Consider the following 137,918-nt stretch of genomic DNA (forward strand, 5'->3'; position numbering starts at 1 on the left):
TCGCTGGGATGATTTCCTCCCCTCAGCCCATCTGCTTTTAGGAGCCCCGAGTTTGCTCACACACGTGCTCCCTTTAGGACCTGACAAAAAGGGTCTGCGGGGGAAGAAGGGGAAGAGGAGCCTTTTTCGGTCGAAACTGCCACGGCGGGGCCGGGCTGAGCGCAGCCGGCTCCGAGGGCTCATTTCTGTCACCCCAATTCCCTGCGGGGGCGCTGGGGCCAGGACGTGCCTGTCCCCGGGACATCCCCCCCGTCCTTGTCCTGCCACCGTCCCCTCATGGCACAGCCCAGAGTCACCGCACGGCCAAACCCACGGGGGTGCCCGACAGCCACCGCTGCCACCCGGACCGTGCGGGGACACCCGGGGCTCTGCAGGGCCGTGGCCATGCCGTGGCAGTCCCACTCGTGAAGGGCTGTCCTTGTGTCCCTGTGTGCCCGGGCTGTCCCCCGGGGTGAGGCTCCTTGTCCCCGCTCCTGTCCAGAGCTCCTGGGTCCGGCTGTCCCCAGGATCTGTTCCATGGGTCTGTCCCCAGGGTCTGCTCTGTGTGTCTGTCCCCAGGATTTGCTCCGTGTGTCTGTCCCCAGGATTTGCTCCGTGGATCTGTCCCCAGGATTTGCTCTGTGGGTCTGTCCCCAGGATTTGCTCCGTGTGTCTGTCCCCAGGATTTGCTCTGTGGGTCTGTCCCCAGGAGATGGCACCCTTGGCCAGCCCAGCCCGGCTGTCCCCGCAGCCCGGAATCCTCCAACGCGGCCGCTCCAGCCCTGGCTGCACCAGGGGGAATCACAGTCTGTGGAATGGTTTGGGTTGAAAGGACCTTAAAGTTCATCCAGTTCCCCTGACAGGGGACAGGGACACCTTTCACCATCCTGGCCTTGGACACTTCCATGTGGGATGCAGCCCCCCAGGCTGGCTCCTGCCCCTCCCTGGCACCTCCGTTTGCAGCACCCCCAGAGCCAGGGGGTTCAGGGCCCCCCTCACAGCCCACACTGCTCCATTCCTCCCTTTGCCCCTCGTCCTGGCACCACCCCTGGGGCTGCAGCGGGGCATCATCCCAAGGATGCTCAGCCCCACCGGGGTCTGGGCACGGTGGCAGCCCCGGTGCCGGGGTCTGACCCTCGCAGAGGTTGTGCCGGGGCTGTGGGGGAGCCCTGGGTGAGCCAGGCTCCAGAGCTGCCCCTGTGCATCAGCAGGGTGGTGCTGCAACAGCCTCCTTGCCAAAACCCAGCACAGATCAGGAAAAGGGAAGCATTTTACCAAAACCCCAGGCTGTGCTCAGGGCTGGCTCCCCAAACTCAGCAGCCAGCTGGAGACCAAGGATGGCCAGATGGGAAAAGACCTGGGTTGGCTGAGGTCTGGCACAGAAATGAGGAAAAAGCCCCAAAAATGCGTAGGGAAGGAGCAGGAAAAGGAGGGTTCAGCGCCAGGGTTGTGAGCTGAGGTGTAAAGCGTGGGTGGTGGATAAGGGAGATGAGTCAAAGAACAATCTTTGCCCAGAAGAGCTGATCTGATTACGTGGAGTTTTGACCTGGTGGGAACAACTCCTTGTCCTCACTGCTGAATTCTCTCTGGAGAGGTGTTTTCCTGGCAGAACCCTCATGGGAAGGGGTTTGCAGCCTGCCCAGGAACTCTGCTGTTAATTTTTAACACTAAAACCCTGGGGAAATTCCAGAGGACTGGAGGGTGGCCAGTGGGAGTCAATTTAATATTTAAAAGGGATGAAAGGGCTGATCCTGGGAATTACAGGCCAGGTGAGGCTGATCACCGTCCCTGCACAAATTAAGGGCTGGGTAATTGAGGATACTGTCAGCCAAAAATTAGAAGCTAAAAATATAATTAAGGTCGTTAGCTTGGTTTCATGGATGGCAGCTCCTGTCAAGTGAGTCGGCTTTGGTTTTTGGCATGACTCTGGGCTGGCTGATAAAGCTAATTGTGCTGCTGCATTATAATGGCTTTCTCCAAAGTATTTAATTTAGGGCCATGTGACATTTTCATTTGTAGAACTTGCATTATATGGAGTCAGCAGAGCAGACATCCGACGGCTGCGCTGGCAGCTCCGGGGCGGTGGCCAAGGGGGCGAGTGACAGAGGAGGCTGAGAGCACTGGATTTTGCACAGGGTGGATTTTTTAGCAGGGATGCTGAGGTGAGAGGGGGTTGGCGGGGCAGGCAGCCTCACAGGGGGATCCCCTCTGCCCTGCCCAGCAGCCAAAAGGTGGGGAAAAACAGGTGGGAGCAAAAGATATGGGTTTTTCTGCTGAAGCACAGCAAGGTCTGATGGCAGCAGCAGCCACTGGTAACCCAACTGTGAGTGTAATTAATCCATTTTAGGAGTAAGATATGAACTCGCAGACATTTGGCGTCTCTGGACAAGAGGAAAGTTCTGCTCAGTGGGACAGGATTTATTGTGGCTTCTGGGACAAGCTCAAGCCTCTGCATGAATGTGCAGCTTGCTCTGGACCATCCTCATGGGCTTTTCCAGCTGCATCCTCCCCTCTGGACTGCATCAGCTGCAGCTGAGTGCTGTGGATTTCTTCCAGTGGATAATTTGGGTCCTTTTATTTTTCCCAGTGGGAAAAATGGGATTGAATGGGGCTTGGAGCAACCTGGTCTAGTGGAAGGTGTCTCTGCCCATGGCAGGGGGTGGAACAAGATGGTCTTTAAGGTCTCTTGCAACTTAAACCACTCTCTGATTCTGTGACAAGTGGGCACAGAGCAGCCAGGGGCCTTTCTCTCCATCCAGGAAGGTGTTTTTCACTCCATATGGATTTCCCCCCGGTGTGTCTCACCCCTTTAAGACACACGGTGGCACGAGGGGCATCCAAGCCTCCTTTGGTCAGCATTTTCCGTGCCAGGTGTTCCCAGGCAGGGCTGTGGAAGGCTCTGGATCCCTGCACAGCCAGGGGCTGAGTCCAGCATCCCATACTGGGACTCCACGTGGAGCAGGGCAGGAGGGGGGAGCCCTCTGAGGCGCTGCTCAGTCCAAGCCTGGACCCAGTGCGGATCCCAGGGCTCGCCAGCCCCGAGCCATGACTCCTGCCCTCTCCCCCGGGCATCCATCCGTCTGTCTGTCTGTCTGGCTCCGCGGTAATGACGGCGAGCTGGCGGCACAGAGGCATTCAGTGACTTGCCCAAGGTCCCGTGGGGAGCGATGGGCACCCGGGAGGAGCACCCGGCTGTGCTGCTCCTGCCCGGCCCTGCGGAAAAACGTGAAAGGTGCCGGGAAACGCAGCCCAGCCACACGGAGCGGTGACATCCTGGCGGGCAGAGGCAATGGATGGTGCCATGACAGGAGTAGGTGCTGCTCTCCTCTCTCCAGTGGGGTTTGGTGCTGCTCAGCCCTTTCCTGGAGGGTTTTGCCGGTGCCTCCAAGGCTGGGGCCGCATAGCCCGGGCTGGTGACTAACACCTCCTGGTCTGCAGCTTGTTTACCTGGCGCTGGGGCTTCTTTTTGCAGGGCTGACTCACCACAGCACCTTCCCCCTCTGCCACTGCAGCTCCCTGACAAAATCTTTCCATTTTCCCATTGTTTTAATTACCCTCATTTAAGAAAATCCTCCGGAAAAAAATGGCTGTGGGTTGAGGAGACACGGCAGCCCCAAGCGGGCATTCCCACAGCGGTGACGATGGGATGGGATGGGATGGGATGGGATGGGATGGGATGGGATGGGATGGGATGATGGGGTGGGACACCCACCCCATGGCACACGCTGGGGACCTCAGTGCCAGGGCTGTGCCGGGATCTGGGGCACGCAGGGGATGTCACGGGCGGTGAGCTTCCAGCAGCACCGAACGTGGCACACGGGCGGCCGGCTCCGCGCGGCTGAATGTGGCCTGACAGGTTTGTGGAGAAGCCTGTCCCGTTCAGCTGGATTTTTGGAGAGGCTGGAGCCAGCCCTGGCAGCAGCCGCTTCCCGCGAGGTGCTGCCGGCTCCGGCAGAGCCGTGCGCGGCGCCAGGTCACGGCCCCGGGCCCACGGGGCAGGCACAGCCTGCGGGGACTGCTCTGTGCCAGCACTGTGCCCTTCTCGGGGGGAACGGTGCCCCATGGAAATAGGGAATAGCCCCTTCCCTCCTGGAGGCTTCCTCCAGTCTGTGGGGTCCGTGCCCTGGGGAGGTGGAGAAGGGCCGGGGGCCAAGAGAACACATGGAGGTGTCCATGGAGCTGCAGAGGGGCTTTTTGGTGGAAAAAGAAATGCTGTAGGAACTGTGGGATGCCAGGTCCTCAGCAAGCAATGTTGGAATAATCCAACACTTGGGATGGAAGAAAGGGCAATCAGGCGAGGAGCAGGGCTGGTTGAGAAAATCATCCACCCTTCTCCAAGGAGCAGGATTTCCGCAGTCATGTGCCAGGTGAACCCTGGACCCACAGCGAGGGCGGCAGGGTCCATACAATCCAGAGGGGAAAATCCTCTCTTCCTGGGGTAGCGTCATGCTGCTTTTATATCATTAGGTTCAAGGAAAAGGTGGGAAAATCTGCTCAAATGGTGACGTGTGGGGGTCTGGTGGCCACCCCCAGCCTGGGATCACCATGTGGGCCCGGGTGAGGATGCACTGGGGTCACTGCTGCCATCCCAATCCATGGCACACGGTGTGTGCTGCGAGTGGCCCTGGCAGGAGGGAAACAGGTGATTAAAGCCGCCTTTGATGAAGCAAAAATTAATAAACGAGCAGGCAATTGTGCTGGGCTTTATTTACTGGGGATGACAGCGTGGAGCCGGCGTGGCGAGGCCGCCCAGGCCGGGCCCCACATCAAACGCCAGGACAGCGCCAGGCGCGAGGGGACCACGCCATCACCTCTTCTCCGACGGGTTTTTCCTGGCCCCAAAAATCCAGGAAGATCCATGCGGCTGTTCCTCATAGCAGGGGCCCATCCCACACCAGTGGGGAACACTGGGATGAGCAGGAGATGCTCTGTGCCAGGGCGAGGTTTGGCTGTGGTAGGATGTGCCAGTCTTGGGTGCATTTTGGAGGTGCCACTTGGCACCTTTGCCCTGTCCCCCTGCCCGGGGTCAGCGTTCCCACCTCTCTCCTGAGCCGGTGATGCTCCACAGGCACTGAGGTCCCTTCCTGGTGCTTCTGTGCAGAACCCAGGGGCAGAGCTGGGAGGCCAAACCTGCGGCCTCACACCGGGTCCTTATCAGCTGGTCAGGAATATTTACCTGCCGGTTTCCACCGGATAAAAATTCACTGGACAAACAGGAGCTCCCAGCTGGCCCCAGGGCGGTGGCACAGCAGGGACGTGGCTGAGGTGGGACATGCACCCATGTCCCTGCTTCATCCCTGCTCTGTCCCCAGGGCCGCAGGCACCGAGGTGCCACAGGAGCGTGAGGGACGTTGTCCCCACCTAAACTGAGCGTCCGAGGGCTGGTGACCCCCGTGTGCCCTCGTGTGCCAGGGCTGGGGACAGGGTCAGGGTCATGGACTGTCACCCTGTGTCACCGTGTGTCCCACGGCTGGGGGTGGGCAGTGTGGGGAGCTCACTGTGCTCTATGGGGGGCACCGACAACTGCTCCTACAAGGGCTGAGCTGAGCTGAGCTGAGCTGCGACAAGCTGAGCTGAGCAAAGCCCAGCTGAGCTGAGCTGAGCTGAGCTGGTCTGGGACAAACCGAGCTGAGCAAAGCCCAGCTGAGCTGAGCTGAGTTGAGCTGGTCTGGGACAAACCGAGCTGAGCAAAGCCCAGCTGAGCTGAGCTGAGCTGAGCTGGTCTGGGACAAACCGAGCTGAGCAAAGCCCAGCTGAGCTGAGCTGAGTTGAGCTGGTCTGGGACAAACCGAGCTGAGCAAAGCCCAGCTGAGCTGAGCTGAGTTGAGCTGGTCTGGGACAAACCGAGCTGAGCAAAGCCCAGCTGAGCTGAGCTGAGCTGAGCTGGTCTGGGACAAACCGAGCTGAGCAAAGCCCAGCTGAGCTGAGCTGAGTTGAGCTGGTCTGGGACAAACCAAGCTGAGCAAAGCCCAGCTGAGCTGAGCTGAGCCACACCAGGCTGAGCTGAGCCGAGCCGTGCTGAGAGCTGAGCTGGCACGAGCAGAGCCAAACAAGCTGTGCCAGGCTAAGCCGAGCCGAGCTTATCTGTGCCAGGCTGAGCCAAGTCAGGTTGAACTGACTCGGGCTGAGGGAAGCTGGGCTGGGCTGAGCCAAGACAGGGCAAGTTGTGCTGGGCTGAGCTGACCAGTCTGTTCAAGGCTGAGCCAAACCGAACTGGGCCCACCCGACCCGAACCAAGCTGGGCCGAGCCGAGCCGGGCCGAGCGGAGCCGAGCGGAGCCGAACGCAGCCGAGCCGAGCCGATGGGGGCCGATCCCGCCCCAGCTGTCAGCGCACCGCCCCTCCCCCGCGGCCGAAGCGGCCCCGCCGCGCCCGCCCCTTTCCCTGCTCCCCATTGGCCAGCGCGGCCACCCGTTAGGGGCGGAGGCGCGTTCCCATTGGCGGGCGGGCACGTCCGTCCGCGCCGCGGCCCCGCCCCCTTTTCCGCCTGGCTCCGCGGCGCTGGAAACTTTGCGGGCGGCGCAGTCGGGAGCGGCTCCCGCAGCGCCCGCACGCCCGGCCCCGCACCGCGCCGACCCCCGCGCCGCCCCTCACCGTCCCGCCCGGCCCCGCACGGCGCGGGCAGCGCCGCCCCTCCGCGCTCCGCCGCCCGGCCATGCGCGCCCGCTGAGCCGCAGCAGAGGCGGCCGCCCTGCGCTCCGCTCCCGCTTTTGATTTTTCCTGCTGTCTTCGTTGGGGTTCTGTGTTGGTTTTTGCGTTCGCGTGACGCCCCCCGCGGGCGCGGGGCGGCGGCGATGGGCGCGGCGGCGGGCGGGCGCTCCGCGGGGCGCTGAGCGGGCGCGCAGCGGGCGCGGGCCGCGCCATGGCCGCCAAGGACAATCCCTGCAGGAAGTTCCAGGCCAACATCTTCAACAAGAGCAAGTGCCAGAACTGCTTCAAGCCCCGCGAGTCCCACCTGCTCAACGACGAGGACCTCAACCAGGTGGGACCTTACCCCAAAACCCACTGTTTCCCCCCCAAAATCTACCCCGGCGTCCCGCCCCTAGGGTGCCCTGGGTCTCCGTGCGGTGTCCGCTGGCACCGTGGGTAGCCTGGGGTCCCACAGGTACCTTGGCAGCCCCCTGGGTAGGTTAGGGTCCCATGGGTGTCCCGATGGATAGTATAGAGTCCCACGGATAGAACGGGGTGCCACGCGTGCCTGCTGTCCCCGTGGTTAGCACAGGATCCCATGGGATCCCCAGAGGTCCCACAGGGTGCCTGCTGGACACTGATATTGTAGGGTCCTGTGGGTGCCTGTGGCTCCCGCAGGTACCGTGGGATCAGGTCAGGGATGCTGTGGGGTCCCATGGATAGCACAGGGACCTGCAGGTATCGTTGTATTCCATGGGGTGTTGTGGAACTCCAAGGGTGCTCCCTGGTCCCATAGGGTATCTAAAAACACCCATGGGGTGTTCACTGATCCTACAGATAGCCCAGGGACCCACAGGTATCCGTGAATTCTGTGGGGTGTTCTGGAGCCCCACTGGTGCACTCTGGTCCCATAAAGTGTCCAGGAGTCCCATGGGGTGCCTGCTGACCCCGTGGGTGGTGCGTGGTCCTATGGAGTGCCTGCTGACCCCATTGATAGCACAGGGACCCACATGTATTTGTGGATCCCATGGGGTGTCCAGGAGCCCCGTGGTTGCTCTCTGGTGCCATAGGGTATCCAGGTATTCCAGCAGGTGCCTGCTGGTCCCGTGTGTAGCGTGTGGTCCCTTGGGGTGCCTGCTGACCCCACAGACAGCACAGGGACTCACAGGTATTTGCAAAGTCCACGGGATGTCCAGGAGCGCTTTGGGTGCTCTTTGGTCCCACAGGGTGTCCAGGGATCCTATGGGATGCCTGCTGACCCCACAGATTCCAGGTGTCCCACGGAGCCCCCACAGTGCCCACTGGTCCCTGAGGCCATGGCTCACCCCAGTGCCACCTCCCCGGGGGCCTCAGCCCCTGAGGCCATTTAGGGTCCCGCACCAGCACTTGGGGTGATCCCGTCCCCTCCTGGGGTGCACGGCAGCAGGTGGGGGGATGTCCTGTTATCTCCATCAAGCGATCCAGAAAGTCCTGGGAAAAACTCGGTTGAAAACAGAACGTCCCCTCCTGGACGTGCCGGACATGATCCCCCTGCCCTACAACCCCCTGCTCTCCTGGGGACGTGCGAAGGGGACCCCAGCCCTTTTCCGGAGAGGGTTCAGCGCTGGGGGGCTGCCAGGGCTGGGCCTTCCTCCTCTTCCTCCTCTTCCTCCTCTTCCTCCTCTTCCTCCTCTTCCTCCTCTTCCTCCTCTTCCTCCTCTTCCTCCCAGGCCTCACGCAGGCCCGAGGCCGGCGCTCCCATGGCAGGGGGTGTTTGGGACATGGGGGACCTTTTTGGGATGCGGGGCCCCGTCCGTGGTGTTGGGGTGAGGGGAACAGGGCCGCCCTTCCTCCTCCCACACCTTTCTGGGCCAGGGCTGCCATCCCCGCTCCCGATCCTATTATGGCAATGAGATCAGACATATTGCTGCGCTCGCTGTGGAGGGGGGGGCGGCGGAGGGGGGGGGGGGGGGGGGGGGGTTGCATCGTGAAATCTGAGGGCTAATATGGAAAAAATGTAACTGGAAAAAAATGCCGTGGTGTGTGCGGGAAAGGGGCGGGCGGCGCGGAGCGTCGCGGCCGTGCCCAGACAAAGGAGCCATCCCGGAGGGGGCTCGGCAAGAGCCCCCCGCTCCCGGCCGGCCCCTTCCCGCTGCCCGGGGATTGCGCTGCCTCCTGGTGCAAAGCTTATTTACTTTTGTTGGGGGGCTCAAAGCACCGCACGCAGCCCGCCGTAGTGCCTGCCTGCCCTGCCACGGGGGCCACCCACCTCTCTGGGGACCCAGGGACGCGTTTCGGGCAGCCCCCTCGTTGGCTTTGTTCCCGTCGGGGTGATGGGTGGCCCTGGGGGGGCTGCCCTCGCGTCCGGTTCCCATGGGGTCGGGGTCAGCGCCGTGGCCGGATCCAGGCCCTGCGCGGGGGGCTCCGGTTGGGAAAACGGCGCGATCCTGCTCGGCTTCTCCCTTGCAGCTGGGGTGAAGTAATCCCGCTTCCCAGATAAGATGGTGGCTGTGGTAGCGTGTGATGCACGCACGCACCTCCCGCCCTGCCCGCAGCTCCCCGTGACCAGCAGCCCCCCGACCGCGGCCACCCCGGCGCTTCCCCGCCGCCCTGCCCGCCTCCCCTCCCAGTTTCTGCCCCGTTGGATGTGGGGGTGTGCTCGCTCCGAAGCACACCCAGGAATAACGGTTCATTTAACAGCTCTGAATGTTTCTGCCTTTTTCACTCAAACATTTTAGGGTTGGGTTGTGGGGGGTCCCGCTCTGCAACGTGGGGCGTCAGTGCCCAGCAGGTCCTGCTCGCCTCGTGGACAGGGACAGTGTTGGTGATTACCTAGAATCAGGCTAGAAGAGTCTTTTGGAGTCATCTGACCTTTGTACTTGGCTTGGAGGAAAGGTGAAGGTACTTCACACTTACGCACTCGTGTCCCTTTTGGATTTTTACTAGATAAAAATACCTGTGTGCGTGTCAGGAGCTGCCCCCGCTGCTTCCTGGGATGCTGCAGGGCGCTGGAGCCGCTCGGGGCAGAGACCAAGAGTGTTTGCAAAGAGTCACAAATATTTAGTGGTAGTAGTGGATTTCCGTCGTACTCGGGAACCGGCTTAGGAATGGGGCTGGGAGGGGGGAAATCCAGCCCCAAACATCAGGATTAATGAGCTGGAGCTCTCTAATAATAATCAGACTTAGCACTTCCAACTTCAAAGGGCTGTGCGGACGCTAAGTCCCTAATCCTGGGAGCGCTGCGTTCACGAGTTGTTTTTGTGCGTGGCTCTGCTGCCGGACGGGGCTCGGTGTGATTTGGGGCAGCTACATGTGGTCCCACCACCTGTCGGAGATGTGACTGTCCCCTCCCAGGGCTGCAGGTGGGAGGTGATGTGCCCTTGCCCCCCACAGTCTGTGTTTGACCTCCTGGGGTGCCCACACGGCATGGGAAAAACTGGGTCAGTCAGCGCAGCTGTTCTCCCTTTGGGAAAATCTGTTGCTGTGGGTAGTGGGCTGTCAGATCCCTTGATCCTGTGTGGTGGCAGGATCTGGCTGTTGGCAGACGTGGTGCTGTTGGTGGCTGTGCCACCCACCTGTTGCCAGCTTGTCTTATGCTGCTCCTTTCCCATCCAGGGAGAAATTCCCTTTTTGTGGGAATTTCCACTTTCCTGGCGAGACATGCCCATGCTGGCGCTGCACGGTCCCTCTGTAACCACCTGCAAACCTCATATGGAGCTCAACTTTCCAGAACCTGCCCGGGGAGGATGGATGGTTCCCGGGGTCCCCCTCCTGTCTCCAAGAGAAAGCCAGCCTGTCCAGTGGGACCCTTTTCCCAAGCAGCCACCCAAGACTCTCGTGGGGGTGTCCCCGTGGGGTCCCTGCTCTCCATGCTGGCTGTTCCAGGCCAATCCACGTCTGCACACACATGCCCTTGGTCCGTGAGATGAAGCTCCCAACAACATGGGACAGGCTGGGAATTAACCTAAAAATTTCGCCTGGCCTGAATTGGAAGAAGAGCAGAGTGTAAAACAGTTGCTTTTAATTTTCTTCATGCATTTGCTCTCTCGGGGTGCGGGGACTGGCACAGATAGAGGAATTTTAGGACGTCTTTCCAGCTACCAGTGTCTTTTTTTTCCCCCTTTTTTTCTTCTTATTAGACATCATGGCATAGATGCCCAGAGGACCACCCAGTTAGAAAATAAAGCTTGCAGACTTTTCCCACTGCCTCTTCCTGTGACACCCCTGCCCAGTGACAGGGAGTGGTTATTTCCATCTCTTCTCCATTGGACATTATCACTTTCCTACTGTTCTGGATGCTGAGCAGCTGGTGGCCAGCAGCCTTGAGGCTGCAGCGTGTCAGCGTTGGGTCACAGGCTTGGCTTTGCTATGGGACATTGCATCCATGGGGCTGGGATGCCCTGTGCTGCAGAGGTCTTGTCCTGACCCCTTACATTGTCCAAAGGGTGACAGGGTGAGGGATCATGTCCCAGCCACACTTCTCCCTCCAGCTCTGCTCCTTTTTGGGAGGAAAAGCCCCCATTTTCCTGGAAAGCAGCCCCCGCGCTTGCATTCCCTGCTCCCCGCTGCTTGTATCATGCTGCAAAAATCCGCCTCTACTTGACTGATTATTAGCACTGAACAGGGGGAGATTTCTCTGCAAATGTCAAATTTGCCTCTGTCGGTGGCTGTGGAGGGCAGGGACTTGGAGGGCACAGCCAAGGGGGCTTGGGGGGCAGGGTTATGGTGGCTCTGCCCTATGGGCAGCGTCCCATCCTTGGACAGCGACGTGCAGGCAGGGAGGGCAGTGGGCACTCGGAAGCTGTGTTGGATGCTGACGTTGATTTGGGGTGCACTTGAACCTCCACCTGGCCCAAGGGAAGGGACGTGGTGGCGCCTTTGGGTGCTGGAGAACCATCCCCTTTGCGCACTCACTTGCTGCTGGGTTTTTGCATGGCGCCGCACCTTATCTGCGCCGGCACCCGACAAAGTGATAAATCCCCTCTCCAGCACTGTGGAGAGATGTTGCGGCTTCTCCCAGGCGCTGAGGCAGGCCAGTGGTGGGAAGTGGTTAGATATGCCTGCTCGCTGCCAGGCACACCGGCTTCGGGGCTGCTCGAGAAGGAGCTGGAATTGCAAAGTCCTTTCTGTCCTGCTTTGTTTTGTTGCTGTTTGACCAATTCCCTCTGCATGCCGTAGTCGGCCTCGGCCAGCCCTTGCTCCGACTGCCCCAGGCGATGGCAGCGCTCGCTCGGACCCCAGCACAGCCCTGGGACCAGGGGTGTTTGCAGAAGGGGGCCGGCTGTTTGCACGAAGGGTGAATTCTTCCTGTTCCTCTGGTCGGTCGGTCACTCCCACTGCCCACACAGCAAACTGTTCGGGCAGCTCTGTCCTTTGGGTTTTGCTGATACCTGGGTCGGTGCTAGCGTTGTGCCAGGAGAGGCTGTGCCATGCACAGTGCCCACCAGCTGGCCCGTGGCAGTGGCACTTGGTGCTCCTTGTGCCCCAAGTCCAGTCTACCCAGTCTGGTTTGGCCTTGTGCTGCATGTGGAGATGTGTTGGTGGTGAAATCCTGTCCTGGGATTTGCAGCTCTGGCAGTGGCCGACTCACGTCCGCCTTGCGCAAATGTGTTTTGGCAGAAGAGCAGGATATGGATGGAGAGGGGAGTCTCCCCATCATCCTGGAGCTGCCCAGGTCTCGTCCTGGAAAAAGCACTGTTTGGGCTGAACCCAGGGGCAGTGAGCAGCCACTTGGATGAGGATCTGGGGGATGGGTGAATGTTTTTGCTTCAGGAATGGTTGTGGATGCTCAGAGGCAGCACTGCAGCCTCCGCACTGGGGTTTGTCGTCACCAGGTGACAGATAGCAGAGGGGAAATATTGTACAGGCAGGGAAACAGGGATGTAAGCAGCTTAACTACTGAGCCTGGGCTTCATCCCGGCCCTTGGGATTGCTGCTGGAGTGTGGATTTGCACAGCAGTGTTTGTGGAGCCTCCCGACAGCCGTGGTCCTGGGTCTCTGGTGGGTCTCCATCTGCCATCCCACTGGGAGCACACAGAATGTCAAGCGATGCTTGTCTCAGTTCCTAGAAGCCATGCTGTGGGCAGGAACACCTGCTTGGGTATTGCATCCCATTCCCTCCCTGAACACCGTGTCACCTTCCCCATTCCTGCCGAGTGACGGCTGCTCCGACTCATCCATCAGCGATGTTCTCTTGGCTCCAAGGTGTGCAAAACTGAGAGCAGAGCTGGAACGGCCCAGATTTCCTATTTTGAGGTTGCAACCACAGTATTTGTGGTGACTTTCTCCTTGAACTGTGCCAGAAACGGGTCCCTTCATCTGGGGAGCTCTGAGTGGATCAGGAGACAGCACACAGGCAACAATGACCTTACTGTCCCCCCTCTCTGGGTCTGGATGAGAACTGTCACCCTGCTGTGCTCCCCTGAGTGTGGGAAGCAGCAGATGCTGCTGTCAGAGGCTTCCTTGGTGAATATTAGGGCTGACCCATTAAGGTGATGGAACAAGTTCTACCTTGGATCCACCCACAGCCTTGATCAGGTTGGGTACATCATTCTTTTGTGGGGCTGCTGGAAGCCCTGGCATCGCTTCCCTGGTGCACAGGGCTCCCTGCTCCCAGTGCTGGAGGCAGAGCCTAAAGCTCAGATGCAACAGTCCATTTTTCTTCCCCTTCCCGCTCAGTTGCCAAGCCTGAACAAAACAAGCCCTGCCTCCACCCGAGACAGGCTGATTACGTCTGCCGGCAGCCTAAACAGATTATCCCTCCCGCCACGCGCTCGGAGCCAGGAGTCTCTCCCAGCGATGGATTCGGACTTCCCTCTGAACATGTGGGGGTGGGTGGGCACTGGCTGTGGGGGCATCCCAGCCCACCTGGGTGTCCAGCACCCCAGCAGGGATGTGGCTACTCTGCCGTGGGGTTGAGTCTGGACCCTAAGGGGGGATGTGGGTGTTGGTACAGCTGTCCTGTTCCACCTTGTGCAATGAGCTCCTGCAGCACTGTGAGGCCGGCACAGTGTGGCTCTGCTGAATCTTGCGTGTCTGGCTGGTTTGCATGCGGAGGGAAGAGCTAAAGGGCACCACCAAAACCACAGGAGGTGTGAAAGCCTATCCACCTAGTTGGTGTCACAGCCCACCTCCAGCCCTATGACTTGGCACTCCATGGGCTGCCACGCTCCTGTGACCCATCCTGCCCTCTGGAAGTGGGTGCCCTGTGGCCCTGGCGGTGTGCAGGGGTTCCTGTATCAGCCTGGGCTCTGGGAAGTGATGAGTGGCTCTGCACGTCCTTCAAGCCCAGTTCCCCGTCTGCTGGGAATTGTGTTCCCAGTGCTGGTGGAGCTGGTTGGGGTGGTTTGTCCATGCCTGGGCAGCATCAGCACAGCAGCCTGACAGCTTTGTGTAAACCCAGCTGGGGCTGCTTCCTTCTCTGCTTCCTCCCACCCGCCGTGCTGCCGGCGCTGGGCTGGCGGCAGCATCCTCCCCCTGGATGCACTGTAGGCCCGTGGGCTGAGGGGATGGAAGCAGTGGCTGGAACAGCAACCTGAGAGCAGGAGAGGCGCTGGTGTGCCCCACAGCCCAGCTCCAGTGTCGGATCAAAGGTGGGATGCGATACCTGGACACTCCCAGAGGTGTGACAGGAAGCGGAGCGGTGACGTGGGGGTTGTTTCTGCCTGAGTCAGCCTCCAGCAGTCCCAGGGATGGAACCAGGCACTGTGGGGCTGCAAACCGGCCGCACCTCTCACGTGATGGTGGGGTGAGCATCACCCCACCCCAGCTCCATCAGCAGCCGCTCTCCACTCTGCTTTCCCACAGCATTTTGTGGCTCACCCTCCGGCCAGGTACCTTCTGGATAAAAGCAAAGCCACCCACCCAGTGCCTGAGCACCCTGTGTGGCTGCTACCTGTGGAGAAACTACGTGGAGCTGCCCTTTGGATATCACCAGAACTGCCAGGAGGCAAGCGGGGCCCTGCGTGGTCAAAGGCATCCTGGGAACCCTGAGGTTGTTCTAACACCATCCCTAAATGTGAAGCTGGACAAATCTCCTTGGAAGAGGGAATTTTTGCTCTGAGGTCTTGCTCAGTGCTGGTTGTTGCATTTTCTTCTTCTTGAGGAGCTTTCCAGAGGAAGCCAAGCCAGTGGAAAGGACGTGTGATTCCAGCTCCATCCTGGTGCTCCAGCACCCCCCGTGACCTGCCTCCCACATCGGGTTTATTTTAAACCTTGCTTCAGCAGGGCCATTCCAATGCAGGTGTGATGAGCTTATTTCAGACACCTTGTGTGCTAATTCATATCCCTTTCATTTAGGCTTGTATCTCTCTGGGCATTTGCTTGGTTTTAGAAGGAGCTTGTTTTGGTTTGGCTTTAAAAAGCGCTGCTGTGTGTTCATTTGTTGATGGGTGGAACCAGGCTGCCCACGCTGCCTGGCTCTAATTCATACCTTTCAGCTATTTTGGTTTCAATATCTGGAATTGGATGCTTCTGCCAAAGTAAGTGTAGCCCACTGGTGGTTTTTTATGATGCTGGTACAGAAATGACCGTGCTCTGTGTTAAGGGTGTGTATTTCAGGTGCTCGGTGTTTATTTACAGACAGTTGGAGCTAAAATTGGAATGGCTGAAGGCAAAATGATGTCTGCTGGGGGGTGTGAGCCAGGCTAAGGTAGGGCAGGACTTCATGCCTGTAATACTGGGTTAAGGCTGCTTGCTGCTAGCCCTGGTGATAATGTCCCCTGTTGGTTTCACAGTTACTTTGTCCCTGGTATGTCACTGGGACCTGCCTGCTGCTTGTCACACAGGCTGGATGCTGTGGGGTGCTCGGAGTGGCTGCAGTGCTGTGGCTTGTGTCAGGGAGAGTTTTTGCTCATGGGACTTTGCTGGGTTGAGCACTTGGTCTTGGTCACGAGCTGTGCTGGGGCATGGAGGGGGAAACTGGGGGATGGAAAAACGAGGATGGAGGAGAGCTGAGAGCCCTGCCTGCAGCTCGGCTGTCCGGAGCATCACCAGGGTGCTGCCCTGGTGTGGTGGTGCCAAGTGCTGGGGATGTCATGTGCTTTTGTCACTGTCATCCTCTTGTTTCTGCATGGTGGAGGCCACTCCTAAGATCTTCCTAAGCCCCAGCTGCTCAGCACTCACCCCAAGTTTTCTCATGGGAATTTGGGGACCCCATTTCCTGTCACAGTGACCCATTGAAGGGTCTCGGATGGGTCATCATTAGTGATTTGCAATTCTGCTTTTCCCCTGTAAAACACGAGAGACATTTGGGATGTTTGGCTCTTCCCAGGCCACACTGGTGGCCGTGGCCACATCTCAGCATGGTGGGGAGCGTTGGGATCCCCCGCTCCGGAGTCCTCCCACCGCGTGGGCACGGATGCGTCACGGGCGGCTTTGGGTGGGGGCGCGGGGCGGGGTGTGCCGGGGGAGTGGCAGAGCCTGGCTCACCTGCGGGGCGCTGGCAGCGTGGGCGGCACGGAGTCGGGCACGGAGCTGGGCACGGAGCGGTGCCGAGCAGCTGGAGGTGGCATGGGGGCCACGGGCGAGCAGGGCAGCAGCATCCAGGTGAGCTGGGCAGGGGTGACGGGGGGCTCCGGGCTCTTTGCCAAACCTAGGGAGGGTTGTGGTGCTCACAGGTGCCTTTCTGTGCCCCCACTGTGGTCGTGGGAACAGGTGTAGGGGTGCCCTGGGCCCCCATAACTCCCCCAAAATTGGATCCCAATCCCAGCGCTTTGTTTTCATTGGTTTAAATCTCATTTAAAGGGGAAAGGAAGGAAGATCTTCTCAAATCATGTTTTCCCAGCTGCTGGGAGAGCAACACCTCGAGCTGGTATGTCATATTGTGGAGGGGATAAGAGATTTTGTTATTTCTTTTCACTTTATAAACAGTAAAAGGTCTCCTCCGGCGTGTTTCCAGTTTGCTTACTCAGTGCTTCATGCATTTGACAGTTTCTGGTGCATAGGCAGTTTCTTCTATTGTTTGCAGGGATTTTTCCAGAGGGGAAACTTTTTTTTTAAATTACAAAACCACAGAAACTGGCAGGAGGAATCTAGGGGAGGTACCAAATTGGAAACAGTTTTAAACTTTAAGGAACAGAAAAGAAAGAAAGCAACAAGATTAACGGAATCAGTTAGAGAAGAGCTGGGAGTGTGTGTCCTTGTGACTTTTTGGCTGGGCCAGGATGGACGTGCATGGATGTTCCATGGTGGAAAGCAGTGTTCCCAGACCCAGGGTCTCCTGAAGCTGGATCTGCTCTGGGTTTCCTCCCTCCTGGTCTGACTGGGTATCTGTGGAGCCGCCTTACTGGTGTGGCAATGTCTTGCCACTCTTGCAGCAGGATTTGGCCCCAGCCCTTGCCAGGTGTTGGCTCATCGTTTACAGCTTGACAAGGCAGCGGGAGCGGTGCCCACAGGAGTTTGCGTGGGAGGACATGCCCGGTGCCCGTCCCCATCCCACCGCTTGCCGTGGCATGGGTCAGCTTCACCCTGTCCACTTCTGCATCCAAGCCACCGGTGCAAAGAGCCTGGATTTTTTTTTTTTTTCCCCACTGACATACGGCAGTGCTGCAAGGTTCTTTCCAAGTATTCTTTCCCTTTCTCTTCCCGGCTGGCTGAATGAGCTGTTTTCCCTCCTCCTGGCTCTGACCTTCCTGTGTGCTCGCCGTGGGCCGCTGGACGCTGCTGGCAGGGGGAGTGGGCTGGCAGGGGCTGCCCCTGCAGGGAAGCAGGAGTTGGATGTGCACAGCACGGGAAGCGGCTGGGAGCTGGAGAACTGCCAGAGCTGGGTAGTTTTTCCTCTCTTAATTAACGAACGGAAAACATCGAGCTCTCCTTTGGAGTGTGTTTTTGCTTTGGAGAAGAGGCACGCTGCCGATGGCGACGGGAAGAGCCGCGGTGGGGATGGGCTCTGCCGCTCGGCAGCACCCGGGAGGTTGGTGCTCCGGGCACGGTGCCATGCAGGAGCAGCTGTGTTTGGAGTTTGTGGCTGGGGTTTTGCCTCCTCCCGAGTCCTCGTCTCAGTCTCTTTGGCACACAGTGTGTGTCACACCACGGGTTGCCATCAGACACCACGTTCCCTGCACTGGGAAGGCTGAGTTTGCCAGTGTGCAGGAGGCTGAGCTCACACAGCTGCCTTCGTGCTGAGGCTGCTGCAGTTTCCCGTGGTCCCTGACCATCGATTCCCTGTGGTGCTGATCCATTTTGAGCCATTTTCCGCTGTGTGTGAGTGTTTCTCTGCTGTTTCTTTGCAGGCCAAACCCATTTATGGTGGCTGGCTGCTGCTGGCCCCGGAAGGAACGGACTTTGACAACCCCGTCCATCGCTCCCGGGTAAGTGAAGCTGAGACATCCCCTCCCCATGGTGTTGGTGGGGGTGGCAGGAGGAGCAGCAAGGGCTGTCCCTGCCCATGGGGGTGGCTGTGACCCTGGGAGTGCTGAAGGCACCTCCGTGCACCCATTCTCTTGTGCAAACCAGGAAGCTGGGAGATATTTCTGGCAGTAAGGCTGGAATGCCTTTTCTGGGAGGCAAGGTCTCCCATAATGGGCAGCAGCCTGGGGCACTGCAGGTGCGGGTCAGGCTCAGTCTGTGCAATTTTATTGCTTGTTGATTTTGCTTTTTGATGTTTTGATGCTGCTCTGGTTTGCCTGACATGTGCCATGCTGCCAGGAAGATGCTCAGGCCAGTGGGGTGTGGGCTGTGTGACTCTGAGCTGTGCTGTGACCATCAGAAAAGCTCCTAGTTTTCCTTTGGGGCTTGGAAACAACTTCTTAATTTTCTGCAGCTCATCGTGAGCATGCCCAGAGCTCTAGAGGTTGGCTGCATCCCATTCCCTAGTGTGGATATGCCAATGTCAGGCAGGTCCTGCAGCAAGAAAGGGGCTGACTGGTGGTTCCCATTTGCTATAACCCTGCAGAGCTGTGAAGCCAAGTGCTGGCAGCAGGGACCTGCAGACAGAGCAGGACACACTCAGCTCCTTCCCAAAGGTATTTTCTCATGCCTGGCAGAAACAGCAGCATCCTGTGGGGTCGGAGCATCCCCCACTTTCCTGTCCTGGGGCGTTTGAGGCTCAGAAGGATGTGGCCAGGCTGATGTCCTTTCACTGCTGGCTTATGACGAGGACTTCCAGCCTGTCCCCAAGCTTGTCTTGCAGGGAGCTTGCTGCTGAGGCTGCCAGGATGGGGCTGTCTTTTGTGTGGGAGGGATGGCAATGGTCCGTGAACCCTCTGTCATGCAGCCAAAATGTTCTGGGAGCTGTTTGTAATAAAAAAATCGCTCCTGAATGAACAAGAATTGGGTTCTGAGTTCAGCCTGGGGTATATGAGTCATTATTTGGAGTCACAGCTTGTCATAGGCTTGCTGGCCTGACATAAAGGGGACATGGGACCCGGCTCTCCCCAGAACCCAGGCTGCCTGCTAAGCTGGGGCTTGTGGAGGTCCACAAGGTCCTCCGTAGTTCTGCTTGTCCCTGAGCACCCTGGACTTTGCCCGAAGGGCTGAGAAAAGTGAGATAAGAATTGCTGCACTGGGGCTATGAATCCAGGACTTTTTTATTTCAGCCTGCTCAACCAGTTTTTGCTCTTGGGCTGAAAACAACCTGGCACACATGAAAAAAAAAAAAAGCAATTTTCCAGCCAGATCAGTTCTCCAATCTGATTTGCTGTGCAGCTGCAGAGGCAGCAGTGCCGGCATGGTGCCAGGATTGCCTGGGCAGAGCCATACCAGAAGTGCATCCACCATCCAAACTGAGCTCGTGTGCTGCTGGGGGACATCTGACATGACACCCTGTCACCCTCCAGCACTGATGCTGGAATAGATGGTGCAGGATGAAGCTGAGGGCTCAGAGCATTTAGTTTGGGGATCCTTCTGGTGTCCCCAGCATTCATGGCATGAACCTGAGTTATGAGAGGTTTAGTTTGGATATTAGGAAAAGGTTCTTTCCCCAGAGGGTGGTCAGGCACTGAACAGGCTTCCCAGGGAATGGGAAAGGTGCCAAGGCTGCCAGAGCTCAAGGCAGTCAGCATTGGGCAATGTGGGCTGGTGCACAGAGACCTTTGTCAGAGCCCTGCCAGCTGATGTGCAGCTCCAGTGCTCCCAGCAAGGCCCAGGGGCTGGTGGGCACTGCCATGACCCACCTTGATGTCTTTTCTTGCAGAAATGGCAGCGTCGGTTCTTCATCCTCTACGAGCACGGGCTGCTGCGCTATGCCCTCGACGAGATGGTGAGTGCTGCCCAGCTGTGTCCAGGCTCTGGGGATCAGCTGGGTTATCTGCTGCCCTTGGAGTGCTCTGCCAAGCTGGAGGAGAGTCGTGCTTGCTGGATCTGACTCTGTGCCAGGCTGGGTTTGTGTGGGAGCTCAGTGGACGCTCTGCAGAGGATGGGTGGGTGTTTCAGAGGCATGTGAGTCCCGCCTGGCATGGGATTCATCAGTTGCTGACAGATCCCACACTGGCAGGAAGTGCTGGAGGGGGTCCCCAAGGTCATTGCCCCTCCTTTTTGCCCAGTGTCCCGGTGCCAGCTGGGTTTTGGTTGTGGTGAATCACCTTGGCAGTGTCCGAGAAGGAGGCCCTGCCTAGCAATGCCTGTGGAAAGTAGGTCAGCTGGAACGCCTTCCCACCGCCTGCCCGCCCTGGAGCTGCAGCTTGTCACCAGCACCGTTCCCATCAGCAAAAGGGGATCAAAGGAAGGGAAACCCATTCACTGTGAGCTGCAGAGTGGGGCTGAAGAGCCCAGTAGGTCAGTCCCAGGAGCACCCAGGACTGCTGATCTATCCTGCTGGCTACAGGAAGCCCACAGGAGGGTGCCCAAGGCTGAGCAGGCCGGCACAGCGGACACTCACGTGCTGGGATCTGCCTGGGCAGGAGGCTCAGGAAGCCAGCTGGAGTGAGCACACCTGTGGGACAGGGACACATGGGGACCTGTGTCTGTGGCAGGGAGGCTCCCTGCAAGGTCAGTGTGCCTTGGTCCTCCTCCAGTACCTCCTGTGAGGGTACCGTGGAATAAGGAGGCACGGCGAGTGTGGCTCAGATTTCATGCTGTGTTTGTTTGTATTTTTACTTGGGGTTGGTCCAAGTGCCCTAAATAATTTAAATGTCTTGGGTAGGAGCAGTGGAGGCTTTAATACATTTTCAGTGTCAGCAATCTGGCTCTGCACTGGGCTGGTGTTTCCTGTCCTACACTGACAGGAGGGTGCTTTGTGTCTGGGTGGAGTAGGGAGATGCCCCAGTTTGAGGGTAGAGGTGCAGGAATGCCGGGAAACACAATCTGGAATATTTTTTTGCTGTTTTGCATCCTGAGGAGGTTGACCTGCCCCAGGTTCTACCACATCTGGACAGCAGCAGACAAGCAGTGCCCCAGCCCTGTGCCACAGGGGCCTGAGAGCAACTAGAGGACAACAGGAGCATCCCACAGTTCTCCAGGCACCTGTTGGGGTTTTTCCCCTTGAGAAGGGGAAAAAGTGGAAAAATACAAACAAAAAGGGAAGGCACACATGTGCAGCATGGGATGGTGTCCTGGGCAGTGTGACAGCACTGTGCTGGCTCCTGGACTCACTGCCCCATGGCCACTTGTGGTGTGATGGATCCCAAGAGGGTCTGACGCAACAGGAGACCTCCCAGGCAGTGGCAGGCTGGGATTGAATGGCTCTGCTTGGACCTTTCAGACATTAATTTTGTGGGTTTGGCAATTTCTGCTCCTATTAAAAGTGGAATTGGAGGGAGGAGTGAGCCTGGGTGGGGAGTCCTGGACTGGTGATGCTGGTGGAGACATTCCTGTGCCTGGCCAGGGAGGTTCTGCTCCTGGCTCCCAGCAGGTTGGAGAGCAGTGGGGTGTGGAGGGGCAGCTCAAAGCACAAGCCCAGGTTGAGGAGACCTCGGGGAGTCCCCAGAGATGTTGGTGCTGTGGTACTCAGACACCATGTAATGGGGCAGCACTGGGCCCAGGGAGCCTTTTGCCATGGGATGGGCAAAGTTTGGTGTTGGATTAGAGCGTTTTGGGCATGGAAGGTGGGGCAAGCAGGCAGCAGCTGTCCCACTTGTCCTGTTCTCTCCTGAGACCTGCCCAGGGATATCCCAGAGCTGATCCTGAGTCTGTGCTCCTGCTTGGCCACCTTCTTTCTGTGTGTCAATCGTTCTCTCTGTCCTTGCTCTGCCATAGTTCCAGTCTGAAAACAAAATGAGTTCTGCATGATGGCTGTGATGGGGAGAATTTGCACAGGCTCTGGACCTTCATCCCTTCGGACCAGGCTGAGCTGCCAGACTCTCCCTGGGGTCTCCCTCTTTAAAGCTGGGTGCAGTTGGTGGCACCCAGATCCAGCCTGGTCACTGGGAATGCCCAGGAGATCCCACCCCCTTCCCCTCTGCAGGGACCATGCCAGCAGCTGTTCCCAGCTCTGCCGAGACCTGGCTAAGCTGAGCCTGCTCAGACGTGCAGAAATTCCTGCCTCCCAACTCTGGGTGGATGTGGAGGTTGTGTGATCACCTGGGGGTGCCTTCCCATCCTGAACATCCACGATTGCACCCTGATGGTGGCTTGCTCCTGCTGTTTGATAAACCTTCATGCTGGGACCGATGATGACAGGGGCTCATGCTTCTCTGCAGCAGCTGGAGGATAACAAAGCCACTCCTATTGAGGGCAAGCAGGAAAGAACAGGCTTGGGATTGAGCTGCTGTGTTGTGAGTGTCCAAGGACAAGTTTCAGTTCTCCTGGTAAAACACCCTGTGGTCTCCAGTGAAACCACTGCCGTGGGAGAGCAGCCCGGCACTGCGGTGCTGGGGCGGTCTGGGAGGTTTGGTTGGGATATGGGAGCTGCCACAAGAATAGTGCCGGGCTCAGGGGCCAGAGCCAGCGAGTGGCAAGTGCAGAGCTTTTGCCTGCTTTTGTTTTGATTGCTGTGATCTATAATTAGCGGCCGAGGTCTCTATAAATAGAGCCTGCCTGCGTGGGAATGGAGAGGCAGGAGGGGCTTTGCCATGTCCCTCCCTGGGCCTGCAGGTGGGCCCGTGGCCTCAAGCACTGCCTGGGGATGGATCCAGCCCTGTGGCTGGGGCAGGTCAGAGGAGTGGGTCTGGATCTCCAGGCCAGTTTCTTAATGAATCACTGCATGTCCAAGGCAGGCCTTGTCTCTGTGCCTCAGTTTACCCCTGTGCCATTTCTCTTGAGCTAGGATTTATACTAGGTTAGCATTTTGCATTTCCCTGGGGGTATTCTCGTGTCACATCAGGCTTCCTTTTGGTAGCTGAGACTATTAATTTAGAGGCTTTTTGCTTTGTGTGTATGCTGGTTTGAAAACAGGACAAAATTCAGGCTTGTCTGGGAGCATCTCAAACTTGCTGGTGCTGTGTATGAGAGGCAAGGTGAGAGCATCTTCTGCATGGGCTCTTTTAGTTTTCCTGCAGGGATTCAGGAGGAGCATCCCTGGGCATGACATACCCATTTGGCAACAAACTGACCTCAGTCTGTGTCTGGCACTTCCCAACTTGATGACATGTGTGAGCCCTGTCTCTACCCTTCCTGTTACTTGCTGGAGTCAAATTGCTTTGTGAAACTGGGAAGGGATCTAGGAGGATACTTGAACCAGTAGTCAGCCACCTCAATACCAGAGTTTGCTGGGGTTGGATGGTTGTGTCCTCTGTGGTGGTGTTGCAGACCCTTCCCGAGCTCACAGCAGGGTGGTCCTGCTCCTAAATCAGGAACTCAGATGGATCCTAATGTCATTAACCTCAGTACAATGGAGCAGAAATCTCTGCTCCAGCCTGTGATGGCAGGGAGGGAGGTCAAGAGGGAGCTGATGGGACTGGGGTGAGATGAAGAGCGAGGCCAACCTGGCATCTGGGAATGGTTAGGGAGCAGTGGGACCCCTGGGCTGCGTGTATAAATAGGAGAAGAGAGGCCAGCTCAGAGGTGGGAGGTCTGGCACTACACAGCAGGGCTGTGGGGTCACATCTGGAGACCTGCTCGGCCCCAGACCCCATTCCTGGCCACAGAAACCAAAGGAACTGATAAATGGGTAAAAAAGGAGAATGGTGCAAGCATTGGTGGCAGCTGGAGGGGGATCAGAGGAAGGGATGTGTGCTTGCTGATGCTGTGATCCACAGACCTGTGTGATTATTGTTTCCTAATTCACCCCCCTCCAAACACCTCTTTATTTGGAGGAAAGGGGCATTTTAAAATGTCACTGTCAGCAGAGCTGTGCTGCGTTGATTTTCATTGTAGTTGCCTCCTTTGTCATCTGTATTGTTTTAAGAAGCTGAGAGCCCGTGTGTGTGTTTTTCCCCTCCTTTTTAGATCAAAGCAGTTTACTTCAGTTTTGGCACAGAATTGAAATTCATTGGCAGGGATTAAAAACAAACCTTAAACATCCTGGCCTCTCTGTCCTTACTTTTTCCACACATTTTGCCATTTAAGTGTTTCCAAGCTCTCCCTGCCCCCTCCTCCATGGGAGCACCAGGCTTTACAAACCCCATTCCCCTCATTCCCAGTGGTTCCCCCCCATGGACACAATTTTCCCAGTGCCTCTGTTTGCCAGATCAAGACTTTCAGTTTCTGTTTAGTATAAAAAGGTTTTGGCTTGAATCAAAGCATGTTTGAAATTTAAAGTAAGCAGAGACAGAAAGGCTGGGTAGGAGTGACTGTGTGAGGTTCAGACAGTGAGAGGGACCCCCCCCATCCCAGCTTTTTCTCCAAGACTGGATGTAGTCAAGTCAGGGTGGACAATGATCTGTGAGGTTATATGTGGGATGTTTGGTGTGTATCTCATAGATGATGCAGTAGAAATAAGGAAATGTTGGGAAAATTGGGAAGCAGAGATCCTTTCTCCTTCAGGAAAGCTGGGCAGGAAAGGGACACCTGAAATCAGGGTGCAAGGGAGAGAGGACAAACTACGTCCTTGTGTCTGCTCTAGAGGCGATGCAGAGACAGCACAAGTGCTGGTGACTCTGAACAGAGCTCAGAGATCTTTGATGAATTTGCTGTGTTTAATTTTCAATACTGATTTGGGTGAAAAAAGTCTGTGAACTTACAGGGAGCCCTGGGGACTCATTCCCCAGGACATTGCTGAAGTCAGGACCAAGCAGCCTTGAAGGAGGTGAGAGGAGGATACACAAATCTTCATTTGTGGTTTTATATTAATCTCTGTCTTGATGCTGATGCAAGTGTCATTACTGGGCTCGGGTGTGGGGATCCCATAATGGTGCCTTTGGGGTGTTTGTGTCTTCCCATTTCTTTCTGCTCCAAATGTCTAGCCCCACTTGCTGCGGGAGGTGGGTCCTGCTGTCAGGACACCCGTGGGCTCCTCTAGGAATGGTTCCCTACATTTTCTAAACCCTCTTCTGGTTTATGTCTTTTAGTCTGGCTTAGTGTGTTTGGGAAGGTAAAACTGCTGAGCTGCAGAAGAAGAATTTGGGAGGGGGCTGAGGGAACAGGAAGCTCTCCTCCAGGGATGGCTCCATCACAAGTCCTGGCAACTGACAATGGCTTAGGACCATCATCGGGGCCCCAGAAGTGCCTGGGTTTATTGTGAGCTTTGGAGGACACTGTTGTCCACATCCAAGCCCCCCAAGAAGGACATTTTGTGGCTGCAGGACCCTCTCAGGAGAAGCCCCGGTGTGAAACAATCTGTGGTGGGAGGTTTGGGAGTTAACAGGCAGAAAGAGGATGAAAGTGGAGTTGAAAGCTCCATGCAGCCAGTGACCTCCTGACACAAGCTGCTTTGATGACCTGGCCCAGGTGCTTCCTTCCTGGAAACAACACAACCCCTATTGTCTTCTGCAGGGCAAGCCACAAAGCTGGAATTGCTCTTAGGCTGAGCAGCAAGGACAGGTTCAAGTGGCTCCATCCTTCTGCTTTTCCCCACTCCTCGTCCCTCAAGACCTAGCAAAGACGTTTCTGTAGAAGACGTGTGCCAGAGCAGCGAGGGAAGTGAGCTGGAGTTTAGATTTCATTTATCTTGTTCATGGGGGGGCAGAGTGAAACAGGCACTTGCAGCAGCTGGAGTTCCTTTGTGACTTCTGGACCTGTGGCTTCCAGCCCGGCTGTGGGCTCTTGGTGAAGGAAAAATTGTATCTGCTGGAAAAGGTTAATGTGGAAATCAAGCTCTGATGGCATTTAGGAGGGAAGATGTCAGGGCTGGCAGTGAAATGACACAGCTAAGGCTGAGCAGTTACCCTCACTTGGGCCCCGTGGTCCCCCAGGCAGCAGAGGAAGGGGCAGCAGTGGTGCCTGATCCCAGCTTTTTCCAAGCCAGGGCAGTGCTCTCAAACATCCCCTAGTTCCTGGGTGGCCGTGCCAGTCCACACGTGAATGACCAAACCACCCAAGGAACCAACAGAAACACCATTTTTTCACCCTACTGTTGCTTGGTACTGGGGAGGGGATGTGGAATGAAGTGCCTGCAGAACAACCCTGAGCCCACCGGCTGCAGCCATGTGGTGGGGATGGGGTTGGGTTTTATTCTTTCCACCAGATCAGGTCGATGAGGACCACCAGTGGCCTGTGGGCTACAGGTTGGGTGAAGCTGGGTAATAGCATCCCTTTCCCTGCTCCTAGAAGAAGCAGCATCCCAGCAGCTGGCACATGCCTCTTCCTGCTGAGGATCATGAGGTATCCTGGCATTGACTGGTGGGATTCAGTGCTGCAGACCCCTCAGTGACAGCTCAGAGAGGAGGACAAGGACATGAATGGAACAAGGCAACAAAGCTGCTCCAAAAATCAAAGCGCATTCCCCCTTTCTTTCCCCGGCAGAGATCCTGCATTCATTGATTGTTGACATGACATATGTGGGTTGGAGAAAGGCAGCGGCAGCTTCTGGCAGGGGAGGAAGGGGCTGGGGGGGCCGGAGGGGTTCTGCAAGCCGAGATGCTGATTACCAGGGGCAGCAAATAGCTTGCAGCTGCCTCCGCTCAACACGCTCTTTGTGGCGCTTGCAGCCACTCTTTGGACGCAGCTATTTTTAATTTCCCCAAGCGCGCACAAAGCAAAGGGGGTGGGCGATGCCGCTGGCGTCCCCCCTTCCTGCCCCCCGCTCCCACCCCTTTCCCAGCCAGCCCTGCGCTTCCCAGCTTCCTCCCACCCTCCGGGGAATGTGGGGAGCTGCGCTCCCTCTTTTTTTGGGTTTTTTTTTTTTTTTTTTTTTTTGGGTCCACGTTGGGAGCCGGCCTCGGCTTCCCCTCCCTCCCCCCCGCGCCAGTGTGTGCGGGGAGCTGGGAAAATGCAGAAATAAATAAATACGCAATTAGGCAGGCGTCCAGCCATGGAGGGGGGTGTGCTGCAAAAAGAGACTCCGGCCAAATTTTGGAATGCCTGAGAAAGCGGCTGGAGCCGTGGGCGAGTGCCGGGTTGTGGGCTTCCCACCGCCGCCGGACAAGGGGCGGCTGCGACCCCCGAGGAGGAGGAGGAGGAGGGAGGGTGGCAGCTCCCAGCCTTGCTCTTCCCCCCACTGGCATCTCACTGAGTGCAGGACAAGGCGTGTTTGTGCTGGAGCATGGTGAGAACGAGGGGTCTCAGCTTGCTGTTGCCTCGGCTCAGGGGTGATTTTTCCACCAAAAGCTGAGTTGTGCCCTCTGTTCAAGCGGCAACACGGTTCAGGGTTAATAAATTACTTATTTGCAATCTTTGTTTCTCTGTTAGGTAAGCATTGGTGAATATGATATTTCTGCTTTATCCCAGGCATGAATTATTCATCCGGGTTTGGAGGCTGTAAAAGGGACGTCAGGTTAAAACTTGCGTGGAGACAAGCTGAGGTCTTCAGTGGGGTTTTGTAAACAGCTTTTCTCAGGGTTACCAAGTGCAGGGTTTTTGCAGGAGTCTTCCCCCTTTTGTCTGTGCTGCTTTAAGGCATTTCTGGTGAAAAATGAGAATTTCCATGCAGATGTGATTATTGGTCTTGCTCATTTACTTACCATGGGCTGCAAGATACAAACGTAGAAAAAAAAATGCCATCAAAATACTGTTTTTCCTTTATGGAGAACCAGGTAACAGCATGTGAATGTGTAATATGTATTTTGGTAATACGCATTTTGTAAGATCTTTTTATTTTGCCCTGTTTCTTCAAAGCTACAGAGAAGGTTCTTTCCAGCAGTCACTGAAATCTGACTGCAAGCAGGTAACGAGATGAAACAGCCAGACAGCTTTGCTGAAAGTTGAAATTACCATAGGTAAATCACATGTGTGGCAACTTTGCTTACCCTTCACCTCCTTCCTGCAGGATCCAATCCAGGAGCTGGTTTGTGGGAGTGTGTTAACAGCCTTGTGCTCTGCTCCCGAAGGCAGCACAGCTCCTCTTGTGCTGCTGCAGGAGAGAGGTGCTGCATGTGGAGCCTGGGGTGCTCCAGGAGCTGGGGAAAGCAGGGAAGGTCCCACCTTCCATGGAGGTTTTCTGCCCCCTGTTTTTTCCTGGCATGCACCCCACGGCCATGCCACATGTCTGCTGCCATGGCACCCCATGCCATGGGGCTGCAGGGAGGAAATCCTTCCCTGTGAGGGTGGGGAGACCCTGGCACAGGTTGCCCAGAGAAGCTGAGGCTGCTCCATCCCTGGAAGTGTCCAAGGCTGGGTTGGATGGGGCTTGGAGCAACCTGATCTAGTGGAAGGTGTCCTGCCCATGGCAGGGGGTTGGAACTGGATAAACCTTCCAATCCAAACCATTCTGGGATTCTGTGGCATGATCCTGGGGGTCTTGGCTCTTGCAGCCCCCGGGTCTTGGGTGCTGTTGGCTCCAGGTGCCGTAGCTGTGGCTCTCCATGATTTTATGGCCAAACAGAGCCCTGGGAAACTGCAGTGAGGCTGTCCCACTGTGACCCATGGCTGTCCCCACTCTCCTCCCAGTTCCCTTTGCTGTGGGTGACTGGTCCTTGGGCAGAGGAGACAGAGGGAACAGGCCCACAGCGTGGTTTTAGAAGTGTCCCTGCAGCATCCTGAGCTCATACGGGATTTCCACCTGTCGTGATGGTGCGACTGGAGAGAAAGGTGGGGTTTTGGAGCACACCCAGCCTTGGCCCTTTCCTCCACATTTCATCAGCCCTGTTGAGATCGCATCGATAAAGTCACAGGGATCACCAGGGCACTGGGGAGCTACTGGGATATAATTAGGGTTTTGGTTCACTTTCCTGGCTGCTTTCCCATTAGGGGAGGGACAGCAGGGATTATGGATGGAGCAGATGTGTGGAGGGAGGGGATGCTTGGCTTTCATGGGTGGTTAATGCCACGTACAGGCCAGTGCTGGGGGGTGTGAAGTCTGTCATCCCAGGCATGGGCCATGGAGAAACCTCTTGTGCTCATCCCCCTCACATGCACTAGCCCCAGATTGCTCCCCTCTGCTGGGATTGCACAGCTGCTCCCAAAGGAGGGTTTGGGAGCAGCACATGGCTGTGAACTCCTTCCTCTCCCTGTACTGCTCTACAGGCGCCAGATGTGAGCAGCAGGTTTAGGGAGAAAATGCTGCTACCCTGGGACAGTTCCAGCAACCTTATATGTTAGTCATGAATTTATCCTGAGCATTTAAAGCACTTTTTACCCTAGGTGCCACTTGCCTTTAAACCTGGTGGTGCCTGCCTGGCCAGGACAGCTCTTTGCTATCATTTCAGTGCTTCCACCACATCGTGCCTGTGGCAGCAAAGCCCAGCTCAAACTGCTGCTGGGTGGTCTCTCTGCCCCACAACAGTTGTGTGTGTGCCTGTTGGGAACTCTTCTCCTTGGAACTGCCCAGAAGGCTCACATTTTGGGCCACTTGGTGGGATGGCCAATGGTCAAAGTTAGGAAAACTCTCTCCAGCCATCACCTCAGCTTTTGGGAAGGTCTGCAGGGTCCAAGCTGGTCTGGAAGTTGCTGGAAGCAATGCAGAGTGGGGTTTTCTGTAGGGGTGTGGGGTGCAGGATGTGGCTGCTGCTTGGTTGGCCAAGCCAAGCCAATCTCTTTGGCTTGGGTTGGCCCTCACACCTCCCTCCAGCTGCAGACCCCAAGTGCCCTGGGAGCCTGGCCTCCTGGTATTCCCAGCCCAGCAGGAAGCTCTGCAAAGCTCATAAGAGCGGCGCTGGGGAATAATGAGATTTCCAGACTAATTTGGCCGGATTCAAGAACTTCCACTGAAGCATCTGCGCCCGTGGGAGTTGCCCGAGCCTCCGGTGGATCTGGTGCTGCTGATCCCCAGGGCTGTCGTCTCCTCCTCTGCAGTTGTTGAGTGCCAGTACAAAACCCTGTATTGACAGTCCTGGGGAGTGAAGGTGGGATACCCCACCGCGGTGGTTGCAGGGCCTGAAATTATCCAGAGCTCCAGACAGTGGCTGTTGGAGGTGGCTCTTCATGGCTGTGATGCTGCTGATGGCTTGGTCTGTCCCTGTGTCTTTGCACTGAATCCTCTACTTGGTTGCATTTGCAGGAAAGGTTGTGGGATGGCTGGGGAGGAGGAGACCTGGCCCTCCTTTCCCTCTAAGCTGGAAGGGAGATGGGTTTACTTAGTGGGACATACAGGGATTTGATTGATCTAATTTTCTGCTTTCCTTGCATGACAATTACCTTGATCATGTTCCCTCACCCTCATGAAGCAGAAATCCAGTTCCAGCTGTGGTGGAACAGGGCTGGCCAACATGGATAGAGGTCATCCTGCCTCAATCCAAGCTTTCCTCCTCCTGAGCTGCATCCAAAACTGGCATCACTGTGTGTATGGCCATCTTTGTGTGTGGGTGACCTTAGGGAGCTGTGGTTGCTGGTGTTTGGTGAAGCCCCTTGCTGCTGTGGAGGCTGTGAGCACAGAGGTGGTGGTGAGCTCCTGCACATGTGTGCCTGGCACGCGGTGCAAGAACCACCTGGGACTCGTCTCCTACACCGAGGGGGTGGAGGATAAAGTTGACAAGGCCAATTTGGAACAGTGCAATTTAAGATTCAAGAATCAAGATGCAAATGAAGCCTGTTTTTCCTTCCCACCTCCAACCGACTGCAGTTCCCTCTCCAGGAAACTCCTGTCATGATCTCTGCACCAAGCTCTGGTCTGTCCATGGTCTTGCCAGGATTTTGCCATTGGGCTGATTACCATGACAACTTGCTGGAAGGCTGCAGATATTTGCTTCCCCCTTGGCTGTTGTGCCTGTGCATCTGGGAGCAGGGAAGATGCCACGCTGGCAGCTGTGAGCAGATGGGGTCGGATCTGTTATCATGTATTCCTCCCACCCCCCTCCTTGGAGGGGAGGAGGACATTTTGCATTTTAAATGCATCTAAATGCCATAGAGCAAGAGGAAAGAGTAACTTTTGGGTTTGCAGGGCTGCAAGGTGGTGCCTTTGGTGCTGCAGAACTGGCAAATGCCTGTGCATTTTTGGGTTTCTGATTTGGTCCCCAGAGAGTTGGGATAGGGCTTGAGCAGATGCTCCAAGCTCTTTGTGCAACGTTTGGCTTTTACTTTGGTCCGCAAACAGCCAGGATGGCAGCTCAGAGCAGCCTCTGGATACCCCACCCTGGTGGGACCTTGCTGTCCTTCCCATCATGGTGCCAATGTTTTCTGCATCTCTCTCCCTCTTCCTCTCCAGCGGCATTGGAAGTGGAATGTGCGTATCCGTGGTTGCAAGCTTCCCTGAAAGGCTCCTGGATTTGTCCTTGCTGCTGAGGACCTAGAGGGTCAGACACCAGTGCTGAGGGAGGTTGAACCCACTTGGTGACCACCACAGGGTTTGCTGACCCTCCCTGCCCAGCACACGTGGTTGTGCCAAGGCTGGATACGGCTGTTCCCACCATGCACAGACCCCTCAGAGGCTGTTCAGCAGGAAAGAGGTTAACAGGAAGGAGGCAGGCTAGGCTCTGGCTGCCAACTCCGACCCTGCTTTGGAGTGGGGAGCAGCTGGGAGCTGCAAGAGCAGTGCGAAAATAGCCTTATAAGGCCAAGACAAGCCGGCTCCAGCCTCCGCACAGCCCCGGCTGGGCTCGCTCCACTCCAGCACCCGCTCACCGGATGGGTGCCTGTGGGGATGGGGCTACAAATGGGATGTGTGGCCCCAGACCTGCAGCCTGGGCACCCCTGGGATGGGTGCTGGCCATGCCTGGCTGAGGTGGCACTGGGTGGGAGAGGAACCCAAGGGTGCACCCAGCCAGTTCACAGGCAGCTCTCGGCCTCGCTCAGTGTTTAGACTCGCTGTCTGTGGACATAAACACCAACTCTGCTTGAAAGTGGCCCCTGGCTGAACTCTTCCTGCCCAGCCCCTGCACTTCACCCCCTTCTCAAACTACTCCCCAAGGAAGAAAATTCCATCCCACTGGCAAAAGGGGAGCTGATGTTGTTTTATGTCCTGGTGGAGGCTCAGGAGGGCTCTTCAGGGGCTGGCATGCAGACACAGGTGTGTGTGGCACTTGCCAACCCATCCCACCTCCTTGGGGTGGATGACCTGGGGCTATGGGGAATTCCTTCAGCAAAACAAATCTCAGGAGCTGGCTGTTGGCACCTGTGATGTACAAACCAGGGTCAACAGTGGGGAAATCTGTGGGGCTGGGGCAAGTGGCATTTGTGGCATTTATCCATCTGGGGGATATTCTGCATTGCTGGCTGCACACCAGAGTAAGTGTCCTATCCCCTTCTTATGCTGGCACAGGTTTGTTGCCAGTACAGAGTCACGTTGGCCGGTGCCAAGGCCACATCTGCAGTGCACAGTTTGGTGCCTCTGTCTGGTCCTCTAATGGCTTCTGGTAGGCTGGTGAATCCAGGCAGTGGTGACATCTGAGAGCATCTTCCCCTGTTTCTTGCACAGGGGCACAAGGTGTGAGTACTGAAGTGCAGGGGACATGTGTTGCTTGATACCTCCCTGTGGATGTGGCACCTGAAGACGTGGTTTAATGGTGAACACGGTGGTGGTGCTGGGTTGATGGTTGGACTGGATGATCTTAAAGGTTTTTTCCAACCTTTATGATTCTATGATTCCCCTGCCAGTGGTAAAAACCTGTTTTTTCCTTTGGCTGGTGCATGGTTGGAGGTTTCTCAGTGGCTTTCACCGAGCAATACATGCTGATACAGGAAGTTTGCAGGTGAGAAAGGTGTGCTCAGGTGGCTGAGAAAAGATACCTGTCTCTTGCTTGGATGGCACAGGGAAAGCAGAGCTGCCATGGAGGTGTGGGAGCACAACCTTCTGCTGCCCTTCAATGGGTGACTCCTCCAGTCCATCCTTTTGCAGAGCCCACAGAGGTTGTTTTCAAGAGCCTTTGTCTAATTTAATAAATCCAGGATGCTCAGCCTGCCAGCCAATCTATAAGTGTAATAAAATCTGCCCACCGCAGCGCTCTGGCCCCGTTGTGGCCCTATCGATAGCCTCGTGCCTGGTGGCAGGAAGCCCAAAAGGCTCATTAAAGCCCTGCTGCTGTGCCAGCCGTGCTTGCCTGGCGCCTGGGCAGCTCAGGGCAGGCTGAGCCAGCCCTGTGTGTGTGCACAGAGCATCCCCAGATGGGATTTGGGAGCTGCAGACCCAGCTGGGATTTTGGAGGTCTTTCCTCGCCTTGCATGGCTGAAAAGGGATCCTCTGCAACTACTTGAAGGGTGGTAGCCAAGTGTGGGTCAGTCTCTTCTCACAGATAACAAGTGATAGGACAAGAGAAAACAGCCTCAAGTTGCTCCAGAGGAGTTTTAGGTTGGATATTAGTAAAAATTTCTTTATTGAAAGAGTGGTCGAGCATAGGAACAGGGTGCCCAGGGAAGTGGAGGAGTCACCATCCCTGGCAATGTTCAAAAACATGTAGATGTGGTGCACAGGGTCGTGGTTTAGTGGAGGACCTGGCAGTGCTGTGGGTTAATGGTTGGAGGTGTTTCTACAATTCTGTAACTTTTCAAGGAGTTCTTGCTTTCTCTGGCCTCCAGGTGGGAATGGTGGATGTGGCTCTGGGTTAGGCTCCCAGTGCCATGCTGGTGCTGGGAGCTGCATGTCCAAGCTCTGTCTGTGCCCTTGCCCAAGCTGTGCTTGTCTCCATGTTGCCCTGATGTGCCCGTGACAATGCGACAGCGAGGTCTTGCTCCCTTCTGTTTGCATCCTGCCTGGAGCACTGTGATCAGCTGAGCCCAGGCACTGGGATGGGTGAAGCTTTTAGCAAACACAGGAGCTGCCTTTGCAGAGCACTCGGGAGTGCTGTGAGTGAGCAGCACTCGGCAGCCACCTTCATGAATATTTTAGCTGGGAGAATTAACATTTGTCAAGACACATTTATGGAGGCAGCGTGGATGTCTCTTCCCCAGGCGCTGCAGGCTCGCTGCTGCTCCAGGGCAGTGCTGGGAGCCAGGGCAGAGCCTGCCAGATCCTGAGCCCAGAGTGGGACAGCAGAGCTGTCATCTCCCCTGGGACAGCCAGGCCCTGGTGCCAAGGCAACCAGCCCGCCATCCGAGATAGACAAATGGTTGTGTTTTTTTTTTTTTTTTTCTCTTCCCCTCCTGGTTCTTGGCAGAAAGTAAAATGTCCCTTTTGTTTGGTTTCCTCCTCCCCCTGCCCCATCGCCTTTCTTTAAAGGTTGTGTTCCAGATTTCATCAACCCACGTTGTGTAATAGCCCCGGATAACGGGTTGGCATTGGCCATGTCCCATGGAGGCCATGGCAGAGCCCCTCCTCGGGAGCTTGACCGTGGGGTTACCTGCTCTAAAACATCTTGTGTACAGCTCCTGAGCAAAGCTCTCTTGTATTTTGTATCAAGCTGCTATGATCCCCATGTGTTAGAAATGACAGGGAAAGTCCTTGGAAAAAAATACAGAAATTTTAAAATTAAATAATCCTGTTTTTCTACCTCAAATAATCCTGGTTTTTCTACCTCAAATAATCCTGGTTTTCTACCTCAGCCTTGCTATGCCTTATGGAAATGAGGGACTTTGCAGATAAACCCTTTTGATTTACAGCATCAGCTCCTGTACCTTTTAGTTCATCACCTGTGAAGCATCCAGCACTGTGCAGGAGGATGCAGTAATGCCCTGCTTGGGATTTCTTCCTTCAGGCTTCTAAGAGGTCCCCATTCTTTCTTTCCTTCCTTTCCACTGCCCAAGGAGGGGGCTGCTGCAGTTGCTGAGCTCTGCATCCATCCAAAGATCCCTGCATCTCATGCAGAGGCTGCTGATGTTGATGTGGAGAGCCTGGCATGACTCACGGCCTGGGCACCCGGGGAGGGAGAGGAGGAGGAGGAAGAGGAGGAGTAGAGCTCTCTATAGGCTTTGTGTGTTATGGAGAAGGACACTGTGAGCACGTGTGTGTGTCAATAGGGATCTGTCACTCCAGAGGGAAACAGCAACACAATTGTTTCTTGTCTCTGGTTCCTCCGCTGGTACTGGCAGCCTGGAGAGCTGTAGCTGCTCGTGTGATGCAAGTGCTCCTTTTCCTGTACTGGTGAGGGACAGGGACCGGTCAAGTGACTGGGCTGGAGGCACCTGGTGGCCTCAAGGAGAGCTGCTGCTGCTGGTGGTGGCCTTAATGGTGTCCTCTGCTTCCACAGATACACCCTGCTGTGCTTCCACTCCTACCCCTAGTTAAATGACACACCCAGCCACCAGATCCAGTTCTGGCGTAGCTGTGGGCTCCATCCCATTGGCAGCAACATGGGAGAGGGCAAAGGCAGGGCCAGCGCCTGGGGACAGGGCTGTCCCTCAGCTGGGGACTGGTGGCAATCAGGAGCTGAGGCTGAGCGTCCATTCCTGCCTCACCCAGACACGAAGCCACCCTGGGGTCTGATGCTGGGTTCAGCCTTGTATCAAAGCATCTGCTCTCCCAAGGGCTGGTTGAAATTCCAGCCCTGTTGTTTTGGTGTCTCTGCCATGCAACTCTTCTCTGCTTCTTCATTTATTTATTTATTTCCTTCCAACTGCTGGAGCCACACACTTCTCCCCTGGCCAGGGACCAGCTTTGCTCATCCTTCTCTAAGGTTCCCCAGCCTTGAGAAACCCTTCAGGCCAGAAACAGGTGCTCAGAGGTGAAGAAGGGGTCCAAGCCTTCCCCTTTTCCTTGGTAGAGTTTGTGTGCGTGCACACGCCTTTCCACCAGGCACCATTTGCATTTTGCTTCACTTCAAAGTGAAGCTTGCTGCCTCCAAGGAAGGAAACAAATGGTGTAAAGGAATTTACATCCCAAGCGAGTGAGGCTGCTGGTCTGTCAGGTTTCATCTGCTGCCGAGGGGTGTGGGGTGCAAGGGAGCAGCTGTGGGATGGAGGGTTCATCCCTGGGGCCACAGGGAGAAGAGGGTCATTCCCAGCTTTGTTCCCAGCTCTTTCCTGCTGTCCTGGCTCGGAGGTGCACTGGTGGATGGAGACTCATGTGTCAGGCTGTGCAAGATGCCAGCATTGACCCTTCACAAGGAGGGCTGAGTGGCAAAACCACTTTGCAGGGCCAGCCCCCAAACCGGCTCCTCTGCTCCCGGCACGCTTCGGTCAGGGCTGGGTGTGGAGCAGCCACTCTGAACTGCCATGGGTTTGGAGGGTGTTGGTTCTTCCTCTCCTCCTGGGCCAGCTGCCTGCCAAATCCCTGCGGGGCCTTACAGGGAGTCAAGGACTGAGTGGCCCAAGATCCCCCTGTGGGGCTCCCTCCCTCCTCCTCACCCCTGTCTTTGTTGAATTCCCTGGTGCAAAACAGCTCTGGGAGGGGAAGGAGGTTGGACCCAGACCTTACAGTCCTGGAGGCCTTGGCTGTGCCAGAGGCCAGCAAGATAAAAACTTTTCTAAGACTCCACTTGGAACAGGAGAAAGTTTTTCCGTTGGGTTTTTATAGCTCCCGGAAAGCGGGGTTTTATTTTTGTTGTCTAAGACAAAAAATCCTCTTAAGGAGCTGACTACCCATGGCGGTGCAGAGCGGGAGGCTGGGCATGCGCCGTGCTTGGGGTCTGGGCTGGACTTGGCTTTCCCTCCCTCCATCCTGGGGGGGTCTCTGGATGCTGATTTCCACAAGGAGAAGAGGAGGCTTTGGTGTCTCTGATATACAACTGGTCCTGTTCATGTACCCAGTGCTGCAGCACCTTGTGATGGCTCCTTGCCACCCCTGGGCTGTCATAGGATGCTCCCATCCAGGGACACAGCTGCAGGGAAAACCTTTTCTCCTGGGGAAAAGGATTATTTCCCACCACCCGCAGATGGCTAAACTGGGAGCTCTGGGAGACTGATCTGAATTTTCTAGGTTTGTAGGCTGGGGCCATTGAGCTCTCTCCTGTCACCCTTTCTTTGCATGGCACAGGCTGCTTTTGGAGGGGTTTTGCTGGCAGGGGAGCTGGTTTCCATGGTAAAAACCTTAACAGCATCTGCCAGAAATCCGTCTCCTTGTTGGCCCGGCCATCTGGAGGGCACAAGGAGGCTTTAGCAGGGTAAGGAGGTGTCCACAGGCTGCTTTAGGTCCTCCTTTGGTGCTGTTGGCAGCTCAGAGGGATCTCTCCCTCAGTCATTTATGTCCCAGGTGCAGGTTTGCCCTGGGATGCTGGAAGGACCCCAGTGTCACCGAGCCTGGTGGGGGCAGGCAGGCTGGGGACATGGGAGCCATGGAATTGCTCAGGGGGGAGGGCTGCAGGCACTGGGGACGGGTGGATACGCTGTAATCGGATGAGCCAGCGCTGCTCCAGATGGACCTGTCAGCTCTTGTCAGTGCTGACACCCCTCTGGATGTCCCTCAGCGTCCCCTTGGGCCACAGGGGCCACCACCTGTCCCACTTCACCAGGTCTCCTTGGAGCTATGAGGCTGAGAGGTGACACTGTTCAGAAGACCCATCAAGCAAGGTCCCTTCCATGCTGCTGTCCCTCCCTGGCAAACTCCGTGGTTTTTTTAAATTTTAATGGGAAAAAACGGGTGCTTGTGTCTGTCTGTTTATCCCTGAGCCATCCTGTGCTGAAGACAGTGAGACCTTGCTGCTTTGCCATCCCTGTCCCCAGGTGCCACCCCACCAGCCCAGATGGCTTGCAGCTGCAGACTCAAAGCTGGCCACTTGGTGCCCTTCCTCGGTGTCTGGGTGCCACAACAGGGCAGCCACGCTTCCCTGGATATTTGGCATAGGAGAAGCACCTCAGTGGCAGCAGTGGGCCAGACTGGTCTGGCAGGAGTTGTACTGGTTGGTCTGTGTCCCCAGATTTATGGCACGCAGCTTTGCTGTGCATTGGGCACGGCACACAGATGGATTTGGTTATCTATGGGCAAAGCATCTTGGTGTGTAGGATCCTGGTGTCCTCCAGGAGAGGTTTTAGGGCTCAGCTCTGCACTCCTCTGCTCTTCTGTCCTTAATGTTGCTCCTTTCTCCTTTCCCTCGCAGCCGACCACCCTCCCGCAGGGCACCATCAACATGAACCAGTGCACGGATGTGGTGGATGGGGAGAGCCGGACAGGGCAGAAGTTCTCCTTGTGCATCCTGACACCAGAGAAGGAGCATTTCATCCGGGCAGAGAACAAGGAGATCATCAGTGGGTGAGTGCAGAGCTGGGGCTGAGCCACTCCCAGGCTTTTCCTTTAGCCAGGAGGAAAAGGAAGGTGGGTAGCCTTGATCAAGGCTGGGTACTATGGCTATGCATACCCAGGCTGATCCTGGGTGGGGTGGGGTTCATGATGGCTGCTGTGGTGACCCCACAGTGCTTTTAGGGATCCCATCCCATTTTAGGCACCCAGCCCACTGGCACAGGTCCCATAATTCTGGGGCTGGCATGTCTGACCCTGAGTGCCATACACCCTCTGGTCCTCATCCATCCCTGGGCAGATGTGGAATCCTGGGGTGGATGCTCCCCACCTCCCTGGTCCCAGGGGAGCATCTCACCTCCAAGGATGGTTAAAATATCACAGGAATGCAGTGGCTCAGTGACACCAAAGATTGGACCACTAAAACGAGCAAATCATGGTAAATTTCCCAACTCCAGGTGTTAGGTGGTGACCTAGAAACATCCTCTTCCATCACTCAAATGCCAGCTGGGGTTGAAGCTGGTGCTGTTCAGGGTGCAAAGCCCCGGAGAGCTGAATTGCCAGTGATGGAATGTGTCTGTACTGCTGCTCACCTTTCCCACATGGGCACTGCCCAGAGCTCAGTGCCTCCCTCCCAAAATTTGACATTTGAAACTCCAGCAGGATGTTGAAGGGATGAACACTTGCTCTTTCCCACTGTTCCTGAGGCACAGCATCTCCTGCCTCCCCCAGCCCTGGCAGCAGCAGAGTCAGCACTTTCTGCTGAGATTTCTATTTCCAAGCCTTATCTTCAGTTGAGACTCCCCTCGTTCTGTAAAGACTTGTTGAAATTGACATTTTTCTACCAAGAATTTGTGATTTTGATCAGATGAGTGTTTTCATGCATTGAAATTGCCCTGCCCTACTGAGACAAGAGAGCACAGGTGAACCTTGGGTTGGCAAACCTGTCCCCCCAGCCCCATTCACAGCCACATGTTGCAGTGGCTGTGGAGCTGGGATGCAGAGCCATGTGGGAATCACAGCACAGGGGAGTGAGCTCCTCTCCTCCCTGGCAGGAGCAGTGACTATGCCCCAAACCATGGCCAGCCCCCATGGCCTGCTCTCTCCACCCTCTCCCCACGCTCTGGTTCCCAGCACAGCCTTTGTTGCTGGTCCTGCCTGCCGTGGGAGGGAGAGGCATTGCGGAGTGAGGTGGGGCTGATTTATTGCTCATCAGCCCAGCGATGGGTTTTGAAGCAGTGCTTTTGCTCCTGACTGCAGGCATTAATCATCCCCGAGCAGTCCCACTCTGGGGCTGAGCCAGGCTGGTTTTGTTTGCAGTTGCAGCACGACAGGAAGATTTCCCTGGCTGGGGGAGAATTCGTTTTACGTTCATTCTGTGTTTCTGGCGTTCATTGCTTAACCAAACCCCATTTCATGTTGTCATCTCCGAACACTTTACAGCAGCAGCGTACAAAGCAGGGGGAGGAGGAAAGGGGAGCAGGGACATTTGAAGTGGGAACGTTTCCCAGTGGTCCAGGGATCCCTGTGGAGCTCTCAGAGATGCGGGGGCAGGTTGTCAGGCCACGGTGGGAGGACACAGGACTTCTCAATGCCGAGTTCATGCTGCTCTTCCTTGGACAAAAGCGCTTTGTCTGCAGTGTGCGGGCGTTGGCATCGCTCAAGGGGACAGTCCTGCTGGAGGCTCTGTCCCTCTCCACTGTCTTTCAGGATCCTTGAATCCCTGCCTCATGTCAGCCTTGGCTGTGGCCTCACTTCTGCAGAGAGCAGGGTTTGAGCCAAAGCACCCTAGGGTCATCCCTCTTCTCCTACCTTATTTTTCCCCCAGGAGCTGGTTGGGATGGTTTCTGGGTATTGTTCAGCAAGCTGACCCTGACCAGGTCAGCATCACTCCTGTCCCTGTGGCAAAGACCTCACCTTCTGCTTCTCTGTCTGCAGGTGGCTGGAGATGCTGATTGTCTATCCCAGGACAAACAAGCAGAATCAGAAGAAGAAGAGGAAGGTAGAGCCCCCAACTCCCCAGGTAACCCAGGGACACGCACACACCATGTCACCCAGTCCCTTGCCTCCCTCTCAGGGCCATGGCCTTGCTCTGATCCTGGGGTAGATCCCCTCAAGCCATCAGGATCACCAGCCCTCTGATGCTGCCTGTGTGGAGGGTGAGAGCTGGGGCAAACCAGGACAGCAGATCGGTGCGAATTAATTCCTGGTCATCACTTCCAGGGTCACACACTCCTGCTTTCCTGGCTGCTTTGGGGCCACGTTTTGCCCCCTGTGTGCTGTTTTGTGGTGCCATCCCTGCACACAATCCTGGGAGTGGCCGCAAAGCCACATAGTCCCCATGGGAGACCAGGAAGAGGTGCTGTTCACGGGCCTTTTTGTCAGAAACAGGATGAAATTCCATCGAGCTCCAGTTACTCCCTTAGAGATGACCCCAGAGATAATGGGAATGAAAGGAAAATACTGAAGGCCAGGGCCAGGCTGGGAGCTCCGGGGGCCGGAGCTGGGCTCTCCAGGGACCCGGCAGTGGCTTCGTGCTCACTTTGACTATAAATGGTAAAAAGTGGGGCTGGCTGTGACTCACTCGTTCCTGCCTGGCTCCCACGTGGCTGGAATGGGGGACAATCCCACAGATGGGGAACGTGACCCCAGGGCCACCCTCGTCCCTCGCTGGGGCTGAGAACAGCCACGTCCCTCAGGCCGCCTGACCTCTGGGTGTGTGTCCCACCACTGCAGGGGACTGCCTGGGAGGGCTCCCCAGCTGTGCCGGGGACCAAAACCAGCATCAGGGCTCTCCTGAGCCTTGGTTTTCAAGTCCTCTTTGTTGAAGTTCCAAGCATGGCCCTAGTGTAAACTGGGCCATGGATGGGTTTTGTACACTGTTTGTTTGAATAAGTTTTCATCACTCCCCTGGATAAAGATGTTCTGGGCAATGGGGGAAAAAAGTGAATGGGGGGATGATCCTTTTTTGTACACCAAGCTGTAAGTCTGAGCCATCCCTTGCCAAGGTCTGGGGTCCACACAGTCTGAACAAGCCCTCAAGTGCTGGCTCTGGTGATGCTCCAGGGAAGATGCCTCCTCCCTTCATGTTATGAGTTGTCAATCCTCAATTCCTGAGATGAGGACTGTTGCATTTGGGGCACCCCAGGGGGTGGATGCAGCAGGGCAGGGATGCTCACCCTGGCCAGGGTGCACCACTAAACCCAGGCTGGGTTCAGGAGGGGGACGGGGTGGAGATGACAAGAGGCACAGAGCCAGAAAAACATCATTCTGGGTTACATTTCATCGCCATGGCAACTTCTTGGAAACCGTACAGGATCTGAGCTCCTGAGCTCAGAGCTTCCCAAATAAGGGAAGCGGCTGTGGGAAGGATGCTGGCTCCCCCTGGGCAGATGGGCTCCCCAGGTGCTTGGGGATGGGGACCAGGGACCCTTGTGGCACACTGCCCTCTTGTCTTGGGACAGACCACCCTGTCTTGCTTGCTACCCTCCTTCCACTCTCTCCATCCCATGGCTTCCATCCCCATGGTGCTGGAAAAAGGCTTAAATGCACTTTGCAAAACCAACCTCCACGTGGGAGCTGCTGCTGGATGGATGCTGTGCTGTGTCAGGCACTTAGGAGCAACCTGCAAAGGCAGAAGCAGCATCTTTCCTCTGTCCCCCAGATCCTGCTGATGCAGGTGGCTGGTCCAGGGAAGGAAAGAGCATGCTGAGGAGAAAATCAGCACCGAATCCTCCTCTGAAATGGCCTCTCCTGAAGCTGGCTGCAGTTGAGCTTGCTCTCCATGTGCTGGTGGAGAAAGCTTGCACTCTTCCTAAAGATGGCCACACACTAATCAGGCAGTAGATCATATCTTTGAGCTGCTTAGGGAGGGGTGGACACCTTGTGATACAAAAAAATAATTTTATATTCTTGCTTTTTCTCACTCTCACATAGCTTTTGCTTGTCTGTGGTAGAGCAGACCTTGGTTACAGCTGGATGCTCTTGGAGCCTCAAGGTCATTTGCAACTCCCCCCATCATTTTGCATCATCCCTTTGCAAAACCAGGGGATGGGAGCAATGTAGGGAATACCACTCCTGCTGCAGATTTTTGGACAGGGAGTGTTAGGTGTTTTCACTTCACTTTACAAACAGGTTGCAATTTTAGGGGGAAAAGGGCAGGTTTCTCTTGCAGCTTTTGCCGTGTTCCGGCAGCAGGAGAGACTGGAATGCCTGTGCCTGCCTGCTGCCCATGGGAACTTGAGGCAGGGTTTGGGGCTGAAATGTGGGATTTGAGGCTCTGCCCTGGGTTTCACAGGGGTGTGGCAGGGACAGGTAAGCAGAGCATGCCCAGACACCTCATGCAACCGGAGGCCAGTTTTGCTGATTTTGGTTCATTCTGCCTCTTGGAGTTGTTCATACCCCTGAGCAGCAGAGAGTTAATGTCTCTTCTCCCTCACAGACTTCTTTTTGGCCCACATCTCTGCCTAATTAAATACATATCTACAAATAATTATATGGGGGTGTGTGTAAGAGATATATAAAGATATGTATCCTGAGCTGGTGATTAGCTTTGGGCTTGGATCAATGAAGGAGAGTATAAGGGACCTTGGAGATTGGCCCAGTCCTCTGCTGGAGCAGAGTCCCCTTGAGCAGGATGCCCGTGAACTCTGGATCGTTTACCTCCAACATTGCATTCCTTCAGTGTGAAATTTCCCAAGGGGATATTTTTTTAAATTGAGGTCATTTGCTGCTTGTCATGGCTGTGTGTGGAGGCAAGACACACTCCCTGAGAGATCCCTGGTGGCTCCAGCACAGCCCTGCAAATGCCACTGGAGGTGCAGGGCTAAAACCCACCTGATGTGGGAGGAGGGGATAGAGAAGATGCTCTTTGCAGCTCTTGTTCCCAGCTTTCAGTTGCCAGTTTGTGCACTCCTGTATTCCCCCCTGCTCCATGGAAAGGGAACTAGCAGCTGGAAAACTTCCCATAATCCAAAGGGGAGTTAATTGTCATTGATTTATGGGTGGCTTTAAGAAAAATAATCTGTGAATGCAGAAGTTTAATATGACAACAGCAAAACATCTGCTAATGAACAAAGCCAAGGAAGGAGTTGGGAAAGCTGCTGCTTCTTCTGGGTCACATTCTGAACCTGGGTTGGCTGGACTGTGGCCACCAAAGGGGCATCATCCGTCATCTGATGGGCTCCAGAGCTCCTTGTTAGCAGAGAAGCACTGAAGACAATGGGGAATGTTTTAAAAGGGCATAAAGCACTGACACATGTCACTGTCCCATCCCTGTTGATGTGTCATGGGCAGCACCCAAGCTATGTGGAACTCACACCTTGGGGCCAAGCCCTTGGGGACCCTGACTGTGGAGTTGGGGCAAACTCCCTAATTTCCTGTGTCAACTGATTCTTTTAGGAGCCTGGTCCTGCTAAGATGGCTGTGACCAGCAGCAACATTCCCAGTGCTGAGAAGGTCCCTGCCACCAAGTCCACGCTCTGGCAGGAAGAAATGAGAGGCAAAGACCAAGCAGATGGGGGCAGTAGCATTGGCCCAGCCCAGAGCCCCATGCAAGGCCAGGCTGGGGCTGCCAGCTCCATGAAGGACCCCGTGCTGGACAGCAAGGAAGGTGAGAGATGGGGATGCCAGCAGCACAGGTGGCCATGCCATTGTTCTCCCTAGAACAATGGGGGCTGGGGACCGGTTGCAGTGCTGGAGACATTTCCCTTATCTTCCCACTCAGCTGGGGAATGCTTTCTGCAGTGAAGTATCCCTTGCCTTGCACCCATGGAGCTGTGGTTGCTGCCAGGCTGGGAAGGGCAGGGATGGAAATGGATGCAGAGCTGTAACTGCAGCTGCCCATTTCTTGGTTTGAAAATCCAGATTTTTCACCTATAGAAACCTGGCCCAAGCGTTGGATCAGAATCCCCAGTTCCCTGCAGACTATCCTACCATCTCCATGGGCATGAGGGCTGGTCAGGGTGGAAAAGCCAAGGGTGTAGGAGGTAGCACTGCATGGGGCTGGTGCCCAGACCAACTTGCTCTCACACCTGCCCCTGTCCTGGGTGGAATCAGGATATTTCTTAAAAGCAGAACTTGGACTTGAAACCAAGCACGGTGACTTCTGTGTCCCTTAGAGGAGAGCTCCATGAACGGAGACCGGATAGACTGCGGGCGGAAGACGCGTGTCGAGAGCGGGTACTTCTCCTTGGAGAAGACCAAACAGGACTCGAAGCTGGAAGAGCAGCAACTGCCACCCCCACCAAGCCCACCCAGCCCCAGCACCCCGAACAACAGGTACAGTTATCCCAAATCGCCCTCACAGGAGCATGCCCAGCCCTTTCCTTCCCCAGGTATCCGATCAGGCGACCGAATGATTCACAGCTTCTCTCTGAACTCCTTGGACTCGAAGAGCAGTTGCCCCATGCACAAGGACTCCAACAACAGAGATGTAGGAAGGGGAGCTGAGAAATCGGGGCGTCCCCTTTCTTTTAAAGCCAGCCGGCAGTACACCACCCTGGCCGACGTTCCCAAGGCCATTAGGATCAGTAATCGTGAGGCCTTCCAGGTGGAGAGGAAGCGGCTAGAGCGGAGAACCCGGGCTCGTAGCCCTGGGAGAGAAGAAGTGGCCCGGCTCTTTGGGAATGAGAGAAGGTAAGGGATGAGTGGCTCATCTCCTTGCATGCTTCCAGCAGCAGTGAGGTTGCGTCCCCAGCGCAGCCTGGATGGAGCAGATGGAATTTGGTGGGTGGAGCGTCTTTGTTTTTCAGTGCTCCTGGGTTTAAGGGTGCCCATCCATGCTGACCAGGTGGTGGGATGTCTTGAATAGTGGTAGTGGGCAGGTGTCACCCTGCCTGGCTGCTCTGGGGATATAGAATGATGTGTGTTGGAAGGGACATTAAAGTTCATCCAGTTCCATCCTCTGCCATGGGCAGGGACACCTTCCACTGTCCCAGGTTGCTCCAAGCCCCCTTCAGCCTGGCCTTGGAGACTTCCAGGGATGAGGCAGCCAGAGCTTCTCTGGGCAGCCTGTGCCAGTGCCTCACCACCATCACAGGGAAGAATTTCCTCCTAGTATTTAATCTAAACCTGCCCTGGTGTTGGGTGGTGCTGGATGCCCACCCTGCCGGCCCCTCCCGGCGCGGCACACGCTGGCAGCCGGCACCATTAATTAGGTTAGCTCTCCTAGTGGCGTTAGTGCCAGGTGCCTTACGCAACTGCCTAATGAGCTGAGAGAGGTTTCAAAATGTCACGGCATTAATCTGGGAGAGGAGGGAGAGGTGGGTGCAGTGCCAAGGCAGGGCTCAGCAGGCTGCAAAACAGCTTAGTGTGGAGGAGGACGGGGAGGGCGTCCGCAGCGCGCACCGGGTGCCCCCTGGGCGAGGCCAAGGATGGGCTCCACTCGCCCTGGGAGAGACACATTTGTGCAGTGAGGGCAGTGGAGCAAACTGGGAGACAGGCCCTGGGCGAGAGGGCTGCCTGCCAGTCTGATTTTCCTGCCCTGGTTCTCCTCCGGGCATGTTCTCTCTCGCACAGTTTCAGTAGGAGCTTCCCCTCTGTTCCTTCCCAGCCCCTAAAGGACTGTTTTCCAGACTGGCTTCCGAGAGCTGGGAGCAGGTCTGGGATGTGCAGCACAGCCTTGTGCTGGTGCCATCATTCAGCAGGAGGATCCCAAACCTGGCCTAGAGCGTGTGCAGGGAATGCTGGACTGGGAATAAATGAGGAAAGCTTGGGTTTGGCTTTGTCTGCCTTGGGAATTGGCTTTTCCCCAGGATGGAGGAGGAGGATACCACCTTGGCCATCCTGGCTGGGGACAGGGCTGAGAAAAGGCTGGTGGCTCTGGTTTTCAGGCTGAGCTGGTGTTGCCTGTGACATTGTGTCCCTGCTGCGTTTGCTTGCACAGGATGCCCTGGCCAATGCCTGTCCCCAGCATGACAGAGCAGTGCATTCCTCCAGTGCCAGCAGGCCCTTGCCCTGGGGTATCCTGCAGCACTGGGATCATCCTGCACGGAGTTGGGGAGCAGAATTATAACAGACAACAGGGCCTGGGAGAGGAAATTGCTGCCAGAGTCTGTCCTTTTTAATGTCAGCCCCACTCATTGCCTGCTGGTGGATGCCTTTTCCCAGGGAAAGTCTGTTTTTCCCAGCCTGGCTCAGGCTGTTAACAGTATTTTTGCTTTATCAGTATTGGCAGCAATTCCCCAGTATCATCCCAGGGCTTTTATCAGAGCAGAACGGGTGCAGGGAGAGGAGCAGGAGCTGCACTAGGCACTGGGGTCTTGCTGCTCATGGGGCTGAACCTGGTCCAGCTTTTGGGAGGGAGGCGATGGCAGAGAGGAGGGGAAGGGTTCCCCACATGCCAGAGGGTTTGGCCGTGGATCACAGCCCATGGTGCTGAAGGAATGTGCCATGAGCAGGGATGGCTCAGTGGGTGTTCAGGGATAGGCACATTTGTTTTCTCCTCTGGTAACCTGGGAATTGGCCATGCAGGTGGTGTGGGTGGAGAGGCCCTGTGTCATGGAGCTGGGATGGCCATGTTGGAGCTCAGTGGACTCAGCAGGGCACAGAGACACTGTCCAGAGTTGCAACAAAGAATTAACATTCCCCAGCACCCTGCTCAGCTTGGCTTGGCTGCTGTTTAACTTGAGTTTACTTAGTCCCCATGTCCCTCTCATTTTTCTCCTCCGAGCTCAGACTGTGCTGTTTGAGGTTGGGCAGATACAGTAACTCAATGCTGTGGGGTTGGCTTTTCCCCCTGGTTTAACACCATTTATAATAATCCTTCTCAGTAACCCACTAACATGTCTGGGAACACTTGTCCCATGCCAACCCCACAGGCACCAGCCAGGCATCGTGCAGATCTGCCCTTCAGTGCAACCAAATGAACTCACCCAGATTCTCTTGGAATTTTCAGTTCTTCCTCCCATTTTTTTTTTTGTGTGTAAATCAGTGCAAGTGTCAGAGCTGTGGATGGAAAAGAATTATTTCAGGTACCCAGTGTTGCATCCTGAGTGCCACACCTGCAGGCTTTGCTCCAGATAAAGCCATTTGTCGAGGCTTCTCATCCTGTTTCCTTATCACAAGAAATATTACATGATTTAAGTCCAGGAATTTTCTATGTTGATCATTTATACCTGACTCTGCCTCCATGCCCCTGCAGACGTCTGAGCTTGCAGCCACTCAGAACCAGGAATCAGGAACAGGAGATAATCTCCACGATTTTGGCAGAGCAGCAGAGTGCGAGTTCCCTCTGCTGGCACGTGGCAGGACGGGGCTGCAGCACCCACCAGGATGTCACACTGGGCTGGGGGACAGGGATTGAGGCCAGAGAGGTTGAGCCATCTCCAGTGTCCCCTCTCAGACCCCTCCCTAGGACAGAAGGGCAGGGGCAGCACTTTGGAAACCCCATGGATGAATCTTGAGGTGTTGCAGACAAAAATCACAGCTGAAAAGAGTCGCAGGAATGTCCTTAGACAGGCAGTCCCCATATTCCAGATGGACTCTGCAGCTGCAGGGATAAATCCCTGCACATCTCAGGATTTCTGTTTGACAAGCTTGGTTTTTTGTGCACAATTCCAGGGGTGCAGCCTGTAAAACCACAGCTTTCCCAGTTGACCTGATGTTCTTCTCGCACTGGCAAGAGTTGTGTGTCAGCCACATCTGCTGTAGGAGTGTGGTCAGGGGCTGAGGTGTATTTCTAGCATCAGTTAATAACAGAATTGCCTGAAATTGCTTAAAAGACTTTTCTCGCTCAAATTCCTTCTCTGGAGTTTCTTGAGGTGTAAAGCTCTGCTCTGAATTCTGCTTTTCCCCATACAGAGGAGCTCCTGCTCTCCCAAATACAGATTTTTTTTCCTTGTAAAGCTATCCTCATCATTCTCATGGACCTCTTGGGAAATGCCTCTTCCTTTTCCTGACACTCACTATCTTTCTTGATGCTAAATAATGAATGAATCCAATAAAAATAAAGGCCTTTCTTCCAATCAGAGAAAATCACTTTAATGACAGCTCGTCCTGGTCTTTTGAGCTTTCCTTCCCACTGCACACCCCCTCCACTAACAGCTGAGATCTGCAGCCTGGGTTTAGTGGCCTGGAAAAGATTAACAGCCTGCATGGCCAAGGAATTCCTTGGGATGAGCTTTTGTAGTTGAAAAGCACTAAATGGCACTGCAGCTTTTAAAAAGCTTCTTCATACCTGTCCCAGCTTTGTTTTGTCCACCCAGAGCTGCTGTGCAGAGGGAGCAGCTCTATCCAACACGTGGGGAGGGGAGAAGAGCCCTTCCTTCCCCATCCCTCCAGGATCTCTGGCAGTAACCTCTCTGAAATGTTGATCTAATGGGAAAAAAAAAAAAATTCTTTCCTGTAATCTGGATGATATTAACCCTTGGGGCTGTGATTTGGTTGCAGTGATTTATTTTTCTCCTCCCTTTTTTCAATGACGAATGACTGGAATGATTTTGATTTTGTTTTGTATGTAGATGCAGATATATAATTTCCTCTTCTGTTCATTCATTTTCCAGCCTTGTTTTCTTCCAGGTCTTGTTGCTCTCCACCTTCTCCTGCTGTGTTGCTGTGTGACGTGTCCACCTTTACTTCGCCTGCTTCGCTACCATCTCATCTCAATCTCAAGCCGTAGAACAACCTGGTGGTGCAGCCCCTTTCATGAGAAATCAACCTGCTTTTGATTTTGTTTTTATGGTTTTTTTTTGGTTGGGTTTTTGTTCTTTTTTTTTTTTTTCCTCTTGATTTGTTTTTCTTCAGACCTTCACCTAATAGGGCAGAGACAATGTTAATTCATGGACCTTTTCCTCCCTCCTGAACTGAGACTCAGAGAAGGCTGGGCCAGTATAAAAAGGGTTAAAAGAATGTGACTCCAAAACAATCCCCTGTCTGTCAGTGAACACAGAACATGGATTTATGCTCCACAGCCTGGCCTATGTCAGGCATCTCATGAGCAGAACATCTCAGGGAAATTGAGAGCTCTGCACGAGCCCGGGATCTGCCCACTCCCAGTTTGCAAACTGGGAGGCAGCAGGGGCTGAACAGATGTCCCCTAAAAGCATCAAAGATCTTGAAATTTACAAAGCAACGTCTTCCCCACCAATTTTGTCCCTTCCTCTTTGGTTGTGTCCTGGCAGCCTGGCTCTGAGCAGCAGTGGGGGGCCCCAGCCCCCCAGGGGATGGGATGTGCTCAGACTGGTTGTCTCATTTATAGAATTTGGTGCAAATATTGATTGAAAACTGATCTCATGATGTTTGAACCCTTAACCTGCTGTTCCTCTTTGTGGGAAGTGTTAAAAATGTTTTTATTTTGGATAACCTGTTATCCCTCATGTGGTTGCCATTGTGATTTTCATGCACATCAGAGGCTCACACAAGCAGCCCCAAGTTTAGATGTGGCACATGTGGGTCCAAATTTTGTGTCAAGAAACCACCTGGAAAGAGCTTTTTGGGGAGGTTTGAAATGGAACTTTAGCCTCACAGCTCAGAGCACAGCTGACATGTGCTGGTGGTGGGTTGCTTTATATTCCCAGTTTGTGATTGAAGACCTGAGGCTGATACTTTCCTGAACCCCTGGAAATGCAGACTTAGACATGAGCAGGTTCTTTGGAAATTCCTCTCCTGTGGGCCAGCGAGCAGCTTCTCATGCTGAAACAGAACTTCTGATTCCACCTGTTTGCTCATCCTTAAGAGAATCCCATTTGGGTTTGATCCAGGGTTGGCTCCTTCTCCGTCCACATTCCTTCATAGTTCTCCATCCTCAGAGACACAAGTGCCACGGTGTTGTAAGGCAGTGTCTGAGAGCCCAGGTCGTGCCTCCTGATGTCCAGGCTGGATATTCAGCCCACTTAAGAGGAGGGAAAGGCTCCAGGTTCTTCAGGGAGCACCTTGTACCTGTCATGGTACAGAGTGCTCCTCATCTCCTCATGCCCTTTCAGCTGGTGCATCCTGTGAGCCAGAACTGTGGTCTGGGGGCACCTATGGACACCCCTTGCTCAATGCAATCCTGTGGTTGTTCCCCTGTGGGGCTGAGTTTACAGAGGGCTCCTGTTGCAGTGAACACACTGGGGGACCCAGAGCCACCCATTACCTCTGCACCCCAGCTTGGTCTGACGTGTCAGTGCTCTGGGGTCTGGGGAGCAATTGAGAAGCCCCAGTGCTAGTGGGTAGAGGCAACACTTAAGCCAAAGCTGGTCCATAATCTCTACTTCCCAAGGGGCTGTAAAAGTCGCAAATAAAAAGTTATTGCTGGTTATTTGAAGGGTTTCTAGTTACTGAAGGAGATGCTAGGTGCAGAGCTGAATAATGTCAGGTTTTCCCCCACTTTATGGGTAAAATGATGTCAGATCAGGATTTTTACCCTGGATTTGGCCATGCTGGAGCTCACATAGAAACAGGGACCAAAAGCCAGCTGTGCATGAACTCTGGGTCGAGCAATTCTGCGACCTTAAACTTGTCGGGTTGTGCAGCTCCACGCAGTTGCTGCTCTTGTGTTTAAAGCATCTCTGGTTTCCCTTTTGTCCCTGTTTTCCAGGAGATCCCAGGTGATTGAGAAATTCGAGGCACTGGATATTGAGAACGCGGAGCACATGGAGACGAACGCGCCGGGCGGCGCTGCCCTGTCCAGCGAGACGCGGCAGGGCAGGAGCGAGAAGAGAGTTTTCCCACGGAAACGGGTGAGATGCTCAGCCAAGGAATCCTGGAAAGATGAAACCTGGAATCCTGCATGACTGGATAGAGGGTTTAGCTACAGGGTTTGTCCCTGGATGTGGATTTGGAGTTGCAGGCAGCTCCTGCAGGAGCTGAACCTCTGTGTGTGCTCAGTCTGTGTGAATTTTCCTGCTCTGCTCCCTTGGGCCAGGTGTAGATTGGAGAGGAAAATCAGGCTGTCTCTTCTTTCTTCATAATACAAAGGGAGACTTCAGATCTGGCTTGGCAGGACACATCAGGATAGGGTGAAGTAACAAAAGAAACATGTTTGAGAGTCCCAGATATGCTTGGGTATAATGGGAACAAATTAATGCCTGAAAGGACAAAAAAAAATGTATTGCCAAGGAAATGACACTTGTTCTGAGCCTGAGATGCCCCTTAAATAAAGCAGATTTTTATGCCATGAGCCAAGAGAGCAGGACTCTGTCCTAGTTCCTGCACTGATCTGGGCTAATGCTGTTCACACAGGACTTCACTTGTGAAGGAGCAGCCGTGGGCTCCATCCTGGACGTGTCTGCGTCACCTCTGTCCCCACACCGCCGGGCAAAGTCTCTGGACAGAAGGTCCACGGAGTCCTCTATGACGGTGAGCCACCAGGGGGGTGTCCCCTGCCTTGGGGGAGGACATGAGAGACCCTTCCCAGAAGGTCCCACAAAAACTGGACTCTTGCTGCTTTCCTCTAGCCAGCACATGGGATATGGGATACGCTCAGACTTTGAGCAGGTTCAGGGACCTGAATCAGGTGTGACCAACACTGAAAGTCTCAGGGGCTCAGCTGGAGAAGGGCCACACTTTTTGCCTGTTGCAGAAATTAAAACTCAGAGTCTTGTGAGGAGCACTTTTCCTTAAAGTACAGCAGCAGCTTGGGAAGCAGACCCTATTCTGGTTATTTTCCCCTGGAATACCCCATTTCCTTGATGCTTTGTGTGATGTGTCAGATACTCATGCTGTGGGTCACCCTAGAAGTTCTGAGGTCACCTCACCTAGCCAGAGCCCCTCTTTGCCCCATGGTGGGCCCCAGCAGAGGCTGCAGCAGGGCATTTCCAGCTCAGCAGAGGGTCAGTCCAGTTTTTGGACTTGGACCAGCTGCTCTGTCATGACTGTGATACTTTCATAGGATCACAGAATCCCAGAATGTTTTGGGATGGAAGGGACCTTAAAGATCATCTTGTTCCAACTCCCCTGCCAGGGGCAGGGACACAGACCAGGCTGAGCAAACACATGTCCCAGTTTTCTAATGCCATTTCCTTGATGTTTATGCAGTTGGAAGTGGGTGTGAGTGGGATGAAGGCTGCAAGGAAGGGCTGAACCTTCCCTCCTGAGCTTTCCTCCCTTTGCATATTTCAAATACTCACCAGTCCTGGAGGCAAACAGTACAGAATAAACACAAAGTACTCTCCTCTCCCTAACCACCCTTCTGTAGGGACAAAATAAATACACTTGCTAATCTCTCAAATAGATTACAGAGCTACTGTAAATACAAGTTGCATTTTTTGTGGATGGACAGCTTCTATTCAAGGACTTATCAGAAAAATGCAGTAGCTTGGTGTTTCTGAGCTTTTCCTGTAGACTTGTACAGCCACAAGAGTGATTTTTAAATTCTTGGTGGGAATAAAAAGTGCAAGAAGTGCATATGAAGTGGCAATGCACAATATCTAGTGAAGGGAAGAAAGTCAAGAAAGTCATGCAGGTTTAGATTAGATATTAGGAAGAAATTCTTCCCTGTGAGGGTGGCAAAGCACTGGCACAGGTTGCCCAGAGAAGCTGTGGCTGCCCCATCTCTGGAAGTGTTCAAGGCCAGGTTGGATGGGGTTTGGAGCAGTGGAAGGTGTCCCTGCCCATGGCAGGGGATTGGAACAGGATGATTTTACTGTTCCTTCCAACCCAAAACATTCTATAGTTCAATACTTTACTTTCCCCTGTGTTTTTGTGGAGCAGGACTGGGTTCCCACCACCACAGGATCACTCAAATATGGGATGTGCTGCCCCACAAGTTTGATTGAATAGGCTCCCAGACCCAATTTCCATTGCTGCCCTTGCTGTAACCCATTTCAGATGCTGCAGCTGGATTTCACACACTGCTGTTTTCCTCCTCCACTCTGCAGCACGTGGAGCAGCTGGAGGAGCTCAGCCTCGGGGGAGTGAAAGCATTTCCACCACATCCTTCCCTGCACACGGGCAGGGCTGGGAGGAGGGGCTGGCAGCAGTTATCCCACGCTGTCCTGCTTGCTTTCTTCAGGAATTCAACATCCCCATGCACCCACACTGGAGGAAAAAGCAGGTGTCATTTGCGTGGTGCAGGGCTCGGATTCCCTGTATTTCCAGCCTTGGGAACTCAGCCTGTTTTGAGCCCTGCAGCCTTGCATCAATAGCACATAGTTTTTCTTTCATACTATATAATAGAGGGTAAAACTGCCTGAAGTCTTGCTAATTCCTTGTTTATCCTTTCTCTGCAATGCTGGTGTAGCAGTAGGAAATTGCAGGAGAAATGGTAGGAAGAGAACAGCCTGAATAAAATGTGCAGAGGTCGCCGTTCCTCCTGGGAGCAAACATTTAGCCACCACACAGTGTAATGATTCAGTTTGGGGTAGACGACCTTTAAAGGGCCCTTCCAACCCAAACTATTCTATTATTCTATGAATTTAACTGGTTTTGGTCTCTTTCATTGCTCTGCTGGGTTTTATCAACTTGCTGCTGTTGCCTTCTGGGCGCAGTCACTTCTTCCCTCTCCTGATCCCTCTCTCCTTTCTTCCAGCCCGACCTGCTGAACTTCAAGAAGGGCTGGTTGACAAAGCAGTACGAGGATGGGCAGGTGAGTCAGGAGAAAGCTCTGCCTCCATGTCAGTGTTTGGTGCTGTGGTCAGTCCTGGTTTCTGGCAGCTCACTCTTAACATCCCATGCTGGCTGCGCATGGAGCAGCTCTTGGTGTTGATGGAGCCCCAGTAGATCAGTATTGGGCTTCTCTTGAAGTGGGAATTGCTCTTGCTCTGTCCTGGGGAGGTTTCAAAGGTGGATATCATATCGTGGGTTTCTAGGGAGCCAGGGCAGCTTGGATGGCAGCACTGGTTTCATGTTCCTGTTCCCTATTTATTAGTCTCGTCTCCCTTGCGACCCGGCGACCTCTTTGGTGTCAGAAATGAGGCTCAGGTAAAGTCTCCTGACTGCCAGGGAAATGGCAATAAATCAATAAATAAATGGCTCTGAGGGAAGCAGCTGGTGCCACTTTCCTGCTGCCAATTCCCAAAGGGATGCAGGATGTTCTGCTCTATTGGAGCCTTAGGAGTGGGCACTGATGCCGAGGCAGCGTGGATGGCCCTGGCTGTTTGCAGACCACCCCTTCCCTGCATTTCCTTCTCTCCTACTCAGCTGTCAGGGGAAATGAGGGCAATTTGCCTGTGGCTGTGGGTGGCCCAGGCTCTGCTGTGGGTACCCCTGGGTCCAAGGACACATCCATAGACAGCCAAAGGGGAATTGGCAGCTGGAGTGAGTACTTTATTGACTGAATGCTGCCTTGGATGAGCTTGTGCTGGAAGCATTCAGGAGGTGGAATGGTATAGAGCAAGGGCCAGGAATAGACTCCCAACTCAATTTCTAGGTACTGTAGATAAAACATGAATGTTTACTATGGTTTTTATGCTAAAAAGGTTTTAAGTGCAGTCCCTAAAAGCCTCATCTTGCAGTGGAGCTAATGGGGAGGCTGCCACTGTCCCGTGGCTCTCACGGTGTCGCTGTCACATGCAGCATCTGGTACTCTGCAGGGTGGCAGCAAACCATCACTGTCCCTTGCACTGCTGCCTGTTTGGGTCTCCCCTTTCCCATGGAGGGGCCTTGATGAAGCCATGTGTGGAGCTGGGAGGGACAGGCATTGAGCTGCCTCCTGCAGGGTGGCTCTGCCTGTCGACCTGTGACAAGCAGGCGTGCTTATGGTGGTGGGGAAGGAGCAGGATTGTAACTGCTCCATCTTTGTTGTTTCCTAGTGGAAGAAGCACTGGTTTGTGCTGACTGACCAGAGCCTGAGATACTACCGGGATTCAGTGGCAGAGGAGGTAAGTGTCTTCTGTCAGTGTTCACCCCATTACAGGGCAGCTCCTGGTGCTCCCAAACGGATCCTGGGCACATCAGTGCCTCCCTCAGTGCCCCCGTTCCCAGATGCTGAAGTCCTGGTGCCCCTTCAGGGCTTTGTGCCTCTCAGGGGCCTACTGTGCCTCCCTGTGAGCCCACCATGCTTTGGGGCTGCAAAGCTTTGTGGTTTATTTTACCTCTTCCCTCTGCAGGCAGCTGACCTGGATGGAGAAATCGATTTATCCACATGCTACGATGTCACTGAGTACCCAGTTCAGCGGAACTACGGCTTCCAGATCCATGTAAGGAAAATGTGGGGAGGAGGAAGAGTCCACCTGCAGGACAGTTGACGGGGATGCTTGTCCATGACAAGGGGAACATCTCCCCAAACACCCAAGAGAGGCCACTCAGCATCCCCCCACAGTGCTCCAGAGAGCTGTGGCCTTGGGTTTGAGAGCCAGTTTTTTGACTGTCAGAAAAGGAAGGGGGAAAGGGAAGGTTTTGTCACAGCCTTAGGGTCTCAGCTATGGCAGGATCAGCCTGATGGCTGAGAAATGCTAATTCCCACTGGGAGTGGGCTGGAGCACAGAGGGGTTTGACCTCTGTGTGGCCAGCAAGCAGTGCCCTAGCACTGGGGGCTTGGGGATGGGTGCGGGGTGATCTTGGGGAGTTGGGAAGCTGCTGGTTGGTGCAATCACCTGCTCTGAGCTGTTCCTTCTCTCTCTGTAGACAAAGGAAGGGGAGTTCACCCTCTCTGCCATGACGTCGGGCATCCGCCGCAACTGGATCCAGACCATCATGAAACACGTTCGCCCCACAACTGCTCCTGATGTAACAAGGTATGGGGAGGCTGTAGCAGCCCCTGCAGCTGTGTGGTTTGCTGTGCAGGAGTAACATCATGAGTGTCCTTCATCCTTTTTCTTTCCTCTTTCTGAGCCTGTCTGTTCCTGGAAGCTGCAGCTTTTTCTCACATCTCTTTGAGCTTAATTTGGATACATGTTGTGGGGACGCTGATATGCAGAGTTATTCTTACACGTGCAGATTTCAAAGAGGGTTGAAAATGTGGTTTTAATTTGTGCATAGGAATATGAAATACTGTTCCTATATCAAGGCTCCTCTGGATTCCCACCAGGTATTGTGAAACCACTTGGATTCAGTTGTGCTGGGTTCATCCTTTCCTCTGGCTACTGTTCAGCACGAGCTGCCTAGTCCCTCTATGGGTCACAGCAGCAGGAGCCCAGGGTTCAGTTTAGAAACTGTTTGGCTCTGATCTATTTTAAACTCCAGCCAGGAAATCATCTTCCCTCCTCTTCTGATCTTCCAGAAAGCTGCTGCAGCTCGTCCCCCTTAAGCTGTAGTAACGCTGGTGTCTCCTCCTGCGTCGGTGCCAGAGGAAGGGGACCTCCTGCGTCACAGAGTGCCTTCTGTGGGCGCTTCTGGCTGTGTGTACAGGGTGTTTGGCCTCCTCACAGCTGTCTGTGCTGGCCACACTCACACCAGCCACCTCTTACAGGCTGTGTGGACACGGCTGCACCACTAACTCCATCTCCTGTCCTTACTGTAGCTGCAGCCAGCAGGTTTTTGCCAGGTTTGTTCCTGTGTTGATGGAATGGCTCTTCTCACCCAGTGCTGTTGACCTGGAGATGCTCCAGCCTCTCCTTCTCCATCCTGCTTAGCCCTCAGCCAATGTTTTTCCAGCCCTGCTCGAGCTCTGGTGGATTTCTCAGGGAAGCCGCCTCTCTCCTCACTCGTGTGTATGTTTGATTTCCATGCAATCCCAGGAAAAACTTCTCTTTGAAACTATCCGTGCTGAAGCCCAGGTTGGAAAACTGTGTTCTCTCCTGTATTAACGTTCTGTGGTTTGTATATCTTGTGATTCACTGCATGCTCCTCCTTTTCTGCACCTCAGATGGGAAGTCCTGCAGTTTCCATTTATTTTTCTTTCTTTTCTTCCCCCGTTTCCTTTTTTTTTTTTTTTTTCCTTTAAATAAAAGCCAGAGAGAAGGGAAGAAGCAACCTGGTCTTGACCCTTGATTTCCCCACACTGGTATCTTCCGATGTGACTAGATACGAAGATGAAGACCAAGGAAATTTGAGGGGACCTCTCTGCCTTTAAAGAGCCAGATGTATTTATGGTTGCTCACAGGTTACTGCAGCACGATAGCCCTGTGCTCACTGTCTGCACCTGCTCCGAGCCCACACAAAGTGGTTTCACTTGGCTTTCCCTCTGAGAGGGTCCAGGCGCAGGTCCCGGTTGGGCAGTAACTTGTTACACTGCACAAACAGACCGTGAACCAATCCTGAGCTGGGGAAAGGGGATGATGTGTGTGCTTCTGTGGTTTCCCACCTAGCTGGTGCCGTGGGTTAGTCACGTTGCTGGAGTCCTGCTCTGTGTGTGCAGCAGGGCTGTGTTCACTGGTGCCTGCCTGGCAGCCCGGGGTATCCCAGCCCATCCCACCTGGCTTTGGGATGCCATTGCAATCCGCACCAGGGAAGCAGCGGGTGAAGGGGGCTGCTGGAAGGACAAACTGCCCAAGGCTCAGCATGGAGGGGTGCCAGGTGTTGGCACAGTGGCGGGGTGTTGTGCTCAGTGTGCCGGGAGGGCAGCAGTGCTCACCCACCCCTGAGGATGGTCCCACAAACTCTTGCAGCCCTTAGCTGTGTCTCATTAACCTGCTGCCGTGGCTGCACCCAGCCAAACACTCCTTGTCTTGACTCCTTGAGCCCTAATGATTGTTTACATCGCTGCATGTGTCAGCACCTGGCACGGGCAGCAGATGCTGCACTGCTCCCTGCCCTCAGCAGTGCCCTGCAATCTGCAGAGGTACTAATTACAGTCTGCTAATGATGATGGGGCAGATAGAAAATACCCCCATGAACGAAAGTGGCTGCTTCAGAACTGGATCCATGTTGAGCTCAGAGCCCTTGTGAGGCTGGTTTCCCCAGTGCACCCCAGTTCCCTGCAACCTTTGTGCGCTTCTTGCCACAGCGTGCTCAGCTTGCAGCTTGCACCACTCCCATACCCACCTCTATTAAAAAAAAAGCCTTTTTATTTTAACCTATAATACCATTGGGAGGCAAAGATCACCCCCTTCCTGTGTGATATGAATTAATTTCTCTGTGGTGAAGGAGATGTGAAATAGTTGAGTAGTATTAATAGCCACGGGGCACTTGCAGGAGATGAAATGAGAAACTTTGGGTCAACCTTCTGAGTGTCTTCACTTCGTTCCCAGCGGCCATCCCTCTGCTCCCTGACCCACATCCCGTGCCCTTTGGAAAGCAGCAGAGGAGAAATGAGCTTGTGAGAGATGTCACCTCTAGAAATGCCAAGATTCTTCCACGTGGGATTTAGAGCAGCAAAATATCTGTGTCCCAACACCATATGGCGGGCCCCAGGACCCCCATTTCTTTCCTAAAGCTCTTCTCCATTTTAAGAATCAGTCTCATCCCTGCTTTACTTTTTAAAATGCAGCTGTAATCACTAACTGACTCCAGATTGAGAGCCTGGCCTTGGAGTCGTGCAGTATCATGGGTGAGGAGCAGTGACATTTCATCGTTGTGCCTTCTGGGTTTATTTTATTAGCTGCAAGTGACAGCACTGAAGAAGGAATCATCTCTGAGCTGGTTTTAGCCTGTAACTGCCAGAGTCTCTTGAAACCCAGCTCTGCTGAGCCTGTGGTTTGCTGCTGGATGACAGTGCATCGGAAGATACTAGCCCACACAGAGCCATGTCTTCTGCTCCATCCTTTGTTTTGGGCACATGCACATCCATGAGGTTCTTGGCTGGGGGCTGGGGTGTGTTCCTGACGTGGGAGAAGCTGTGATGCTGCTGCTGTTCCCGATCACGGCAGTCCCCATGCATGTGGTCCCATGGGTCAGAGCCTGTAGTGAAGGGAGCTGCTTTCCAGCTCTTGCACAAAGCTTGTTGAGTCCCTGCTGGAGACTGGGGATGCTGTGATTGTATTGGAAGCAGGGAGAGCCAGGAGTCAGCCAGAGCAGCAGGACTGTGCCTTGGGAGGCAGCTTTTGGAGCTTTGGGTAGCAAAGAGAGTTCAGCAAGTGCCCACTACTCCCTTGGGAGAGGTTTCCTCCACAGACTTAGGATACTGCTGTTTTCTGGTTTAATTTTGATCTGCATGTTACAGGGCTGGCATGTCTGTATTTAATAAGCCAGCATTATGGATTATCTGTAGGTTAGAAATGGTATTGCCTTCCCCTATTAACTTCCCCTGCTTGATGAGTATGTCTCCCCCTTCAACCCACCACCCTCTAACTCAGCGCTAAAAATCATTCCTTGCTTGAGAAATTGGCATTTTCAGTGATTTCCGTGATGTGTTGAGTAGCGTGCTCTCCTTGCTGCACTCGCCCCTGCCCAGTGCCAGGGGGCTGCCCATGCTGCCTGCAGGGCTGGGTGCCCTGGGGAGGTCTGTGCCTTCAGTGCAGAGAGTGGCATGGAGAAGTTATGGACCCATTAGTACTTTTCCAAGCTGAAGGGGAGCATTACGCTTGTTTCCCAAGACTCTCAGAGCTGCTCTGTGCTTCTCCACCCCACAGCTCCAAGGCCAGCCTGGCTTTGGTGGGATTGGTGGCATCTTTCCCACAAGCACGTGACTATGGCCATGCCAGCCGGGGGGCATGCATGGAGCCCCACAGCCGGGGGGCTGGAGGAGCTGTTGGAACCTCTGACAGCACAGTTGGGGTCGCTGCCTCAGCCATGGGTTGCTGCTTGCTCATGGTCACTGGCCCCAGTGTGGCTGCTGAGGAGGAACAAGGTTGGGATCAGCCACTCTCTGGGTGCCAGGGTGTCCCAGGAGCAGCTGGGGTGGCTTGCACCAAGGCTTTGCACACCAGCACATCCTGGGGAAGGGCAGCAACAGCTCCTGCGCCCAAGGGGTGAGGGGAGATGGAGGGGCAAGGGGCACCCACGTGGCATTGGCTTGGGCTTCCAGCAGCCCTTTTCCACCCGGCTCTTGGAGGCATGCATGGGAGCACCTGGCTGTCTCCAGCACCCACTGACACTTTCCTTCACCCTCTCTCTGTCCTCACAGCTCGCTGCCGGAAGAGAAAAGCAAAACAGGCTCTTCCTTCGAGACTGGTCCAAAGCCGAGCGAGAAGCCGGATGCGGAACAAGCCGAGCTGGACACGGAGCAGAAGCGGAGCCGCGCCCGGGAACGCCGACGAGAAGGACGGTCCAAGACCTTTGACTGGGCTGAATTTCGCCCCATCCAGCAGGCCCTGGTGCAGGAGCGTGCGAACGCTGCAGACTCCTCCAGTAGCGGCTCGGCCGCCTTCCCCAGGGACACCGGAGCTGCCGACGCCGACCCCGGGGAGCTGGAGCGGGAGCGGGCCCGGCGGCGGGAGGAGCGGCGCAAGCGCTTCGAGATGATCGATGCCGTGGACGGGGCAGGGTCAGAAGAGGCGCTGAGGATGGAGGTGGACAGAATCCTGCCTGTCCCAGCAGACATCAAACCGCAGAACGTCCACGTGGAGATCGAGCAGCGCTGGCACCAGGTGGAGACCACCCCACTGCGGGAGGAGAAGCAGATCCCCATCACGCCGCTGCACCTCGCCCACGCCGACGACCGGGAAGAGGGGCTGACGAAGCAGCACCTGACCACGCTGCTGGAGAAGGAGGTAAAGGGTGTGTAGGGTGCAGGCTGCCTGCCAGAATGGCCTTCAGGCCACTGGGGTGACTGTAGGGAGCGTGACATAGGCTTAAAAATAGCTGTAAGTGTTCCTCCTTCATAATAGCAACTAGTAGGGATGCAATAGGTTCCTTGGGGAGCTGGCAGGGCACAGATATGTATCCATTCCTGTTCAGCCCTGCCAACAGCTTTCAAGTTTCCCACAGCTGCAGGAAGGGCTGTTCTTATGGCCTGGTCCTTCCTTACCCCTCCCGACCAACACAGCCTGATTTGTGGTGGTTGTAGCCAGCCTGTCTCTGACAAAATGGGTACAATCAAAGTGTATCAACCAGACTACAAATTCAAGCTCCCAATCCTCTGTGCCTCTGCAGCTATAGAGACTTGTGTCTGCATTTATAAACTGCCATGAGCTGTAACACACACCACAAAGGTTCCCTTTTCGTGGAGCCTACATCAAATAGTCTTAAGATTTTTGGAAAAGAATGGGGGAGACTCAGCTCACTTGGAAGAGTTCTGTGCCTGGGATAACAAAGGTTGTTGTTAGTTGGGATTAAAGTGTATTAGTGGGAATGAAAGGGGTAACCTTTTCTTACGGAGTAACCAGGAATATCACTGAGCTGAACTGGGCTGGGATTTGCCAGGGCCGTGCCAGGGTCGAGCTGGTGCCGTTCATCCATTGCCGCAGTGAGCTTTACGAATTACACTATTGCATAAATAAATTCTTTCAGAGGGGAGGGATTTTCCTGGCAAAATGAAATCCAGGTCCCAGAGCAGAGCAGAGCAGTGGTGCCATCAAAAGCTCCGTTAATTCTGCTCCGTGTCCCCTCCGAGCCACTTGTTCCTTATGGCTGATCCCCTGCCCACTCCCTGGACGCTGTCTCTGTTCATGTCCCTCCAGCTGGAGCAGAAGCAGAAGGAGGCCCTAGAGCTCCTGGAGCAGAACCGGCACCTGCAGGATCAGCTGAAAGTGGCTCTGGGCCGGGAGCAGAGCGCCCGGGAGGGCTACGTGTTGCAGGTAGGAGAGCAGGGAGGAGATGGAGATCCATCTTCCCTGAGCCCGAGGGATCCCTGGTGGGCTTCCGTCTGCGGTGTTCGTGGGGACATCCTGGGTGACCACCACTGAGCTCCGAGAGATTTGACCTTCTTGCAAACGTGGCTAATTCTGTAGCATTACCAGAGTCATCTGCTTATGGAAACCTCTGATCTGGGATGGAATAGAAGGTAGCGTTACCTGTTAGCCTTCCCAAGGGAAAACAAAACAGAGCCAGACAGATGAGACTTCAGTGAAGTCCACCTCTGATCCATCCCATGCTGTGTTTGCCTTTGCAACAGCTGTTTCCCCCTTTCTGTGCCTCAGATTCTCCCCTCAGGCAGCGGGGTGCACACAAAGCTTTCCAAGCATCCTATAGCCCACCATTTCCTGGCTGAGGACTTTTTCTGCCCGTTACATGGGCAAACACAGGACACTCAGATGTATCTCCTGCTCACATTCCCTCCAGCCAGAGTGGGATTTGCACTGGGATGACCTGTTATCTTGGGTCACTTTGGTGGTTTCTGCGGTGACAAGATTCCTCAGCAAAGCCTTGAAATGAGTTTTGGAGGATTTGACAAAAGAAACAGGATGGTCTTTGGGAAAACCTTTCCTCCCCTTGTACAAACAAAGCAGGTTTTTTCCAGCCCTTCCTCTGGGAACATCCATGCCTGGGGGAAGTTGTGGCACCTGCAGGGCAGCTTCTGGCTGCTCTCAGGTGTCCACAATCTTGTTCTGTGCAGGGGCAGCATTTTGACCTGCTTAAATCTACTTGACCAAACTGGCTGTGGATCAAAGTGGCCGCGCGTTGCTGCACGCTGCGCTCCTGTGGCAGCAAAACCCAGTGTCCATGCCAAATCTTGCATCCTTATTTCTCACAGGAAAATTTTCCCTGAAGAAGTTGCACAGGCAGTGGAGCCAGCCCAGGGAGGGGGACAGCTTGCCTTCCTTGCCCATGATCTCCCAGCAGGAGTAATTAATTCATTTCTGGAGTCTCCGAGCTGACAGTGCCTGCTTGGAGGAGTTCCATTTTCACTTGGCAGAGCTGGAAGAGTAACTAAGTCCCACTTCCCTGGGGCAGAGGCGTCTGACCTCACTTTGCCTGGAGCCTGGAAAAATCAGGGAATGGGGATAAAAGCTGGATGCTGAATCCACCATCCCACTGAAGTTGGCCACAGTGCCTCGATACGAGGAGGGGTGGCAAGAGGGAAAGCCTGCAGAGAGGCTGAGCTGCAGAGACAAGTGACCCAAACTTGGACCTGGAAGTTGGAGAGGGTTTTTGGAAAGGTTGGAGGTTTTTGTCTGCTCCAATCTAATTGTTCTGGGGATTTCCCTTGTGTTTCCTGGGAACCAGAGGGATTAAAGTCCTATTGTAGGAAGGAGTAACCCTACCAAACCCTGCTGGGGTGGAGAGAGTGGAGCTGCTGGGGGAATTCTGCAGCCTCAGACTGCAGACAAACATCACAGCATTTTTTTGGACAACCCCTCTGAATTTCACGTGCCCATCCCCCCCATCATGCCTGATTTTGGGGAGGTTCCTTATTGTCTATGAGGAGGGCTGATGGAGAAGCCTGACTGCTGCCAAACCCATCCCTCCTGAGCTGCCTGGGAGGCACCAACCCTTCCTTGGCAGCCTGACCAGCCCCACAGGGACCCCCATGCACTGCCTGTTCCATGAGGCAGTGCTGAGCCACCCCTCCAATGCATGTGCCATGCACCAAAGCCTCTCTGGCCTCGTGTAACCCCTCTCTTGCTCTGAGCTTCCTCGGGATGGGGCACCCTAACCTTGATCCCTACTGGGAGAAACACCAGGAGCTCCTGCTCTTGGAAAATGGGCCGGAGACATTCCCTGCTCTGGTCACTGTGGGTGGGAGGGGGCACGTACTAACCTGTCCCAGACGGATATTCTTGCATGTTTTTGGTGTAAAAGCATGAAATTTAACTTAACATAACTGAGTGTCACATCTGTGGGCTTTCCTTAATCAGCAACCAGAGTACAGCAAGGCAGGCCAAATTCCTAGGCTTAACGCTGTGCTTCTCTCACCTCTTCCTGTCTGTGTATTTTTTTTTTTTTTAAGATACATAATTTCTGTCGCCTTTTGCATGACGCTTTCTGTGAGTTTTCTCTTTGCATGCTCCATTGCTTTGGTTTGAATCTCACAAAGGTTGGTTTCTTTCATTTTTACATTCTCATCACACCTTTTCCTTCCCTCCATTTGTTGGGCTTTTTATTTTGTCCTTTGTTGGTTTATTTTATTTTGCAGGTAGAGAAATTAGATCCTCCTTAGCCCTAAGCTTTAGCATAACAGCATCTCTCTAAAACGATGAGCAGCCACTCAGTCCTGTTTGGCAGGCATAGAAATGACATCGCCACCACAATGGCTGGCCCGTCGCCCCGTGCTTGGGTGGGATGTGATGTCATTTGCTGTCACCTCACTTTCTGTTGTTGCTTTTGGTCGGTGGACTGTATTACCTGAACTGTGCACTTTTTGTTTCACGAACAAACAAACAAACTTGCTAAAAAAAAAAAAGCAGTTCCTTTCTCCTCCACCTCGTTCCATCTCCTCCTCATCATCATCCTTGGCATTTTTCTTTTGTCTGTCTGTCTCCGTTTTACTGCTGGTGTTTCTTTTTCATAATTTTTTTGTTTCTGTTTGAGTTTGGGTTTATTTTTTTTTTCCATTTAGCCTGTTACTGTACAGCTGTTTTGATGTTGTGGTCAGTGTTTTCTGTTACTGGAAAGCAGTTGTCGCTCATTAAAAAAAAAAAAAAAAAGTCGGTTAAACAAACCAAATTGTGCCAAGAACAAATCATCCCAATTGGAGCAGTGGGTAGCAGCCAAGTCGCTGTGAGGAGCTTTTCCATGGCCTGCCTGGCCAGAGGTGTGACACTCAGAAGGGAGAGCCAAGAGTGTTACTAATCTAGTATTTAATCAATTTTTTTAAGACCGAGGTGGCCACCTCGCCATCAGGTGCCTGGCAGAGGCTCCACAAAGTCAACCAAGACCTCCAAAGCGAGCTGGAAGCCCAATGCCAGCGTCAAGAGGTGATCAATCAGCAGATTCAGTCGCTGAAGCGCAGCTACGCCGAGGCCAAGGACGTGATCCGGCACCACGAGGCCGAGATTCAGAGCCTGCAGGCGAGGCTCAGTAACGCGGCGGCTGAGCTCGCCATCAAGGAGCAGACCCTGGCCAAGCTCAAGAGCGACCTGAGGAGCGAGAAGGAGAAAGCCAAAGAGCAGCTGGAGGAGTGGCAGCACGGCGAGGCCGCGCTCAGCTCCCAGCTGAAGGCCAGCGAGCAGAAGCTGAAGAGCGCGGAGGCTCTGCTGCTGGAGAAGACCCAGGAGCTGCGGGACCTGGAGATGCAGCAGGCTCTGCAGCGGGACCACCAGAAGGAAGTGCAGCGGCTCCAGGACAGGATCGCAGACCTCAGCGGGCAGCTGAATGCCAGCGAGCAGGCGCGGGTCCTCATGGAGGAGAAGCTGCAGAAGAACTATGAGGCTTTGCTGGAGAGCTGCGAGAGGGAGAAGCAGGTTTTGATACGGAGCCTGAAGGAGGTGGAGGACAAGGCCAACGAGTACGAGAATCAGCTGCAGAACAGCGAGCAGCAAATGGAGATTCTGCAGAAGGAAAAGTTGAGCGCCAAGTTCGAAGGCAGCGAGCTCGTTCACCAGCTGGAGGAGCAGCTGGCCATGAAGGAGGCCAGCATCCAAAAACTTGCCGAGCACATCGAGGAACTTGAAAGAGAGAGGGATCAGATCAAGTGCCGGTTCCACGAGCTCATGAATCAGGTGGCCGAGTCGGATAACGAAGTTGCAAAGCTACAAGCAAAGTTGAAAATGGAAGAGACCAACTACCACAATCTGGAGCAGTCGTTCGAGGAGGTGTCGGATCAGTTCCGGGGGGTGCAGGAGGTGCTGAAAGAGAAAGAAGAAGAGCTGAGACACGTTAAGGAAATGCATTTGAGAATTGTGGAGAAGAAAGATCAAGATCTCAGTGAGGCTTTGGTTAAAGTGGTTGCTTTAGATAGCAGTTTAGAGGAGACTAAAGTAAAGCTAAAGGCCAAGGAGGAGGCTTTAAAGAAATTAGCTAGTGTGGGCACAGGTCCATGTGCTGAGGAGGCAGAAGACCTTGGCCCCAGTCTTGAGGTGGATGAAAGTCATCCATCCCAACTGGGGCAGGCTCTGCAAACTCAGGATGTCCTCCCAGCTCTGACTTATGCACTGAAGGAGGAGGAGGATGAGGTTCTTGATACCAGTCAGAGGCAAGTAGAGGAATTTGGCTCCCCATCGAAAGTTGTAGAGCTCCAGGACCAAGAGTTGGTTCAGAAAGCTTTAGCAAAGCCTGATGTAGGAATCATGGGGGCCAAGAGGCAAAGGATCCGTTTTTCAAGCATCCAGTGTCAAAAATACATCCATCCAGATGGATCAGAGAAAAACTGGACAAGCAGTACCTCTTCAGACACTAGCCAGGACAGATCTCTGTCTGAAGAAAGCATGTCCTCAGAGCCAGCTCTGGGTTACCCCTCATCAGGGACGAGCGATTCTGAGACTTATCTCTCCATCATCCATTCCCTGGAAACCAAACTGTATATCACAGAGGAAAAGCTTAAAGACGTGACGATGAAGCTGGAAAGCCAGCACGGCCATAACCAGGAGACACTCATTGCCCTCCACCATCAGTGGGCCAGCACGGAGTCCCAGCTGCGGGAACAGCTTCAGACCAGCTTGTCCCAAGTCAATGCTTTGATCTCACAGCTGGAGAGCGAGAGGCAGGAAAAGTTCAAGCTCATAGAAAGTCACGTCAGTGAGCTGGGAGGTTTCCAGATGAAAAACGATCAAGCGCTGACTTGCTTAGAGAAGTGCAGGGAGCAGCTAAGATCCTTGCCCAAATCAGACAAGGATAAAGAGGGGGATTTGTTCCTTGTTACTCTGTCCAGCATGGAAACAACTTTATCTAACGCAATCCAAGCCTTGAGCGGAGCGCCTGTCCCATCAGAGTATCAGCAGAGTGAAAGCCTCACCACGGTTAGCCCCGCTCCAGAAGGAGGGGATTTAGAAGAGGAGGACATCTCCAAGGAGCAGCAAGCAGATGTGTTTGACACTGGCCAGCTGAGGTGGCTTTCTGAGAGGGTGGCATTTGAGGCCTCTCTCATCAACCAAATAGCAGAGTCTTTGAAAAATGCAAGCTCTGAGATAGCCCAGCTTCTGAGAGAGATCCAGGGAACAGCTGAGGTGGTTTTGTTGGAGCCAGCAAGTGTTTCTCATACAGCCAATGATTTGGCCAGCATCCTGTCTAAAAAGCTGCTGCTGGAAGGGGAGTTTTGGAGCAAGGTGGAGGAGCTGAGAGCACACTTGAGCACTAGAGAAGGAGAAGCTGAGGGCAAATCAGAAACAACTTTGGGCATTTCCCCGTGTTTTCTCAGTGCTGTAGCAGATGCTACATTGATCAAGGCAGAACTTGGGTTTGTTGCAGAGAAAATGAGAGAATCTTTTCATCAGAGGTTAAAAGCAATTGAAGAAGAGCTCCATAATACCAAAACAGCTCTCCAGCAGCACAAGTGCATGTTGGAGGAGATCATCAAAGCGTACAGGACTCCTGAGTTTGACAGAGTTATGCACCAGATTTCTGAAGCACTTGAAATACAAAAAGATGCTTCGGAAAGAACCCAGATCTCTTGGGATGGGAGCCGTCTCCAAATGGTGCCGTGCCAGGAATTAGCCAAGGTGGAGGAGACTGGCAGTGCCCCAGACCGTAGTAGTGAAGTTCTTGTTTCCATTCAGGAAGATCTTGCCCAGCAGCTAAAGGACAAATCCAATATTCTGAAGGAGATATCTGTTGCCTTACTCTCTCTGCCTCCCGAGGAGGCCATGAGAGACTGTCAGAAGCTCCTGAAGATGTCCCAGAGTCTTTCCTACCATTCGTGCATGGGAGACCTGGAGCGTTATTCGTCTTTGTTAGTCCACGATGCCATTGTTCAGGCTCAGGTTTGTTACGCCGCTTGCAAAGTCCGTCTGGAGCACGAGAGGGAGATGAAGTCCTACAAGGAGTCCCTGCAGAGCATGGATGCACTGTGCCAGGAGCGTGTGAAGACAGTGTCTCTCCTGCGGGATGAGTACGAGGAGCTGCTCAGGAAGCAGCAGGGCGAGTACAGCGAGGTGATCGCCGTGCTGGAGAGGGAGAACGCTGACCTCAAGGCAAAGGTGTCCCAGCTGGACAACCAGCGGAGGCTCTTGGAGGAGGAAGGGCACGAGCACAGCAAGAGCTTGAGCGAGCTGCAGGGGCGGTACGAGGAGGAGATCCGAAACGTGATCGAGCAGCTCAACAGGACGGAGGATGCCCTCAAGGCCGAGAGGGTGGAGGGGCTCAACCAGCTGGACGCCGTTGTCCGCGACAAGCAGAACATGGAGCAGTATCACCTGGAGCAGATGCAAACGCTGGAGGAGAAGTTCCAGGCCAAGATCAAGGAGCTGCAGGTCATCCACAGCGAGGAGCTGCAGGCACTGCAGGACCACTACAGCCAGAACCTGCAGCGCCTGCAAGAGACCCTTGATGAGTACCAGAGGCAGCACCCAGAGGCGTCCCCCGCGGTGGCCCCGGGCGCTGGGGACACCTGGGCAGCCGGTGAGGCGGGTGGCACTGGGCAGGACCCCGGCAATGACCCGGACTCCATGCACGGCCTGAGGGAACGCATCCAGGAGCTGGAGGCCCAGATGAATGTCATGAGGGATGAGCTGGAGAACAAACATCTGGAGGGGAACGCTTCCACTTTGAGGGAAAAATACCAGAAAGACTTTGAAAACCTAAAGGTCTTGATATGTTTAACATTTTCTGCCTTCTGCTGCTGAGTGTGTGGGAGGGCACGTGCAGTCCCAGGGTTCACTTGCTGATCCAAGGGATATCCCCTGAAAGAGCCAGAATGCTGAAACAAGCCCCAGGGTATTAGCCAGGCCTCTGTAAAGCGTGTTTCCTTTTTCTCCATGCTGGGGTATTCTAAATGCATTGCTGAGGGCTTGGGAAGGTGGATTTCTGGAGGTGGTCTTTGCTTGGAGAGGGAGAGAGGCAGTTTCAAAGTAGCTCGATAACATCTCACCTCCTTCAACATGAAGACCTAAGTGTTTCTCCTTGTACCCAACACGGACATTTTGTTTGTGACTTCCCTTTAAAAGCATTCCTCAGCTCTGTCTTTCCCAGTCTGATCAAATCTCCAGTCTGTCTCTGCTGCCTTCAAAAATGCAGGATGAAATGGAAACTTGATGCTCTCAAAATGTATGTTCCTAGGGAAAGTAGCTGCAAAGAGATACCAAATTCAGTAGCAAAGCAGAGCTCCTCTGCAGGAGGCTGCGAGGACCATGCCGGTGTTGGACATGGTAATTCTGTACAAAACAAAGAGTGCACAGTTCTGGAACACCCAGGTGAGGTGCAGAGAAACCCACTGGTGATGAAATGCCACCGTTCAAATTGCCCCACCAGTCAGACTGGCTGTAAAACTGGTTTGAGATCATCCAGCACCTAAAAAAAATGGGGTTTGGTGGTCTGCTTTTCCTAGGAGAGCATTCCCAGTTCGGAAGTGAGTTTAGGGTTGTAGAGGACTCTGGCAGCACAAGGGGAGGCTGCCAGGTTGAACAGGAAGGGCAGCGATGCAGAGGCTGTGCCAGTGAGGCTTTCACAGACCAATTGCTCTTAAGAATCAGCAAAAATGTGGGAGAGCTTGCTTCCAGCCACAAGATCCAGCACACATTTGAGTTGGGGGTGAAGTGTGGCTCAGCTCCAGCCGAAAGCTGGTTTTGGCCTGGGGAGAGCAGTAGTTCTGCTGAATCCCATTGGAATTAAGCTACGGTGGTCAGGAAGCCAACCAGGAGATTGGAAACCTGCCCAAACTAGAGGCTTGAATGTGCTTCATTCTTCTCCTAAGAACCTGATGGAGAATGTAACATCAGTAGCACAAGAGTAACTCCTCAACCTGGAGAAGAGAAGGCTCCGGGAAGACCTTGGAGCCCTTTCCAGTGCCTAGAGGGGCTCCAAGAGAGCTGGAAGGGACTTCTGACAAATGCATGAAGTGACAGGACAAGGGGAAATGGCCTTTAGATGGAGGAGGGTAGATTTAGATTTAATATTAGGAATTCCTTCCCTGTGAGGGTGGTGAGGCCCTTGCATAGGTGGCCCCAAGAAGCTGTGGCTGCCACACCCCTGGAAGTGTCCAAGGCCAGGTTCCAAGGCTTGGAGCAACCTGGGTTAGTGGAAGGAGTCCCTGCTCTTGGCAGGAGGTCGAACTGGATGGACTTTAAGGTCCTTTCCAACCCAAATAATTCTGTGGTTCTATGAGATACTGATTTGTACATGTGGATTTATGGCAATGCATTTACAATACATTAAATAGTGAATCTACAGCCAGATCTCTGGCTGAATATGCACCTTTTTCTTCCAAAATTAGAGATGTTTCAGGAGTTGGACTTGATGATCCTTGTGGATCCCTTCCAACTCAGCATATTCTATGATTCTGGGTGTAATGAAGAATCCTGCAGGGCTGCTCTGTGCCACAGCCAAGTCCAGGCAGGTTCTGGCACTGAGTTAGGAGTCTAAACAAACAAACAAACAAGGCTGGGAAAGTGAATAATGCCTTGGGATTAAAAATTAAATGGGAGGGGAAAAAACCACCAAAGCTAAAAATTGGGAATGAGGATTAGATGTAGGTAACAGAGCATTAGCCAAGAAGGTGATGCTGAGGTGTGTGTGTTAGTGAGGGTCAGTGCTGTTGGACTGTCCTGAGCACTTTTGCCACTGGGGGAGTGAATTTGCCCCCTCCTAAAATTTCCCATGGGGTCCCAGAGGTGACAGTTCTCACTTTCCATGGAAAAAAACTGGTGTTAATCAAGGGGAGCTCAGTTGAAATCTGAGAATAAAGCCAGCCTGTGTCATTAAGGGGAAAAGCCCTGTACAGTGCTTGGCATCAGGTTTGTCCCAAGCTGCCTGATGGGGCTCAGCACCTTGTCCCCAGTGTGTGCCCCTTCTTCCCTTGTGGCTTGGGCCTGCCTCTGGCTTTGCTGGTCCTGTCCGTGTCCTGCAGCCATGTGTCCATCCAGGATCCTGATATGCTTAGGCTGGCAGCTGAGCTGGGAACAGAAGGACCAGGCAGGAACTCAGGACCTCACCCCTGGTGAATCCCACCTCCCCAAATTGCTCCTCCTCTGTCCTGGCCCGAGTTCTTTCCTAGTAATTCAATTAGCAAGTAATTTTCCCTGCAGCATTTGTAGCAATACTCCAGTTGGGAATTAAGATCCTGTTGCTGTCACGTCATCTTCCTTCCACCCAGAGGTTGAAAAAAACAAGCACTGAAAAGAGCAGAAGGGGCACAGAAGGTTTTTTTTGGTTATTTTTTTTTGCATTCCCCAACTGGGTCTGCCCCTTTGCATCCTTTTCCCTGGAGATGTCAGGGGTCAAGCAACTGCAGGACAAGCCCTGACCATTGCAAGGTCCATCGTGCTTCATGGCTGGGGAAGCAGAAGATCCCTGCTGGAGCTGGGGAGCTGAGCTGCCTGCTGGCGTGTGGCTCCTGGTGGGCTCCCCACCACCATGGCACCGGCCCTGTGCTCCTGGGCCAACCCTTTCCCCTCCTCCCTTTGCAGGCAACATGTGAGAGGGGCTTTGCAGCCATGGAGGAGACGCACCAGAAGAAGATCGAGGACCTGCAGCGGCAGCACCAGCGGGAGCTGGAGAAGCTGCGGGAGGAGAAGGATCGCCTGCTGGCAGAGGAAACGGCTGCCACCATCTCAGGTACCAGAGGGACCCCATGGTGGGGCAGCATGGTGGTGATGGAGACATGGGTGGTGTTGGCTGCACTGATGAACAGAGCAGGGATGGGATGAGGGCTGGGTGGGCTGCACAGGGAGATGGGAAGGGGCTTGTGGGAAAGATGTTTTAGATGGAGGTCCATCTCCTGGTCATCCAGGTTTGGTGCCCATCTCCTGGTCCTTCTCCAGGCTTGGTACCCCTGTCTTTGGCTGTTACACAGTCTGATCTGTTTTGCATTCCGAATCCGAAAGGCATTAGTCATTCCTGTGGTTAAATTATTGCCAATTCCACACTGAATTCATTCTTCAGTGCACCAGGGAATCTTAAAACACTGGAGTTCAGGAGCTCTGCATTAGGAGTCCCACACTCCAGGAAACAATGTGTGAATAGGACAGTCATTTGGACTCTGTTAAAAAGCAGGATTTGCAGAAGCCCCTTTGCAGCTGGGGCACAGACTGAAGGGGGCTGTGAAGCAGTGGGAGATTAGCTGGGATGACTTTGGTTTTGTTCCTCTAAGAAACGAACAAAAACTCAAAAACCCACCTGTGGGTGGAGGGTGCTGGGTGCTAACACTGTGTGCCCCTCGCAGCCATCGAAGCCATGAAGAACGCGCACCGGGAGGAGCTGGAGCGGGAGCTGGAGAAGTCCCAGCGCTCCCAGATCAGCAGCGTCAACGCCGACATCGAGGCCCTCCGAAGGCAGTACCTGTAAGACCATCACTGTCTTCTGTTGCCATCTGGCAGGGAGATCATGTGTGGGAGACCCTTCTCTCCCATTTGATTCTGGTGATGAGTTTGGGGTTATTTCAGGGGCCTCTTCCCTTGGTGCCAACCCAGCTGCATCCATCAGAGCCTCCTGGTTGTCCGTAACCTTTCAGGCTCCAGGTCAACATCCCCACATTACCCAAAACAGCTGCTTTATGGTCCCCAGAAGTAGTAGATGAGCAGCCAGTGCTGCTTTTCACACAGCTGCAGCAGCAGGGTCGTTCAAAAGGTGAGGAGGAAGCTTTGAGCTTTCCATGGCAGGGCTGTCCTCCCATGGGAGCTGTGCAGGGTTGCCTGTCAGCTTTATCAACCTTGATACATCTATGTAAGTTGGGGAGGTGTGCAAACAGACCTGGACCCAGGTGCCCAGAGCAAACTTAGAATCCTGGAATGGTTTGGGTTGGAAGGGACTTTAAAGTTCATCTCATTCCAGCCCCTTGCCATGGGCAGGGACACCTTCCACTATCCCAGGTTGCCCCAAGCCCTGTCCAGCCTGGCCTTGGACACTTCCAGGGATGGGGCAGCCACAGCTTCTCTGGGCAACCTTTCCCAGGGCCTCACCACCCTCACAAGGAATAACTTGGCATTGGTAGATTTTGATAGATCTCAGCTCAGTTTTTAGAAACCTGAGAAAGTTCTGCCACTTAACCTCTGAGAGAACAAACTCCTGTCCCTTTTGGTGCCCAAGCATGGCTCTGCCAGGAGAGGGAAGAGTTGACTTGCTCTGGGCTTGAGTTTTTTCCCCAAAGGCAATATGCAATCCTCATCCTCGGAGCTTAGCTCCCTGTTGGATTGTCCTGGGATTCTGAAGGAGGAACGGGCTAGGGGATGTGTGTGTGTGGAGAGGGCTCTACCCCCACGTGTGTTCCGCAGGGAGGAGCTGCAGTCGGTGCAGCGGGAGCTGGAGGTGCTTTCGGAGCAGTATTCCCAGAAGTGTTTGGAGAACGCCCACCTGGCGCAGGCGCTGGAGGCTGAGAGGCAGGCCCTCCGCCAGTGCCAGCGGGAGAACCAGGAGCTCAACGCCCACAACCAGGTGAGGCTCCCTGCCCTGGTGACCGTGGGCTCTGAGCTGAGCTGTGTCCCTGCTCCCCCTTCCCACAACAGCTCTCCTCCTCTTCCTAGGAGCTGAATAACCGCCTGGCTGCGGAGATCACGCGACTGCGGACCCTGCTGACCGGGGAGGGCGGGGGAGAGGCTGCTGGGTCGCCTCTCACGCAGGGCAAGGACGCCTACGAGCTGGAGGTGAGCTCTGCAGAGAGGCACGTGGGTGGGCACAAGTGCTGTGTACCCCGGGAGCGTGTCACAGCCTGGGAGGGTGTCACAGCCTCAGAGGTGTCACAGCCTGAGAGGTGTCACAGCCGTCTGTCCCCTAGTCATCTCTCATGGCTGGTCAGCACTGTTATCGTGAGCTGCCTCAGGCCAGGAGATTCTGGGGTCCTGATCTCCTCACCACGTTGAGCCAGACACTCGCTCTTCCTTCTGCAGCCCCTGCTTGTCCCTGGGATCCAATCCATGCAGAGCAGTGGGGACAGAAACTGGGGTGTGCAGGGAGCACATCAGCACTGCAAGCTTGGGCGAGTTCCCAAGAGAACCAGGAGGAGTTTTCTTGTGAGAAGCAGAGGACAGGTGGACCAGAGGCTTTGTGGTGCTGACATGAGGCTGAGTCTCCAGCCCTGGGCTTGACTGCTACTGGCTACAGCAGGTGTCACACTGTGTCTACTCGGGTGCAAAGATGCTGTTTTTTGTTCCCACAGGTCCTGCTGCGGGTGAAAGAATCTGAAATCCAGTACCTGAAGCAGGAGATCAGCTCCCTCAAAGACGAGCTGCAGACAGCACTGAGGGTAATGCCAGGGGTGGTTCTGCAAATCCTCTTCCTGTGCTCTGCTCCTGAGTGTCTGTGCTTAGATTTCAGCCCATTTACACCTAGATTTTAAACCATATTTAATTTTTCCCCTGAATGTAATTCAATACCCATTTTGGTGTCATCTGTAAAGCACTCCATGTATCAACTTCAGACTTACCCACAAAGGAGACAGTGTGGGAAAACATCCCTTTCAGCATGACTTCCCCATTTAATGTCACATCAGATCAGATTTAAATGGCACAAACAATCAGTGTTAGAGATCTGCCCAGCCTCGCAGCGGTGGAACTGGTTTGCTCTGGACAAGCCAAGGCCATTTCTGGGAATTCTGCTTGAATTCTGTGTCTTGGCTAAAATGAAAAGCCACTAACAGCCCTGTAGCTGAGGGGCTGCACGCACGGGCAGCGCTGTTTGCTGGCCCTTGGCTCTCAGCTCTCTGCCTGTCTCCATTCCCGCAGTCCCGGGTCGCTGTTGGAAGCAGCTCTGAGGGGGTGTGTTGCCCTGGCCAAGCCTCTCTCCCGCTGCCGGCTCTTCTTCCGTCGGCATTTGCCAAGCTCCTCTTGAGTGCATCCACAAACCCCTCGGCTCCAGCTGTCTGTCTGGCTCCAGCGGGTTGTTCTTGTTCCCTTGCCAGGATAAGAAATACGCCAGCGACAAGTACAAAGACATCTACACGGAGCTGAGCATCGTGAAGGCCAAGGCAGACTGTGATATCAGCAGGTTGAAAGAGCAGCTGAAAGCAGCCACAGAAGCTCAGGGAGAGAAATCCCCTGTGAACACCACTGTATCGGGATATGGTCAGTCCTCCTCCAGCAGCTCTAAGCAGTCCTGGGTGTCCCGAGATAACACGGGAATCCTGGAGTACAAACCCTTGTGCAGGAATGGGTCTGAATGTAGGACTTGGCCTTCTAGCCCAAAGCTGATGGGCTTTGAAAGCCTTCTGGCATTTTGCATCAGGAAAACCTCGTGATGCAGGGATGCCCAAAAGCCCCCTCTGCCCTTGGGGCAGCGCTAGGAGTTGGGCTCATCAGGGCACTTTGCTGGGCTGGGAGGGCAGAGCCCCAGCCCTGTCCTTGCAGGAAGGCGGTGGGCACCAGGCTAATCCCACTTCTTTTGCTTCTTCCCAGATATTATGAAATCAAAAAGCAACCCTGATTTCTTGAAGAAAGACAGATCCAGTGTTAGCCGGCAACTAAGGAATATCAGGTCAAAGGTGAGCTCAGATGTCCTGCCCAGTGGGATGGCAATGAGGAATGCCCAGCATTTCTCTTTGATGGGGATCCCAAATGGGAAGAAATGGGCAGGGGAACAAAATTAAGAATTTCCCAGTCACTAGTGCTAGCCTGGATGGTTTTTTACTGCAAAAGGACTGACTGTGCAGCCAGGCAGGGCCCACTCCCCCACTCCAGACCCTGCTCAGATGGAGGCATGAAGCTGCTCCCCTGTTGGAAAAAAGGCTGACGTTCTCCTTGTTCTTTGGTCTTTCACAGGAGGACTATCCCAGTATCTGCTCCTTCTTTTCAGTTGAAATATAGGTGGAAATGTGCACATCATTCTAGTTTTAGTGTTCATCACGGCAAGATTTTTTGTCTTTATGTGTATCAGCAATGTCTGGGTCCTGGGCATATTTAACACACACTTTGTGTGTTAACGTGGTGCAGATGGCCCTGTGCTTCTGTGGTCCTTCTGTGCTTGCTGTTGATCCCAAAGCCCAGTGATGCTGTGCCAAGCTCTCCTTGGCAGCCAGTTCCATCATGTGGGACCACAGGGATAAGGAAGGGCAAATAATGCTGATCAGGAGTCAGCATTAAACATAGGGCAGCTGGGAGGAAGCTCAGCATGAGCAAACCTGCTTTGCCTCTCACCTGGTGTCTCTTGCTGATGTTTGAAGTGGTTGGGCCCTTTCAGGGCAGGCAAAATACTTTAACTTGGTGACCATGTGGGGAAACACTTGGAGCTCTGCGAGCAGCAGCTCCTCAGCTCGGAGCATCTGCACTGCACCCAGTGAGCAGAGAGAGACTTCTGCACATTTTGGGGCAGCCCAGACCTGCAGGGCCACTCTGATGTTGGGTTTCCCTTCACCACTTCAACTCAGATCACTTTCTGTGTGGTCCCTACGTGTGTTGCTTGGTGGGGAAAGAGAGAAGAAGAAGCAGGGGCTGTGCCAGGGCATCGCTGCGGGACGGGGGGCTGGGGCTGCACCAGCGCAAATTCATCTGGGATTTATGAGCTTCTTCTTTTGTTTTTGTTCTTTTTTTGTTTTATTTTGCTTTTTCCTTCAACAGTCCGTTATTGAGCAGGTCTCATGGGATAACTGAAATGAACCCGAGTCCAGGTTCCCTGCCACGTAGGTAAACACACCGGCACCGCCTGGCGCCGCAGCCACCACGGGCAGCCCAACCTCTGCATGCACTGCTCACACCTCCCTGCCAAACTAGAGCCCTCCTTCTCTTAATGACTGACTGACGGGTTTATTCACTGCTAATTCTTCTCCTGGGCGAAGGGGAAGGGGAGGGGAGAAGCCAGTGTAGGCAAGATCCGTGTGAAACACAGTCTCTCTGCCTCTTCCCTGGGGGTTATGGCTTTTTGTCTTCCTGCTCTTCCCACCCTCACCAACACAGCTCATCATCACGGAGAGGATTTGGACATGGTGGGGCATGTTTTCCTGTTTACTGTGTTGGGAGCGTGGGACACGGAGTGTGCATGCCTGAATGATTCTGCATGCCTCAGACTAAACTCCAGCACTGTCCAGGTCTCGTAGGAAAACACCTGTTTTGCTGTTAGCCAGGTGCAGGAATAGTCTGAGATGCCTTTAAGTGTACTTCCCATAACAGCCTGGAGCATGTAAAATGGTCTCGGCCACCTCAGCTGCAGAGGGAATGTCCTGGACTGCCCTAATTTCCTTTACCCACAGCTGCTGCTTTTTCAGGTTGATCCATGCCTGAGCAAGAGTCTTCCTTGCCCAGTAACCTTCTCCTGCTCTCCATCCCTGGGCTTCCAAGGCTTCCAAGCAAAAGGAGGGAGCTGATAAGAAATGAGGCTGACTCTAATGAGCCAGATATCTCCATTATCTGGAGAAATAGTGAATTTCCTGGCCTATGGCAAAGACTGAGGTGGGAACACGTCTTATGGAGGGAGGTTAGGAGAAGGGAGCTCCCAGCACGGTGGATGGAGAGCCCCAGGAAGTCTGTTGGAAGATCCCTTTATCACAGATATCATCCTACATTAGTCTCACTTCATCAGGCTCTCCTCATCAGCAACTGAAATGGTTGTGGGACTGCCCGGGGGCTGAATTTGCTGGAATTTGTGCCATCAGGCAGAACAGGCTGATGATTCCTGGTGTCTCTTTCCATCCACTGAGAAATCAGATGCGAGAGCTGGAATGCATGAGCTGCTGCCATTTAAAGAGGCCCAAAGTAAACTTCCTTTAGGAAGTGTGTGCTCAGAGACTCATCCCAGAGGACTCTGCTGCCCGTTGGAAAGAGAGCACACAGCTTTTGGAAATTCAGTCCAATTTAGTGCTTTCATTTCCATGCTGCCTGGCAAAGCCCTTCTGCGTTTGTGGGCCGGTGGGAGGGAAAACATTTCCAGAAATACAGTAACCATGGGAATCTGCACAGCCTTGGGGCAAGTTTATCATGGAGTCCTGCCTTGATAAATACATAGGAAGGAAAACACAGCCCAAAAGTCCAACCTGCTGCTGTGGCAGAGCAGTCCCACAGCCAAGGAAGGGAAAGGAGAAGGGGAGGTGGCTGCCTGATAGTAGGATCATGGAATCACAGAATGGTTTGGGTTGGAAGGGATGAAAAATCATCCTGTTCCAACCCTCTGCCATGGGCAGGGACACCTTCCACTATCCCAGGTGGCTCCAAGCCCCATCCAACCCAGCCTTGGACACTTCCAGGGATCCAGAGAAGCCACAGCTTCTCTGGGCATCCTGTGCCACGGACTCCCCACCCTCACAGGGAAGAATTTCTTCCCTGTATCCCACCTAACCCTGCTCTCTGGCAATGGGAAGCCATCCCCTCTTGTCCTGTCACTCAGGCTCTCTCCAGAGCCCCTCTCCAGCTCTCCTGGAGCCCCTTTAGGCTCTGGAAGGGGTCCTAAGGTCACCTTGAGCCTTCTCTTCTGCAGGCTGAACAATCCCAGTTCCCTCAGACTTTCCTCCTAGGAGCTGATTTCCATCCCTCCACTCTGTGCCTTTGAAGGTGCCAAGACTTGCTCTGTAAAGTAAATAATGTTCCAGCTGCAGCATGAATTCCTTGCCAGTTCCAAGGACTGGGCTGGCAGGCAGAGCTGTGGGGTTGGGACAGGCAGTGGGGCACAGAGGGGCAGAGCCCTGGCTATGGGGGCTATTTTTAGGGATGGGAGGTGGCTGTGCCTCCTCATCTACAGGGACAACTCACCACCTAATGCTTTGCTGCTCTCCTCAATCTCTCGTGCCACAGGTTTGGGGCTGCAGGAAGGAGGGTGCTGGCATTAGCCTGGTGCATCCCCTCAGGCTGGTTTCAATTTAAAGCTGTCCTGCAAGAGTCAGGCAATTTGTTTCTGGGTTTCTGCCCCTTTCAGTGCTGTGCTACTGAGTCCCCATGTGTAACTGATGGATTTTACAATTCCAAATGCCAGGGGGCTGCTGGCCAGCTGAGAGTTGTGCCTTGAAATCTGGATGCTGCATCTGAATTGGATCAGCCAGCAGAGCCTGCCAGACCTGAGCAGCATTTAGGAGTCCTCTGTCTAACCATGGGCTGTCGAGGCATCTTTGGCTTGGGAGAGTGCCAGGGTGGAGTGAGAGAAGGGCTGGGATGGTTGCTGGCAGCACACAGCAGTTTCCAGGGTTTCTTGAGCAAATCCTGCATGGAGTGGAGCCAGGGCTGTCCCCATGGGTGCTGTAGTGGTGTAGGGAGACAGGGAAGGACCAGCCTGCAGGTCCTGCTCAGCATCCTGGGGCTCCAGCATAACAGATCCCAGCTGACCTGCCTGGGGCTCCCCTCTTTGGAATTGCCCCATCCAGCAGCACCCTGTGAGCTCCGGGGGTCATTCCCAAGTCAGCTAATCCCGCTTGCAGCATGATGTGCCTCTCATCTGCTTCTGGTTCGTCGCCTGGTTCATTTGCAATCTCACCCTGTCTCAAGGCCCTGCCCGCCAGTAACAGCCCTCCATAACCGTGTGTTCTCTCTCAGCATGTGCCACTAATCCTCCGCCCAGGAGCCCATTCCTCGCTGCCACGTCTCTGCCTGGGCATCGCTCCCTCCCCTGCGCCGCCCGTGCCCCAACGCTCTCTGTCTTTTGTCTCTCCCAGAGTCTGAAGGAAGGCCTGACTGTGCAAGAACGCCTGAAGCTTTTTGAATCCAGGGACTTGAAGAAAGACTAGTTCTCCCCGCTCCGCTTGACCACGCGCACCTCCCAGCTTGAGGCAGCACAGCACCAGCACCGTTTGTCTCTCGTTCCTTACGATGTCCTCGCTGTCGTTCGTCCTGACGCCCCGACGGGACCCGGCGCCGCGGTGGCGGTGCCCCCCTCGCCTCCCTGGCTCCTTTCCCTGCTTGTGAGATGCTCCAGAGACTCTGAGAGGGAGAGGAAGGGATTGGAGTGGGGTTTTCCCCCCCCCTCTCTTCGGCGCTTTGTAGGAGAATCCTTTCTTTACTGTAAACCATTACACTAAGTGTCAGTATTAAGGCTCAGTAGCCTGTTAATAAGCTATAGCTCTGTCGGGAAGAGCGAGCAGGGCCTGGGTGGTGTCAGCCAGACCGAGCTCTTACTGCTGTCTAGAGACCCCGTGCTCAGAGCACACCAGGAGCCTGATCTAACCATTGATCTCGACTGCATTACTTGCACCTACAAGGGGGGAAAGCCGGGGGAAGCTGTCGCGTCCGCAGCCTGGAGGTACAACACTGACATCTCGCTGGAGAAGGATGCAAGAAGTGATTCTCCTGCCCCGTGACTGTGCCGTATCCTGAATGTAGGTGCCACCGAAGCCTGGCAAGCTTTGGTGGCTGCCCAGGTGGTTATGGATGGGGAGCTGCAGCTACTGAAGTGCACCATCGAGTCGGCCCCGTCGGCGCGTCCTCGCTCCCGTCTCGCTGGTGGTCGGAGTTGGTGCTCCAGGGGCCGAGCTGTAAGATCACTTTCTTGCCTCTGTTAGATCAAGCCCAGCACTCTTTTTTTTTTTTTTTTTTTTTTTTTTTTTTTTTTTTGCTGTTACTCCCTTCCTCTCATTGAATCCCGTGTATCCCAGGGTCTGTGCGCATGTGAAACTCCCTTTTCCTAGTCAAAGGAAAGTAGAGTAGAAAGTAGAGCCAATATTGACTGAAAATGCACAGTGCTCAATGCATATAATGCTCCTTTTTTACCAGCTTCTTGAATTCAACTCTTCTTGTCAGCAGGGCAGCTCCTATTTTAATTCTTTAATCTTTTCCTGAAATAAAGATCTCAAAACCAGTATGTGCTTCAGACCTTCTCAGTCCTAATAGCTTCTGTATTTAAAACATACAATTTAGCACCGTGAGGCAGATAAATGCATACAAACCAAGGGATGAGGAGCTGGTAGCACTGCATGGTCACAGCCAGCTGAGCAGAGGCTTCCTAGAAGAAGCCTGTGCTGCTTTGCAGGTGAGGAGCTTCATCCCTGGATGAATCTCAAGATGTCACCTGGAAGGTCACCAGGGCTGAAGGAGACTCTGGCACGTTGGCTTCCCAGCCTGGTTGGGCACTGAGTGACCTCTTCAGGCTGGGATGTGGAAGATACCCTGGCCTTCACCCGGAGCAGAGCTTCCTCTTGTCCTTCAGGCACTCAGCCAAGGTTGAGGCCAGCAGCTCCCAGTGCTTCCCTGCTGGTTTTGGGTCTGATGGTTGGTACAGGCACAACTCTCAGAGCCCCACGGGGCTGGTGAAGCCACCCCCAGTCCTGCCAGGCTGGACCAGAGCAGCTGCTGGGGTTACCTTCATCCTCCTGGGAGCAGAATCTCTTTTTTTCCAGCCACGAGTCCCTCAGCAGGACATTGTGTCACTGAACCACAGTGGGAGTCAGGCTCTTGTCCAGCTTGTGTGGCCTTGCCATGGCCAAGTGTCCAGCTTGGCACCTCACAGCAGGACTTGGCAGCTGGTCCTGCCCAGAGGAGCCCTGCTTGTCCCCAGGCAGGATGGCAGCACCTTGCAGGGGGCAGAGCAGCTGTTCTGCTGGGATGCTCTGTGTGCCTGGGTGTGCATGGAGGTCCTGGAGATGGGAGCAGGGTAGGAGAGATGCTCAACCTGTTGGATCCAGAGCCTTTCCCTCGTCAGCAGTGCTCTCAGGTGTGTGGATGTGCAGCCAGGCACTGCATCTGCGTTCACCTCAGCACTTCCATGATCTGGGCTCTGGAGAACTCGGGGTGTTCCTACCATGTCCCACCTCTCCAGCCACTTCATCCCTGGCTGCTCGAGGTGCGTGGTGAGCTCTGATCTGGCAGAGGCCATGGGAGGCAGCATGGATTTGGGATGGCACGTGGGCCTTGTCATTGTCATTGTTCTTCTCTTGCAGGATGTCACTGGCTCTAGGAGAACCCTCCTCCTCCTCTTCTCTTTAGACTTGGGATGGGACTTTTCCCTTTTTAGCCAACCAAGCAGAACATTCTCGTCTCCTTCTTGCCATGTGGACCCTGCCCTTTCTTAGATTCCCCAGCAAATCCTGCTCATGTGCTCAAGCTTGTAGGAGCAGACGTTTCCATGGGGGAGTTGGGCTCCTCTGGAAAAATAAATGGAGAATCTTGGTCTGCTGCACAGACGGGGCTGAGTAGTGGCCTTGACATCATCAGGATCAGCTGCACCCTCTGGGGCAGTGCTTGGGAAGGATGTTTGGGGTGTGTTCAGGGTGGGAGCTGTGAATTCTGAGGGTCACTGAGAGGAAGAGGAGGAAGGAAGGAAGGTCCCTTATGCAGCCAAATGTTCTGAACCCCTGCTGAGGGTTCTGGGCTCGCTCTGGTGAGTCTGAGCATCTCTCCAAGGCAAGGGGCAGCACTTTACCTGCCTTTACTGTAAAGAAAAAGAACCTGCAGCATGAATAAACAGCCCCAAAGTGAAATATTCCTGCAGAGCCCAGTACTTGAAAATAAAAGGAGAAGTCCTTTTATTCGTAGAATGATCCTCAGTTATCCTCCTGCTTCTTCCTGCTCCTGACTTCATCCATCTTTTGGGATTAATCAGTGGCTATTTAAATTAGAAAGTGTGTGGGCAAGCTGCTGCATTCTGCATCACTCCACACTATTGATAGCACCAAAAAGGGAGGTTTAGGAGAACTCAAGTGCAGCGAAGGCACAGGTCTTGGAGCCTTGTTGGCTCCAAGTAATCTTATTTTTCCTGAGTAAAATTTTCCTCCCATTTGCACCATCTCCTCTGAGCCAGACTGAATCCTTCTTTAAATGTCACCTTTTCTTTGCTCACATACTAAAAAAAAGAAGTAAATTGTGTTCATTTGTTTCAAAAATAGAATTGGTGCTGGCTTGCAAACCAGAAAATGCCCTTTTTTTTGGTACCAGAGAGCTGGGCTGCAGTAAAAGTGCTCACATTTTGTACCTACTCTATTTGATGGCACTTCCACAAGACCTTTGCATATTTGTCCTGGTTTGGATACTCAGTTTGTTGTGGATGTTCAAGCACACGCACACTCGCTGTGGTCTGCCTTTGCTCTGTATTTTTTTCCACTTTCTAGGTAAAGAAAAGCTTTCTTATTCTTCTCTTTTTAAAAAACAAAAGTAATTTAATACCTGTATAGTATTCCAAGTGTGCAGTGTAAATATTTATTCCTCAGCAGTTTGCAGAGGGTTCTCTTTTGTGACTGAGTTGTGGGTTTGATTTTTAAGGCTTGTTGTAGCACAGAGGCCCCACGTGTGGGTTGGGAGAGGAGGAAAGAGTGTAATGTGTCCAACCCACCCCATCTGCCCTGATAAACTGCTTTTTTGAGGGGTTGAGGACTGTTATAAATACCTTTTCAAACCTTTTCTGCTGATCTATGCCTTTAGCTTTGAAGGTACCTGTCCGAAGATTGTGTACAGTCTGTTTGACCACTGTAACCTACTTTGCTATAGACTTGGGGTATTTTTTTCCAGTCAGAGGACTCAATAATCTTGTGCTTGATAGCAGCATCAACGCTGTGCATGTGCAAACTGTGCCCTGTTGTTACAGAGAGCAGCAACAACTCCCTGCCAGCCACAGCCCCCCTGCACACACACCCATCCCACAGCAGCGTGGCTGTAACTCGCTGTGTACCACAGCAACAAGAGCCAAGGCACTGCTGCAGACACAGGGAAACAACAGCCTCAGTGTGAGGCTGCTGAGGAAACAGAGGGTGTGGGATTTACTAGAGAAACCTGACGAGTTGGTACCAGCTGAACTAACCCAGCTGGCTCTGAACTTGTGAATAATGGGTGCAATTAGCATTATTTTCTTCATGCTTTCTTCACCCTGTGTGCAGGACAAGAGTGCTCACTGTTTGTTCTCACCTAGAGAAAGCAAAGCATGTAAAATACTGGAGACTATGGTAAGTAGGAAGCAGGAATCCCCTGGCTTGGCCCGTGTCCACCTTCCTGGAGTTCTGGATGACTTAAGAGTTTAAAGAATCATTTGGAAGGATGGAGGTTTGGGGGAAGGGAGGGCTGGAAGCTCTGTGAGGCTGAGGGTGGTGTCTGATGTGGCAGTTCAGGTATTAGTGGCCAGTCTTCCTCCAGTGGCCTGGGAACAGCTCGGCCTTGGGCCTGTCCAGGCACAGCTTCACCCGACTGCCCAACGATGGGGATTCATTCTGGGTCACATCTGGGCACTGTGCTCTGCCACGTGTCTGGGAACAGCCAGCACACAGCGGGACTGTGAGCACTGAGGGTGAAGGAGTCATTTCCCAGAGCTGTTTCTGTGATGGTGTGACAGAGCAGCCAGCCCTCAGCTCCAGCTGTGACGTGGCTGAGCAGGGCCAGAGGGACCTGGGCAGCGCTGGGATGCTGCAGCCTCAGGGCTCTCACACATCATTCTGTTCCCCTGCAAAGGGGAAGGGTGTGGAAGGCTCCTGTTTCTCCATGTGTGTGAGTTCCTGTCTCCTTCCCTTCTCCCTTCCACTCCCAGTTTATTCCAGTGCTTTTTTAAGAGCCACCATTCCTGATCAACTGCTTGCTGTAACAGAAACGTCACTTTTTCTCACTGTATTTATTCCTTACAAACCTTGTGTGACATGCTAGGCTCCCCTGGATGTAGCTGATCATTTTTACTTTGTAAATATAATTACTTAACTTTACATTAACTATATGGTAATAAACTATTTTTGCACCACCCTTTGCATGCCATGTGTAACAGGTTTCTATTTCTAAAAAGAAGGAAGAACAGGGCAGAGGTCAGAGCATGAAAAGGGAGATGTTTGTTTTTATAGCTGCACTTCACATAGGAAATGCAACAGGCAACACTTGGACAGCAGTAATATATTTTAAGTAGTTTAAATCTAGTGCTGCTGAATGGGATTTACTGGAGAATGACCTTCCCTAGGTGCTTCCATACAGGTAACATCATTTTCTTTCCCCCATGCAAACTTTCTCAGAACAAATCTAAAATCTGGGATGTCCATGTATCATAAATATCTTAATAAGGATCTACAGGAATTGGAATGCAAAAGTTAGATGAGGCTGTTAATGTTTTCTGTGAAAATGGTTTATTTAACAGTGCCAATCACAGCACTACTGGTAACAAAAATGGTAACAGAATATAAAAACCTCTTTTCATTTTGAGAGATATTAAGGCACTTTCTGTTCAGTATAAAACAATTCTTACATAGACTATTTCAAACTATTTCAAGTTCGAAATTCTTAGGTTTACATCATCTTTGTTCCACACTGAGCTGTGGGGACAGAGATGTCACCTCGCTGTGCCCAGGCTGGTGCTGCCAGGCGAGGGCACAGACCATGACACGGTGTCCCAACACCTGAAAGAACCAGGGTTTTCAGAGCCCACCTGAACTGGGTGACCCAACTCTGGCTGTGTCTGCTCTCCAGATAAACACTGATCCCAAAGAAGCATTTCTCTCATTTCCTTCCAGACTTCCCTACACTTCCTTGCTGGAAGAGAAGCTGTCATTACCATCTGTGCTCATGGTTTTACACCGGAGCGCTCCTAATCTTTAACCAAAAGAAACATGTACATGATCAAAACTTAAAAATTGTTGCTATTTCCCACCAATTTCCTTTTAATAACTTTCAACAGCTAACGCAAACAAGAAATGTAACCAAGCACTTAATCTATAGAAACTCTTAATTCTGCTGTAGCCCTCATATCTCTCCCTTCTTTACCAGTGTAGAGGAGCGCTTGGGCTACAATTCCACTTGGAACTGGCTATAATTCCATTCCATATCCTGAGCTGGAAAATGTTCCTTTTACCACTGAAACACACGCTCAGCAGTGTATGAACACACCTGGTCTGCACCAGGGCACAGCAACGAGCCTGCCCAAAGTCTTAATGCCTATGGCTGCAGCTCTGTCACTGTCACCCTCACAACCAAACACTTGTGTCATTCCCTCTAGCACGGGAATGACCCACAGCAAGGGATCTGTGGCACTCTGGGGCAGAGAACACTTCGCTGCTCTGGAGACATTTACCAAAGTTACACTCAGATGGACAAAACAATGATGTCTATACATAATAATAAAATCTGTGGGTGTTACCATGCTCCACTAGCCCTGTGAGGCAGCTCAATCATTTACTGCCTTTCGGAAAAAAAATGTAACTGGCAGGATTGTACTCCTCCCAAATCCTTTCAAACTCATCCTGAAAAGCCTTCACATACTCGGCGTCCTCCACGACCAGCACATTCTCCCGGTTGCTCTGGATGGCCTGGGTGGTCCAGTTGAGGGAGCCTGTGATGAGCATCCTCCGGTCCACGATGGCGAACTTGTGGTGCATGTACCCGCTGTGCTGGTCGTGGCGCACCTGGATCCCTGCAGAGACACAGACACAGCTCAGGGCTCGGCCACCCCCGGCGCGGGGCTCCATCCCCGGCGCGGGGCTCCATCCCCGGCGCGGGGCTCCATCCCCGGCGCGGGGCTCCATCCCCGGCCCGCAGCCGCCCCGCGCTCACCCGCGCGGCGCAGGCGGCCGATCTGGGAGCCGTGCAGCCCCATGTACTGCGCGTCCGTCACCAGGCGGACGCGGACCCCGCGGCGGTGCAGGAGCTGCACGGCTCGGGCGAGCTGCGGGCAGGAGAAGGAGAAGAGGCAGAGGTCGAGCGAGCGGCGGGCGGAGAGGAGGCGGCGCACCAGGCGGCTCAGGGCGGTGTCGCCGCTCGGCAGCGGGCACGGGCAGGGCCGGGCGGGCGCCCCGGGCTCGGCCGCCTCGGCCAGCAGCGCCTCGATGCAGCAGGGCTGCGAGGGGAAGAACAGCACCTCCCGCACGGGCCGGGCCCGCCGCCAGGCCGCCACCGCCAGCGCCACCGCGGTCACCGCCGCCGCCGCCAGCGCCGCGCCCCGCGCGGCCCCCGCCGCCCTCATGGCCCGGCCCGGCCCGGCCCGCGCAGCCGCGGCGGAGGCGGGCGCGGCCTGTGGGGAGGAGCGGCCGCCACACGGGGCTGGGCCGGACTCCGAGATCCCGGCACCGACCCTGCCCCGGGCTCCGAGATCCCGGCGCCGACCCTGCCCCGGGCTCCGAGATCCCGGCGCCGACCCTGCCCCGGGCTCCGAGATCCCGGCGCCGACCCTGCCCCGGGCTCCGAGATCCCGGCGCCGACCCTGCCCCGGGCTCCGAGCCCTTCCCCGAACACCGAGCCCTCCCCAGATACCGCAACTCTGACAGCGAACCCTTCACCACACACGAGCCCTTGCAGCGGATGCTGCGAACACGCAACACATCCTTTAATCACAGGTGGGAAGGGATCCCAAAGATACCAAATTCCCACCCCTGCTTGGGCAGGGACACCTTCCACTATCCCAGGTTGCTCCAAGCGCTGTCCAGTCTGGCCTTGGACACTTCCAGGGATCCAGAGAAGCCACAGCTTCTCTAGGAACCTGTGCCAGGCCCTCCCCACCCTCACAGGAAGGAATTCTTTCCCAATATCCCATCTAACCCTGCCCTCTGGCAGTGGGAAGCCATTCCCTCTTGTCCTGTCCCTGCAGGCTCGTGTCCAAAGTCCCTGTCCAGCTCTAAGGTCTCCCTGGGTCTTCTCCAGGTGAACACCCCCAGCTGTCCCAGCCTGGCTCCAGAGCAGAGGAGCTTTAACCCTTGGAGCATCTTTGTGGCCTCCTCCGGACTCGCTGCAGCAGCTCCACATCCTTGTGATGTTGTGGGCCCCAGAGCTGGAGGCAGCTCTGCAGGTGGGGTCTCACGAGGGCGGAATGGAGGGCGACCATCACCTGCTGGACCCTGCCTGGCTGAGGGGACAGGGGTGGCACAACTGGCACCGAAAGGCGTTGTCTGTAAGTGACCCAGCACTGGCTCCATCACACGGCAGCTGCAGCACTCACCGCTCCCACCTCGCTCCCAGCTACACGCTGCTCAGCCAGGCAGAAATCGCACTGGAATAAAGAATTATCCTGCCTCAATCAGTTTGTCTCTGAGGCGTATCGTTTGGAGGGAAGGAGGGCGGTGAAAGATGTCTGCAGACATGATTTTTTTTGTTAATTAAGTTGTGCACATTCCAGCCCTCACTGACGGCAAAGGGAGCACCCGCGGCCTCAGCTGCGAGCTGCAGGAACCTGCCCAGGCAATCATTTGGTAATCCCACGCCCAGATGTGTTCTGGCAGGCAAGCACAGCTGGGGTGTAGGTTCACTGACTTGGCAGCTCTTCCCCTTCTTTCCTGTGGGCATTTTTTAAGTGTTAAGTTAGTGGTTTCCTTGCCCTGACTCAAAACTGAGTCTGCTTGTCCATGACAGCCTTGTTTCAGGTCAGGATGTGTGGAAACCGAGGGCACTGGGAATATTTCTCTGTCTGCTCTGGGGTGTCCTGACCCCCAGGGGAGCACTGACTTTGACCCTCATTCATGGAGAAACTTCCAAAGCCTCAAGGTAAACCAGAAACCACAAAAGTGTGAAATAGATTGTAGAGATTGTAGAGAGTAGTGTAGTATGTCACATGGGTGAGACATTTAGGTTTTAAGATTTTTAGTATGTTCTAGATGGGTTCAAGATGGAGGATACAGGGTGTTGCCTTGAGTTCCTTACTTCTTTCTTCTTGTTCCTTCTTCTTGGGTTTGGGTGGTATCTTGTAATTGGGTAGAAAAATCTGCACTGTGGGTCTTTAGGGGTCAGTTATTGGGTTAGAAAGGAAAATAATTTAGGTGTCACTTCTTAATTGGGTAGCTTATTTTTTGATTAGACTTAAAAGGCCTTGTAACAAGAGATTGTTGGCCATTTTTGTGCTGTTTTTCCTGCACACAGAGTCTGGTGCAGACAGTGCTGAAGTTTTGATAAGATAACAATAAACAGAGGCTGAAGACCGAAAAAGTCCAACGCGTCTCTGGTTCCTGACACAGAACTGCTCCAGGAGGGTCTCCCCTGCCAGGGGAGCCCCCAGGGAGTTGCCCAACTTTGGGCCCACAAACTCACAAGTGGTGCCCCAGCTGGCACTGGGAATATTTCTCTAGGATGGAGAGGGATCAACGTCGTGCATGACTCACCAAGAGCAAGGGAGAAGCAGCAGCCTCGGGCTCGAGCTTGTGAGCAACCCTTTTGTAGTTTGGGAAGGAAGCACTAAGTTGGGTTTTGATGCTGGGTTTCTTGGCAGAGCTGGTTTTTTAAAAGACAAAAACAGTTCAGCAATCAAGAAGGTCTCAATGCCAAATTACGTCTCAACTGCTCTGGACTGGACCAGAATAACTTTAAAATACAGATTAGTAGGTCAGGCTACAAGAAACTAATACAAAGAAAAGAGGAAAAGACCTGTATTAAATTCTCTACATTAGATCTAGGTTAAGGATGCAGGAATTTTGTGGATCAGCTGCTGCTTTCCCCCACCACAACACACACACACAGAGAAAATAAACACAAAACCAGGCTTTGTTCATTTTACAAAAATAGCTCTTATGAGATTTAATGCCTGTCTCCATTTTACAGATGTTCCAGACAAAAATCAACCTCCATATTTTATATATAAGAACAGAACTTGTGACAAGCTGGAACATCCTCTCTGAGCTTGAGTGAGTGTAGAAGGTCACCTGGGTAAAACCTGCCTTTAGCTTGTTCAAAATATCTGTGGTAACGTCAAGTGTTCCCAATAATGATCCAGAAAAACAAAAAGAAAAGACACAAACCCCAGACTTCACAACAGAAACAGAGATTCCTTACAGAACAGCTAAGGAATACCTGGTTAGGTAATTAAAAAATGCACCAATGTTTTCATGAACTATTAAGCAAAAATGGCTACTATAGAGTTATATAAGGGAGCACCTACAGGTTGAATCTCTTCTGCTTTATTAGGAAGCTAAAAAAGACAGAAGAGAACCTTATCCTGGCGAGGTTATCTTCATTACCTGGAAGTTCTGCAACCACAGGCAAAACAAGGCGAGTATTTTCCCCTCTGAGAGGCAAGCAAGGCTGCATTTTGAGACTTCTAATTTTACAATTTGCCCTCCCAGACAAGATTTCCAAAGCAAATGCTAAAACCGTCTCAAGTTAAGATATAAATAAATAAAGAGGAGTGACAGGACTCCCATGGGATGTCCTGACTTATGCTACAGCAGAAAATAGTCTCTTAAATCTGAGCACAAAGTGGTTTGAAATAATTTACATGTGATCCATACCCTGTGACGTGCCTCTTATTTTTGGTTCTTGTTCTCTCAGGCATTGAGGAGATTTATGTGGGATTTCAGTGAGATTAACCATATGCACTCCCAGGAGTTCTGGATGTTGTCACAGGCCTGCCAAGGAACCTAAAGGTGAGGCCTGCTGCCACACCATGATGCTTAATGAGGACAGGATGGGATTTTCATTAATTTAGCTGATTCTTTGAGTGTTGCTGTGTTTTAGTCTTGAGTGTGCACGTCTAGATTGAGAGCCGAGTTCCTGGAGAGACAGCAGCACTGTGGATTAGCACTTATTAGTCCAGTCTCACAGCAAGTAGAAAAGACTCAAGTCACTCTTCAAGTTGGTTTGAGGACCAGGAGAATAGTGATGAAGCCTCACTATCCACCTAAAGCACAAGCTGCAGGCTCAGCAGAGGTAACCAGGGGGTCCCTGCCCTTCTCTGAAGGTAGCAGGGAGGTTGGGCACCCTTTAATTCCGGCACTCTGAGGACGTCGGGCTGCGAACTGTTGACATCAGGTGGGACTTGTAGGTCTTGCTCAGGCCGGTCATCCAGAACTTGAGAAGTTTGACATTGTCCTCCTCTGCAGCTCCCAGAATGCTCAGCAGTTTTTGGGTATCCTCCTTGGGTCTGCTGTCCACTTTAGTGAATTTAAAGAGGACTTTCACTTTACTGCAGGAACAAGAGATTCCTGTCATTATCAAATGGACTCACACGCCATCAAACAGGGAACAAGAAGGAACTGGAGCTTCTCTTGGCACCTACTGCAACTAAATGTTAATAAAAGCTTCAACCAGTGTTTCATTGAAGCTATTCTCATGCTTTGAAGGAGGGTGATTAGTTGGGGAGATGACTCATTTTCAGTAATAGTGGGCGTATTTCTAGTTTGGCTTTTCCATTCTAGCAGAAAGTAGAACAATTAATTGTGACAACTGGGAGACACATCCAGTGCCCATCTGCCTTCAGGTAAATTCACAAAGTCATGATGTTCATGAATTATTTCACATGACTGCCCGGTCTTCCTTTACAGCTGCCTGCACCTCTGAAATGCAGTGCCTGAAGGCAGGACCCGGGCATGTGTTTGGGTCTCACCTGAGCTGGGGTATGGCCACACTGACAGGCACAGAGGGATCTGCATATTTAATCCCCCTAACCAAGGTGAGGCACACAGGTGTTGTCATGCAGGTAACCTACAGATGTGTGAACTGAAGCATAAAGGTTAAGAACTGCTGAAAGCCAAAAAGAGAGCTAGGACTAGAGTAGGAAATTCTTAACTCCTGACTTAATTTGTTCCTGTAAATCCAAATGAACTGCAGCAGAAGTCACCTGTCTAAAGTGGGTCCTGCACTCTGCTGTTGCTGTTCCAGGAGCAGCACCAAAGCTGCTCCTCTGAAAGCAAGGGAGCTGTACTTACTTCATCCACTCCTCCTTCAGGCAAACAAGGCACTGATCCACAACATCCACGGAGAGGTTCTGGTTGGTCAGGGCAGCTTCGATCTTATTCAAGATTGTTGGGCCAACTGCAGGAGCAGAAAAAGGGGAAAGGGTGAGAAAGAGGACACACAAGCTAAAGGTTACTGCTTACACCTTTACTACTAATAATTGTTAGCTATATCCCCCAGTGGCCTGCTGGGATTTCATTTCCATGGAAGAGGAGCTAAAGATCATCCCATTAGAAAAACATCTGATCTAAGAAGCAACATGGAATTTAGTGAAGGACCCTGGGACATCCAAACAGGTTCAGGGGCCTTTGTTTTTTCTTCAGACACACTTTTAAACTCCTGCTTAACTTTTGTTGTCCTTATCAAAAGATCATTAAAAATATAAGATTATGAAAAAACCTTCATGTTCCTTTGTACAACATACAAACATACACATAAAAACACAAACCCTCAACTTATACTTGATTTAATGTTCCTCTTGTTAAGGGCAGTTTCAGGATACTTAGTGAAAAAATAAACCAGCAACCAACCCAAAGCATTCCTGGGCCACTTTTTGGAAGTCCCTGGGAGACTTTTTTCCCAGCAGTCCACGGCCTATTAAGTTTGATGCTGTGGTGGAGAAAAGACCTTGCAGTGACTATTTTTGTGCAGAAGTTTCTGGACATGCCACTGACTGGATGGAAAATAAACTGGTGTATTTATACACATGGGAGCAACAACAGGAAGAGCACTATGCAGAGAGCAAGTCTCTGCTTTGCATCTCTGTCTTCAGGGACAAAGAGGAAGGATGAGCCATCTGCTGTGTCTTTTGAGACACTCAGTGAGGCCAATTCATCTAAATTAAGACTTCCCAGAAAAGACAAGACTGATGGACCTGACTCAAATCACCTCTAAGTGCAAGTGTTCAACTGCTGGAAGGAAGTAGGCAAAATTAAATTTAAAAGTCTGGGTATTTCTCTATCAGTCATATTTGACCACCAAGTGGAACACGGAAAATTAGTGATGTCATGGTCCTTATAAGTTAGCCTTACTCAAAATAAGCACACAAGTATCCCAGGATTGAAAGTGTTCACCATGGGTTACAGAAATTTCCCTACAATTTTTCTTACATCTGTGTTACAGAATCCATTTCTCATTTATGAAAATTTATAGGCAAAATGCTGATCTGGTAGAGCAAATCTTTTATAATTGAACAATCTGTGGTGAACCTCACCTCAAGCAGCTAAACCCCAGCTGAATATTGACCTGGCTTCTACACAAACCTCCTTAAGGGCTGGTACATGAAAAGCAGTTAAAGATCAAGATGCTCTTTTAACCTCAGTGACAGAGGCTCTTTCTGCTTCCAAATCACCCACCTCGATCTGCTGCAACGGGGCTCCCACTGGTGACAAGGAACTCGTACTTGTTGAGGGACTGCTCATCATCAAACAGGGTTGGGTAGAGGCTGGAGCGGGTGGCAGCACGCACTTCCACAAGGACTGCAAACTCTGGAGCAACAAGAGCCCGAAAGAGCATGAGCTGTGCTAGCCCAGATTCTAAAACACAGCTACAGACCCTGCTTTGCCTAGAGAAGGTGTTCACATCTTTCAGGCAAAGACATGGGGAAAACAAAATTAAGTCGTTTGGGCTTTATTTCAGGCAGCCAATACTTATTAAAAAAAAAAAAAAATCTAGTGTCCTTTAACATGACTTGACAGGGAGGGGAGAGGGTTCTGCAACAGGTTCTTACCAGATGACAGGATGTGGGGTGGGATTTGGACGTGTGGGCTCAGGCCCAGGAAGTTGCAGCGATACGCCTCCTCATACTGGTCACTGTAGGGGATGATCCGCACGCACCCGATGGGCAGCATCGTCTGCAGGGGGAGGAAACCAGCCAAGAGAAACTCTGGAATTGAACAAGTAAGTACAATCCTCTCCCTGACTTCCAGGGCTAAACCTGGAGCTTAGCTTCCAGTCTAAGACCTGGAGCACTGCTTAGGCAGATGCTCCTGATTTGGGGGAATCAAAGTAACCTACTCAGCTTGAGAGCTGAGGACAAGCAGTCGCCAAGGACAAGCAAGATATCCAGAGGTTGAGGGGATTTTGTTTTGTGCATGTTTTCAGGGTTTTTTTGGTTGCTGTTTTTTTCGAAAACCACATAATTTAGAACACACTCTTCGGGGCAGATCATTATAAAGGCTGGAGTAGTAGAGAAATACGTGTAAAAATATGCAGCCAAGAAACAAAAGAAAAGGTTTCTACCCGTAGGACATCAAAGGCAGACTGGACAAGATCCATATCCTGAGCTTTCCAGATGACCTGGTTCCCCATCAGAACATGCCAAGCCAGCATTCGGAATGCAGATGCCCCAAGAACCTGGAAAAAAAACCCCAAACCATTCTGCATTGGTTATAAAAATGAGTGAATTGTCTAGTTTGCCCTGTTAAAAACATGAGTGACAGGTAAGAAAATGGCTAGACCTGAACAGGAGGAATGGACATGGAAATTTAGCACATGAATCTTGGGCACATAAACATTCCCCCTCAGCCAGGTCACTAGGAGCACAGGAGAAAAGCAAGATCCATACAGAATAATTTATTCTATTTGTAAATTATTTTTCCCTCCGAAACACTTTTTTTTTAAGCAAATTATTACTTGGCTTTGAAGATGCTGCACAACCTCTGTATTAAATTACTCTTCTTGGGAAGAAGAGAAGTGCAGAATTTGAGAGAAATCATCTGACCCCACCCCACATGACTGATGATCACCAGAGGCCCACGTGAGGAAGGGAGCGTGCCCAGAGATGCAGTTCACATCATGCTCCTAGCTGGGCAGGCACTGTGCTGAACACAGCACCAGGGAAAGTGCAGATTCCAGGAAATAAATGTATCTTTAAAAAAAAACCAACATTATCAGGAGAAAAAAGCTTGTGAACTCTGCAGCCTTTCTTACCTGTCTCATGTGCCTGAGAGAGCGGAAGACAGACAACCTTCTGTGAGCTACGTTCCAGCTGTTGCAATCTGGCATCAGAGATGTTTCAGGGGAGCTTTTGGACAGCTCCTGCCCTTCCACAACATCTGGCTGAGAAGAAGGCTTCTCTTCTTCCTCAGAACCATCCCAGCCTTCCGACTCTTCTTTCAGATCTAGCAAAAAAAAAAAAAAAAAGGGAGATTGGTCATAAAAATTGCTGCTCTGTAGGAATGGAAAGTGGAAAGTGCTCACATGCTGCAGCCATGTGATTTTGGGTGTATGTGGGAAGAGAGAACTCAGAACACAGTAACTGAAAGTACTGGCAGCAGCATAGACACACTTAAGTGTTAATTCAGATAAAAAATAACTACTGAAGGGTCAAGAAGGAATTTTCATCTTCTACAGAACAGAAAATCACATTTTTTGATCAGCTATGTTCTCTATTCTTGTTTTAAAGGCTATGGACAAAGCTTTGTAGATTCTAGTCTACATGGTTAATAAAACAGTTCAACACAGGGGAAAAAAACCCAAAGAAACAACAATCCTTTACTTTTAGAAAGTTTGTAGAAAAAGCAGCAAGAAATCCATATGTTGTGACTGCAAATCCTTCTGGCTGTACAAGTTCACTGGGAGGGCCAGCCCAGCCACAGAGAGCAACAATCCTGATGATGCAACTCTGCTACTCAAGTGACAAACACCAGTGCAGAGAGCCTTTGAGGTGCCTGGATTCCACATTCCTGTCAGAGCCATCTCCAGATGGGAGAGTGCATCAGCTGCTGCAGAGACTACCAGGAAGGTGCAGCTGATGAGCAATGGTTGTGCTTAAGATGCTGATCAAAGGACTCAGTGTTTCATCACCCAAAGCATTCTCAGAGGGGGTTTTTGCAGCTCTGGAAACCTCTGTCTCACCTGCAAGTTTTTCCATCTGAACCAGGGTGTCTTCTGTGGGTGCTCCCTCCAGAAGCTTCTCTGTAAGCCTGCTACCACAAGCCTTCAGAAGCCTGGAGACATTGAAAGGAAGAGAAGCAGAGTCATGTAGCTTGCCAGGTGCAAAAATCCAGTGGGACTGATGTCATGATGTCAAACAAAACATCCAAGCACTAACCACTGTGTGCTACCTTCCAGCACATCCCTGTGCTTTCCTCAGTGTGGGACTATCAACCCATCTTACAATCCCTGCCACATAAAGTCACCCAGATCCCAGCATTCTGCAATTTCTTTGTGCAGCATGCTTATCCCCCATCCAAATCACATGCCAGTGTTGCAACCCTCCGTGTGGCATCTTTCCAAGGAAGTTTAATGAGCCAGTCAGGCACTGGAGCAACTGGACTCTCTCAGAGCCCAATGGCTACATCTCCCACGCTGCTGATCCCAGCACAGGGGCAACTCCCAGGTGAACCACCATGGTCTGTCACGTGTGAATTCCAGGTGCAACACGCTGGGGGTAGGAGCATCTTTTATTCCTTTCTTCCACACTGCAAAACCTTTCCATCTGCATAGCCACGGCTCCAGTTAGCTGCCACGTTGTGGATATTCTCAGCTCAGTCAGAGAGAAAGAGAAAGGTTTTCTAACCAGGCAAGAGCCTGGGAAGCAGTTGGGAAAGAATGTAAATAATTCTCTAATCTACCTTGTTATTCACATTGTTTATAGATATGTTCTGCCTCTGTGCATCATTCACTGCACACCAATGGTGTGACATGTTTTTACTCTAAGACCAATGAAATTAGTCTTCTCGATGTTCTCTGTATATACAGCAGTACATCTGAAATAAAGGAGAGAGTTCATTTTCTTTGCCTTCTGATCTGGAGTTCTTTGTTCCTGTCCTGCTCAACAGTGTCACCACTTAGTATTACTTCACAGCAAAAAGACATTTTTTTGTCCTAAAGACATCAGTGTTGGCTCCTTCCAATTCAGACACTATCTAGCAAAGTCAATTAAAAAAAAAAACAAACCCAAACACTCAAATCCCATTCCCAGTCTTTCAGGACGTGGCAGCATCCTCCTGAGGAAGGAGCTGAGAACAGCAGTGGCATTACCAAGCGAAGGAGGTGTGCAGGCAGGCCCAGAGGTTCTCGTCGTTGGTCAGGGACGTCAGGGAGCGCGCGGCGTTCCCGTTGCGCTGGTGCAGGAAGGGGGTGAAGGCCGTGTTCATGCGCTGGGCACGCTGGGGGCACCCAAACTGCTCTGCTTCAAACACCTGCACACACAGCAAGGGCAGGGTCACAGACTGAAAGAGGTGCAGGTTTTGCTTGCAAAACTCAGGCAAAAAAAAAAAAAGAAAACCACCCCAAAAATACCGAGTGAAAAGGGTGCGTCACACACACTCATCCAATCATGGGAAAACAGAGAGAAGGGACATCTTATTCTTAGATGGACTAAAATGATCATTAAGTAACACTTGTGCTCCAAAATCATTGTCCTTCCCAGATTTACTTAATTACATTTGTAACAAAGCTGTTGTCTATGAGGCCTGTGAAAAGCACTAAGTGTTTCAAATGACAAAAACACCCTGTTCCTTCCCCTCCTACATCCCCAGACACTGAACCCTGGAATGGTTTGGGTTGGGAAGATCAACCTGTTCCAATTCCCCTGCCACAGGCACCTGCCACCTTCCACGAGACCAGGATGCTCCAATCCCTGCCCAACCTGGCCGTGAACACTTCCAGGGATGGGGATACACACCATCCTCCTGAGCCTTGTGTCAATCTAGCACAAACCACCCTGGCACGAGCTGGATCAGCTTTTTGACTCAGCTGTCAATCAGGCATCATGATGCTGCACTGACATTGAGTCACAGGGACTCTGTGCACTGACCCACCTTCAGTGCTTTGCCCTGGAGCTCATCAATGATGCCTCTGATTTTTCCCAGCAAGAAAGGCCAGGAGTTGATGAGGTAAATCCGGTCCATCATGATGGTGATGATGCTGTACCAGCGCTGGAAACCTCGGGCCAGGCTGTCTTTGATAAAGAAGGTGTGGCTGAACACAAAGCCATGCTGCTCATCTCCAAAAAAAATAGGGCCTTCACGTCCTGGGCAGACCTGAAGGGAAGGGACACACACCAAAGTTATTAAACACATCACAGAGTAACCAACTAAACAGCTTCCTGCACTTTAACACCCACTTGGTGAATAAATGAAGCCTTTTTACAATACTATCCCAAAAGTGTGGTCAAACAACCTCCCAGAGATACCCTAGAAACACTCCAAATCCTTCAGTTTAACTGTATTTTAAGAATTCAGCTCCATTCAACTACAATACTGAGAACCCAGAAGGAATTCTGCTGATCCTGACACACAAATGTTCATTAATCTGTGAGGTTTTTCCTTCGTGTCTGTTAGAGGAAGAATATGAATGGTCTACAGTAAAGGGCACTCAACACCACATTCAGAGGTTTTTACAAAAACCAGGTTATCTTACAAAGACAAATAATAAGCACAAGGAACAAAACCAAGAAGGGTATATTTTTAGCCTCACAAGGTGAGAGGAAGGAACCATTGAGGTCATCAAAGCTTAAAAAACACCATAAAAAATACCACCAGCCCTGGAATAAACAGACTTCAGTGCCTGTCTTTCCACCTGGTTCCCTCCACATTTCAGTCTGCACAGAGCAGCCAGGATCAGCAATGGACTATCTTGTTTTTGGAGTGATACAGGAGGCATAAATAGCCTCTCCCTGTCCTCCAAGGCAGGTACCTCACAGCTGAGGCTGCGGACGCAGGCCTGGCGCACGATGCTGAACAGCTGGGGGTGGTTTGGGTGCTGGTGGCTGACGTACTTGATGGAGGTTTCCTTGTCATGGCTGACGTACCCCGGGTGTCCTCCTGCAAGAGAGCGGCAGCCCTGAAGGCAGAAAAGCAAGTCCAGCCATAAATGAGTGTGCAGGTATCTCAGGTTTCCAAAGAGCTCTGACTGCTCCCTCCAAAACACTGTAAAATGTTATTTACACACGCAGTCAGGAACACAAAGACTCAGAAGACAAGGAAGGTGAGTCAGGGACAGGATTTGAACTCAGCTCCCCACACAAAACTCTGATATACTTCCTCTTTTCCACTATTTAATTCCACTGTGAACTTGGTGCTGGTAAAGTTCAGTTACAGCAGCTGAGAAACCAACTGGCCAAACAAAACTGGCCACAACTGAAGGGAAAGTAAATAATAAATATGTCAGAGGAAGTACTGATAGAAGACAAGTATGAGAATCATAGAATGGTTTGGGTTGGAAGGGACCTTAAAGATCACCTCATTCCACCTCCTGCCATGGGCAGGGACACCTTCCACTAGCCCAGGCTTCAAGCCCCATCCAACCTGGCCCTGGGCACTTCCAGGGATGGGGCAGCCACAGCTTCTCTGGGCAACCTGTGCCAGGGCCTCACTAGCCTGAGAGGGAATAATTTTTTAGTATATCTAACCTAAATTTCCCCTTTTTCAGTTTCAACACACTACTCCTTGTCCTATCACTGCAGTTCCCGATGAAGAGTCCCTCTCTGCATTCCCTGCAGGCCCCTTCAGACACTGAAGACTGCTGCAAGGTTTCCACACAAATTTCTGTTCTCCAGGCTGAACAGCCCTGAATGACTGAGAATAAACATTGTTTTAATTGTTTTGCTTTTTTTTTTTTTTTTTTGTTTCCTAACCAATACAGCTCTTAAAATTACTATTAATAAATGATCTGACCTAATCTAACAAAGTAAATGCTCTTCAAGGATGAGCATTTCTCAGCCACAAGAGAATCACAAATCACAGAGCTTAAAGAGACCTCAAGGTCCTGTCAAGGTGTATGTGGTCAACAACAGCTCCTTCATCCTCTTGTCATGGATCATCAGGATTAGAATTCGGGCTAGCATGCAGTTTATGAGGATTTGGAGATCTTCTGGCACTGACACATACAAAACAAGTGCTGTTCACATTTTTATGTGTCTCTAAACAATTCAATTTACATCAGAGAATCCTAGAGCCCTTTAGCCAAGCCAAGGACAGTGATCCCCACACACAGATTTTCCCACTTGCCTCACACATGTCTGATTTCTTTGGCCCTGGGCTGCTGGAGTCGGCGCTGGCCCCTTCAGCCGGGCTGTGCGAGCGGATCCGGCTGCTCATCTGAATCCCACCTTCCTCCTCCTCCGCCTGCTCATTCTGCCCGGAGATGTCCCCGCTGCCGGCGCCCTGCGGGAGCGGCGAGTGCAGGACCTCGGTGCAGAACAGCGTGCGAGGGCCGTGGAGCTCACAGAAATGGCACAGGGCAACGATGGCGTTCATAGTGAGGGCTCAGCACGGCCGCCAGGCCTCCTGCAGCCAGGGCAGAGCACACGGTCAGCACACAGGATACCACGGCATCTCTCAGGCCTCACTGCTGCCAGTGCTGCTCTGCATCCCACCCGCAGCAGCTGGCCTTAAGCTCAGCCTGAGACTGAGACCTCCAAGACCATCAAGTCCAAACTGTGACCGATCCCCACCATGTCACCCAGACCAGAGCACTGAGTGCCGTGTCCAGTCTTTCCTTAAACACCTCCAGGGATGGTGGGATGGACTCCAGCACCTCCCCGGGCACTGCACTGATCCAGGACCAACCTTCTGTTTGCTGATGGGATGGCCCTGAGCAACCCAACCTGCCATGCCCAGATGCTGGACGCTGATCCAGGACACCTCAGGTGCCGTGGGGGTGAATGGGGCTGGACCAATCCCTCATGCCCGGATACCGCCAGTATTACAGGGACAGGTTCAGGGAATCCCAGAATGGTTTGGGTAGGAAGCGACCTTGAAAATCACCCAGTACAACCTCCTGCCACAGGGCAGGGACACCTTCCACCAGACCAGGGTGCTCCAAGCCCCGTCCAACCTGGGGCTGGACACTTCCAGGGCTGGGGCAGCCACAGCTTCTCGGGACAACCTGTGCCAGGGCCTCCCCACCCTCACAGGCCAAATTCCTTCCCAATATCCTATCTAACCCTGCTGTCAGTTTGAAGCCATTCCCCCTTGTCGTGTCACTCCAGACCGCTGTAAATAGTCTTGTCCCATCTTTCCTGTAAGTTCTAGTTAGGTACTGGAAGGCCACAATTAGGTCACTCCGAAGCCTTCTCCTTTCTAGGCTGAACAATCCCAATTCTTCCAGCCTTTCCTCAAAGGACAGGTGCTCTTCCCCCCTAATCAACGTGGTGGCCTCCTCTGGATCAAGGCTGAGCTCAGACCAGATCCCCCGTGCCCGGAGCCTCAGGCCGGAACGGGCCGGCGCTGCGGACCACCCACGGACCCGAACGCCTCAGGCCCTGCCGGAGCCAGCCTGTCCCGCCGGGTCCGGTGTCCGGTTCCCCGTGCCCCGTCCCCCCCGGCCCGGCCCCGGCTGCCCGTGCCCGGAGCCCCCGCTCACCGCGGCTCCCCCGGCCCGTCCCGAGTCCGCGGGCGCCTGACACCGACTGACCCACCGGCCGTACCACCCCCACCGCCAGCTGGGGGGGGGAACAGGGACAGACAGCTCCCCGCCAGCGCGCCCGCCACCGCCGCGGAGAAGCGAGAAGATGGAGAACAAGGTAGCAGAGAGAGAGAGAGATGAGAAGCCCGTTCGTACCGCGGGACTGAGCTGGCCGTCCCGCCGCTCTCCCGGGGAGCCGTCACCCCCCGAGCTGCAGTGGCTCGGCCCAGGGCCGCCCTGTCCACAGGGGCCGGGCGGAGCCATTATCTCAAAGAAGGGGGGAGTGAGGAGGTCTGGAAGGCGCATCCTCCCCTCCCGCGCTACACCTGCCCAGCTGTCACAGCGCAGAGCGGAGCAGCGCTGTTCCATCACCGGGGACACCAGAAGGGACCAGCGATAGCCAGCGACCCGCGGGGGCCGCCCCGGGAGCGGGCGGCGCTCCCCCCGCGGGGTGGTACGGGCCGCGCTGTGGGTCACGTGACCCGCGGGCTCTGGGAGGGGAGCCGGGGCGGCCGCGGGCGGAGCCGCCGGAGGAGCCGGGGCCGGGGCCGGGGCCGCCGGAGGAGCCGGGGCCGGGACCGCCGGAGCAGCCGGGGCCGGGACCGCCGGAGGAGCCGGGGCCGGGACCGGGACGGCGTCTGCCGCGTTAACGAGCTTCGCCACCGGCTGTCGCACGGCCCCTTCCCGGGACTTTGCCTGGCCTCAGGGCGGTGCCGTGTTCTCCGCAGACTCGGCGCGACTTCTCTATTGGAGACTCGGCACCCAGCGTCTGTGTTAATTCCTCAAAGTGCTTAGAATGTAAGGTTATGGCAGATGGAGGTATCAAAATATTGCCGTTTCCCGATTTATAAAGCGGCTCTGTGGAAGTGTTTGCACAGGTGCAGCCCGGGAAGGGCAGGGGAGCAAACGCCCAAGTTAAACCTGTTCAGGTTCTTCATTTCCATTAAACAACTCCTGTTTCTCTTCAGGGTATCACATTTAAGTATTAAAAGATTATTTACCTCTAAGAATCTATGACGGAAAGCTAAACCAAATTCCATGTGAACTATTAGCCTTCAAAATAATAAAGTACCAGATTCCTCCCTGCCCCTTGGAGTTGCCACTTTAAGAGCTTTAAATACCTGAATCTGAACAAAAATAGTAAATTTTCAAGTAGATAACAGCATAGATTATTCAGCTGAGTAAAACTTGTACTTTAATCCCAAGAAAGAGCAGCTATTGCTGATACCACTACAGGACACACCTCTGGATCCAAGCACAGCCACACATGGACTAATAATTACATCTCTGATTAAAACAATAGCCAGGTGGTCAGCAAGATGAATTATTACAGAAACAAAGAGCTCAGACACAAATCCCAGAATGGTTCGGGTTGGAAGGACCTCATGGACCATCCCATTCCAAGCCCCTGCTGTGGGCAGGGACATCTTCACTTGCTCAGAGGAAAAGCGTTCCATCCAAAATCCCAAAGCTCATCTCAGACAAGGACCTGCAGCAGCACTTCTCAAGAAAGACACTAAAGAAAGATTATTTCTAGTTGGAATTGCTCAGCAGAGCTCTGAGAAGCCACCAGCAGGGTTTGAGCACCTGTGGAGCAGAGGGCACTGCCACACACAGCAGGCAACCAGCAGCCTCGCCAGTCAGCCAAAATCACCTCCTGAAAAGCAACCAGAACAAAGAGATCCCCCCCAAAAAACTAAGGAAACCCCAAATAGAAAAGACCTACAATCTCATTTAAGACAAACTAAGAACCACTCGTTTGTTATCTTTATTTTCCAATAGTACATTTAAACAACTTCTCAGGACTAAGCTCCCGGGCCAGCGTGGCCACGCGGAGAACATTTCCTAGGTTGTACAGATGGCCTGTGACAACACAAACACGGGGCTGTGCCTGTGCTGTGGCACACACAGGGGAGCTGTGGAGGAGGAGGCAGCTGCAGTTACACCATGGCTCCGCAGAGGTCACGCCCTGGGGCTCCTCAGTGGCACAAAACCAGGAGTGGGGGTTGGTTGGACACAGCTTCCAACCATTCCTTCTTAGAAACATTTCAAAATCTCAGCGTGACTGGCCTAGAGACCCCTCCTGTGGCTATGAACTGCAGCTGCACATCTAATGCTGCCTTCAGAAGCGCATTTTGTGTCTTTGCTAATTAAAATGCATCAAAATCAGAGTCAGATATCAAAGCATGCACTCAGTATTCCCTGGACACATCTTGTGACCATGCAGGGTGGGAAGGAACAGCCATGGGACCTCTGAGAGTCCAAGTTGGGAGCAGCACAGCACACAGTGTTCCTAGATTTCAGCAAAAGTCCTTTCCTGCAGTAAATACAAATTAAAACCAGAAAGCCCAAGTGTTCTCGAAGCCTCTCAGCTGACCACAGCCCAGGCAATTAGTTCCAAGACTTGGAAGGAGCTGCTTCATTAAAAATCTGACTTAATTTCAGTGCTATCTCAAGACATGCAGATGCCAGACCATGTCTGTTTATCAAACTAGGACTTAAAAGCCTTTCCCTGGAGCACTTTTGGTGAATGCTTTATCTACTGATTCTACAGGTGGGACCTGACTTTGAATTTCTAACAGAATTCAGACATTAACAGCACAGACAGAAAAGGAACCTCAGCAGTTCTCTAACTTTAAAAGCATTTGCCCTCTTAAAAATCAGATAGATAATGGAATATATCACTTTAAACTATTACACAGCTATTTTTGCCATCCTTTTGATGTGAGCATGGATTTGCTTTATCTACTTTGGGCAATAAAAGAGAAATATCTAGAGCTATTCACCAGCTGCATGGATTAGCTTGCTTCTAATTCCACAGCTGGAAAACCATCCTGCAGATCTCAGCAGATAAATCCATGCTCACTAATAGGAACTAGGAGTGTAAAAATGGACATTCCTGTTTTTTTTCTGACTCCATGACAGCATCCTGAATACATTCTCCCCTGGCAAGGGAGCCACTGGCAAGGAGAGTTGAGCCAGGCACATTTCTGGATGGGTGGGATTTGGGATCAGTTGTTTGCAGTCCCTTCTGTGAGTGCCACATGTGGTTGTAACAACCACCCTGTTTTGGGCTCAAGCCACAGCATCACTAATTACTCATTTAACACTTCCATGGGACCAGAGGGGGGAATGGTGTACGTTCAGCATTAAAATCACTGCAGGATTAATGAGGCTAAAAACCTTCAAAATCATAGATCTCTTCTAGTTACAAGACTTGTGAGTTATGGAAAACCCCAAGATTTTGCTTAAAGATCAGATAGAGAAGTTGTCCCAATGGAATTCTCTCAGGCAGGAAGTGATGAGCTACTCACACTATGGACCTCCACTGTGTTCACTACTAAACTGCTATTTTATACTTCTAAAAAACATCCTCCACACCACCAACCACAACCTGGGACACCTCTCTTCACCAGAAGGCAGCACCCTGCAGCCACACAGGCTCTGCTAGACTTGCGACACCGCTTTTAAGTGAAAACCCCAACGCTTCTCTATCAACACTGGAAGCACAAATGGAATATTTTCAACCACAGGTGACCTCAATACATACAAACTTCACACAGCAAGAGCCAGGAATGCTCAGCTCCCACCTGGAAAAAAGCTGGCAGGGCAGCAGGAGCAAGCAGCTCCTGGTCAGGTGTTTCAGTAGGAAGCAGTGGCTGTTGAGCTTCTTGTTTTCTGACTTGATGACAGGTTTATTTCTGCCTGACAGGAAGGTGTTTAAACAGTGAGACTCTTCAGATACACGAGAATGACAGAAAATTAAACAGCCTGGTGATTTAAGGGGTGAAGCACTTCAAAGAATCCAATAACAAAGTATGAAGTTTAAAATAGGAAATTAAAAACCAGGTACCATTCCAACACATTATATCTGAATAAAATCCTGCATTTTGAGAGCTGTATAGAATTCTATTCATGTTCCATGCAGAAATACTGGTTTCCACCAAAGAAACTATCAGCCTGTTGAATACCTTCATGCCAGTTGCACAGGAACAAACATTTAAATTTCTTTCAATGTAAACAACTTCCTATCTAGAATCCTCCAGTACACCAATGTTTTCCAAATATCCTTTTGTTTAGGTCTAATAAGTTTCATCTAAGAGCAAATAATATTAGCAGATATTTTGCAACAGAAACTTAAAATCATAAACAGCTGTCACGTATGTTTTCCATATATGATTCTTACTTTGTAGCAAACTTCCTTACAAGGACACATTGATATCCTCATCCTTTTGGGAAGAACAGTTCTTATTTCCTCATTTAACAGACAGCACCAGCTACATTGGGCATATGCAAATTCCCTACATTATGATTTGCTTGAACTCCACCCCTCTGCCCCCACCACACATGATAAATCTGCACTTTGAGCCAACTTTAAATACAGAATAATGAACCAATAATTATCTTGTAAGTGAACCAACACTAGTTTGTATTCTTCCCTGAATAACACTTTCTTTTGCAGAAGAGAAGGACTGCTACAGAAACACGGCAACATTCAAACCCTTTAAAACAAAAGGTAGATTATTTAATGCATTAACAATGTTAATCTGAAGATAAATAAATCCACAACAGACTTTCAAGTTTCTTTTGAGATTTCCTTTTTCTTTGCAGAGAATACTTCTGATATTATACAGTACTGAGAGGGTGTTCTTTTATTTTCTTAATGTCCAGGTGAAAAGCAAAGCTCAGTTCTCTCTGCTCTCTTTGTGGAACTCCTCAATGCCCTGTTCCAGGCGTGATTCTTTCATAAGCTTTTACTTGAAAGCGGAGTGGTGAGCAACATTAATTTCAAGAATAACTGGATGGTTTGGTCCCTGAGTCATCTTCTTGAGAGCCCATACTCTGAAAGGGAGAGAGTCAGTTCTGTTCAGAAACAGGTCTGCAGGCTTGAGAATGACAGTTCTTTGAAGTGAACAGGGAGGAAAATAAAGTGCCTATGAAATAACATGCACTTAATTTTCCGGTTGAAATCACTGCAGGATTAATTAGAGAAAAGCACCTTCAAAATTAATAAATTATCTTTACGATGTGCCATGATGTTTATGCACATATTATTAATAATGTATAATAACAACACTGTAAATACTGACATTCAGTACAACATACTCACTGCACTGAATGAATCTCTTGCATACTCTGACAAGACATTAAATCCATTACCTTCTGCACAAACTGAGGGTTCACAGTGATCTCTTGATCCATGGCTTTCAGTCGTTCATCAAGCTCTATACATTTCAGCATCTTAAAAATATGTATGAAATTGATTACTTTGTCCAGCTTGTACCTGATCTTCAACACATTTCACGGCTGTGCCATGTAGAACAAATAACTTTTGCCACCACTAAAGTTCCACATCAAAATGTTCTCATCCCTCACCTCCCAAACAAAAGTGTCAGACCATTTTTTATTCCCTTCATTTGATCCATGTCTTCCTAATAGCCCTTTTTAAGGTCACTGATAGACAGTCCCCTGAGGCTCAACCACCTTAACCTACAGGCAGGTTATTGAGAGCCAATGGAAGTGATCCTTCAAGTTTTAAACTCTAAAAACAATCTTTCTAATCCATTCAAGGATCTTCCCATCACCAACAGCAAGCAGTCAGTCTCCTGAAACAGCTCAAGCTGTACAGGACAAAACAGGGAACACACTGAGAGAGAGTATTAATCTAAAACCCATGAAAATACTGTGAAATAGTAATATAGTGATTTAAGTCCTCACTCTCTATATCTAAGTTACTACACTGGCTTCTGCCAGCACCTCTCTGATTACAGTCTAAGGTTCTTTGGTAAGAATTCCAAAAGCAGTAAAAGATTTACCTCCTGATCAATGTTATGAAGCATAGCTGGATTGTTATATTTTTCAGGATTATCATGGAAACAGACCATACCATCTTTCTGATTAATACTTGCAAAGATTTCACCATCTTCTATCTGAAATGACAGAGGGTTTAATAGAAGTTATCACCAAGAACAGAATTTCAGGTAACTACAAAACACAGAGTCTTTGTGGAATTGCTTGATTGATTTTATTTCCCACAGCTTCCCAAAACCACTATTCATGCCTTATCTTACAATCTTTTTAGATTTTTTGAGAACAGTCTCAACACCACAGCAGACTGGCAGCATTTCCTCCACCCTGAAGAAGAGCTGCTCAGACTGTGCACTGCCAACCCAAACACTGATTTTGGGATAGCTTCCCCAAGTCAGAGGTCTTACCATGTGGAGGACGTATTTTTCTGCTTCTTGGGGCCCCGACAGCTGCACTCGACTTGCCATGTCTTGTAATGACAATGTTAAAAACGTCTGAAATTTAGAAAGTTTTGAAGTGTTAAAACTGGATGTTAAGGATTTTCTTGTTGATGCTTCATGGCCTATGTAACCTGACTGTGGAAGTCTGATGGGAAGGAACAAGTGGAACACAGAATTATTGAAGAGTGAGAGTGAGTCAGTTCTTCCTTCAGACATTAATTTGTTACACTGAGCACGTAGGGAGTCATTACTCATTCCTGCAATTTCATTCTACACCAGACAGTCCTGACCATGTCCAACCTCTTTCTCTCACCTTTTTACACAAAAAAAAGTGACACTCCACCCCTTGAATTTCCTTCAAGAGATGCATCTACAAAGCTCCTTATGAGATTTTTTCTACTGCAACAAATATTATTTGAGCTTGCAAAAAAACCTGCTTTCCCCAGTTGCCTTTCAGGATTAATCTGATCTCTCAGCTGAAGGGGCAAATCACTTCAGTGCTTCTGTTTTTCCTTTTATTTCAGATACTTCCAAAATCTCTCCTATTCGCTCGCTCCTTTCTAATGAAGTGGCCTGTAAAGTTCAGTTTTCTTATTTTTTGAATAGGGATGAAGGTCACTGTGTTGCAGCGCTCACTTTTTTGATTATCTATGAAAACCCCACAGGCAACCACCTCTGACAGACAGACTGAATCACCTTTTAAATAATGCATAAGCAGCCAACTGATTTGTTTTCCTATACAGAGCATTCTAGTCTCCTTTGTTTCAGACACAAATCTCAGTTTAAGTAATTTCTCTGCCACATTACTATGTTATCATTTAGCTCTAAATTGAATATATTTCAGAAATACACACTCACAAAGGAAAACTGTTCACTGTTTCTCTTACCTTGGTTAGCCTCTGAATATTCTTTTTGTAGAGAGATGACAAGCATTGCTTAACCAGCCCCATATTGTTATCTCTTGTGAAAGTTTCACTGTGTTTGTTCACCAGATTTCGAAGCTCCGAGGGTTTATTGGTTGAATAAACTTGTGCTAATTCATGGTAAGCATTGCTAAGAGGCTGCAATTAGAAAAATGAGAACCCTTCTTGAAGAACACAGTGTTCACCCAGCCTCACAAAACCTATTCAGTGCTCCAACATTAGAAGCCATGCAGGCATTGAAGAAAATTTAAGTAGCTTGGGCATTTCTCATAAAAAAGACAGGGTGTCTATACATGGCTTTATGGCAATGACAGACCCTCACACACTAAAATCTGTATTACTGCAGTGTAACATTTAATAAACATCATTCCAGGACCTCTATGTGACAGTTTTAATTACAGCAGTGTGAAAAAACTCTCTCAGCTGACCAGCTGAGGTAAGTATTGCCCTAAGACATCCATCCTTGACCACTTCAGGTCACAGCATCGACAGCAGAGACTCAGAGGGTGAAACCAGTTCACCAAAACTACCTTAAAATGTTATCAGCTTTTTTATTAGTCTCTGAAGTTAGAAGAATTTTGGAACTCTCTAGAATTTTGGTCACAAACCAACAAACTCGGTGTTAAATAAGAACTAACTTTAGAAGTGTGTTACTTAGGATCAGAACTCTCTCAGGAGCAGTTTTGTCTCCCACCCTACACCTCTTAATCTGAATGCTTACAGACTCCAAACTCACAGTTTTTTCAGAAGCTTTTATACTTTAAAAAGCTGGGATTTGGGAATAAACTGTTTAGCATTTTGTGCTTCAATCAGATGAAGTTACAGGTCAAATCTTTTCATAATGACACTGCAGCTTGAAAGTCAATTGAAATCTGAGTATTTTTAAAATTTTAACATAAAAAGCTATAAAGGAATGTGCAGTATCAGTGAAAAGAATACTGATTAGTATTATTCAACACTGAAGTTTTCCCAGATTTTAAAAACCTGTATCAGGATTTTAAAAACCTGATTAACATAATACAATCATAGAATGGTTTGGGTTGAAGGAACCTTCAAGTTCATCTTACTCCAAACCTCTGCCACGGACAGGGACACTTTCCACTGTTACACATTTACAAATTCAGATTTGTTGATCTTTTATTTAGATGCATTTGCAATACTTACCTTAATGAATCTACCAACTATCTGGGAAGTGTATTTTGGTAGCTGCTGAACTTTACCAAGCAGTATCAAAGAAACTAGGATATACTTTTTATATGATTCCAACATAATATGACTGACTGCCATGGCTGGAGTAGTTATTGCCTAAGCAAAAGAGAAAGAAGTGGAACAGAAATTTAGTCTGCTTATTGGTAGATCCTGGTAGTTACTGCCTGAATAAAAAACTCAATTTCAAGCTGCATGTAGAAAGGATACAGTGACATATGAAATTCTCCTTTGAGTGCTGAAGCTTAACTAACTTCTGTCAAAATTAATTATCCAGATATTCACAAAAGAAAGGAAGTTTTATACAAGCTACTCAAAACATATCACATTACAGTGGTGCCTGTCTTAAAATAGATCTGCTCAGATAGAATCAAAACTTCCTTCTTTGGAATATAGCTAAAGTTGTACCAGAAATCACCTGTAGCTACCCGTGAACCTGGATTTACACAGACCCTCAAAGAGGTTTTATAAAGCTATTACACTGTCTGCAGAATAGGGAAAAAGGATTTTAGTTCACTATGATACTGGAACTACTCAAGAGCTGACCCTCATTTACAAAAAAGAAAAATGCTGCACCAATTTGTTTTGCACATTTCACAGCATTCCCCTCATACACAAGATTTTCCTAATTTTACTATTTTTATTTCCTGCCCAGATAAAGCAAAACCAGCAAATAATATAACAGCATTGAAGAAATATAACTCCTCTCATAAAAGTAGCAAAAGCCTTATTTTTTAAGGACATGCAACCGTGTGTCAGCCCATGACCTGTTTCTGTGCTGCAGTTTCAAGCAGGCAGCTGAAAAATATTTATATTGAAATAAATTTAACATCACTCTTTGAGCTGCACAGCTTTATGGTGCAACAAGGCTGTGAGAGACTTTCTTAAAGGAAAGACAGCCTGCTTGTGCCAGTTCAAAGGTGCTGTGTTTTCTCAGCACTTTTACACATCTGCTTCTGCCTTTCCAGACATCACACTTCAGACTTATGGTTTCATTTCAAGTTACCTGTTCATAAAAGTAGAGTGCTCTTTCAAAGTTCTTTAGCCCAGTGTATATCATCCCACCATAGTAGTAGTAACATAAAAAGTGCTTCGCATCATATGCCCCATTCTCTTTACAAATATCCATCATGTCCACATCTAGATACGGGAGGGCAGGTTTAAAGCATTTTGCTAACAAACAGAGCTACAAGAAAATAAATCAAGTTTTCATAAATTAGCCATTTCCATTCAAGTTTCCATGAGAAGGAATTGAAACTAAATTAGTTAGTACTACTGCATAAATATCACTCTCCCACGAATGAAAAAACAGAGCATGTCAGTAGTGGAATAACACAAGTTGAAAATCTTTAACACAGATATGAACTGTTATAAAATTATCTGCTATAAAATTATCTGCTATTATCTGTTATAAAATTACTCCTAAAGAAATTAAACTCTGACAAAGCTGTTCGAAACTCCAGGACTGCCAGACTACTGTGCTGGCAGCACTAAATATTGCTCTGAACATTCCTGTCCAACCCTAAATCCCAGGAGCCAAGAATGAGACAGAAATACAAATCCAGGCCAAAGACACCAAGACAAACATGTCTTTTGTCAGACTTGAGCAGACAGTAGCTGGATATTACACTGATACCACCCAAGGTAAGTTCAGTGTGACTTTCAGACCAAAGAGGACTTTCTGAAGTCATCAACAAAATCAAAGATCTGAGGACATGCACTGAACATTTAAAATTAATAATTAATCTGTGTATCAGATTTGGATTTTATTTCATTACATCATATTATTTAATACTGGTAAAAAACCAAACATAACAAAGATCCAGTTGAAAATCCATTCTTATACTGCAATGTGTGAACATACATTTCCTTGAAGTTTTACAGGTATTTTATAAGCTTTTATTCTCACAAAAAGCCCTTGTGATCCCCTTACCTGGCAGAGATCTGCGTGTATTGAGGTCAGCTGGTTTGTGTTCATCTGCATCTTGTCTATGGCTTGTCTGAGAATGCTAATTCCTCGCAGGGGCTGTCAGAAATTACATCTCTTTCAGATAATTTCTCATAGATGGCAGCACATTGGATCTTATGTTGACACTTACAAATGAAAAATAACACTAATTGACAGGTTCCATTAAGTAATAGTTAACTTGAGGTTCCCTTTTTGCAGGATATTGCAGTCTCTTGGAAAATAAAATTAACCTTGGCTATCCAATTTCTCCTGATAAAGTCCTCAGTTCTGCTCCACAAAGCCAATCTAACCAGGAAACAGTAATCTGTATCAATAAAAAACCTTCCTTGAGTCTATCCAAACTCCCAACAAATACTAAAGACAAGGTTCTCACTTCACTCCACTTAGAAGTAGAGATCAATCTGGTCTGTCTCAGGCTAGACTTCACCAAAGTGGCCTGGAAAAGTTAGGATTTTAGCAACAAAACCACTGGTCAAGTATTTGTTAATCAAGTTTCCTGCATATTTTAAGGCATTTCATTAAGAACATTATGTAACACCAGTGAGAGTAACACTGAAACTAAAATCACTGACTCAGCAGTGCTAATAACCCTTGCAGCTCCCTCCTCTACTCATGCATTGTCTGAAGAACATTCTTGGTACTACAGATCTCCTATTTCGTGTGGGAGAACATGTTTTTAGGTGACTTTTCTCCCCCAAAAATTATCTTCCTTAGGTTTTCCTTAGAGAAATCTTAGAGGTTTGAGTTTGGTTCATTACCTTTCAGTAAACTTAACAATTAAAGAGCTGTATAGAAACACTTGATGTGGAGTTAGTGGCAAATCTTTATGGAGTAAGAGGCTGGTAACACCCCCTTTAAGCCTTGGGTATGGAGTAACCCATTTGTACTAGATGGTTCTTGCTCACCTGTTTTCTCTCCACAAGGGCATTTGTTAACTGGTGGCACAGGCCAGCAACTAGACACAGTAAAAAACAAACAAAAGAAACACCTCAGTGAAAAAAATCAGTATTAACAAACTATCCAAAAATATATCAAGCCTGAAATGAGGCTTAACTTACAAGTGTCTGTTGCATATCTAATGTGTTCTCCATTGCAAGTGCTGATAAAAAGCTGCACCTGTGAGAATAACGTTTCGAAGTCAGGGATGCTGGGCATAGAAAACTTCACAAACCTGAAAAAAAGAAACAAACAGTTTAGCATTTATTGCTTGGAGGTTCGTAAAAAAAGACTCATTTTCATTGCTAAGTCTCTGCATGTAGGTTCTTGCAGACAAATCCAAAGTGCTTATGAGACATGGCATAGGATTTCCCCAGTAGCTGTACAACAACATCTGAAAACACCTTTTAATGCAAAACATAATTATCAATTTAGTGCAAACTACAATGGCAAAGATAATTTTCAGTATTATCAGCATTTTGTTTTGAAAGAGTAGTAGAACAAGTGCTAGAATTCTGATCTTTCCCTTAAAAGAGAATTTTAAAATAGCAGTGAAACATGCAGATAGTTCACTTGATGTCAGATACATTCAGTTGGAACTAAGTATCTTCACCTTAGTTCAGCATCCCCAAGGCAACTCAATTTTATCTTAAACTCCAGACAGCAGCAGGAGCCTCAGTGCTGTCTACAGACAAATGCCCAAGACCCATGATAAAAGCCTGTTTCTGACTGGAATAAAACATCTTGCTCCATGCTTACAGTTCAGTGAAAATATGCCCTGAAAATAAAAGTTTTAAAAGCTCCTTCTACGTATTTTTTTTCTGAACACATATAGAAAAACACTTATCATGGAATCCCAGAATGGTTTGGGTTGGAAGGGACCACAGATTCCATCCAGTTCCAATCCCTGTCATGGGCAGGGACACCTTCCACTATCCCAGGTTGCTCCAAGCTCTGTCCAAGCTGGCCTTGGACACTCCCAGGGATGGGGCAGCCACAGCTTCTCCAGGCAACTTGTGTCAGTGCCAGAACAAAAAGCTTTGCTTGACTGACAGTTCAGCTCATTGCCTGAAGTTTTAGTATTTACTTAAAAGCAAGCAACACTTACAAGACAGCAAGAACACCTAGTGAGTGTTCCTGCACATCCAGGGCACCAAGCACTGTATCCAGATGGGAAAGATTTTTTGCTAGCAGCTCTCCACTTTTATTGATCAGTTCACAAAGCTGGGTCATTTGCCCTGAAAAATAAAAAGCATTGTTGTCAAAGCCTAATTAGAGTACATTTACCCATTCCCACATCTCCCCTCATGTAACAGCAGGAAATAATAGTATCACCCCAAGTTTTAATTTTCTTTAATAAAACAGGCATTAATTTTCTGCCCACCACATTTTTTTTAATATAAAACAAATACCAGAGCTTGTTCCTTGCTGGTCCTCAAGCACTACCCAACATTCAGGTCTGCTCATAAGCATTTTTTTTGAAGTAGACATTAAAGTTACAATTAAATACCTACAACAAAAGTATTAAAAAACCTGTCCTTAAATTTACTTCGTACAATTAAAACTACAATGTTATTCTATATGCTGTGTGCTATGCACACAGCATGAAAAGTGACTACTTTGAATGAGGAAGGTATGGCAAGCCCCAAAACCCTTATAAAAGAAAGCAGATCCATTCCCATGAGCTGCTTTCAAACTCTTCCTCTCCTGCAATTAACTGAATGAATTAAAACTACGTCCTTCTGAAGCAGAGTATTGTTTCAATGTTCAATCCTTGCAGATTAGAGAGAAAAAACAGAGGTTCTCTCACCCTTAACAAGTCTCCATAAAATGAGGAATAGTTCCTCCATTCAGAGAGATTTACACTACCCTCAGTGTAGTGGTCTTTTCTTTGAGAATGGAAAAGCAGGGAAATTCTAGCAATGAAATGTTAGTTTTGAAGTGACAGAGGGATCAAAATTCCAAATGGGAGACCAGAGCCCAGAAACTCGCCTCCATATGGGGAACCATTCTCCTCCACATGGAATTAAAAAAAGGCAAAGGAAGGGAAGGAATGGGGCTTGTAAAACTCTGTGCTTTGATCATGGTGCTCAGGCACTGCAAAACCCTCATTCTGGTGTCCTCCCTATTCCAGAAATCCATCCCTTCTACAAAACAAAACAAAATAAACCCCAAACAGACTGAGCAAACTGGTCTAGTGGAGTGTGCCCCTGTCCATGGCAAGGGTTGGAAAGAGATGGCCCTTAAGGTTTCTTCCAACCCAAACCATTCTGGGATTCTGTGATCTATCTCTCTACCCACACACATGTACGAACAATTTACATCTAAGCAGAAATTCCAGTACCAGGCCCAACTAAATGTCCCTTTCTGTCACCTCCCCGGTGGCCAAATGCCAGCCAGGAACCAGCCCAAGTACACACACGTTGCTCCTGAGTGCTCTCATGTCCAGCTGCTGGCTCTGGATTTACTTTCACAGAATCCCAGAAGGGTCTGGGTTGGAAGGAACTTCAAAGATCATCTCATTCCATCCTCTGCCATGGCAGGGACACCTCCCACTATCCCAGGTTGCTCCAAGCTCTGTCCAAGCTGGCCTTGGACACTTCCAGGGATCCAGGGGCTGCCACAGCTTCTCTGGCAATTCTGTGCCAGGGTCTGCCCACCCTCACAGGGAAGAATTCTTTCCTAATATTCAATCTAACCCTACTCTGATTATTATGAAGCCATTCCCCCTTTCTTATCCCTCCAAGCCCTAATAAATAGTCTCTCCTCATCTTTCCTGTTGCTCCCTCCAGATCCTGGAAGGCCACAATTAGGCCACCCCAGAGGCTTCTCTTTTTTCCAGGCTGAACAATCCAGATTCTCACAGCCTTTCCTCAAAGCTCCATCCCTCCAATCATCTTGGTGTCCTCATCTGGACTTGCTCCAACAAGTCCATGCCCTTACTGTGCTGGGAGGGACTTTCTCACAGGGAACATCTCCCTGGCTCACCCCTAATGGGGGAACTTCCATAAAGCCAACCAGTCTCCCCTTGAGCCTTCTGCATCCCCAAAACTCTGTGACAGAAAATTCTCCAGCTCAACTGCAGGAGCACAAAGATCCATCTTCCATCTGGTTTGTACCCACACCCTGCAGGTATAAATTGTCTCTAAAGCAGAAATACTTTGTATTTATTATGTGAAAGCAGAGTAGGAGAAAGCTGGAGCTCAACCCAAGAACTGCAAGAGATAAAACCTGGGGCCATGGTGGGAAACATCAATTTTTATCAGCTTCTGGGAGGAAACATCCTAGGCAGAGACGAGTCAGAACACATTTCACAGAGCATCAACACACAGGGGAAGTTCAAGAACCAGGAAACGCTGCGCCCACACAGAGTAAAATTAGGAGTTTGGCAGTAACACTGAGGAATTCCAACTGTGATTATTAAAACCCTTTGTGGACACGTGGGAAGTCTCAGATCTGTCACACAGTTCCGCGGTGGGGCGGCACTCTCTGTCCATGCTCTGCTTGCAAACGTAGAGCACGGACACTTAGGCAATTCAGAAATATATTTTAAACCACACTTATCACAACCTGCCCGCTCAATACGGAGGTGACAGGCTGGGCCGCACGATCCCATTTAAAGCCCAAGCGATGCTCGCTCCTCCCCCTGTTTTAAAGGCTCAGATTTTGGCAGGATCACCGGTGCGGGCTCCGCTACCGAAACCACCCCCTGGGAGAGCTCCGTGAGAGCACCGCCGGCCCCTCGTGCCCTGCCACACCGCCAGGATCCTTTCGGGGCTGTCCCGAACTAACCCCGGCACGGCCCCCGCCGCCCCGGGGGTGCAGCAGCCCGGACCCGCGCCTGAGGCAGCGCCGTGCGAGCGGGCAGGCCCCGGCCCGCCGCGCCGCCACCCGCGCGGTCTGACGAGCTCCTCGGGTCTCCGCCGTCCTCCCTCGTCCCCGCGGGCCCGCCCCGTCCTCCCGGTGCCCCCGGCCGGCCCCGTCCCCCTCACCCTGGGCCGAGAGCTGCCGGACGCTGTTGACGAACTGCTCCAGGGCCGACGCCATCTTGGCGGCTCGCGCCGCGGCCGCGCGCGCGCTGAGGGGCGGGGCGGGGCGGGGGGAGCGGCGCGCGCCGGGGAGCCGCCGCCCGCCGCCCGCCAATGAGGGGCCGCGGCGGGGGCCGCGCGCCGCCCGCCGCCCGCGCGCCGCTTCCGCCGCCTCTCGCGAGAAGCGCGGTCGCCATGGCAACCGCCGGGCCCGCGTCAGGCGCGCGGGAGGGGCCGTGACTCAGCAGCGCCGGAGGAGGAGGGGGGGGGGAGCGGTGGTGACGTCATGTCGCGTCAGCACTCGGCGACACGAGGCCTGTCGCGACAGCGGCCCCGTGTGATAAGGGACCCCCCTGCGCCGCGGGGCGCACAGCGACACCGCGCCCTCCCCGACACGGGTCCCTCCCGCCGCCCGCGGGCCGGGAGGTGAAGCCCACCCGAATGGCGGCGCTGCACCAGCAGAGGTTTCACCCCTTTTGTCCCCCCTGACGGGGCCTCGCTGTGGTGGTGGCGGGCTGATGGCGTGGAATGCTCGCTCTGGTGTCGGGGAATGAACACATGGATCTGTGTTTTCCGTCCCTCGGGAGCTGCAGCAGCGTGTCCCGGAGCTGTTGCAGGCAGGGAATGTGTTCAGGATCCATGAAGATAGTGGAAGTGGAGATCACAGAATCGTAAAATATCCAGAGCTGGAAGGGACCCACGGGGATCATCCAGTCCAGCTCCTGGCCCTGCACAGGACAAGCCCGAAATCCCACCCTGTGCCTGAGAGCTCCAAATGCTCCCTGAACTCTTGTCAGGCTCGGTGCCCTGACCACTGCCCTGGGGAGCCGTAAATTTCCATGTATTCCCTCCCTGCTTAGTCAGGAACACCCAGCTGTGTTGAAATCCCATTCCTTGCAGGAAGCAAAACGCCTGCGGTGCAAGTGAAAGCAAAACACAGACCTGAACTTCACACATTCCCCTCCCAGCTGAGATCAGCATCGTGTCCAGCCAGCTCTTCCTTCCTTCCTTCCTTCCTTCCTTCCTTCCTTCCTTCCTTCCTTCCTTCCTTCCTTCCTTCCTTCCTTCCTTCCTTCCTTCCTTCCTTCCTTCCTTCCTTCCTTCCTTCCTTCCTTCCTTCCTTCCTTCCTTCCTTCCTTCCTTCCTTCCTTCCTTCCTTCCTTCCTTCCTTCCTTCCTTCCTTCCTTCCTTCCTTCCTTCCTTCCTTCCTTCCTTCCTTCCTCCCTTCCTCCCTTCCTCCCTTCCTCCCTTCCTCCCTTCCTCCCTTCCTCCCTTCCTCCCTTCCTCCCTTCCTCCCTTCCTTCCTTCCCTGCGTGACCTTCCCCAGGTCACCCGATCCCAACAGCAGATTTGCCCTCTCTGTGAAACAAGGACAATACATTCCACTTGAAAACATTCTGGACTTGAAAAATTAAATCTTTTGGAACCTTATTATTGCTGTCGAGCAGAAACTTTTATTTCCCAGGCCAGCGTTTGCCTAATCCTGTCAGTACCACTTGCAGAACTCCCTCTTTTTCATCAGTTTTAACCCCCGAAGTGTTTTTAGAACAGCTCTTTGGTGTCTGGGCAGAACACCGAGCCCTTCTTGGTGCAGTGCGTGCCTCTTTGGGGTCCGGGGATTGGCTTTTAAGGGTTCCTGTCACGCGTGGGCGCAGAGCTGTCACACGGCGCAAGAGCTGTCAGAAACGAGTGCGCTTTGTGCAGAAAATCACCATTTTACGCGTGTCCCCAAATGTACCCACCGCCTCTGCAGGCAGGGGCGGGCATGGGGAGGGAGCGGGCGGGGGACTGGGTACGCCAAAGACCGGCAGCGAGGGAAACTGAGGCAGGGAGGGGAAGGGCAGCGGGGCTGGGGCAGCCTTAAGGCGGGCGGGCGGCGGAGCCGCTGCGCTGTCGCAGGGCGCTTGTGCCGCTTTAAGGCGGTGCCGGCGCTCCGGGCTCGGCAGGCACCGGGAAGAGGAACTGGGCTTTGCACTGCCGGGTCGGGGCGAGCTCCGCGCCGGCCCCGCTGCCCTCGCTGCCCTCCTGCCGCCGCCGCTCCGCGCTCGCTGCCGGGGAGGGATGGGGTGGGGAGGGGGAGGACGCGCTGGGGGCCAGGACGGGTCTTTGCATCCCCCCCGCGCCCCCCGGCAGCCCCTCCGCTCCCCCTTGCACCCCCCAGCCGCTCCTTCCCTCTGCTGCAAAGGGATGCGCTTGGCAGGGCTGCCCGCTGCCCCGGTGCGTGCTTGAAATAGAGGCACCCCCCCTTTGCTTGGAGAGCCCCCCCAGCCCTGCTCCGAGCCCCCTATCCCCTGCCCCAGCCCGCCAGCTGCTTCTTGGAGGCCCCATCGCCTGCTCGGAGCCCCATCCCCATCCTCAAGCTCCCGAATCCCTTCCTCAAACCTCTATCCCCTTCCCTGAGCCCCTTTCCCCTGCTCCAAGGCTCTTTCCCCTGTCCCAACCCCCCATCCCCTTCCCTGAGCCCCCTTCCCCTGCTCCAAGGCTCTTTCCCCCGTCCCAACCCCCCATCCCCTTCCTTGCGCTCCCTTTCCCTGCTCCAAGCCCCCATCCCCTTCCCCGAGCCCCCTACTCTGAGACCCCATCCCCTTATTCAAGTCCTCCATCCCTTTCCTTGACCCCCTATTCCCTGCCCTGAACTCCCATCCCCTGCCCTGAACCTGCTTCCCTGAGCCTCCCATTCCCTCCCCTGAGCCCCTTTCCCCAAATCCCCCATCCCCTTTCCCCAAATCCCCCATCCCCTTTCCCCAAATCCCTCTCCACGATGATTTTGCTGAGCAGCTTCCTGCACCTGCGGCCCCGGCGCTGCGGCCCCTTGGCCGGGCTGGGCAGGGGGCTGGGCCCCGCGGCGGGGTCCCGCAGGGCTCTGCGGGTGCTGGTGGACATGGACGGGGTGCTGGCCGACTTCGAGGGAGGCTTCCTGAAGAAATTCAGGGCCAGGTACCCCGACAAGCCCTACATTGCCCTGGAGGACCGGAGAGGCTTCTGGGTGTCGGAGCAGTACGGGCGCCTGGGACCCGAGCTGAGTGTGAGTTGTGCTTCCCCCGGCTCCGCGCGCGGGCTCGTCCCCCTCAGGGTCCCTCTGACCCCCAGGTCGTGAGGGCAGTGCTGGGAAAGGCTGTGGGGGCCACCAAAAAGCTCCCACAGCAACACAGGAGGGCTTTCTCCCCAGAAATCTGTTTTTTTTTCGTGCACGTCTGTGTCTTTCTTAGAATCCTAGAATGGGTTGGGTTGATAAGGACCTCAAAGACCACCTCGTTCCAACCCCCTGTCATGGGGAGGGGCATCTTCCACTAGACCAGGCTGGTATGATGGGCTTTTTCTCTGCATGCCTGGACAGTGACAGATGCAAGGAAAGGGGTTATTTCAGAACATCTGTCTTGAAATACCCCAGATTGTATAGCTGGGTTTTTCTCGCTCTGATTTGGATTGGTACCATTCCTAGATGGATTATTTAGCTCCTCAAGAGCAATGTGAGGGGTGGGATGCAGCAGAGCAGTTCAGAACAAACCATGCAATTGATGCTTCATTTGAGGGCTTACTTAAAATTAAAACAACCCAAGCCCTCCCGTGCCAGAAATTATTATATTCAGTTCAATAATTAAAGCTTAAAAGCAGAAGCTCTCTCAACGTTGTAATTTAGCATTCAGCAACAGGCTGACTGCTGTAAAGAGTTGGTTTCTGCATCTGCAAGTTCCCCATCCCAGTGGATGTCTGTGGTCTCATCCATGGATTGCAGTTCCACTTGCTGAAATGTGTTATGGTAAATAAAAGTCTTCCTGTTGTTAGGAGTATGATGGTTACAGGGAAAGGAGTGGGAATAAGGTCCAGGGCTCTCCCATGGGCAAAGTCCTAAACAACTTGATGAGCTGAAGGAATAAAGTGTCCTTCCTGGCTGGGAATGGTGAGAGGGAAGTGCAGGACATCATTTGTGCAGTAAAGCAGCTGCTCAAACCCCTGTTTGGCAGGGTTAACACACAATATCAATTTTTTTCTGTCTTGATCGTAACTACTTTGGATGTGTTAAATGAAGTGAGCTCATCTTGTGTCTGCTGTGATCATGTAAAACCACCAAAACCTTGGGCTGAACAAGTAGCAAAATTTGCACTGTCTGACCTCAGGGCACTCCTGGTTTTCCCCATGGTTTCAGGGCAGGGCTGAAGTGAGTAGGAGCTGCTCTGTGGCTACAGACACATGGGCCATTCCAGTCTCTGACCAGAGAGCACCACTGACCTGCTTCAGGGACCAGAAAATAGGAGCCAAAGAGTCCAATGAGCTGCAGGTCCCAGCTCTGAAAGGGAGAGAGTTCAGCAATGCACCGAGCACAGACCTGGAGGGATGGAGAGCCCTGGACAGGCAGGGAAACTCCTTATGGGGCTGAGGGACTGTCCTGGCACGTGGTGGGATTCCCAGCCTGGGGGATCTTTCCATCTGCTGGGCAGCATGCTGGTCATGGTGCCACAGGGAATTTTTCTGGCTCTGGGAGTGGAGTGGGTCCTTTCCTTAGTTCTTCCCTCCTCAAGCTTGATTGCAAAATGCTTTTTGACATAATTGGAAGCGGGATAGCTGTGGAAGTGCTGCTGTGAGAAAACACTTCAGTGCAGTTTGAAGTGCTCTGCTGCATGAGGCTGCATTTCTCAGGTGTGTCTCTTGTGCAACTACAGACAATACCTTAAAAATAAAACATCACTGCTCCCCAGTCTGAGGCAGAGCAACTGGAGTTTGAATGTTTGCATGGCCCTGTGGCAAGTTTTGGGATGGTTGTTCTTGCCGTGGAGCCTGGAGGCATTTCTGCATCTGCATCTCCTCAGCTGCACCACAACACTGGGGCTGGGCTGCTTCTGCTTCTTCCCAGCTCTCCTCCCCGAGGACACGGTGTTTGTGCAAAATAATTGCTTTCCTTGGCACCTGACAAGCTGTTAACCTGTTGGAGGCAGTGCAAGGGCTGCTGTTCCTTAGAGCTATGCTGGACCCATTGCAGGCAGCCCCTGAACTCTGCCCTCACCCCAGGGTTTTGCTCCCTGTGGTCTCCTCTCTGTTCTCCCTGTGCCATACCAGTGTGCCCAGGCTGCTCTCCTGGATGTTGTGTTTCAAATCCTTGCCTGGAAATGCTCTATTTGCCTGCTAGACCTTGTCCATTCTTCCCTGAGGAGGAGCATCTGCATTTATCCTGACACGTGGCTCCTCCTGTAATGTACCTTCTCCTGGGAGAGCAGCCTGGCTGCTATTTAAAGTGATCTCAAGGAGACAAATAGGCCAGACAGCACCTATGCCTGAACAGCATCATGGTAGAGCAGGGCCACCAGGCCATGTCAGCTGGATCCACGTGGATCCATCCCTTTGGATGGGTTTGGTTTGGATCTGGATAATCTCTGGTGTTTGGCCTTACAGGAAGGTGCAGCTCCTTCTGTGTGTGATGCAAAACCAAGCCTGTTTTTTTTTTTTTGTTCCAGAGCATCTCCAATCTGAATTGTATGGGGTGGGTGCAGGTTGGTGGGTGGGGAGCAGAAGCACCCACAGGGACAGGAGGGACTGGAGCTGGTGCTCCCACTGCTCTCCCTGTCCCATCCTCTGTCCCAGCAAAGGGTGAGGAGGATGCACACACAGGAAAAATTGCAAGAAGTGCAGTAACTGCTTGCTTTCCCCTCACAGGAGAAAGCCATCAGCATCTGGGAATCCAAGAACTTCTTCATCGAGCTGGATCCACTCCCTGGGGCTGTGGAAGCTGTGAAGCAAATGGCAAATTTGGCAGAGTGAGTATGAACCTGCGTGTGGGGATGGACAGAGGAGCAGCTGTGTCTTCACATCCACCTCTTGGCAGAAGTGCAGAACAACAGCATTAAAAATAAATATCTCCCAGCCATCAGGGAAGGGAGGGGAGAGAGGGCTTTGACTCCTGGAGCAGTCACCTAGAACATCAGCCATGTGCAGCCTCTTCCCTTCAGTCTCTGCTCCCAGCAAAGGCTGTGAAAAGGCGAATATGATTGTGGGATTCTGTGAGATGGGGGATTAAAGTCTTAAATCTGTTTGATCTGTGTGTGGTGGATGGTTGGCTTTGGGCTGCTGCCTCTTCTGGCCCAGAATGACACTCTGCCCCTGTTTTTCTCCTTGTGGCAGCACTGATGTGTTCATCTGCACGAGCCCAATCAAGAAGTACCGGTACTGCCCTTATGAGAAGGTGAGCAGGCCCACATCTCAGCTCCCCGTCCCATCCATGCTGCCCAGTGAAAGGTGTCTGACCCCTGCATCCCTCTGGCTGTAAAATTTACCTGTTCCATCCATTTGCATGCACTGATGCTCTTGGTCGTAGTCTTTCATCATGACATCAAAAGCTGCTTGGCTTTCAAAGAACTTTTACTCCAGCAGCATCCAAATCCATCCTACTAATGAACTTATTAAGAGGGATATCCTCCCTGTGTGGCGGCCAGGGCTGCTTCCATTCCACCAAGCACCCCCTGCCCCATCCATCAGCCTTCCCTGAGCTCACCAGCCATCTCTTGCCTTCCAGTATGCCTGGGTGGAGAAGCACTTTGGCCCTGAATTTCTTGAGCAGATTGTTTTGACACGAGATAAGACGGTGGTTTCTGCTGATCTGCTTATAGACGACAGACCTGATATCACAGGTAAGGGGTGAGGGTGGAGCAGCAACTGGAGGCAGCCAGGGCTGGGTATTGGTCTTTCTGTGCTGTTTGGGTTTTGTAACTTTGGCGTCTTCATGTTGGAGTAAAATCAACTTCAGTGTCTCAATGGAGTTGTCCAGACCACTGACCCTCCTTCCCTTGCAGGGGCAGAGCAGAACCCCACCTGGGAGCACGTGCTCTTCACTGCCTGCCACAACAAACACCTGCAGCTGAAGCCCCCCGGCCGCCGGCTGCACTCCTGGTCTGATGACTGGAAGGCCATTCTGGACAGCAAACGCCTCCCACCTGGCCAGGCCACCTAAACACCAGCCCCCACGGCCACCTGGGCCTGCAGCCACCTGCCTGTGTCCCTGTGGAGTCCTGCTGAAGGCCAGGATGGACACACAGACAGATGCTGTCCCTGCTGCAGAGAGGAAGAGGAGAGTGAGATGAAGCGCCACAATCACCTGGACTTGAAAAACAGACCCCAGCCCAGCCCTGCCACGAGGGAGCAACAGCAGGATTGTGCCTGTGGACCTGACAGCCTGGCTGGGGGGCATTTCCCACTGGCTCCTGGGGTCTCTGTGCTGCATCTGCACCTCCCCACAGGGCCAGCCCAGCGTTCCTGATGGACAAGGTCACCCTCAGCGTGTCACTGCCCTTGCCTGGTGCACTGCATGGCACAGACCAGCTCTCCATCCTCTCCTCCACGTTATGGTCAGGGATCATGTGTGTGCTTTGTTTAGTCCTTGCAAGGTTTCATCCCAAGGGGCTGCCTCAGGAGATCTTTCCCCCTGGCAGTGCCTGGATTTGGGGAGAGGGGTGGCTGAAAGGGCAGGGAGAGCAGGCAGGGGCTGTCCAGGTGCTGGTGGAGAATTGTCACAAGCACATCCACGGATGCTGTTTGCAGCTCTCACATACTGCAAGGGAAGATGTTGGGGGATGTTGCTGTTAAAGGCTGTGGAGCTGTGCTGGTTTCAGCCAGGGCAGAGTTAATTTTCTTCACAGAAAATAGAGCCCCATACAAGCTGCTGTGAAAAAATTTAACTCTACCCTGGCCAAAACCAGCACGGGAGCCCATGAGAGGTGCCCACTCCCCTGGCTCTGGGCTCTGGGCCCCTGCAGAGAGGTGTTCAGTGCCTGGCTGGTGCAAAGGGGTCACAGCACACTCAGCTGGGACAGTGCAGGGGCTGCTGAGCTCTGGGAGCAGCCAGTGCTGCTGGGAAGCTGCAGTTGGCCACCAAAAGGGGAGGGTTTAGAGCAAGGAGCAGCTCCAAGAGGGGTGTTTTTGGCATAGCTGTGCCCACAGCCTCTTCCTCCCTTGTTTGTCTCATTTTTGCTTCTCCGAGCCCGCAGCAGTCTTGCCTTGAACTTCAACGACCTGTCTGGCAGGAGAAAGCTGCTGCTGCTGCTGCTCCTGGCCTCAGAGAGACATCCCAGCTGCTGGGAGAGCCTGGCAAACCCTCCCTGCCTGTGGCACTGCCACAGGGCAGCCACAGCCCGGCTGTCCCCAGTGGGAGCTGGTGCTGGGCCACCCCAGGGATGAGCTGGGTATGTCACTGCTGACACCACAGAGGCCATTTGCCCCCACTGCTGTGTGTCCCCACGCTGTCCAGGATCCCACTGCCCTCCTGGCCCAAGGACTTGCTGGCTGCAGCAGTAAAATTCCCCACTTGGACATGTGACCCCACAGGCAGAGGTGGCAGCCAGGGCTTGGCCAGGGTTTGCCACCCTATACCCTGCTCACACCTTTGCTTTGCCTCTCTGCTCTCCTGTGGGCCCCCTCAACGAAAGGACATGAACTTAAAGCTGCATGAGCAACAAATAATGTAATTCAGCAGTGGCAGCCAGACCCCTCCTGTATCCAGGACCTGGAGGGTTCTGGAGTTGGTGCTTTGGAACCTGTGCCTTCCCTGGGTGCTGCAGGGCCAGGGATGGGGCCTGTGTCCACCTGGGGCTTGCCCTGTTTTTTGGGATGGGGGGAGTTTACAAAGTCAGCATGGTTGGCCCAGGGCAGTGGGACTTACATACCACAAGCATCTTTTTTCCTTTCTTTTTTTTTTTTTCTTTTTTTTTTTTTTTTTTTTCATTTTTCTTTCCTGTTTAAACCACTGTGTGCTTCTCTGGGCAGTGGGTTTGGTTTGGAGGGGTCTATTTAGGATGTGCAGCTGCCTGAGGTGCAGCCTCCTGCCAAGAGCTGGCTGGAGGGTTTGCAGGCTGGGAACTGGGACAGTGTGGGAGCACCATGGGCAGCTGCTGCAGCTGCTGAACATCAGGAACCCCTTGGCTCCACCAGCTGTTGGCCCCTCTGTGCAGCCAGGGTGACCTCATGGGGTCCAAGCTGGTTTTTTTCTAATGGTACCATGTAAATATGAGCTGCCCGAGCTCCCCAGAGCCTTCTCCCTGCTTATTGAGCCAAAATGAGCTGGCACATCTCTCCAGCAGCTGCCCAAACCTGTCATCTTCTCCCGAGGCTGGGGCAGACCCAAGGGATGTGGCTCTCTGGGGCCAGCAGGACTTTTCCCCGCGGTGAGATGTGATGCCAGAGATAAATACACCACACCAAATATACTTGAAAGCAGAGCTGGAGTTTCTCATGCCTGAGGCTCCAGCTCTATGCACAGAGATCCTGAGCTGGTAGCTGCACTGTTTGCTCCCACACTCGGGACCAGGAGGTGACTCCATCGCCGACGGATCGGCCGTTCGTCGTTCAAGCCTGTCCGTGTCCAGCTGAGATACACAGAGCTTTTGTTTTTTGAATGTACATCCATAAACCCGAGGCAAATGAGGAGCACTGCAATAAACCCTGGGTTGTTTGGCATCCAGCTGCCTAGAAATGGAGTTTGGGGTTTGCAGATGGGGGGTGTTTCACCTCCAGGTTTGGGAATGTCCCCTTGTCCAGAAAACCTGGAACCAGCCCTGCTGCCCTGGCAGTGCCCTCACCCTGTTAGACACAGTCTCTGTGGGCAGAAATAAAGCCAAGGGGTGGTTTGGGGTAGAGTTCATCTTCCTAAAGATCTTCTATAATAAATAAAGCTGTGAAGTGTGTGTCCTGTTGGGCCACAGAGCAGAAGCTATAAAAGGGGCTGGGACTGCCATGGGGCTGCCTCTCCCTGGGATTTTATGCCTTATCCATCACTGCTGGCTGCTCCACGTCCACACACTCCTGTGAGGTGTGTCTGGACTCCCCTGCCAGCTGTGGGGCTGTGCCATGAGAATCCCTGTGCATGACCAGGACCTGCATGCTGTGAACAATGCCACAGCCCAGCTGGACACAGGGGACCAGAGCCAGGGAGGGAGGACTGTGGGACCATCCCAGCAGGGCTGGGAAAACCAGGATCACCAGACAGAACCTGATCGTGTGCTCCTTGTACTGGTGTGGCTCCAGGATGGGACACAAGGGGTTACCAGGGTCACACCTCTAGTCCTGCTGGAGCTGGGACACCAAGGGACTCCTGGCCAGCATGGGGACAAGGTGATTCAGCTGCCAGCTCAAACAGAACTGGGTGTACACTTCCCCAGGGTGCTGCTGTGGGGCCCATAAAGCTGTTCCAGGGCTGGTTTGGCAACAAGCATCTCTCTGCCCTTCCAGCAGCTTTTTGGGGCTTCCTGGCAGCAAGCATTGGGCCACAGCTCCTCCTCCATCCCCACTACCCTCGCCCTGCACTGGAGGTCCCAGCTGCCCAGAGGAGAGGCAGAGGGTTTGACATCAGCTCTGCCCTGAGCTGGGGCTGCTGCATGGTGGCATGGGGACCAGGGTTGTGTTTCCAGTAGAAGATGGGGCAAGTTGGAGGGACTGCATCCTGGTGGAGCATGATGAACTCCTGGTCTGCAGCTGTGTCTGTTCTTCCACGCTCTCTTTCGTGGCTTTTTTCCCCTTGAAAAGCCTCAGGTTGCAGATATCACATAAATTCCAGGTGATAAGCAGTTTCCAAAGCAGGCAGAGGCAGAGAGGAGGGGTAAGGAGATGGTACACAGGGCACAGAGCAGTGCTCAGGGTGCTGGTGGGGACCTTTGCACCCTTCCCATGGGCAGGAGCTGCTGGACAAATGTGCAAACATTCACCACCCCCTCAGGGGATTCCCACCTGAGAGCATCCCACCTCTCCCCAGTCCGAGCTGGCCCAAGGCAGCAGCCCCTGGCAGGGTGGGAACGAGTGATGCTCGCCCCTGGGTCCTGGAAGCAGTCGCCAGCGGGTGCTCATTAGCTCGGGTGCTCATTAGCTCGTGCTGGTGTTGGCCACTGCCCAAATAACTCGGAGCAGTGTGAAATCCCAGCGGAGGGGAGAGCCAGGAATGCAGGGGCCAGCCGGGGCCAGCCCTGACGCAAGGGCAGCGGGTGGTGGGGGACAAAGCCAGGGCAGGGGACGGGGCTGGAGGGAGGGTGAGTCACCCAAATACGCAGGAGGGGAAGGAGCGGAGGAAGCGATGGAGCAGCTGGAGGCAGCTGGATGGGCTTTGCTCCTGCCACCGCGCCCGCTTTCAGGAGAGGAGCAGGATGGTGCCTCCAGGGTCACTGCTGGGAGCAGGATTTGGAGCCCGGTGGTGCCAAGGCGGTGTGGGCAGGACATCCATGTGGATGGGATGCGGATGGAAGAGGAATATCCACTAGAGGGGACTGTGTGATCGCGCGTGGAGCGCGCTGCTGCCAGCCTGAGCTCACACCATGTGCCAGTCCTCCTCCTTCCAGCCCTCCCGGTTATCCCAGCCCAGGCTCCAGTGCCCTCTGCGTCCCTCCCGCTGGGCACTGCAGCCCCGAGGCACAGATTGCCGGGAGCGGGCGATGCACCAGGGGGTACCGAGGGGCAGCCGCAGGCTCCAGGAAAATCAGATAATCATGGAATGGTTTGAGCTGGAAGGGATCTTAAAAACCACCTCATTGCAACCCATGGGCAGGGACACCTTCGACTATTCCAGGTTACTCCAAGCACCATCCAACCTGGCCTTGGACACTTCCAGGGATGGGGAAATGTTCTGGGGTGGCCTCCACCAGCTGCTGAACCTCCTCCCAGCCACTTGCTCTCTCTCCAGCTGGATGGGGCAGAGAATGGGACGGGCAAAAACATGAATGATTTGTGGGTCAGAAGATGAGCTAGGCACCTACAGGGTCCATATAGAACATATAGCTGGAAAAATCACAGGCTGAAGGCCCCTGACAGCCCAGGGCATCCCTCCTTCCCCTGCTCAGCTCTGCCCCTGCTTCCCCCTGGGACCCCACAGCTCTCCCAGGGCTGAGATTGCTCATCCTGGCCCTGAAAGTCTGAAATCCCCCACGGAGCTGGCACATGACTTTGCCTTTTCCTTTTGCTCACTCTGAAGCCAGAGCCTGTTTTGGGGAGCAGAGTGGGGGCAGATCTGCCAGTGGGGAGGACAGGGGGACTGGGGTGGTTCCTGGTGGGTTTTGCTGGCCCTTCCATTCTCCCCCAGCACCATGATATTATTTCCCTCCTGGATGGATTAATGGGATTTGCTTCTCAATTTGTGCACAGGGACTTGAGTAATGTACTCCCCAGAGAGAAACCAACTTCCCTTGCCCCAGCAGAGCTGGGGAGGCCAGACCAGAGCCCACATGATAGGCTGCACTGGCTTTCTCCTGTCCTTCAAGGCTCCATACACATTAAGCCCGTCCTCCTGGCAAAAATCTTGCAAAATGTTTATTTGTGACTATGTTAACAAACATGCCTGGGGAACATGTTGTATTCAGACGTGAGCATGCCACCTTCTCCCTGCCTCCCTGGGGCCAGGACTGTGGGCAGTGAGGGGCCAGGGCTGAGAGCTGCCAAAATCCAGCTGACGCTGCACTCGGAGCACCGCCGGGACCAGCAACCCCGAGCACGAGGCCACCTCGCCTGCTGCTCCCACCAACCACCAAACCTGCCAGCAACATCCCACCAGCGGCTTTTTCCTGGAGCTTCCCAGCTCATGGCTTTTTCCTGGAGGTCCCCAGCTCATGGATGCAGCTGGGGGAAGGGTCTGACCTCGTAGAACCCTGGTGTCCTGCAGCCAGAGGGATGTGGACACGAGGGCTCCAGGGATCCTGTCCAGCTCTGTAAACACCCGTCATAGGGGAGGGCACTGCTCTCAGGCCACACCATGGGCAGAGACCAGTGGAGCTGAGCTTGCACACCCCACACCACCCTGAGCTCATCCCTATCCCTCACCTGTCCACTCCTCCTCAGCTGGTGGGTGCCAGCAAAGATCCTGGGATGGAGAAGGTGCCCTGGAGAAACAGTGCTGCTCCTCTCCCAGAACGGACTCACCCTGAACACATACTGTTTTAAACTCTAACTTGCCAGATTTGGGGTGAATTTGTGTCTGGGTTCAATGCTCCATGCACTTGAATTTGCTTTTAGCATCTCCAGGTAACCAGGGCTGGAGCTGGGTCTGTTTTCCTGAGATCCAGGGAAGGGAGATGAGCAGCAATTATTGAAGGGCTGTAGTTCAGCTACTGGGTGAGAGCATTTGAGGGTCTATGGAGCTATAACCAACCCTGTGAGCCCCTGTGTGCCCATGGCATTTTTCCTTCATGCCATCCCAGTGGGAGCCTCAGCTGGGCAGCACCTGTGCTGCCTTCACATCTGTCTGGTGAGTCACCCAACAGCTCCTGGAGATGGCTTCAAAACCCCAGAGGGCTCAGGGGAACCCAAAAGTGCTGGGAGATGCACTGGCAGCAGCTGTGGAGGCTGGGAGTTGGCTTCTGTTCAGTAAAAGTGAGGCAAGAGGGCCCTGCTGTGAGCACCACGGGACATGTGAGGATGAGGAGCAGCTCCTGCTGCGAGGGCTGAGCCCTTCCCAGGAGAAGGGATGGGAAAGGCAGGGACTTGGTGCTGCAAAGCACCTGAACACCACATTGCTCACCCAGGCAAGGCTCAGTGCTGTCACCAGGGTTGGAATTGCATGATCTTTAAGGTTCCAACCCCGACCATTTTGTGATGTCACTGCTGAAGGCACCATCCAGGTGTGGCAGCAGCCAGTCCCAGCTCTCAGCCAGCTCCCCATCTCGGTGGGACTGGGATCCCTGGTGCCTGTGTTACCCTTTTGTGCCCACCTGCACGAGGCTTTTGGCTGGGCACCGGCTGGGAACCCCCTGGCTCAATGCCCCAGCCCTGTTCCCTTCCCCTCCCAGTCCCAACCATGCCAGGTAACGACTCCATGAGCCCCGAGGAACAATCTCTGAAGCTTTCCAGGTGTTTCCACCCCTCCTCTTGCAGGCATCTCCTTTGCTCTCAGTCCCAGACCCTCTGGCTCTCACAGCCTCTGGAAAAGCAAACTGATGCCTCCGGTGCCTGTTTTATAACAGATTTTCCTTTTCCAGTCTAGCAGAGCGGTCTTACAGCTGTGCTTCCTCCTCATGCATCTTGTGCACATCCTTTTTTATCCCAGGGAAAGTGCTCCTGGGTGGCTCCTGGGGACAGGAACAGGTGCCAGTGGCACCCTCAGCCACCCTTAGAGCACAGGGGATGTTTTGGGACTGATTCCCTGCCCTGGGGCCAGTTCATTCTCTGCAGGACACACCAATCTGCAGGGAAATGTCTGACTATCAACATCACTGGCTCCATCTCCTCACTCCAAAACTGATCTCTGGGTTACCCACAACCATTGAGATTATGAAAATGGAGGCACAGAATATGTTCTAGCTCCTTCCTGTATAGTGGGGTATATATATATCCCCACTCCTGAGGGATACAGGAAAACAGGGAGCTGGGTGTTCCACCCTGCCCAGCATGGGCAGAGCCCAGCTTTGTAATGGGAATTGATAAAAAGAGACCACAAAGAGTCCACAAAAAAAGGGCAAAGCTTCATTTCTACTCCTGCTGGTGTGGCCACAGGGCAGAGACTCCCATGGACAGGACCTTTGACAGTGTTTTGTAGCAAAAGGGGTTTCAGAAGTACCCAGACCTTTAGGGCTGTATGTTCCCAAGAAGTCATAAACCCTCCTGCACCTGTCCCCCCAAATCTGCAGCACTGCAGCCCCAGCCATGACCCAGAACCCCCCCAGCCCTAGGGACCCTGCTGTTTTCCACCCTGTGCTGCTTTGCAATGTGCTTGTGGAACACGTCGAACGTGCCTGGAGGGGTGTTTCTGGCCCAGCCCCTGCTTTCCCCACGCAGCATTGTTTCCCCAAAGCCCAGGAGAACAGCAGCAGCTCCACACAGTCTGACTCCAGCCAGCTCTGTCCTGCTCCGAGGAGGTTGTTTCATCCCAAACTAGCTAAGTCTTGCTGCTTTTTTTATCCTTGCATTCGAAGGAGGAAGGGGAAAACAAAACAGCCCTTGGGGTGAAGTTACCTCCTTAATTAACAAGGCTGAGAGCTTTGCAGAGATTGTGCAGAAGGAGAGAAAAAGAAGGAAAACTGGGCAAAACCAGAAAGGCTTGGGTTCAGTTGTCAGACCAATTAACCTAGATCCACACTCTCCCCCTGGATGAATTGCTCGTTACTACGTAATTGCTCGGGCCCAGCTCCTGACTGAGAGAAATTAAAATCAGACACTTAACAAGGCAAGCTGGTGTGGAGATGGGATGCAGGAACTGCCTAGGGATGCCATTCACAAGATAAAACTGAGAGAGAGCCCAAGCTTAGAGGATCTTGCTGAAATCAGCATTATCTACACCATTTGCACCATCCTGGACTCAAAACATGGCTGGGCTGGGGGATAATTTGAAAAGGCCCTGGGAGATGGTGAGAGGAGGAAAGCCCTGATTTAGCCAAGCATTTCAGCATCTGCATAATTGCGATGTAGCTGCAGGTCCAGCTCAGCTCAGTGCAGGATTTAGATGAAATATGAGGTGTTCTCAGTCAGGGACAAAGTGATTCAGGAGCTCTTTTTTCTAAAGAAAAAAAAAAAATCTTTGCAAACCCTTCTTGACTCTGTATTAGGACCCACCTGCCCAGAGAAGAGGGAAAATTCCCCCGTTATGGACTTTTAAATCTATACCTAGTGAAAAAAAAAAGCTACTAATCCTGATAAATCAGCCTAGGAAAAGCAGCCTGTGCTGTAGCTGAGCACGTTCTTCCATGTGTAAGGCTGATGAGTTCACGTGCCGTGGGAAATTCAGGCACAGTGTTTGGGAAAGCTCCGTGGTTTCAATATTAGCTTAAGAGTAGGCAAACATATTTTCCTGCTGCTGAAGGAGAAGGGGATCTCCTTGTGGGAGCATTGGCCTTTCCCATCCCCTGTGGTTCCATCTGCCTCTTTTCCTGCCTGGGAATTATCTGTGGAGCAAGGGAGGGCTGCAGAAAGCCCCAGGCATGGCTGCACCCCCAGCAGCACTGCACTGCAGTGCTGAGGTGTGATCACAGCTCTGCTTCCAGCTGCTCACCCTCCTGGCTCACCCTCCTGCAATATCTGCATTCCCCCCAGGAATTTTTGGGGGGCTGTTCCTGTGTTTGGCTTGTGCTGGGCTTCAACCAAGCCCCAAGTGCTAACCCCCATCCTTGGCCAAACCCTGCTGCAGTCTGTGCTTGTTGTGCAATACAAAGCAGTATCCTCAAAGAAAAAAAAAAAAAAGCCCTGGATAGCCCAATTTCAGCAGTTTGAACTTATCCTGGTGTTTGGTGCCTGCAGTCTCAGCCACACATGTCCCTGGAGCCAGGACAGACACCCCAAAGGGCTTTAATCCCATCTGCTTTAATTTTTATTAATGAACCAGCTGTGCCAACAAGTCATAAAAACTACCACAGGCAGGGCAGCAAAGGATGAGAACGGCCTAAACCAACTTTCTATCTCCAATTGGAAAACCCCAAAGAGTCCAGCAGCACGTGTCTAAAGGAAAACCAGCCGTGCTCTGGCTATGGCTGCACCACGTGTATTTATTGACACAGAAAACAGCCGCTGTGTGTTTTCCACCTCCAGGCTCAGCCCACAGCCACCAACACCCTTCAAACATCCCTTGGTGGGATCCAGGAGAGTCTGAAGGGTCCCTCCACTCCTGGGCAGTTTCATCTGAGGCTGAAACGGGCTCAGGATTTTCCTATGAAGGCGCTGGGATTAAATTAAAGAGGATTTAAGCAGATGGTCGGTTCTCTGCTCATGGTAGTTGGCAAAATGGGAACCATATCGCTGAATTGTCTGCCTGCACTAATTAATGTTTGTACAGAGCTCTGCGCTGCAAACCGCTGCCGACGTGCTAACTGCTATCATTAGTATTATTACTAAGCTGTTTATGCCTGTTCCAGTGCTTTCTCTCCTCATCCCCAAGGGCTTTGTCTCTTTCCTGTGCAGATGTATGGGAAGAGGATTCAGCCCTCTCAGGCTGTGGCTGGCTCTACCCCAGGCTCAGATCCCTGGTTTGTTGGTAAAACCCTCCGGCTGTGCCCGCAGCTCCACGGTGAGGGCAGGAGGAGGTTCTGCCCAGGGATGGGGTTTAGCATCATCCTGCTCAGCCCTGGGTGAGGTGGTTGTTTCAGTGCCCCTCCTGATTGCAAAATGGACTGGATGTTGCTTCCCTGCCTCCTTCATGTTCCCACAGGGAAAAGCTTTTCTGTGCTCTTAGGGGCTCTTCTTATCCTTCCCTGTCACTGCATGGCAAAGGGTTTTGTAGAGGAAGGGAGGGATCACTCATCCCTCCTAATGACCTGAGAGGAGACTGAGGAGCAGAGGAGCTCAGTGATGGATGAGCTCAGCCATGCTCCACGACAGGCCCTCGTCCCTGTGCAATAACCGAGCAGTGACGTCTGCTGCCGCCGGCAGAAGGGACGCTGCATTCCCTACAAATAACCATCCTGCAAGGCAAGGTTCTGAACAGCTGAAGGATGGCTTCTCCCTTTCCTGCCCAGTGAAGCTTTTAGCAGAGAAGCAACCCACCAGAAATCAGGGATGCTGCCTCTGGAAAGCAGTGAAAGGACAATGAGCTCCATGAGCTCCATGCTCATGGGGGCATGGAGCAGCAAACTCCCCACAAACACACTCAAACCTCAGAGCTCAAGATCATGGAATCATGGAATGGCCTGGGTTGGAAGGGACCTTGAAGGTCATGGGGTTCTAGTCCCCTTCCATGGGCAGGGGCACCTTTCACTATCCCAGGTTGCTCTAAGTCCTGTTCAAGCTGGTTTTGGGCACTCCCAGGGATGGGGCACCCACAGCTTCTCTGGGCTGTTCCAGTTCCAGTCCCTCACCACCCCAGGCAGAGATCTTTGACCTGATCAATGTTTCCAGGACCCTGCTTGGGAATCCTTTGTTCATTAAACCCAACCAGGCAGAACATTCCTAACCATCCCCACTGGCATCTTTCAGACACCAGAGTGTTTTTTGTGACTTGGTCGGAAAAGAAACTGCCCAAACCAAGAAACTGGGGCAGTCCCTGAGAGGAACTAAATGAAATATAGAATGCAGGGAGCAAGGTACCAAATTTGCTACAGTGTCATGGCAGGCAGCATTCCCAACCCTGCTCCCTCAGGGTGAGGAAGGCACCCTCACTGCCCAAACAGTGAGGTGACTTGGCTGAGGACTGAGGTGATGCTTCCAATGGGAAGTTTAGAGCGTGAATCATCCTTATTTTTCCCCCACAGCAAATGCATGAGATCAAATGAGATTCAGAAAGTTGGATGTGGGATGCAGGCAGAGCAGACACCTTCTGGAGTGAGAATAGGGATTACTCCAGCCAGGACAGGCTCCACTCTTGCCCTGAGCCAGGCTGCATTTGCTTTGCAGAGGTTGTTTAGCCCAAACAAAGAATTGCAGAGAAAAACAGCTCCGGCAAGCAGGCAATCAACATTTTCTGCACGGTTTGAATTATCCATGACTTTTGACCCAAGATTAAATCTAGTGTGTAACTGGTGGTTATATATTGAGTCATATGAGCAGCCTAATCACAGAAACCCCATGTTCTCCAAACAGCCTGAGCCCCGTCAGGGCCGACTGCGAGCCGCTCACGTTTCCCAGCCAAAGCACCCTGCAGCTTTTGCATCATCCTTTTAATTCAACACTTACAAAGCATTTTTTTCATCCCACCGGTATCTCAAGCCCAGAACAAAACAAACCCAGCCACACCATGAGCAGCCAGCCCAAGGAAGCCAGATTTCCTGGGAAGTTTGGCCTCCGGGCGGCTGCTCTGGTGTCTGGTGAAGGGCTGGGCTCACGCTGCAGCGTTTTTCTCAGCAGGAGCTGTCTCACCTCTCTATCCTCCATCAGCAATTCTCCTGATGTGCATAGAAATTGCCTTTTGACTTCTACCTCCAGTGTAATTTGGCTGAAAATGAGCACAGGAGTTGGAAAGTGTTAGTGGGGGGTATGTGGCATGGAAAGGGGCTCTCCTGGGGTGCAACACCGCCTTTGATACCCACTGTGAACACAGCAGGGCTTGGCACAGCATGGCTCTGGCTCTCCTCAAACTAATTTTTAGCTGTTTGCACCTGCCTTTCCTCTCCTTAGGGCTGTGGAAGGCTGAACTGCTTCACCTCTCCCAGAGAGCCTGGCTAAGAGCCGTGAAAGGCTGTTATCAGCCACAGGGATCGGTATCACTCCTGCCAGTACAGCCCTGCGGGCTCACTGGGTATTTCCCAGAGCCGGTGGCTGGGACGGGGCTGGCACAGCCCTTGTTGTGCTGGAATTGTTTGCCATTCCTCTGCACAGCCAGGCTGGGCAGCAAGGCCAACCTGGGCAGGACCCAAAATGGGGATAATCCAGGGTCTGCCCAAACTCTGGTGAGTGGGCAGTGTGTTGGAAGACGCTTGCATTGTGCGGGGGGTTCTCATGAGCTCCCACACACTGGGCTGGCAGTGGGGACCTTGCAGGAGCAGGGCAGTGAGGGATGCATGGGGGCCATGGAGGGTCTCACAGCCTCAGATCCATGCTCAGGGCTGGGGGAGAGACACCCAGCTTTTTGCAGCAAGGATAAACGAAGGCTAAATCCTCTCTTTCCTCCTGCAATAACTCACTGGCTGGTGGCAACCCAGCTGGAAGAGCATGAGCTCAGCACAGGCTGGTTGTCAGTCTTGTATGGAACTGCTCAAGAGTCATTTAATCACCAAAGATTCTTTGTTTGGAAGGCCAGCCACTGTCTCAAATTGTCCCAGGAGGGATGGTGGTGATGCTGTCCCAGGTTTAGAAGGGGGACAGCTCCATCCTGACAGCCCCAGAAGCCACCTGGGGTCCCCAGAGGAAAGGGATCCCCAGCATTCCCCCAGGCAGCACTAGCTTTGGTGTGACCCCACATGTCCCACCACTTCAGTGTCCCCCAGCTCATGGCAGGCCCCAAATCTGCACACTTGATCCCACTGCAGGGACCTCTCCATGTCCCTTCATGTTGATCCCACCCCCCAGGAGAATGCCCAGCTCCTTGCTGGTCTGAACTGGTGCAGGCATCAGTGCTGGACTTTCACCTGCTCTCAGTCAAGGTGGTCATGCATCGCTTTGCAGTGAAAATAAAGAAACAGCTTGAGGGGGAAAATTCCCAGTTAGCAAACAGAGCTGAGCAACCACAGACCTCTCACCCAGGAGGGGAGGAGGAGGGCAGAGACAGGCTGGGAGAACCCAGGGTTGGATTTCAACACTCTGCAGAAGACAAGATGCTGGTATTGTATGTATTTAATTGTCTGGGCTGCAGCCCTGCAAGAGTTGTTTGGTCTGGCTGCAGAGCCCCGCATGGGTAAGGAGGAGCTGGATGGGAAGGGAGCAGTGACAATCGAGGAATGAGAAGTGGTTGGCATTTGGGGTTGGCACTTGGGGCTGGCTTTGCCCTCTCCCCTCCCTGCCTCTCTGCAGAGGAGGGTGGTGGTGTAAGGAGAAGAGGTGCCTGGGGGCCAGAGTGTCCCAGATCCCAATTACTTGGGAGCCCTGTATTTCCACAGCTCCTCTGCTTTGTGTTATTGCTGAGTGACTTCCCCGAGTCCAACACCACATCTGCTGCCACTCTGCATGACTTGCTTTGTCTTTGGGTCACCTGGTGTACCCTGTGGCAGTGCCAGCTCCTACCACATCCCTCCTGGATGTGGCAGATGAGCAAACTTCTGAACTAGAGCCAAAAATTTGCATTTTAAATTATCATGTCTGGTTTTTTTCCACGAGGGGAACAGGTGACCGAACACATGCACACTGTCACCCGTCCTGTGGATGCCACCTCTGTCCTTAGGGGACACTCCTCTGACCTCAGAGCTTTGTCCTGCATGGTCAGGTAAGGTCATGCTGGACAAATGCTGGGGTTCCTTTGGTGCTGGCTGTGACAGCTCTGTCCCGCTCCACCTCCACCATAAATCATGGCAGGCTATAAATCCCTGCCAGCACTCAGGGACCCGTCCCTGGGGAGGGCAGCGGTTCAGCCCTGAGGCAGCAAAAACAAGGATCATGTTTTTCACAGGGACAATGTCACCCAGAGACACAAACAAGACCCTGGAGCAGAGGGTGCTGGCACTGCAGCACCTCGGGGCGGCACCGATCCAGCCGGACCCGTGCAGGGACAACTCGGGGCACAAACCTTTGGCAGGGCACACACTCCCAGCTGAATTTGGTCCCTGACCTGACTTCTGCATGAATCCTCATATCAGCACAAGGAAAAAGAACTGAGCAGGGCAATGGGGACACAGGGCAGGAATATGTTGTGTTTGGGGGTTCAAGGAAATGCTGGGTATTCCTGCCCTGAAGAGAGACTGTGGCCAAAGGGGACAGGGATGGAGTTGCCCTGGGTGTCCCCATTCCTTCCCTAGCCCCTTTCCCAGCTCTGTGCTTTACAAACTCCAATGTTCCCTGCCCCATAGCAGCTCCTGCCCTGTGGGGACTTCTTCACTCAGCTTTGGTTGGGCTCAGCCAGGAGAAGAATCTGGGCAGATTTGGGGAGATTTTGGACCAAACACCACAGGACACACAAACAGCCTCACCCTGGCTTTCCACGGTACAGGCAGTTGAGATCAGGTTTAGTTTTCCTAGTAAACTCCTGAGGTCCCCACAGCAGAAATTATGTGGGAATCTTGATTTTCTTTAAAAAAAAAACAAAACCTGTTTTCCTGCTGTGACAACTGCCACAGGAAACCCAAGACTGCAAAAGGTGGTATGAATTTGTCAGTGAAGAGATTAAATGGAATCTCAGCACACAAAAGGGGCAGAAAACCATGGAGGGCGAGCAAAAGTAGCTCATGAGAGTTACTGGCACAATCCAAGGTTTTGCCGGGAAATGCTGCAGTAGCCTCTGTGTGCCTGCACATGCACCAGCGTGGCAGGACCCGTGTGATTTCTCATCACTGGCCGCTCACAATCTCTTCCACAGGAACCAGGCAGATTATTTCTCCATTTGTGGGTGTGGGAGGTTGATAAGGAGCAGGGCCAGGAAGTGGAGAGACTGAGTTTTTTGTCCTTGGGGTTGTCCCGGGGCTGGCGGTGGGTGACCACAAAGTGCCAGATCCCCTCCTGCCATCAGGGGTGGTAGTGATTCACTTTTTCTTCTAGAAATCTCCCTTGCCACACCAGAGGAACAAAATACCCACAGCAGATGATGAGGGTGTCCACCTCATGGCTGAGATATCGAGCAGTGAGCCACTGCCAGCCCTGTGCAGGGAGAGATGCCCAGAGATCTTCTTGATTTTGGTGCAGGGTCACATTGTCCCTAGTTTCTGTGACTCATAGTCCCCTGATCCCTGAGTAAGGACCAGCCAACCTGCTCATGGTGGAATGTGGAATTCAATCCCATTTTCCTCCATTTTGTGAGCATAAGCATGGCCTTGTTGCAAGCCCCAGCTGCTCCCTGCCCTCCTGTCCCCAGCCCTGTCCCC

At 52.4% G+C, this 137,918-nt stretch overlaps 5 protein-coding genes and 2 long non-coding RNA genes across 20 annotated transcripts; 3 read left to right on the forward strand and 4 right to left on the reverse strand.

The window, feature by feature from the left end:
- Positions 1 to 6,601: 6,601 nt before the first annotated feature.
- MPRIP (myosin phosphatase Rho interacting protein) lies at positions 6,602 to 80,193 on the forward strand. Of its 8 annotated transcripts, none has more exons than XM_053992474.1 (26): positions 6,604 to 6,960; positions 17,819 to 17,896; positions 19,720 to 19,785; positions 37,775 to 37,926; positions 39,850 to 39,934; positions 43,312 to 43,522; positions 44,031 to 44,190; positions 44,311 to 44,547; positions 50,429 to 50,570; positions 51,073 to 51,189; positions 53,360 to 53,416; positions 54,582 to 54,650; positions 54,879 to 54,968; positions 55,396 to 55,505; positions 59,714 to 60,299; positions 61,209 to 61,325; positions 64,287 to 68,147; positions 70,965 to 71,112; positions 71,720 to 71,837; positions 72,768 to 72,927; positions 73,017 to 73,136; positions 73,649 to 73,735; positions 74,390 to 74,552; positions 74,883 to 74,968; positions 76,041 to 76,106; positions 79,055 to 80,193. In XM_053992474.1, the coding sequence occupies exons 1-25, from the start codon at positions 6,841 to 6,843 to the stop codon at positions 76,071 to 76,073; spliced, it is 7,173 nt and encodes a 2,390-aa protein (XP_053848449.1). In that variant the 5' UTR covers positions 6,604 to 6,840; the 3' UTR covers positions 76,074 to 76,106; positions 79,055 to 80,193. The 8 variants fall into 8 exon arrangements, with proteins under 8 accessions (XP_053848453.1, XP_053848449.1, XP_053848450.1 ...); XM_053992475.1 differs by having other exon boundaries at positions 76,041 to 76,102; XM_053992473.1 differs by lacking the exon at positions 76,041 to 76,106.
- A 4,208-nt stretch (positions 80,194 to 84,401) lies between these two features.
- PLD6 (phospholipase D family member 6) lies at positions 84,402 to 86,247 on the reverse strand. Its single transcript, XM_053992375.1, has 2 exons — positions 85,839 to 86,247; positions 84,402 to 85,698 (listed from the first exon to the last, which is right to left on the reverse strand). Exons 1-2 carry the CDS (start codon positions 86,245 to 86,247, stop codon positions 85,457 to 85,459), a joined length of 651 nt encoding a protein of 216 aa, XP_053848350.1. The 3' UTR covers positions 84,402 to 85,456.
- A 2,500-nt stretch (positions 86,248 to 88,747) lies between these two features.
- On the reverse strand, positions 88,748 to 100,536 carry FLCN (folliculin). 2 transcript variants are annotated; one of them, XM_053992481.1, is made up of 12 exons: positions 100,449 to 100,536; positions 98,894 to 99,172; positions 97,581 to 97,727; positions 96,704 to 96,925; positions 95,922 to 96,082; positions 94,794 to 94,885; positions 93,867 to 94,057; positions 93,177 to 93,290; positions 92,665 to 92,788; positions 92,291 to 92,422; positions 90,908 to 91,013; positions 88,748 to 90,165 (listed from the first exon to the last, which is right to left on the reverse strand). In XM_053992481.1, exons 2-12 carry the CDS (start codon positions 99,140 to 99,142, stop codon positions 89,964 to 89,966), a joined length of 1,740 nt encoding a protein of 579 aa, XP_053848456.1. In that variant the 5' UTR covers positions 99,143 to 99,172; positions 100,449 to 100,536; the 3' UTR covers positions 88,748 to 89,963. The 2 variants fall into 2 exon arrangements, with proteins under 2 accessions (XP_053848456.1, XP_053848457.1); XM_053992482.1 differs by lacking the exon at positions 100,449 to 100,536 and adding an exon at positions 100,251 to 100,295.
- Positions 100,537 to 102,025: 1,489 nt separating this feature from the next.
- Positions 102,026 to 115,669, reverse strand: COPS3 (COP9 signalosome subunit 3). 5 transcript variants are annotated; one of them, XM_053991873.1, is made up of 12 exons: positions 115,567 to 115,669; positions 112,683 to 112,812; positions 111,697 to 111,809; positions 111,544 to 111,593; positions 110,603 to 110,695; positions 109,676 to 109,855; positions 108,628 to 108,768; positions 107,428 to 107,601; positions 106,508 to 106,594; positions 106,109 to 106,222; positions 105,453 to 105,533; positions 102,026 to 105,134 (listed from the first exon to the last, which is right to left on the reverse strand). In XM_053991873.1, exons 1-12 carry the CDS (start codon positions 115,619 to 115,621, stop codon positions 105,081 to 105,083), a joined length of 1,272 nt encoding a protein of 423 aa, XP_053847848.1. In that variant the 5' UTR covers positions 115,622 to 115,669; the 3' UTR covers positions 102,026 to 105,080. The 5 variants fall into 5 exon arrangements, with proteins under 5 accessions (XP_053847848.1, XP_053847852.1, XP_053847850.1 ...); XM_053991877.1 differs by lacking the exon at positions 109,676 to 109,855; XM_053991875.1 differs by lacking the exon at positions 108,628 to 108,768.
- Positions 115,670 to 117,284: 1,615 nt separating this feature from the next.
- NT5M (5',3'-nucleotidase, mitochondrial) lies at positions 117,285 to 123,395 on the forward strand. Its single transcript, XM_053992233.1, has 5 exons — positions 117,285 to 118,627; positions 121,252 to 121,352; positions 121,717 to 121,777; positions 122,108 to 122,222; positions 122,385 to 123,395. Exons 1-5 carry the CDS (start codon positions 118,364 to 118,366, stop codon positions 122,540 to 122,542), a joined length of 699 nt encoding a protein of 232 aa, XP_053848208.1. The 5' UTR covers positions 117,285 to 118,363; the 3' UTR covers positions 122,543 to 123,395.
- Positions 123,396 to 127,854: 4,459 nt separating this feature from the next.
- On the reverse strand, positions 127,855 to 129,068 carry LOC128815643 (uncharacterized). 2 transcript variants are annotated; one of them, XR_008439689.1, is made up of 2 exons: positions 128,380 to 129,068; positions 127,855 to 128,215 (listed from the first exon to the last, which is right to left on the reverse strand). It is a non-coding gene; the product is annotated as an uncharacterized LOC128815643 (long non-coding RNA). The 2 variants fall into 2 exon arrangements; XR_008439688.1 differs by having other exon boundaries at positions 127,855 to 128,265.
- Positions 129,069 to 129,190: 122 nt separating this feature from the next.
- On the forward strand, positions 129,191 to 132,232 carry LOC128815644 (uncharacterized). Its single transcript, XR_008439690.1, has 2 exons — positions 129,191 to 129,359; positions 132,073 to 132,232. It is a non-coding gene; the product is annotated as an uncharacterized LOC128815644 (long non-coding RNA).
- Positions 132,233 to 137,918: the final 5,686 nt, after the last annotated feature.

This window comes from Vidua macroura, chromosome 16 (genome assembly GCF_024509145.1).
Source record: "Vidua macroura isolate BioBank_ID:100142 chromosome 16, ASM2450914v1, whole genome shotgun sequence".
NCBI lineage: Eukaryota > Metazoa > Chordata > Aves > Passeriformes > Viduidae > Vidua > Vidua macroura.

Excerpts from the sequence above, each read along its gene's own strand:
- MPRIP (XM_053992472.1), top strand. The coding sequence starts at position 6,841 with ATGGCCGCCAAGGACAATCCCTGCAGGAAGTTCCAGGCCAACATCTTC. Across the intron at positions 71,113-71,719 it reads AACGGCTGCCACCATCTCAG|CCATCGAAGCCATGAAGAAC; the intron begins GTACCAGAGGGA and ends TGCCCCTCGCAG. Across the intron at positions 74,969-79,054 it reads TAAGGAATATCAGGTCAAAG|AGTCTGAAGGAAGGCCTGAC; the intron begins GTGAGCTCAGAT and ends TGTCTCTCCCAG.
- PLD6 (XM_053992375.1), bottom strand. The coding sequence starts at position 86,247 with ATGAGGGCGGCGGGGGCCGCGCGGGGCGCGGCGCTGGCGGCGGCGGCG. Across the intron at positions 85,699-85,838 it reads CGGCCGCCTGCGCCGCGCGG|GGATCCAGGTGCGCCACGAC; the intron begins GTGAGCGCGGGG and ends GTGTCTCTGCAG.
- FLCN (XM_053992481.1), bottom strand. The coding sequence starts at position 99,142 with ATGAACGCCATCGTTGCCCTGTGCCATTTCTGTGAGCTCCACGGCCCT. Across the intron at positions 93,291-93,866 it reads CTCTCAGGCACATGAGACAG|GTTCTTGGGGCATCTGCATT; the intron begins GTAAGAAAGGCT and ends TTTTTTTTCCAG. Across the intron at positions 90,166-90,907 it reads CTGAAGGAGGAGTGGATGAA|TAAAGTGAAAGTCCTCTTTA; the intron begins GTAAGTACAGCT and ends TTGTTCCTGCAG.
- COPS3 (XM_053991873.1), bottom strand. The coding sequence starts at position 115,621 with ATGGCGTCGGCCCTGGAGCAGTTCGTCAACAGCGTCCGGCAGCTCTCG. Across the intron at positions 112,813-115,566 it reads CCGGCAGCTCTCGGCCCAGG|GGCAAATGACCCAGCTTTGT; the intron begins GTGAGGGGGACG and ends TTTATTTTTCAG. Across the intron at positions 111,810-112,682 it reads CTAGGTGTTCTTGCTGTCTT|GTTTGTGAAGTTTTCTATGC; the intron begins GTAAGTGTTGCT and ends TCTTTTTTTCAG.
- NT5M (XM_053992233.1), top strand. The coding sequence starts at position 118,364 with ATGATTTTGCTGAGCAGCTTCCTGCACCTGCGGCCCCGGCGCTGCGGC. Across the intron at positions 121,353-121,716 it reads CAAATGGCAAATTTGGCAGA|CACTGATGTGTTCATCTGCA; the intron begins GTGAGTATGAAC and ends TCCTTGTGGCAG. Across the intron at positions 121,778-122,107 it reads GGTACTGCCCTTATGAGAAG|TATGCCTGGGTGGAGAAGCA; the intron begins GTGAGCAGGCCC and ends CTTGCCTTCCAG.